Source organism: Phodopus roborovskii, unplaced genomic scaffold, assembly GCF_943737965.1.
Source record: "Phodopus roborovskii unplaced genomic scaffold, PHOROB, whole genome shotgun sequence".
Classification (NCBI taxonomy): Eukaryota; Metazoa; Chordata; class Mammalia; order Rodentia; family Cricetidae; genus Phodopus; species Phodopus roborovskii.
The window spans coordinates 15,144,390-15,287,191 of NW_026126636.1; the positions used below are offsets into that span (position 1 = coordinate 15,144,390).

The 142,802-nt window shown below is 42.7% G+C and overlaps 7 protein-coding genes and 2 pseudogenes across 15 annotated transcripts in view; 1 reads left to right on the forward strand and 8 right to left on the reverse strand.

Moving 5' to 3' along the window:
• Positions 1-16,247: 16,247 nt before the first annotated feature.
• Positions 16,248-21,027, reverse strand: LOC127238414 (leukocyte immunoglobulin-like receptor subfamily B member 4A). Of its 3 annotated transcripts, none has more exons than XM_051207023.1 (5): positions 20,946-21,027; positions 20,769-20,804; positions 20,286-20,570; positions 19,857-20,156; positions 16,248-18,361 (listed from the first exon to the last, which is right to left on the reverse strand). In XM_051207023.1, the coding sequence occupies exons 1-5, from the start codon at positions 20,977-20,979 to the stop codon at positions 18,216-18,218; spliced, it is 801 nt and encodes a 266-aa protein (XP_051062980.1). In that variant the 5' UTR covers positions 20,980-21,027; the 3' UTR covers positions 16,248-18,215. The 3 variants fall into 3 exon arrangements, with proteins under 3 accessions (XP_051062980.1, XP_051062982.1, XP_051062981.1); XM_051207025.1 differs by having other exon boundaries at positions 20,652-20,804; positions 20,946-20,995; XM_051207024.1 differs by lacking the exon at positions 20,946-21,027 and having other exon boundaries at positions 20,652-20,939.
• Positions 21,028-24,430: 3,403 nt separating this feature from the next.
• LOC127238509 (DNA-directed RNA polymerase II subunit GRINL1A-like) lies at positions 24,431-27,133 on the reverse strand (annotated as a pseudogene).
• A 4,957-nt stretch (positions 27,134-32,090) lies between these two features.
• On the reverse strand, positions 32,091-38,631 carry LOC127238413 (leukocyte immunoglobulin-like receptor subfamily A member 5). Its single transcript, XM_051207021.1, has 5 exons — positions 38,447-38,631; positions 38,264-38,299; positions 37,805-38,083; positions 37,362-37,664; positions 32,091-32,722 (listed from the first exon to the last, which is right to left on the reverse strand). The coding sequence occupies exons 1-5, from the start codon at positions 38,490-38,492 to the stop codon at positions 32,523-32,525; spliced, it is 864 nt and encodes a 287-aa protein (XP_051062978.1). The 5' UTR covers positions 38,493-38,631; the 3' UTR covers positions 32,091-32,522.
• A 15,889-nt stretch (positions 38,632-54,520) lies between these two features.
• LOC127238410 (leukocyte immunoglobulin-like receptor subfamily A member 5) lies at positions 54,521-60,663 on the reverse strand. 4 transcript variants are annotated; one of them, XM_051207014.1, is made up of 9 exons: positions 60,452-60,663; positions 60,256-60,291; positions 59,753-60,037; positions 59,310-59,612; positions 58,732-59,013; positions 58,289-58,588; positions 57,707-57,991; positions 55,202-55,252; positions 54,521-55,065 (listed from the first exon to the last, which is right to left on the reverse strand). In XM_051207014.1, exons 1-9 carry the CDS (start codon positions 60,483-60,485, stop codon positions 54,947-54,949), a joined length of 1,695 nt encoding a protein of 564 aa, XP_051062971.1. In that variant the 5' UTR covers positions 60,486-60,663; the 3' UTR covers positions 54,521-54,946. The 4 variants fall into 4 exon arrangements, with proteins under 4 accessions (XP_051062971.1, XP_051062973.1, XP_051062972.1 ...); XM_051207016.1 differs by lacking the exon at positions 57,707-57,991; XM_051207015.1 differs by lacking the exon at positions 55,202-55,252.
• Positions 60,664-63,583: 2,920 nt separating this feature from the next.
• LOC127238510 (polycomb protein EED-like) lies at positions 63,584-64,357 on the forward strand (annotated as a pseudogene).
• A 5,970-nt stretch (positions 64,358-70,327) lies between these two features.
• LOC127238408 (leukocyte immunoglobulin-like receptor subfamily B member 3) lies at positions 70,328-82,193 on the reverse strand. 4 transcript variants are annotated; one of them, XM_051207006.1, is made up of 18 exons: positions 81,984-82,193; positions 81,740-81,823; positions 81,290-81,574; positions 80,844-81,149; positions 80,301-80,582; positions 79,852-80,157; positions 79,269-79,553; positions 78,862-79,161; positions 78,267-78,551; positions 77,831-78,130; positions 77,319-77,615; positions 76,786-77,088; positions 75,125-75,244; positions 74,754-74,820; positions 74,640-74,677; positions 74,391-74,443; positions 71,049-71,204; positions 70,329-70,972 (listed from the first exon to the last, which is right to left on the reverse strand). In XM_051207006.1, the coding sequence occupies exons 1-18, from the start codon at positions 82,015-82,017 to the stop codon at positions 70,862-70,864; spliced, it is 3,612 nt and encodes a 1,203-aa protein (XP_051062963.1). In that variant the 5' UTR covers positions 82,018-82,193; the 3' UTR covers positions 70,329-70,861. The 4 variants fall into 4 exon arrangements, with proteins under 4 accessions (XP_051062964.1, XP_051062963.1, XP_051062965.1 ...); XM_051207008.1 differs by having other exon boundaries at positions 81,740-81,804; positions 81,984-82,182; XM_051207007.1 differs by lacking the exon at positions 71,049-71,204 and having other exon boundaries at positions 70,328-70,972.
• A 10,320-nt stretch (positions 82,194-92,513) lies between these two features.
• Positions 92,514-116,980, reverse strand: LOC127238512 (leukocyte immunoglobulin-like receptor subfamily A member 5). The gene is made up of 10 exons (XM_051207126.1): positions 116,834-116,980; positions 116,237-116,272; positions 115,358-115,663; positions 112,274-112,309; positions 111,996-112,130; positions 96,549-96,614; positions 96,089-96,373; positions 95,639-95,944; positions 93,426-93,479; positions 92,514-93,287 (listed from the first exon to the last, which is right to left on the reverse strand). Exons 1-10 carry the CDS (start codon positions 116,865-116,867, stop codon positions 93,157-93,159), a joined length of 1,389 nt encoding a protein of 462 aa, XP_051063083.1. The 5' UTR covers positions 116,868-116,980; the 3' UTR covers positions 92,514-93,156.
• Positions 116,981-123,786: 6,806 nt separating this feature from the next.
• Positions 123,787-128,820, reverse strand: LOC127238513 (leukocyte immunoglobulin-like receptor subfamily A member 5). The gene is made up of 6 exons (XM_051207127.1): positions 128,784-128,820; positions 128,607-128,672; positions 128,151-128,435; positions 127,721-128,026; positions 124,204-124,254; positions 123,787-124,078 (listed from the first exon to the last, which is right to left on the reverse strand). The coding sequence occupies exons 1-6, from the start codon at positions 128,818-128,820 to the stop codon at positions 123,903-123,905; spliced, it is 921 nt and encodes a 306-aa protein (XP_051063084.1). The 3' UTR covers positions 123,787-123,902.
• Positions 128,821-133,043: 4,223 nt separating this feature from the next.
• Positions 133,044-142,802, reverse strand: part of Lair2 (leukocyte associated immunoglobulin like receptor 2) — a 14,222-nt gene continuing 4,463 nt past the window's right edge. The window contains exons 2-4 of the mRNA XM_051207028.1: positions 141,050-141,085; positions 136,822-137,151; positions 133,044-133,336 (exon numbers count right to left, since the gene is read on the reverse strand). Of these exons, the coding sequence (XP_051062985.1) occupies positions 133,218-133,336; positions 136,822-137,151; positions 141,050-141,085 (485 nt within the window). The 3' untranslated portion in view covers positions 133,044-133,217. The remainder of the gene's footprint in view (positions 133,337-136,821; positions 137,152-141,049; positions 141,086-142,802) is intronic.

Sequence of the window (142,802 nt, forward strand, 5' to 3'; positions counted from 1 at the left end):
AATACACGTTCTTTCATGACATCGCCACAGGGCCCATCAGGGCTGAAAGAGAAGGCTTCTTGTATAAACTCGGAAGAGAGACAGTTAGAGGGGTTTGTTCCTTACAGTGTTCATTCACTCCTCAGGGTTCCCTCTCTCTGATTACTTGTCTGTGATCTCTTTCTCCTGCCCTTTCCACCTTCCCTCTCTACACCTCCCTATCTATCCTCCTCCTCTCTTCCTTTCTCTCTGTCTCCTTCCCCCACTTTCCTTGAACAATTTTTTAACTGAGTCTCAGACCTCACTCCTGTACCCAGATTTTTATACCAATTGTTTTGCATTTTTGCATTTGTTCATTCCATCTGCTTATTTTAAAATACATTGTTCATTAACATGTTAGTCTTATACAGCAATTGTCTCCATTGTAAAGTGTTCATATGTTTACATAATGCATATTTATATTTGTTTTAAAATACTTTTTAAATTTTTTGAAATTATATAATTACATACTTTCATGGTGGTCTCCTTTTCGTTAATAGTTACATATATATGTGTGCACATATATGCATATATATGTGCACATATATATGTATATATATATATACATATGTAATATTGAATATATTTACCTTATTTTTTTTGGCCCTCAATGTCCCCTGATTACATTATTTTTCTTATTAGTCTTCTATTTCCATTATTTTTCAATTTTTTAAATGAGTGTGTCTAGCTAGAGCTAGTTCTTTGTCTTTATTAGCATACCATGCAATGGACTTCATAAAGGCATCTTCATACTGCTCATTTTCTTATGTCTCCATGCTCCCCTTCCTTATACCACCTACTGCTGGTCCTTCCCCTCCAATTTCATTTCCTCTTCCTCGTCTTATGTTTTTTACAACCTTCCGCATCCCTCTCTGTTAAGCTCTTTCTCCCTCTCATGGCCAGCTTCCAATGGCATGACCCATTTCTTTTCTACACTACTATATCAAAACCCTAGAAGATAATCTCATTCTATGTTTTTCATTTTCTGTCTTGTTTCTTTATTTTACAACCCAACCAGTTTCCCCTCTCCCCTCTCCTTCCAGTCTCGCTCTCTCCACCCCTTCTGTTCCAACCCCTAATCCACTCCTCTTCCTCTTCTGGTTGGGAAAGGGCTGGGCTCCCATATTTGTTTTAATTAGCACACAAAGCAGTGGAATTCGTTATGACGTCCTCGTACAGTTCATTCTGTGTATCTTCTTCCCATGCTTCTCCCTTGCAACTCCTTCACTAGTCATTTCTTTCCCCATCATTTCCTTTTACACATCATGTGCCTTTTGCCTCTCTGTTCAGCTCTTCCCCTTTCAAGAGGTCAATTTCCAAATTCATGACTTATAACTCCCTTATGCTATGTATATTGAAAATATAGAATCTGACTTCATTCCAAGATAGTCATTTTCTGTCATCTTTTTTTTTACATACCTTTGTTAATCTCTCTTTTTAAAAGATTCAATGTTCCATGAATGCCATTGCTTCCCTTGAAAAGGAACTATTTTGACCTTCCCTCTCTTGTTCCTCTTAGTGTGTACAGCTCAAGTGTGACCTACTGTCTGCCACCCTTGGTCTCTTTTGAAATACAGAGCATCTGCTAGTATTTCTCCATCTCTACTTTCAAATCTCCCATTTTGGCTCCTGACTTTTGCAGTTGCTCTCTTCCACTTATGACTTGCTTTTTTATTTTCTTAGCCCTTTCTGTTACTGAGTCTCTCTCTCTCTCTCTCTCTCTCTCTCTCTCTCTCTCTCTCTCTTTCTCTGTGTGTGTGTGTGTGTGTTTCTCTTTAGCTATTTGAGTTTCCTTTTCTGAGAATTCTGTTTATATCTGTACCCCATTTTATTTTTTTTATTTTTTTTTATGCATATAGAGTATTTTTTATTTAATTTTATATAACAAAGTCCAATTAAATGAAAACAAACATTTATACACAATATTTGGGAATTTGGGCGTCGTTCTTTCCAAACTACTTCCTGCTGGTAAGGGGCGCTGTCTTGGGGGATTCGAAGAAGATTCAGATATCCTAGCTGTAGTCTGTAGGGCTGTTTTGTCCAGCTGTTTGGAATGTAGGATCAGCTTGTACTCTGTTTCAGGCGGTCTGGTGTGATCAAACCACATTAGTCTGGAAGGAATCCACATCTTTTCATTTTCTGTGGAAACAAAAATAGAAATACTTTTCCCCAGTAACTTGTTCTTCAACTTAAATTTTGGAGTCAAAGCGTTTTTTTTTTTTTTTTTTTTTTTTTTATTTATTATTTTACATGTCGATCCCAGTTCCCTCTCCCTCCCTCCCTCCCCCCAAGCCCTCCCTCCCTCCTTCCCTCCCTTTTGCCCTCTCTACCCTCTCCCATGCACTCTAAACACCCTCCCCTCCCAACCCCCCACCACAATACAATATGTAGGGGAATGCCATCCAGTTGGGGTCATGTAGATCTGACAGGTCCTGTGAAGTAGGGACTAGGGCTTCTCTCCTATCTCTAGAATAAGGCAGTTATCCCTCCATGGGGGATATGTTTGCAAAGTCCTTTTGTGCACCAGGGATACATCCTGGCTCCACTGTCTGAGGTCTCTTAGGCTGCTCAGACCTTCTGGCTGAGACCCATATTCAGGGGGGGTCCGAGTCAGACCCCTGTTGGCTTCCCAGCTATCAGTCTAGTGGCCCTTAGCTCCTCCTTGTTCAGGTAAGCTGTCTCTATGTACTTCTACCGCATGGTCTTGTCCTCTCCATCTGCTTCTGGGTTCTAGTTTGACTCAGTGTTTATGTATGGGTGTTTGCTCCTGTTTTCAACAGGCATTAGTTGAGGACTCCATGGAGAAGTTAGTTGTTGATCTCACTCTCCGGGAAGGGCATTTATGATAGCCTTTCCACGGAAGCTGAGATTGTTAGTTGGGAGCAGTCTTGTAGTTCCCTCGACCTTTCTTTGTGTTCAACTTTATCTTCAAACCAATATTGGCTCCCTCTTTTATGTTCTCTCTCTCTGTCTCTGTCTCTCTCTCTCTTTCCTATTTTCCATTCCTAACCAGGCTCAATCCTCCTGGTCGCACATGCCTTCCTCTCCTCCCTCTCATTTTCTCCTACTTCTCTCTCCATTAGCTGTCCTCCCCCACTATACCTGAGGTCTGGGGGACTTGTCCCTTCCCAGTTCTGTGAGGGACTTTATATGAATCTCTTAGAATACAACTTGTATCCTAGTTCCTCTGGTGATGTGAATTATAGGCTGGTGATCATTTGATCTAGGTCTAAAATCCATATATGAGTGAGTACATACTGTGTTCCTCTTTTTGTGACTGGGTTACCTCATTCAGGATGGTTTCTTCAAGTGCCATCCACTTGCCTGCGAATTTCAAGATACCATTATTTTTTTCTGCAGAGTAGTATTCCATTGTGTAGATGTGCCACATCTTCATTAACCATTCTTCAATTGAAGGGCATCTAGCTGTACCCCATTTTAAAATAGGGCTATTTATTATGGGTTCTCTCTCTCTTTTCTCTGTCTCTGTCTCTCTCTGCACACACATACATACATACACACACACACACACACACACACACACACACACACACACACACTGGATTCAACTCTTTTATCTGATGTGGAGTAGGGAAAATAATTTCCCATTCTTTAGGCTGTCACATTGTTTGAATGACAAAGTCTTTTTAAGAAATTTATTCTTCTCTCATATATTATATCCTGATCACAGTTTCTCCTGCCCTTTCTCCTAGTCCCTCCTTGCACTTTTACTCGCCCCCAGATCTACTCCTTCTCCATTTCCCTTCAAAAGAGGGCAGGCCTTGTAGGGATAATATCCTAGAATTGCATATGAAGTTGCAATAAGACCAGGAACATGCCCTCTTACTAGGGCTGGACAAAGCAACCCAGCAGGAGAAAAAGGATCCTAAACACATGCAGAAGATTCAGAGACAGCCTCTGCTTCCACTGTTTGGAGCCCCACAGGAACATCAAGCTATACAACCATAACTTTGATACGTCCCCTGATTACAGTTGTCTCTACAAGTACACTCTACCTCCATCCCTCCCTCCCTCGCACCCTCTCTACATCCCTTGCTCCCCCTTCCTCCACCTGACCCCTCCGGTTCCCATTCCTGCCCACCCCTGTTCTAACTACAAAATCTATTCTATTAACCCTTACTGGAAAGGTCCCTGCATGTCTCCCTTGAGCCTTCCATGTTACTTAGCTTCTCTGAGTTTGTGGATTATCATGATCACCCTTTACTTTACAGCTAATATACACTTATGCGTGAAAACATAGATAGTGTCTTTTGCTGTGCAGAAGTTTCTCAGTTTCCCCAAATCCCATTTATTAATTGTTGCTCTTAGTGCCTGAATTATTTGTGTTTTGTCCATAAAGTCTTTACAAATGAGTTTAAGGCTATTAATACATTTTTTCCTGCCTCTTAGTTAATTTGGATAATCACTTGTCAATCTTACTGATTTTCTCAATGATCCAACTCTGTTTTACTGAGTCTTTGTATTTATCTTTCTGTTGTATTAATTTCAGCCCCGAGTTTGATTATTTTTTTGCCATTAAATCCTTTTTATGTGTGGTTTTCTCTTTTTGTTCTAAATCTTTTAGGTGTGCTGTCAAGTTCTTTTATATTATCCATAAAGCAGTGTTATTTAGGTACTTAGTAATGTGATCTTGCCTCTTTGAACTGCCCTGATTGTATCACATAAGCTTGGGTTGTCTATTATGTATATCACTGCCATCTATGAATATGTTGTATCTCTCTATCATTTATCATCTGTATATCCAGTGATCTATCATCTGTCTATCATCTCTCTTTACCTAACTACATAGATATTATCTATCAGTTGATCATCATTTTTCTATTATCTTCATTCTATCGATGAATCTGTCAAACACCTGTGTAGTTGTTACACTCTCTTTCAATTATGTTTATCAACTTTCTCACACATCTTTTTTCTTTTATTAGTATTATTACTTCTTATTTTACATATAGAACCCAGTTCCTCTCCCTCTCTCCCATGCTTACCCACTACTCCCATCCCATTCCCTACCCCCCACTCCACAGAGAGGGTGATGACTTCCAGGAGGGATCATCAAAATCTGTCAAGTCATTTGGAGTAGGGACGAGGCCCTCCCTCCTATCTCTAGGTTAAGGGAGTAACCCTACATGGGGAATGTGCTCCCAAAGTCCTTTCATGCACAAGGGACACATCCTGGTTCCACTGTCAGAGGTTCCTTAGACTGTCCAGGTCTTATAACTGAGACCCATGTTCTGGGGGTCTGAGTTTATCCAATGCTGGTTTCCCAGCTATCTGTCTGGGGGCCCAAGGGCTCCTCCTTGTTCAGGTCAGCTGTCTCTATGTGTTTCTGTAGCCTGGTCTATATCATATTTGCAACATTTTAAAATTTCATGAACCTTTTCTCTGCAGACATAGAATGCAAATGCTGTTTTTTGTCTTTGAGTGATTTATTGAATTTTATTGTTTTTTTTTTTTTGAAATTTATATCTGATCAAATGAAAAGCATTTGTTAATTTTCAGGTTATTTTAGATTGAACAGCCATGCTTCTTGATGAACTATCATCTCTTCTAATTAAAGACGTCTTGCTCACAAAAAGAAAGGACTAGAGGAAGTGAAAGGGGAAGGGTCAGTGCATAGGTGGGGATGAAGGGGCGTCATTAGATTTTTTCACTCTGTTCCTCTTTCTGCAGGATATTATGGCAAGCCTTCACTCCACTCCTGGCCAAGAGATTAGATTGTGCTTTTCTGCTGCCAAATTCACCCAGTCTTCGTGTTAAGAGTAAGTGTAACTTTTATGGTAGTCCTGTCTTCCTTGCTAACCCACGCTCATTCCAGGACTCACCAAGACACAGGAAGGTGGTGTCCTGTGTGGGCACGATGCTGTTATAGCCTCAGCCCTGTCAGCTTCCTCTCCCTGTGCCTTCACAATAACAGATACTTGTGAGGGAGTAAGACCCACAGGGTGTGTGAGGTATATGTTCTTGACCACAGGATTTCTTCATCTGTTACTACTACATTAAATAAGGAACAGTTTCTTCTCGAAATACAGAGTCTTCAGTTGCTCTTGGGTACAGTTTTAGAATAGACCAAGAATCCACCTGCTTATATTTCAGATGATAAAGGAGGCTTTTCCTCAAACCAATTTCTTGTGAGTCTCAAATTGTAGTCTCTTTTGTTTTTATCTTAAATCTGTCTTTGTTTTTTTTTTTCCTTGAAGGGTTTATATTACATTCCAGTTAGTCTTCAACTCATTTATGAAGTACAGATGGGCCTCAACTCAAGCTTCTCCTCCTTCAACTTACCAAAAGCTGGGGATACAGCTATGCACTACCATACTTGTCTGTAGCCGTTTATTTGTCTCATTTTTTAATGGAGGAAATTTTTACCTGACTCACAGTTCTATCATTGTGAGTGAGTCACAGAGACAGTAACTCAAGACAGGTAATTAGTTACAATGCATTGATAGAAAGCAGCAATCAAAGATGCATGCATATAGTCATCTTGCTCTCTTAACTCTTACACAGTTCAGCTATCCTGCCTAGGAAATGACATCAGTTCCCTCAATAATGGTCATTTTATCACACCAATAAAACTAAACAGGAAAAAATTTTCTTCACATATGCCCATAGTAACTCTCTCTGATTTATATAAACTCTTATTTAGACACTATTTTGAAGTGATTCTAGAATGTGGCAACTTGACAACAGAAACTAAAATATCACACTAGAACAAAAGCCAAGGATAATATTACTATTTAAAACTGCATAAAATATTTAGAAATGATTTTCCCACTTCTTTAATATACACCATTCTTGATTACCTATGTGAAAGCCATTAAGTCAACACACCATGGAGCCAATTGCATCTCCATGTTTATTTATTTTTTGAAATTTATTTATTCTTTTAAATTTCATTCTACCTTCCAGCCACAGGTCTCCCTCCTACCCCTCCTCCTGTTCCCCTTGCCTTCCCCCAACCCAGCCACAGTCCACTTCTCCTCAAGAGTAAGGGCTCCCATGAGGTGTCAACATAGTTTGGCCCAAAAGTTTGGGGCAGAGCCCAGCCCCTGTCTCATGCATTAAGTCTGATCACGGTATCCCACATAGGGGATGGCTTCAACAAGGTAGCTCATGTATTATATTGTGGTCCTACTGCCACAGAGCATGGCACCCCACCATTGGGAATGCCATCCGACAAGTTAGCTCGTGTACCATGTTTGTATCTTGTCCTATTGCCAGGGCCCACTCAGATTGTCCAAGCTTCATAACTCTCTCCCACATACAGAAGGCTTAGGTCAGTACTCTGGAGTCTTCACAACTGTTGATCTAGAGTTCATGAGTTTCCATGAGCTTGGTTCAGCTGTCTCTATATATTTTTCCACCATGCTTTTGACCCTCCTTTGCTCATATATTCCCTCATCTCCCTCTTCAATTGGATTCCCTACCTTGGCCTGGTGCTTGGTTGTGGATCTCTGCATCTGGTTCTATTAGTTACTGAAGGAACTCTCTATGATGACAGTTGACATGTTCACCAATTTGACTACAAGGGTAGGCCAATTTGGTCATCCTTTCCACCATAGCTAGGAGTCCTACCTGGGGTCATCCTTGTGGATTCTTGGGAATTACCATAGCATCAGGTTTCTCCCTAAGCCCATAGTGCTTCTTCCTATTAAGATAATCTTTCATTGCTATTCTACTTCATGCCTCCACACATCAACCATTCCATTCCCTCATGTTCTCATCTTCCCTCCCCTTCCTTTACCACCCCCACCTTCAATATATTTACATCTCATCTAATTTCCCTTCCCAGAGCAATCAATGTGTCCCTTTTAGGGTTCTCCTTATTACCTATCTTCTCTGGAGCTGTGGATTGTAGTGTGGTGATGCTTATGAGTGAATACATGCCATGTTTGTCTTTCTGAGTCTGGATTACCTCACTTAGGATGGGTCCTTCTAGTTCCATCCATTTGCCTGCTGATTCCACGAGATCATTATTTTTTAGAGCAGAGTAGTACTCCATTGTGTTAATGTACCACATTTTCCTTATCCATTCTTTGGTTGAGGAGCATATAGGTTGTTTCCAGATTCTGACTATTATGAATAATGCTTATATTCACATTGTGGAGCGGGTGTCCTTGTGGTATGATTGAGTGTTCTTTGGGTTTATGCCCAAGAGTGGTATCACTGGGTCTTGAGGTAGATTGACTTCTTCCTTTCCATTTTGTATGACCTTGACCTCTCTTCATTGTCTTATTGCTCTAGCTAGAACTTTGAATACTATATTGAAGAGACATGGAGAAAGTGGACAGTCTTGTCTTGTTCCTGATTTTAGTGGAATTGCTTTGAGTTTCTTTTCATTTAATTTGATGTCAGCAACAGGCTTGCTATATATTGCTTTTTATTATGTTTAGACATGTTCCTTTTACCCATATTCTCTATAATACCTTATCACGAAGGGGTGTTGGATTTTTGTCAAAGGTGTTTTCAGCATCTAATGAGATGATCACGTGGATTTGTTTTCATATATATCAATCATATTACACTGACAGGTTTCCATATGTTAAGCCAACCATGAGTTTCTGGGATGAAGCCTACTTGGTCATGGTGGATAATGTTCTTGGATTCAGTTTTCCAGTTTTTTTTTTTTTTTTGAGTATTTTTGCATCAATATTCATGAGGGAATTTGGTCTGTAGTTCTTTTCCTTTGTTGCATATTTGTTTGGTTTGGGTATCATGGTTACTGTGGTTTCATAAAAGGAGTCTGGTAATGTTCTTTCATTTTCCTTTGTGGTAATGTTCTTTCTTGTGTGGAGCAATTTGCAGAGTATTGGAGTTAGCTATTTTTGTGAATTTCTGGTAGAATTCTGTGTGTCAGACAGTTGGCCCTGGGCTTTTTCTGGTTGGAAAGCTTTTAATAACTGCATCTATTTCCTTAGGGGTTATAGGTATATTTAAATTGTTTATCAGGTCTTGATTTAATTTTGTTATGTGGAACCTATCCAGAAAACTGTCAGTTTCTTTAAACTTTTTTTTCAGTTTTACGGAGTACAGATTTTTGTAGTATGATCTGAAGATTCTCTGGATTTCCTCAGTGTCTGTTGTTATGTTCCTCCTTTTAGTTCTGATTTTGTTAATTTGGGTATCCTCTCTCTGCTTTTTGATCAGTTTGGATAAGGGTTTGTCTGTCTTGTTGGTTTTCTCAAAGAACCATCTCTTTATTTCATCAATTCTTTCTACTGTTCTGTTTGTTTCTGTTTTATTGATTTCAGCCCCCAATTTGGTTATCTCTTGTTGTCTGCTTCTGCTGGGTGAGTTTGCTTCCTTTTGTTCTAGAGCTTTCAGGTGTTCTGATAATTCAGTAATGTGAATATTCTCCAGTTTCTTCACGTGGGCACTTAGTGCTATGAACTTTTCTCTTAGCATTGCTTTCAAAGTGTTCCATAAGTTTGGGTATGTTGTACATTACTTTTCATTGAATTCTGGAGTGCTGAGTAGGAGTTATGTTCTTTTGTGTTTGGATGGAAAGTTCTATAAATGTCTGTTAAGCCCATTTGAGTCATAATGATCCCTTATTTCTCTGTTAATTTTGTGTCCTGAAGACCTGCCCACTAGTGTGAGTGGGTTTGATGTATGATTTAAGATTTAGTAATGTTTCTTTTATGAATGTGGGTGCCTTTGTATTTGGGGCATAGATGTTCATGATTCAGATTTTTTTGGTGTATTTTTCCTGTGATGAGTATGAAATGTTTGCCATAATCTATTTTGATTATCTTCAGTTTGAAGACATAAGGTAGCTATACAAGCTTGCTTCTTAGGCCTATTTGATTGTAAAGTCTTTTTCCAAACCTTCACTTTGAGGTAATGTCTGTCTTTGAGGTTGAGGTATGTTTCTTGTATGCAACAGAAGGGTGGGTCATGCTTTCATATCCATTCTGTAGCCTGTGGATTTTTATAGGTGAGCCCATTGATATTGAGGAATATCAATGACCAGCGATCCTTGATTCCTATTATTTTTTTGGTGGTGGTTGTAAGGATTCAGACATGCTGGCCTGACTCTGTTACCTGGCACAGTGCACTCAGGCAGTACCCTGGTCAGCCCAGGAGTAAAAGACCCCTTTAAAAGGAAGGTCTGTGCCCACTTATGCTCTTTTTCTGCTCTCACTTTCTGATCCATCTTCCCTGCTACTCTCTTTCCTGTCCTCATTCCTGCTGTTCCCCCGGGGGCAGGCAGGACTTTTCCTGCTTCCCTCTTCTCCTCTGTCCTCTCTGTCTCTGTGTCTCTTTACCACTTGCCTCTTTCCTTCCTCACCTTTCCCTTTCTTATAAAAGCTTCTCACTTAAGCTCTGTCTGCCTGGCATGTTTTCTCTCTTCCTCAGTCACCATCTCCTCTCATGGAATCTGCCAAGGTTCCCCTCAAGCTTTATTGTAACAGTGATGATGTGTGTATTTCCCTTTTTTAAGGATTTGCTTCCGTGGCTTTATCCATTGCTTGAGTTTTCCTGGGTACCTCTAATCTCCTTGGGTGGGAGTTTTCCTTCTAGTGCTCTCTGTAGGGCTGGATTTGTGAATAGGTATTGTTTAAATTTGTCTTTGTCATGGAATATCTTGTTTTCTCCATTTATGGTGATTGAAAATTTTGCTGGGTATAGTAGTCTGGGTTGGCGTCCTGGTATTGTAGATTCTTTATAATGTCTGTCCAGGACCTTCTGACTTTGAGAGATTCCATTAAGACATTGAAGGGGTTGGCATTGACATTTTATGATGTCTGATTGAGTCTATAGTGTTTTAGATCACGTGGGTTGAAGTTTCTGAGAAATGACTGACTTGGTTCTTGGAAGACTTCAGATCACAATTCCATGATCCTGCTGGCTTCCTTTCTTCTCGTAGTTGGCTCTCTCTTCTGCTTTGCTACAATAAGGATTCTGGCACCCACTGTTTTTATTCTCTACCCCCTTAAGCCCCTCTGTCTCTGTATCACACCTATCCCTGCATGTTTCAGAGATAATAATAAAAGACAAGGAATTAAGAATTATAATATCCAGAGACTTAGGAAGATGAGATCAAACGGTGCCTTCTGGACATGACACAATGTCAGCGTTCCTAAACTCACAGCAGCTGTATTTCCTGAACAAGACCTTCACACGATAGAGACCATCAACAGTCCAGCATGGAGGGAGGAGAGGCGTCAGGGGTCCCCATTGTTAGATGTGCCAGGAGTTAGAGAGAGTAGTGAGCTTTGAATATTATCACAGTACCATTTATGCATGTATGAAATTTCCTTTAAATTAAAAATAATTTAATGTCTCTTTTTTAGTTTTGATTTTCTTTTTGTTTAATATTTCTCATCTCTCTCACCCTCTCTCACTCTCTCCCATGCATGTGTGCACACGCATGTGCGCACACACACACACACACACACAAATACATACTATGACACATATGTAAAAAGACACCATAATGGAATGCAATCCTTTGTGTGGTCACCTAAAACGTTAATAAAACATTAAAAAATGTTTAATTTTAAATCTAGCTTCCATGTATAAAATATGCAGCATTTACCTTTATGAGTCTGTCATATTTTGATGAACATACTGATTTCCAATTGTTTCTGTTTTCCTGCAAATGTTCTATTTAATTTTTAATCATGCCTGCATGTTGGGATCACAAGATATTTGAGCCCACATATTACTAAGGAAACAAGGAATGTCAAACATGCATGGTTGTTTTTTTTTAATGAAAAGATGTATAACCTGTTTTTCATTCAAAAGACTGGGAATTGGAGGTGATTAACATAGCCTGTTGGTCTGTGTTATACAAAGGGCCAGGCTATATTAAGTTCTCACAATCTAGACTGGGGATACTTAAGAGTCTGGAGATGACCCTTAAATTATTTATATAGCTAAAGGCCCCTCCATGCTTGCCAAAACAGAACCAGAGGTAACTCATAGCCTAAATGATCTCTAAGTTAGGATGTATTCTTGGTGCACAAAAGGACCTTGCAGACACATCCCCCATGGAGTGATACTGCCTTAACCTAGAGACAGGAGAGAAGTCCTAGTCCCTACTTCAAATGACTTGACAGATCTACAAAACCCCACCTGGATGGCATTGCCCTACATGTGGAATTGGGGTGGGGGAATGGGAGGGGAGGGTAGTCAGGGTGCATGTGAGGGGGCAGAGAGGGTAAGAGGGAGGGAGAGGGAACTGGGGTCGACATGTAAAATAAAAACTAAAAAAAACTGAGCATAATAGCACATAGATGTATCTCACTGACCACTGAGACATGCCTACTTAGAAAGCACCAGTTCCGTGAAGCATTCCTGTCTCAACAATATGGACAGATGCCAAAGGGATGTCATGTGACGTTGATCTCTGCACTCCTCACACATGAGCACACACACAGTTACCATCATACACATGGACACACACAAGCACACAAACAAATGAAAAGTAAAACCATGTGAGGTAATGGATTTTTACATAGTGTAGAATGATAGTTGCCTGCTTTACCAAAAGACCAAACAATCCAAATACATACAGGTTTTATCTTTCAACGATGTCTTACTAAAGCTGGAAGAATAAAAATTAGAAACACAGGACACAGGCTGAAAGAAAATACTTGTAATATATGTAAATATGTCTAACAAAATATTATATAAAGGATTATAAACAAAACAAAAGCAAGACAAAAAATAGACGATGCCAGACACTGCTCTAGGTCCTTAAGCTAATACATGTAAGCTATCTCTAGTACCCATATTATTGCAAGAAATATATATATATATATATATACACATATATATATATATATGAGTTGAGTTTTGATGTAATTATTGCTCCTTGTGAATCAGCTATTTTATTAAACAAGGCAATGCTTTTTTCAAATTATACTGGGTTTAAATACCGTCATAATAAACTAGTTGGTGCCAGACTCCAGAAGTTTGAACTAACATGACCAAATAAGTCATGCTGTACCAGATTTCATTCTTACTCTTCACAGTTTCTCTGATAGCCATAGGGCTGAAACTTGGGCATCTCTCCCAAGTGTTCATAACCACAAGTGAGAGTGAATTAACATGGGCTCTGATCAGTCATTTGAGACAAAGCATTTTGCACCACTCTCAAGTTGATTCAGAACAATATATATGCAACTTTGTATTCATAGGCACTAATGTATGAAGGTCCCATAAGAGAGAAAAATCTCTGTCAATTATTTTGCAAGTCAAATTATAATAATATATTGAACTCTTCAAGGAGGAGCAAAATACAGAAAGGAGACAGGAGAAATAAACAGAGAGAGAGAGAGAGAGAGAGAGAGAGAGAGAGAGAGAGAGAGAGAGAGAGAGGAGAGAGAGGAGAGAGAGGAGAAAACTTTATGCTGGACACATCTTGGCAGGTCTCAGCACAATGGACTAAATACACTCTTCAGATTCTTGGTTTCCAGGCCAGGCACATCCTTTCAAGGCTTGACCTCTCAAGATATTATAATGGAGTTCAAAATTATTTTCAGAGGCCCAGATATGGCAAAGCATGATGCTTGGAAAGGAATCTGAGGCAACACCTAAATTCCAAGGAATGGTGAGTAAGTCTCTGCCACAGCTTCATTATTTGTGTCTTGGTTTCCTAGAGCTTATCTTTTGTATGTCTGTTTACACCATAAGATAAATACTCAGTATAAGTTGATTGATGGTACCGTCAAGGGAAAAAATTGAAAAAGGCACAACTTCCAGTTCTGGAACAATGGCAACTATAACAAACACCTAAGCTGGTCCTGATCAAATCTCCTGAAGTATTGGTCATTTGGTATATGAAGGATATTCTCCTTTTCTGGTTATCATGTGCCTGAACTGAGTTTAAGAGGTGAGTGCAGCTGGTACCTCATGAGTCCTGAAGCATGATTACAAGTGACATCTATTGGTTTTCTGACCAGTATGACAGCTGCTCATTTGTTGTGGTTGACCCGTTCATTATTCTTGAGTAATTGAGTAGAGCACCAATCACTGTCAGTTCTATAATTCTCCAATATGCTTCCACTTCATGTTTAAGGTTATGTAGACATTCTAGGTCAACTGAAGAAAGCATCCTGGAGAGATGTGCCCAGGGATAAGTAGATAAAAGCAAACCAGAAACATGGAAATGTACACACCCACGGTGAGAGGAGCACTGAGCTAGAGAATCCCAGATAGAAGGGGCTGAAGAAATGGAAAGCATGATGCATGTGGGAAGAAAAATAAAAGCTGCAAAAAGTCAGATGCCTAAATGGAAGATTTGAAAGTAGATGTGGAGAAGTAATGACAGATGTTGGATATTCCAAACAGAGCCAGTGAGGCAGATCATCACACTTGAGTAGTGCACACACGAAGAGAAACAAGAGAGGAACACTGGACCTGGTTTAAGAGAAGCAAGCACATTCACGGGACATTCTGTGCCTTGAAAAGAGATATTAATTAATGCAGATATGTTGAAAGTGACAAAGCAAAGTGAACAACTTACAATGAAATCAGATTCCTGGTTTCTAATGTACTTAAGATGGGGGAAGTTATAAAATTAGAACGTGACCATTGGAAAGTGTGTAAGAGCTGAACAGAAAGGGACTGGGAAAGAAGTTGGAAGCATATGGCATGGGAGAATAGTTGAGGGCGTGTGGAAGGACAGGCAGAATATGATACAAGGGAAGGAAGTGGGAAGAAGATGAACAAAATGAACTGTATGAAGATGCTATAATAAAGTCCATGACTTTGTGTGCTAATAAAAACAGAAGAGTAAGTAACTCTAATTGAATCCATCAATTTACCAAAGAAGGAAAACTGAATGAAAGTATAAAGAAGATTAATTAGGAAAATGAATGGAATAGTGGAAGTTGGAGAGCAAGAGAGAGTAATAGTATAAATATGATAGAGATTACCTAGTGTGTATAACAATAAAATTAAAAGAGGCCAAGAAATAATGTGTATCTTAGATTTAAAAATTAAAAATATTTTTAAAACAAATATAAAAATACATTATGTGTACCTGTAAATATTTCATGATGAAGTCAATTGTTACATAAAATTGATATATATATATATATACATATATATTAATGAAAATTATTCTAAAAAGACAGATGGGCTAAAACAGTGAAAGTAGAGGTGGTAAGTATCAAGCATGCAAAAATTGACATAAAATGTATGGGTATGTGAGAGATATCAGAGACTCAATAAGATAATGTAGGAATAAAGAGAGGGTAAGAGAAAAGATGGGAGAGGGAGGGTAGGAGACATGTGGAGGTAGAGAAAAGTAGAGGGAAGGGGGCAGAGGGGTGGAGATCACAAACATGGAAGGAGGAGAGGGAACACTTGTGAATTGCTAAGGAGTTGCCCCTCTATCTGTCCATGCCTGCATTTTCCCAGGTTTATACAACATTCTCTGTCTTCCTTGATGGTCCCTGTGGTGAGGTCAGGAGAGAACAGGATTTTGTCCTGCATCTCTGACCACCAGTTGGATGTATTCCATCTCTCCAGGGAAGGGGAGATGGGAAAGTTTGTCTGGCTTGAGCCTCTACTGGTCTTGAGCATGGTGTCACAACTGCTTGTCAATGCATCAAACCAGACATTAAGTGTGCAAAATACCATGTGGTCAGCCCGGATACTAGTATAAACAGAGAACAATGCATAAACACTGATGGTTGTGTTTATATAATAATGTTAGTTTATTTGTATATGTAACAACAATCTTTAAAGAATAGGCTGTGAATTTGGGGCTGAATAGCGGAGTGCAGAATATTGGAAGTGTGGTCAGGAGGAGATGGATGTGGAAAATGAATCGAGGACACCCTGACTAAGATGGAATTGAATCCAATATTGTCCTTATCACCAAACTAGACAAATGTCTTTATTAATTTAGAACGGACACTTTTATTTACTCTCTGTTTTATGAGTAAGCCTTGAAAATATGAAAGCATAATAACCATTACAGGTTATGTTATTGTATATTATACACAAAGCAAAAATAACAATGATTTTATTCATCAAACAAAATATCAAAAGTAGAAAACACAACTTGGTCATTCCTGGAAAAATACACACAAATAAAAATGAATGGACTCAAGGGTCTTACTCTTTATTTTGTTTATTTATATGTATACATAACATCAATGATTAGTGAAGAGAAGGCCCTGGATTTGGTAGTGAATAGTGGGCATGGGACTATTGGAAGTTCATTCAGGAGGAGTTGGAGGGGAGAAATGATATATTTATACTTTAATTTAAATTCATAAAAGGAAAAGCCACTTGGGAATAAAGTGCAATTACAAAGCAAAGAAAACATTGTTTTGGTTTTACAATGAAGTGTTGTTAAAAGAAAAGAATTGTGAAAAACACAAAAAAATTTACCTTTAAATTTTAAAAGTGCAAATTCTCACCTTCTATCTAAAGTAGTCCGTCTCCCCCAGGGTGTCGTCTAGTTCAGATGAGTTGCTTCAGCTAAGCAACTTTCACACATTTTACACAAATGAAATGACCATGTCTTAAAGAAAAAGAAGTAAATATAATCAATATGAAATGCACCCCTCCAGAAATACTATTGGGAATTAGTGGTTGCTGTGAGAGATTCTGTCCTTTTCTTCAATGCTGTAGCCACAGATGACTTGTCCTTACTCTGCCATATGACCTCCTTCCTGTGCTCAGGTAGGTAACTCTTACTAAACTTAGTGGACCACACACAAAAGGAGACCATGTCAGGAGGAGAACTCTTGAGAAAAATGTGGAGAAGAAGAAGTATGGGTTACAATGATTAAATGCATCATACCAATGTATCTATATCAATATACCTCAACTTCAAAATGTTACCTCACTAGCAACAGATCACATATGTAGAGGTAATTTCACATTCTAAATTCTAAAACACTGTCCATGATGTTTTGGAATGCCTCATAGTGAATTTTGATGCTATATTCTATTAGATCTCAATGATACACACTCATTGTGTAATAAAAAGTATTCAGTGACATGTAAACAGAATTCAATACCACGAATGTATAGAAAGGTTTTGTGACATTTATCTGTTCAACACACACACACACACACACACACACACACACACACACACACAATCAATGTCATATATGCAATATTATTGTGAAAAAAGCAAATGCGGAGATGCAAGGAGCACTATTTGTAAGTATGATGTGGCCATTTCTCAAGATTTTACACAGAAAATAGAACATCAAACTTTCAATAACATCATGTTTGAATAAGTTGCAGGTAACATCATATTTAAAAGACAAGGTTAAAATGTCCCCTGATGATGAGGAGGAATGCAGTGCATCCCTTCTATCATCATGTCCAGCACAGCACATGAAATTCGAGCTAACACGATTAGAGAACTAATTTGAACTAGTTTGTGAATAATTTGAAAGGAGAGAGAGCTTGTCAAAGACTACATTAAGCAAAATCTAACAAAGAATTAAAATGTTTCAGAGAAATTGATTATCTTCTCAGAGATTCCATCTGAATGGAGAGTGGATGGGGGGTGGTCAGTTGTTGAGGAGCTGTCAAATATGAAGGACTATGATCAAAATACACTGCCTAAGATTCTCAAAGAATAAAATATCATAGTTTAAAAGAAGCCTTCTCTTTGGATGTAGGAGAAAAATTAATATTCACAATTAATGATTGCATCCCGGTAGATTAAGGGCATATGCAAAACAATTCATTTGCAATAAAAATAAATCACCCATGATATTTCAAATGACAAGGAACCCACCCATTTTGCATCCCTCCTGAACTTCACACATGTGGCCTTTTCTTGGGTAGTGACTGTGAGTTGAGTACATGGAATGATTAGCAAAGGCCAAATGTAGCATATTTGATTTATGTTCTGTTTCATGATGCACAACATTGATCTGGCTATGTGAATGAAAATGTTACTGGAAAGAGAGGGAAAGTGAAGGCCCGTGACATACATGAGGTATAGAAGTAAGAAAGGAGGAGGAAGCAGTAGGCAAATATCCACAGTGAGATGTAGAGAAAGGAATACAATGAGCAGCAAAGTGCTCTTGAAAACAACCACTAGAACACATTTGCTTTCTGTAGCATCTAAGAGTACAGTTCCTTAATCCACACCCAGTTTCCTGTACAACACTTTTCCTTGTATGGGAAAGCCAGATTTATTTCCCACGATCCGCTCATGTGTGGAATATCGCAGACTTTCTTGTTTATCTCCTGGTTACACGTTTTTCAACTTTCTTGCTGTGCCAGGCCTCCAACAGTAGAATCACTAGAGTAACTAGAACCAAGGCAGCCATAGCCATCCGGATGAAGTTTTCGACTGTGTTAGCTTTGTGCTGTGATGCAGGGGATTCTGCACGAAGAGGTCAAAGAAGTCAGGTTACGCCAAAAGTTTCCTACAGTAAGTGGTTGTGCACTCAGTCCCCCATCTCCTTGACAGAACTAGACCTATCGTGTCTGTCCCTTAATCTAGGGTTCTCCATCTCACCTGATTCTTACATGGCCATTCTTTTTTCATGTTCTCATGGTCTGAGATTCCCCAGAGAACCAAATAATTTGAGCAGACTATGTTAAAGGCCTAAGAGAGCTGAGGCACTTCTCTGAGCTCCTCATGATTTGAATAATTCTTAATTTTTAAAAACATGTCATTCTCATGGCATCTCACATTGCAGGTCTTGATAAACCTTTTCTGCTACTTCTAAGTAGGGATAAAGTACACTTTTCCCAACGTTCCAAGTTCTGTCAAAGCTTAACAATCAATTGTAATTTCACAAACTTGCTGTTCCGACCTCCTAGAAGAATCCTCACTTACCATACTCAGTGGGGTTCAGAAACTGGTCCTTGGGTTCTGGCAGTATGGCACGAAGAGGTGAATATTTGAACTTCCAGCCCTTGATTAAGTTTGTCAGTTTCTACCACAATTTAAACCTTAAGTACTTCTAACTGGCTCTCACCCTCTTGCAGACCAAATTTTGTGCCTCTGTGTTCTTGGATGCTCACTTAAGACCACAGTTTAATACCATGAAGACATGGCAAGCCTTATTGAATGTAAAGGAAGGATTGAGGCTCCAAGGGACTCAGAATTGCTTGATTAGGTCTATGCACTATGTGTACCACAAGCCTTTTGAGACCAGGTGTTGTTATGTTATTGGGCCCATAAATTTTAGCAAATAAAGTAATGAGGAGAATGAAGGGCTGAGGATGCCATCCCAGACTGTTCCGATTACGCTTTGCTAACTTCATACAAGCTAGAGTCATCAGGGAAGATGCAAATTTAACTGGAAAAAAATGCCTTCATCATATTGGTCAGTAGGCAAGTCTGTTGGGGAACTTTCCTAATTGATTAAGTATTGATGTGGGCGGGTCCAGAAAACTACTGTGTGTACTGCTAATACTTATTAATTGGAATTTGACTATATCAGAAACTGGGCTGAACAGGACTCTGGGTAGTAGGCTTGTAAGCCATGTTCCTCTATGTCCTCTGCTTCAGTTCTCACTTGTTGAGTGCCTACATCTGATTCTCTTCAGGATGAACTGTATGCTATTAGATGAAATAAGCCCTTTCCTCCACAAGTTTCTTTAGAATATGGTGTTTTCATCACAAAATGGAATCCTAACTAGTACAGAGTTAAACACTCCTGAATCTTCTAAATTCCATTCAATCCTGAAGGGGAGCATTCACACCAGAGGGTACTGATTATTTCTCCTCTATGAGGGGTGGAAGCCTTTTGGAATGAAGAGATTCCTTACTTAGCATTTCCTTACTCTTATTCTAGGCAAGAGCCCTTCTTAGAGAAGATAAATGAGTGGGCATATACATCACAAAAGGATAAGTTATTGGTCCTTACCTGAGACCAGGACATCAAGGGGATCACTTGATGCTGACCACACCTGGGTATTATTCCTAAAATAACCATAGCATCTGAATGTCCCGTTGTGGTTGGCATTGACAGATCCCAGAACAAAATGAGCCTGGAATGACACTTTGGTATGTTGCTGTGAGCTCATGGTCCATGAGAGGTTGTGTTTTCCTTCCCTTAGAATGAATCTGTCAAATCCCAGTGATGAGCTACACTGCATGGTTATACACTCCCCTGAAGTCACAACAGGGCTGGGCCAGACATACAGGCTTGGCTTTTCATAGGCTCCTAGGATGCAAAGGGAAGTGTATGTAATGAACTTAATCTACCCACATTGTCCTTTATTCTTTGGCTCTGAGGAAAGTAAGCCTGGAGAACAAGGAGAGCCCATGCTGGGATCCTTTAGTGTGCACTCACCTGTTAGCACCAGCTCCAGGGTGTCACTGTGCTCTGACCAGCCAGTAAGGCTTTTGTAGTAACACTTATATATCCCTGCAAAGTCCTTTGACATTTCATCAATGCAGAACTTAGCCTTTTTCCCATGTTCCAGAGGGAACTGTTTGTCCCAAGGATCTATGCTTCCCTCTTTATATATAAAGTACTCCACAGCATCCCCGGATCCCTGGCACCAAATAATCACAGTCATATTTTGAGCAATTACAGATCCTGGCTCAGTCCAGATGATGGGCTTTAGGATGTCTCCTGCAAGGAAATCAAAGGATGAGTCCCCGAACATCCCCCCCCCCTGCCATCTGACCACATGTTTTAGTATAGAGCACTCACAGGCATCATAACATGTTTCTCCACCCACATTGTGAAGAGCAGACCCATAGGAGAGCAAAAGTAATGTCTTGCCTTCAGAGGGAAGAATAAAATCTTGGGATGGATGGCAACACTCACCTGCCAGCACTGTAGTCTTGTAGCCCAAACTCAGACCTGGAAGAAAATTCCCTCTGAGAGCTTTTTCCAATCCAGTGCTGGGTTGGATCCCCTGAGTTCTTCATATGCAATCAGACCTGGCTGTGGGGTAGCATTCCTTAAATACTTGAGGGTCCACTCTCCCTCTTCAAATCTTACCAAGGTACATCAGCACTCTGAGCATCAGGATCATGATGAGTCTTGGTTTTTATTTGTGCTCCTGGGGTGGTCTGACCACGTTCTGTAGAACCATCAGGCAGTCTGTTTTCGACTGAGGGTATAACCTTCCTGTCATGGGTTTGCAACATCAGTACTATTGCCGGAAGAGGAACTTCTCTTCCCCTCCCCCCCAGTGCAAGAGTTTTGTCAAGTTCTACAGTCTCTGAAAAGTCTTTAGAAAAGTAGGGTTGTCCTCTGTTTTTCACAGCTTGCCTCTGTCCTGTGTGTTTCACAAGCCAGGGAATGAACATTCACATGCCACGACATGCCATGTTGCAAAGAGAAGTAATTGCAGACCCAAAATGTGCAAAAGTAATGTTGGCCAAAGTCAATGGTGTTCTAAGGAAAGACTAATTTATGATCTTACGACAGGGGGCCACAGTCTCAAGGTGGCTCTGTAGACTCAAATCAAGTACTTCATTGAGGCATTTCTTAGAGCAGATTCTGCTCTCTTTCCTCCCTATGCTCCAATGGACTTCCACAACTATAGTCACAATATCCTGATGTACTGCTGCCAAGGACAAGAATTTTCTTTCTTTTTTTATTTTTGTTGCTTCCTGTTTTAATATTGAGATATAACACTCAATATACACCCCCAGAGAGAATGATTAACCTCTCCCTCTGTCTGTCTCTCTCTCAATGGTTTGGACCTCTGCTCTTACTGCTATTGTCCTTTCAGGTGTCTTTTTTTAAAATTTATATAACCGAGTCCATTTAAATGAAAACAAACATTTACAGACAATATTTCGGAATTTGGGCGTCGTTCTTTCCAAACTACTTCCTGCTGGTAAGGGGCGCTGTCATGGGGGATTCGAAGAAGATTCAGAAATCCTGGCTGTAGTCTGTCAGGCTGCTTTGTCCAGCTGTTTTGAATGTAGGATCACCTGGGACTGTGTTTCAGGCGGTCCTGTCTTTCTGTTGTTAGGTGTTTTCTTGTATTGCCTTCTTCCCATAGCTTCTTCCAGTAGGTGTTGGTGGGGTCTCCTCTTCTATGGTACTTCCCTGGTGGGCTTATGTGGGTCAGAGATTCAATATCTGTAGCTCTGGGTGGTCCAAGCTTTATAGGAAGTCTCTCCGCAGACAGGGACTCAGGGATGGGGTCAAGAATGAGGATCCAGTAGAAGATGCCAGCAGGAACTCAGAGTGGACCCGCAGAGATAGGCAGATCTCTGGGAGGGGCCCGGGACTCCAGCAGAGGACTGGAGGTGGGGGTCAGAGACCAAGCAGGTGGAAATTACAGGTGGTCCTGCGTGGATAGGCAGGTCTCTTTGTTCAGAGTTGCTCCGAGAAGTCTCTGAAGTAGGGTGGACTGTTGGCTCCACCCTCTGTCCCAGTGGAGGAATTATAGGAGCCAGAGCATGCCAGAATGCCAAGAAAACATGGCCCACAGCATCAGCTAAGCAAGTCTCTGAAGGTCTTATTGGGACTGGAGCTGCAATCAGGAAACGGTATGGGTCTGTGCTACATTCTCTGTGTTTACGTTGTCAGTATTTAGGTTGGAGATTTTGTGGGACTCCTAACAATGGGAGTAGTGGTGTGTATGACTCCTTTTCAAGCTCTCGACGCTTTTTTATTCCTACTGGGTTGCCTCCCTCAGCATTTATACTAGTGGTGCATCTAGTATTATTGCATCTTGTTATGCTGTTTTCAATTTCTATCCTTGCAGGCCTGCTATTTTCTGAGGGGAAATGGAGGAACAGTGGATCTGAGGGACAGAGGGTGTTGAGGGAGCTAACAGGACTGGTAGTATGAGAGTCTGCTGTTGAGATGTATTATATGAGAGAATAATTAGAAAAAATAAAGGACAATCAAATTTCATGCTGCCATAGAAATGGTGAAATTGTGTTCCCAAGATTGGTATAGCTTGATCGTTTGTCTATTTTTAGTCTTTCATTTTTATCCATTGTTGCTCTATTCACAATCGCCAGGATATGGAAACAGTTTAGGTCTCAACCAACTGATGAACAATCAAAACGAGATACTTCTATACAAAGCAATGTTATTCTGCAATTAAGAGGAGAAAATTGATAAGAATTTGTGGTTACATAGCTTATAAGCCTTATAGTGGGACCTGTTACAATTATCTTATGAAAACGATGCAACATTAAACAGACTGTGTGTAATGATTTGTCATTGTATGGGTATGGTCAAAACTCATTGGAAATTCTCAAACAATAGCTGGAAATAGAGAAGATAACAAAAGACATTTTGTGGGATACAAGAAATGTGAGTCACAGAAGGAACAAACAGAAAAAATTTAGACAAAATTACTAGACAGTTGTGTGGCAAAAGATGTGATTTTGGTGTCATTACATATATGTGTGAAGATGAGATGATGATCCCAGTTCTCTCCCACCCTGGTTTAGCTTTGTCCTTAACAAACGCATATAGTTTTGATAGCAGCATCCTGAATCCACACTGGAATAGGAACAGCAGATTTATCAGCCATCCTGATGGCAATCCTCTGTGTGTTCTTTTTTTGAAATAGTTCTGATTGTTATTTTATTTCTCCTTTATAATAGACAAAGGTTTTTGATAATATATTGCTATCTTTGCTGAATATGATGACATGATCATTTAAACAAAACAAATGTGTACATATATGAGACTGAGGTTTCTGCAGCCTTTAACAAACTACTTGGGTTTAAAAAGGAAAAAAGCAATACACCGACAATTCAACTGCAGCACTTAGAAAAACACCAGTTTCCTTAGCAGACATGAGCACCCTGTACATGGACCTATCATCCAGGACAGCAATGAGCTAGGGAAGCCAAGAGCAGCTAGCTCCCCAAACCAGCTCAGAGCACCCTCCCCACCCAGAGCCTCCTCAAGGTGCTCTTATCTTCATCTCAGGAAGACAGCAGTCACCCCAAAAGACAGGAGGAGCAAATAAACACTTGTAAAAGTCAAGTGTCTTACTCAGTACCTCAGGAACTCCATGCAAGTATGGAGTGCCATTCTCTAGACTGCTCCTTGCATTTATCAAAAAAAAAAAAAAAAAAAAAAAAAAAAAAAAGGAACCAGGTCTCCCTAATTAATTTTCAGGTGCCTGGGATAACAAAGTATTTTTTGTCAGAAGGGATGTAAGCGGCACTATTTGATAAGAGTAAGAATAAGGAAAAAGTAGCTATCATAAAGTAAAAGTGTGCTCTACTCACACTAAAATATCAGGTCAATGCACCTCATACTGCAAAACTGTAATATAATACGCTCAGACACAATGTCCAAGTATTAAACTGTTCAAGCACATGAAGATCATCTTCTGAAAGACAAACCGGGCTCCTGTTTTGTGGGTACCTTCGTGTAACTTTAAAAACTGCTGTCCCTCAACAGGGACACTGCTCTTGATACTTGGTAGGAAGTTTGCTATGAGGCAATGACGGCTCAACAGTCATCTTGGGAGATAAATCTCCCAGCGCTCATCTTCAGAATCCAAACGAGGAGTGGGCATCATCTTTGTCCCTCACTCCTCGGTATCTCCCTGAAGTCTCCCCTTCTGGATTGCAGCTCTGCATTTTAACATTCAGTCTCTCAGCTAGTTCTGTGCTGCAAGCTTTGCTTGCATCTCCTGGTAATTGTGTTTCTGCTCCTTCTGCAGCGCCAGCGACCCTTGTAGGGAGAGCAGCTGTGCAGGCAGGTGATGGAGCTGAAGGAGGCGTGCTGCTGTGATGTCATCAAGATACTGCCTAGCTCTGCATCGCCACTCTTCGGAGGAAGCAGGAGACTCACCCCTCGGACAAGGACTCAGTGAGTCACTCTGTTGTGTGGATAACACGCTGGTCTTAAACTCATGAGGAGGGGCACTGGGTCTGTGGCTGGCATTTCTAGCACTCTTGGGGGTCTCGCTCTCAGAGCTACTGTTTTCCTCTGAGGGTTCACACTGGTCTGCAATTGTGATCTTTTGCAGCTTAGTGGTAAACAGACTGTCAAGGCTGCTGGAAATGTCTTCCACTTGAGTTAAAGCAGGGAGACAGGGGAGATGTTTGTTAACGTCGGATGAGGGTGCCCTGGCTCTACTGCTACTGCGGGGAACTGGGCCTGGTGATCCCTGTGCAGTCAGCCTCCAAATGGTTTGATGCTTACAGAGGAACAGTCAAGAACTAATGATGAAGTGTCAAGGGTCAGGTCAGAATCCTGGGCCTTGTCAATGTCGGTATCAGCTCTTGTGTGTGTGTGTGTGTGTGTGTGTGTGTGTGTGTGTGTGTTTTCCTTAGCTTAAACACAGTCTACACTAACAGGATCAAATGGTTCACTTATCTCTTTAACTTCTTCACGTTCTGCAACAGCAGCTTTCACAGCTTTCAGTCTGGGGACACAGGAAGATGGGAGGGAGAGGGAACTGGGATTGATATGAATAATAATAATAATAATAATAATAATAATAATAATAATAATAATAATAAAAAGATCTCCTGTCTACTTAGCCTCACTGGATCCATGGATTGTAGGATTATTAACCTTTACTTTACAGCTAATATCTGTACATACCATGTTGTAATTGAGTACATACCATGTTTGTTCTTCTGGGTCTGGGTTATTTCGATCAGGATGATCTTTTCTAGTCTCATCCATTTACCAGCAAATATCTGGGTGTAATGGGTGTAATATTCAGTTTTGTAAAGGTACCATGTTTTCTTTAACCATTCTTCAGTTGAGGGATATACAAATTCTTTCCCTTTCTGGCTATCATGAGTAATGCCGCTATGAACATAATGTAGCAAGTGTCCTAGCTGTAGGACGGAGCAGCCTTTGAGTATATGGACAGCAGCAGCCTAGCTGGGTCTTGAGTTAGATCTAATTTTCTGATAAACTTCCATATTGATTTCCAGAGTGTCTGTGCAAGATGCACTCCCACCAGAAATGGAAGCACATTCCCCTTGCTCTACATCCTTGACAACAAGAGATGTCACTTCTGTTGTTGATATTAGCCATTCTGCCAGGTTTAAGACAGAATTTCAAAGTTGTTTTGGTTTGCATTTGAACAGTGGCTGGGGATGCTGCTCATTTCTTTAGTTTTCTTCTTGTCCACTTGAGATTTTTTCACTTGAGAATTCTCTATTTTAACCAAGTATTTAATTGAACTATTTATTTTGAGATATCTAGTCTCTTGAGTTATTTATATATTTCAGATATTTTCACTCTATCAGATGTGGTGTTGATGAGAATTTTTCACCTCTGTAGGCTGCCACTTTGTCCTATTGGCCGAGTCTATTGCCTTACAGACCTTTTCCGTTTCATGAAGTCCTATTTATTTTTATTTTAGTTCTATTGGTCTTCTCTTCAGGAAGTTGACTCCTATTCCAATGCATTCAATTGTGTTTCCCACTTTCTCTTCAATTAGATTCAATATTTCTGGTTGCATGTTGAGGTCTTTGGTCCATTTGGAATTGAGTTTAGTGCAGGGTAATAGATATGGATCTGTTGTTATTATTCTACATGCCAACTTCCAGTTAGATCAACACCATTTGTTGAAGATGCCTTCTTTTTCCATTACAAAATATTGGCTTCTTTATAAAAATTTGGGTGTCCATAAGGGAGTCAGTTTATGTCTGGGCCTTCAGTTTTGTTCTGTTGGCCAACTAGTCTATTTTTATGCCAACAACATGTAGCTTTTATTACTATTCTTCTACAGTACAAATTGAAATAAGGGATTGTGATGCCTCTGGAAGTTTGTTTATTGCAAAGGATTGTTTTAGCTCTCCTGTGCATTTTGTTTTTCCGTGTGCAATTGAGTGTTGTTTGTCAAGATCTGTAAAGTATTGCATTGGGATTTTGATGGGTATTTCTTTGGATTGATTTTGGTAAGATGCTATTTTATTATGTTGGTTCAATATGTCCATGATTATGGAAAATCTGTCTTCTTCAATTTTCTTCTTCAAAGATGGGATTTTTTTTTTTACAGAGTACTTTTACTTGCTCTGTTAGAGTTACCCCAAGATATGTTATTGTGGCTGTTATGAGGGTGTTGTTTCCCTAATTTCTTTCTCAGCCCCTTTTGTCGTCATTTGTATATAAATGGGCAACTGAATTTTTGAGTTAGTTTTGTATGCAGACAGCTTGCTGAATGTGTTAATGATCTGTAGGATTTACCTGCTAGAGTTTTTGAGGTCACCTATGTTTACTATCATATCCCCTGCAAATAATGAAAGTTTGCTTCCTTTCCAATTTGTCTTTCCTTGATCTCTCTTAACAGTCTTATTTCTCTAGCTAAAACATCAAGTACTGTAATAGACATGGAGAGAGAGAGAGGACAGCCTTATCTTGTCCCTGATTTTAGTGTAATTACTTTTTAATTTCTCTCCATTTAATTTGATGTTCACTATTGACTTGCTATAGATTGTCTTTCTTATGTTTATGAATGTTACTTGTCAGCAATATCTCCAAGATTTCACTGTAGGTGGAGTTTTCCTGTCCTGCAGCCTGCAGCTGCTTTCAAATAGTCACTCAGAGACATATTATTAAACACAAAAGCGCAGAAAATATCTTAGGCTATTACTGACTAGCTATTACATTTTAGGTTAACCCATATTCCTTATTTATTTTCTGCCACATGGTAGTACCTTATTAACATAGCACATTTATCTTTCTCATCCCTTCATTTTTTTAAGCAATTGGCCAGTCAGTTTGCTTATTAATCAATCAAGCATCATATATTCACATGGTGTATGGAGGATTATTCCATGGCATTTCACAGTTGGGGGGGATATTGTTATTTTTTCAAAATCTAATGAGATGATAATGTGTTTTTATTTCAGTTTGTTATATGTTGGGTTTCACCTTTCATTTTTTATTTTTAATTTTCCCTGCATCATCTGGATGAAGCCTACTTCTTCCTGGCTTTGATGTGTTATTGGATTCTGTTTGCAAATATTTTTTTAACATTTTGCCTGTATGCAAATGAGAGCTATTGTTGTGTGGTTCTCTTTCTCTGTTGAATCTTTGTGTGTACCAAGTATCAAGATGACTATTGCCTTCTATCTTGTACAGTGATTTAAGAAGTATTGGCAGTAGCTCTATAATTCATTATAATTCTGTGCTCAACCATCTGGTTTTGGGTATTTTTTTTGTTGTGACATTTTAAGGAATGCTTCTGTTTCTCTGGGGGTTATAAATCTATTAAGCTATTTATGTGACTTCTATTTAATTTTGGTAATGGTATCCAATGAGAAAATAGTTCACTTCTTTTAGATTTTCCAGTTTTGAGTACAGGCTTTTGATGTATAACCTAATGAGTCATTGAATTTCCTCAGCATCTGTTGTTATACTCCTCATTTTCTTTTCTTATTTTTAAAATTTGGATGTTCTCTCTGTGTCTATTAATTACTTTGAGTAAGGGTTATTATTATTTTCTCAAACAACAAATGTATGTGTTTTGAATCTTTGTATAGTTCTCTCCCCGTGTTTATTCTACTGATTCCAGCTGCCATTTTATTTCCTTGTTTCTTTTTGTCCCAGAGATTTTGTGTATTGTGTTATTTGCTAGTACAAGGTCTCTCCAATTTTCTTATGAAGGTACTTAGTCCTATAAACTTTCCTCTTAGCACAACTTTCATTGAGCCTCGTAAGTTTTGGTGTATTGTGCATTCATTTTACTTAAATTCTAGGAAGTCTTTAATTTGCTTCTTTAGTTTTTCCTTGATCTAGTAGTCCTTCAGAATAAAGGTGCTCAGTTTCCATGAGTTTGTAATCTTTCTATTGCTGTCTTATTGTAATCCACAGCTTCAAATCTGTAGTGGTCTGATAGAATGCTATGGTAATTTCTGATGATAGTTTCTGTCCAGTCAGTCCTAAATTAACACAGTGAATCTGTATTAATTACAATTGGTTGATCAATGGCTCAGCTTCTTACAGCTAGCTCTGTCTTAATTATTAACCAATTTCTATTAAACCATGTATTACCACAAGGGTGTGACTTACCCATAATGATCTGCCAACATGTTATTTCTTCTACAACTACATGGTGTCTCTCTGGAGGCTCCAATCTGTGTTCCTCTTCCCAGAATTCTCTTAGTATGATAGCACAACCTATACTTCCTGCCTGGCTCCATTCTTCCTGTTTACTGGCCAACACAGCTCTATTGATCTACCACTAAGAGAAACATATATTCACAGCATACAAAAGGACCTCCCCCATAATATTTCAATTTTCTTGTATATGTTGAGATTTTGTGACGGAGTGTGTATGTTTGAGTTTTTCTTATTTCGATTATGCTGGCTTGGGATTATTTACTGCTTGTGTTTTTCTAGAGTGTAGTTAACTTCGTCTGTTTGGAGATTTTCTTCTAGTACATTCTGTAGGACTGAATTTGTGGCTATATATGGTTTAATTTGACATTATCATGCATATCATATTTTCTCTATGATCATTGAAATTTTTGCTGGGTATAATAGTCTTGACTGTCATCTATGTTCTCTTAGATCTGTCAGCACATCTGTCCAGGACCTTCTGACTTTTGGAGCCTCAAAAAAGTGTTTGAGCATAGTTATAATAGGTATGCCTTTATATGTTATTTGAATTTTTTTCTTGCAGCTTTTAAAGTTTTCTTTGTTCGGTGTCTTTAGTGTTTTGAATATTAAGTGGCAAGAAGTCTTCTTCTACTGGTCCAATATATTTGATTGTCAATAAGTTTCTTTTACATTTAAAAACATATACATCTTTAGGTTGGGAAATTTTTCTTTTATAGCTTTGTCAAAAATACTTTCTGGGCCTTTGAACTGGGAATCTTCTCTTTCTCTATTCCTTTATTTCTTAGGTTTGATCTTTATTTTATAGAGTTCCAGATTTACTCTGATGATATGTATTATAATTTTTTTTAGATTGAACATTTTCATTGAGGTTTGTTTACATTTCTTTCATTGTATCTTCAATGCATGAGAATCTGTCTTCCATATCTTGGATTTTGTTGGTGATGATTACATCTATAGTTTCTGTTTGCATACTTAGATTTTGCATTTCCAGAATTTCTTCAGGATGTCTTCTCTTTATTTCTCCTATTTCCATTTTCATTTCCTATAACTGGCAGAAATTTAAGGAGATATTGATTATTGATAGCTTCTGAGGAGTCAATTTTCTTTAAGATTGTAGGTTATTCACATTCCAGTGAAAGACCACACATCAAGGAATATATAAGAATCACACATTATACTTGAAAGGTCAATGATGAGGAGTAGATTTGAACTCGACTAGATAAGGGAGTATGGGAGGAGTCAAGAAAGGCATAGATATGGTTGAAACTCATTATAGGAAATGCTCAAAGAACTACTAAATAGATAAGTAACATAACTAGGTAATGCAGAGACATGCTGAGAACAATTGATGTAACTGAAATCATTATGTTAAAGAAAGTATGCCAGCATGAAAAATCAAATGGCACACATATCCACAGTATAAATTTAAAATTACATATATGTGTGTGTGTGTGCGTGTGTGTGTGTGTGCGTGTGTGTAATTTTAATGTTTATAGGTCACAAAACTAAGGAAGGGAAGAAGATAACACAATACATTTAATGGGACAATATAAAGTGAGCCACTGAAGGAATAAGGGGGAAAATCCATGTCAAATAACTAGGACAGTAAGCACACCAACAAATGAGAACTAAGTATAATGACAAATATGCTTGAAGATGCCACAATGGAAGCCATTGCTTTGGATGATAATATAAATAAATTTAAAAGAATCATTAGAAGTGGAAAAGAACTGAGATCTGGGGTGAGGCTGGGAAGAAAACTGGAAGCTGGGAAGCCTGAGCACTGGGACAGATGGGCTTAAGTGTAGTTTCTCAAAAGAGCAGAATATTGGCTGTTATGAGAAGTGAAACTCAATCAGGATCCCGGAGCCCCATATCTCAGTGCCTATGGCACAAAGAATATAGTCTAGGATCTCATCTTGAAATTGGTGGGAAATGTTTAAGAAAAATTATATATGAGCTGGCCACTGTTGTGAGAAGACTAGCAATAAATAGGGAGCAAACATTAAGCATCACATTTGAAGATCCATTGTGTCCCTGTCACAATGGCTACTATCAAAACAAAAACAAAAACAAAAAACAGTACAAAACACTGGCAAAGATTTGAGGGAAACAAACACTAATTATCTATAATTATTATTGTCACAATACACCACCTACATTCTTGAAAATGTCATAATAAAATCCATCATTTTTTATTTCACATGTATGTTCTCTTCTGAGCTGATCTGTGGGAAGAAAGACTATGAAGATCAGGCATACTGACCCTTATGGAAATTGTCCATGTGCAATGATATTGGGTGGCATTGTTGAACTCTGCTTTGATGGTGGAGGTTAAACCTTCTGTGGCTTGAGTGTGCTTGGAATAATGTCTTGAAAGTAGGAAGTCAATGAATCCATCTTCTCTGCATAGTTATATAAATTTGATGTTTTTACCAAGCTCCATGTACTACTGAAATCTATGTGATGATTCTGGATAGATAAGAGTTTTGATGACATAAATCCAGATGTGGAATTATTTTTTTTTCCTAACGGGGAAGTCTAAGGTCTATATCCTCATGCATTTCAGCCAAGTGAGGGTCTGAATTCCCATCTTTGAGCTCAGCAATCCAGGGCAGTACCTCTATATCTGTTGCCAGCTTTATATATTACTTCTGAACATCATACATTTGATATAATGGCATTAAGAACTTTTAGCGAAAAGACATCTTTGTGGATAAAAGATGTTACTGCTAAGCCTGGCGACCTAGAATTGATTCAGGGATCACATACAGTGGAATGAGAGATTTGACTACTGTGACTTCCACAGGCATATCATGTCATTTGCACACACACACCATCTACCCTCCAGTCCCAGATCTACCCATCATATATAGGTACTTTTGAAATGATGATAAAGGGAATGTAGACAGTAATTAGGAAATACTTCACATCACGAGTTTGCTTTTTAAAGTAATGATGTCAAAGCTGTTTCAAAAGTGCTCAACTAGTGAATTTCTCTTAACATTGGTTTTTCAGTGGCAATCTTTGCTGTATTAAGATAAATCACACAATTGACATATTGTGAAAACTGCAGGTTCCTTGACTTCCGAGAAGAGGTTTAGAGCATCATGTGAATTAAGTTACTTATTTAAGTTCTGGATTCTTGTTTCAGCTGATATTTATTGTAATTGAGCCAAGTAGCTTGTTCTCAGTAGAACAGAAATGGAAATTCATAATGTAGGTTGGAACATAGTAATTTAAAATAATAGGAAAGGTTACATGAAAATAAATCAGAGCAGAATATGTACAAAGATGAGGGCCCAACCCTGGTTGATGGTACATGATGTCCTCCCACATCATTAGGCGGGGAGAAATAAAGAGTTACTCAGCAAATGTCCACAGCAAGGTGTAATGGAATAACTTCAATTGCATTGGAAAGAGTTCTCCACTCCAGCAGACAGATATTTCCCTTGCACTCAATTTATATGTATTCCTAGCATGCTTTCTACAGTAGTTCTCCAAGATGAGTACTACCTTTTTCTATGAAACCACTCAGAGTCCTCATATTTATTGTCCAGGCAATGAATGACACTGCATAGGCTGCATTGGTGTATCTCCCATTCCCTTTCCATTTCCTTGTTGAACTTGTCTACATCCGTGACAGGACTCAAACACCAGTATTCCAAGGGCCACAAGTACCAAGCCGGCCATGCCCATCCTGATGGTATTCTCCACTGTGTAATCATTCTGGGTCTCTGGGGCTGAGGCTGTGGATAAAGAGTGCAGGGAAGAACAAAATCACAAGAGCCGCTCTATTACTGAGAATGCTTCTTACTCACCTGCTTCTTGTTTGGACATGATTTGTGATGCAATGGTGTTCTCGGCAGATCCTAAGAACAGGTGCACAATTAATGAAATTTACATGAGAGCATAGTGTCTACACTGAGGTCCACATTCATGTTTCCTGACAAATTTCACTTCCTATATTTGCCTATTAGACTAATCACATAACTTGGTAGTGTACAGTATAAGCCCTTTTCTTGTTATACCTTGATTCCTTTTGATCATCCTACTGGATTCTTAAACTCATCAACATGTTTGAGTTCATACTTGGGCTAAGATACTTGAGGATTAAATCCACATCAGCATTGAGAACTAAAGATTGGTGAAAAAAATCACCTCCCACTTCCAATTATAATATAAGGAAGCCATACTATGTTTCCTGAGTCTGAAGCATGGTAACCTGGAAGCTAATTCATGAATGAGGAATTGTGTGTGAGGCCCATATCGAGTCTTTGTATTCACTACCTCTTACCCTCAAAGGCATGCAATGTGAGACTGACTCTCATCACTGCTAGGCATTTTACCTGCTGGCCATTCAGCAGGAAGGGACATTGCAGAACTTTAACCCAAGAAGTCCAGCCTTCAGCCTTGACTGCCTACTCTGGAGGTAAACTGCATGAACTCTAAGGAAGGAGCCTGAATGCCTTGTCGTGGCCCTGCTGCATACCCCTACACAGTGTTACCATTACAGTGTCAGAAAGACCCAGGCAATTATAGAAGTGGCTTCTAGAAACATTCTATGCATGAGAAAAACCACACATAAGATCAGAACTAAAAGGAACTTAACATCTAGGCCAGGGCTCTCTAATTAATACCCTGTAGAAATTGCAAATCACAAAGGAGAGGGGCTTTTACATGTTACCCTCTCGGGAGAGACTCCATATATCTCATATTTAGATGGAATCCATGATCCAATCCGGCAACAGAGTTCTAGCTTACACCTCTGTCCTCAGACTCCATGGGGTGAAGGGAGAGCCTGGCTTGTTGTGCATGTTACCATCCCTGGGATGGTGGTTCTGAGTCCTGTATGAAAGGGGGCTGAGCAAGCCAGGAAGATAAGCCAGTAAGCAGCACACATCCAGATCTTCTGTATCAACTCTTGCCTCTAAGTTCATCTTTGAGTTCCCATCTTTCTTTTTTAGGATTAACAGTGTTGTTAAAGTGTAAGTCAAATTACTGCTTTCCTCTACAACATGCTTTTTGGCAGTAATTTCAACAACAGAAAGTCTAAGGCAAATAACCTTACTATCTTGTTCTGGCAGTGTCTTTGTTACTCATATTCTGAATCACAGAGTTCCCATCAGCCATCATGATGTGAACCATCATCCTTGGGGGCAGCAGAGATAATGATAAAACATTATCATGTCAAAACACAGATGAGTGAATGAGACTTCATCATCTGAGAAATATATCTCCACAGGGTCACTATTCTCTGTCCAGACATGTCAGCTACTCTTTGAATGTTCATAATGTCTAAAATGCCTACTGTTTCTGAATGATATAGGGAACTCAGGAAACAAAGCTTGGGATTGTCCACTGTGTGTATATTGAGCCTTGAGGGACCTGAAGAAATTCTGATCTTCCCCAATTGTAATTAAACAATCATATCCTTAGGATGAGACACAGTGAAGGTCACACCAGAGGTCACAACAGGACTTGGAAAGGCTGACAGAGTAGGTTTACAGGATGCAGGCTGTTAAATGATACTTTGCCTCCAGCATTTTGGCTATGGTTTGAAATATTTGGGAGATGTGTTTCCTGCAGTAAAATATAGAGTACACAATATATTTGTGCTCAAGAAATGACATGGAAGACTTGCTTTTGCTATTCTGGGTTTTTTATTTCTCCATATAAAGTTGGGAATTATTCTTTCAGAGTCTGTGAAGAATTTTGCTGGGATTTTGATGAGGAGTGCATTGAATTTGTAGTTTGCTTTTGGTAAGATTGTCAGTATTGCTGTTGATCCTACCTATCCAAAAGCATGGGAGATCTTATCATTTTCTGATATCTTCTTTAATTTCTTTCTTTAAAGGCTTAAAAGTTCTTGTCATACAGGCCTTTCACTGATTTTGTTAGAGTTACCCCAAGATACTTTATGTTGTTTGTGGATATTGTGAGCAAAAACACCCATGTACAATAAAGGAACTTCTGGAAGCATCAACATCCCTGACTTCAAGCTTTACTAGAGAGCTACAATACTGAAAACAGCTTGGTATTAAAACAAAAACAGACAGGTACACAAATGGAATAGAATTGAAAGCCCTGATATTAATCCACACACCTATGAACATCTGATTTTTTGACAAAGAAACTAAACTTACACAATGGAAAAAAAGAAAACATTTTCAACAAATGGCACCAACATAACTGGATGCTGACATGAATAAGGTTGCCAATATATCCATATCTATCTTCATGCACAAAGATCTCAAAATAATTCAGCCACACTGACCCTCTAAGAGAAAGTAGGAAGTGCCCTTGAATGAATCGGCAGAGGAAAGCACTTCCTGAACATGACATCAGTTGCAGTCACTGAGACTGACAATCAATAAATGTGTTCTCCTGAAACTGAGAAGCTTCTGGAAGGTAAAGGACACAGTGGACAAGACAATATGGCAGCCCACAGAATGAGAGATCTTCACCAACACCATGTCTGACAGAGGGCTAATCTCCAAATTAAACAAAGAACTTGAGAAGCCAGTCACCAAAACATTAAATAATCCAATTTAAAAGTGGAGTACTGAACTAAGTAGAGACTTTGCAACATAGGAATCTTGAGTAGCAGAAAGGCACTTAAGAAATTGCTCAACATCCTAAGCCATCAGAGAAATGTAAATCAAAACAGTTCCTTATTATTTCACGTGGGCCATTTTTCTGCCAGCTCTCAGGATTCATCCACAGGAAAAGGCAAGCACTGTGACCCATATTCTCCTATCACCTGTCACTACCAGCTATAGGGGATCACTTTGCCCAGGCCACCCAGCAGAGTTATAACAGTAACAGTGATATTGGCTTGCATTATACACTCCCATGGATGGGATGATAAACTTGGTTTTACAATTAGGCACTGGTGCAGTTAGTCTTAGGGTGCTGAGCTTCTTCTTTCTATAGGAAAAATATTTGAGTTCCCATAGTTCCCTCACATGAGATTGTCACAGGCTTCCCTGACATGATCAGAGAGCATGGTGGGTTTCCAGAGGGTACCTGAAAAGAGCTAAGTGACAAGGATGTGGGTCTTTAAACAGTTGAAACTCAGTCTTGAATAACAGAAGGACACACAGAGCTAGCTGAAGGTCCATCTCTCTTCAGACCCTCCAAGTTCCATTCAGACAACACCCCTCATTGGTTTCTTACCTCCCACAATTTGCATCTGTATCAGTGGGATAATGGTTCTGTGCTTCCCTGTGCTCATCACAAATCAGGGTCTCCTGGAGAAAGCTGTTTCAGGCTCAGTGTCATTCAGTAGAGAGGCTGAAGCTTCCTCACCTGAGACTAGAAGCTCGAGGATGTTACTCCCTTCTAACAGCACTCGAGGATTGTTTGAGTAATAGCCATAGTATCTGAAACTCTTGTCTCTCACTGAATGTGATGAAACCACTTGGAACCTAGCTGGAGACATCCCAGTATATACATACTATGAGCCCATAGAGCTGGAGAACTGCTTTATCTCTGATTTGAGATGCATGAGAGGGTCATAGATCCTCCTAAAACTACAACAGGGTTTTGCAGTACAAACAGGGTGGGTTTGTTTTAGACACCTAAGAGAGCTACATATGGACTATTAAATGGATTCACACAGTCTGAATTGCCCCCCCCCACAGAGCTGACTGACTAATGACTGGGGATATGTTCAGAGCAGACTTTTATTAACAGTCACATCCCTATGACTCTTGAGCATCGACTCCACCAGCTCAAGGTTATCCCTGCATTTTGACCAACCAGCAGAATTGTAAGAGTAACAGTGATATGACCCTGCCTGCAGTGTCTTCACAGAAGGGATAGTGAATTTTGCTTCATTGTGATTCTACCTGTCCCAGGCTTCTAGGTTTCCCTCTTTGTCTAGCACACACATTTGGGTTTCTCGGGTCTCTTCACACCATATGGCAACAGGACTCTCTGATGTGATCATAGAGCTTGGCTCAGCCCATATCATGGGGATTATGGGGTTATGAAAGTTCCTGGCAAATAAGTAGAAAGGAAGGAAGTGAATCAGTTAGGAGAATTACACAGAGAATCAGTTAGGAGAATTATGAAAGTTCCTGGCAAATAAGTAGAAAGGAAGGAGGTGAATCAGTTAGGAGAATTACACAGAGAAGGTCACCATTGCAGGGACACACGAGCTGATTTGCAATAGCAGGACACATAATGGCCACAATTTTCCTTTGATCTTGGATTCCAATTTTAACATCACCCCTGGTTTTTCCACCTCAAGTCAAGCTGCATCACACATTCTATGACATTAAGTTCAATAGCCCTGACTATTTCCCACAGCACATCAGGTCCTTTGCTGGGATCCTGTGCCAGCTACAACTATGCTAAAATGAAGGTCAAGCACTTCCTTACCTGAGACCAGGAGCTCTAGGTGGTTACTGGGCACTGACCACAGCTGGGAGCTGCTCCAATAAAAGCCATAGCACATGAACCTCCACGTCTGGTTGGGAGTTATAGGTCCCACTGTGAACTGGGCACCAAACAGATCAGGATATATACCCTGTGAGGTCATAGGTCTGGAGAACTTCTCATCTTCCTTCGTTATAATGAACCAGCTATATGCCTGTTGTGACACACATTCAAGGGACACATTGGCTCTTGGGTATATCACAGGGCTGGAAAGGACTGACAGTTTCAATTTGCCGGAGTAAACTCCTAGGATAGAAGAGGAAGCCTGTTACGTGACCTCATTTGGGAAGGATTGTTCCCATCTCACAGGATTTGAGAAAGGGTGACCTGGATGAGAATATTCTGTCCTCAAGGCAGAATGTAGGATTGGGGAAGGGTCCTCTCACCTGTCACCACCAGCTCCAGGAAGTCACTGTCTACTGATCTGCCATCGGTGACTTTATAGTTGCACCAATATCTGCCTGCATCCTTCCATTGAACAGATGAGATTTGGAACTTGGCCTTGTTCCCAGTTTCTAGAAGGGTTATCAGGTAATCTGGCCTTCCTTCTTTATAGAGCATGTATTCCTTGGCCTCTAAGGGCCCTTCACAGAAGAATATCACCTGGTCCCCAGTGGTTACCACGCTTCTCGGCACTACACTGAGCATAGGTTTAAAGAAGTCCCCTGCAAGGAAATTGACAGCTGTGTCCCCATAAGCTCCCTCATACGCACACTTTCAGACTCAGGACTATTCCGTCATTCACAACATCACCAACACCTGCTGTTCTCCGTCTGCTCTGTTCATGAGTTACACGTGATGCCCATCAACGATGTCCAATCTGGGGCAGCTGGGAAGACACTCACCTGCCAGCACTGGGTTCCTGAGGCCCAGACTCAGTCCTGCAAGAGAGATACCTGTGAGTGTTTGCACTGAAACATGGGCAGGCCCTCTAATTCCAGACTTTCGAGCTGCTGCGTTAATAGGCATGGCTGTGAGGTGGTCTCCCTCTTCAACTAGAATTCCCTCCTCCCATTTTGACATCTCACCAAGAAACAGCAAGGATGTGAGAGAGGCTGTGGTGGTGTCTTCCATTTGCTACAAGTTTACAGACAGTTGTTCTCCTTGACAAATGGATGGACACAAAGTATCTCTTCTGTCCGTCCAGGGTGGCTTCCCCTTTGTGTCTTGAGGGTGTAGTATAGAAGCCCGTGAGAAAGAGGAACTGCTCTTCTTAGGCACCTGAATCTTCTTTCCCCAGTATTGTGATGGGCTGAGCTGCACATTGAGGCTTCTGTGTCTTTGTGTTTCTTAATTTTTCCTTATGTGTTTCTGAGACAGAGCCTCATGCAGGTTTCAGTCTCCTCCCCCTTCCCCTTCAGCTTTCTTATTCTGAGGTCGTAACCCCAAATTTAACAGTGGTCCCTTCTTGCATTTTCACTGTTAGCCTCTACATCTAGCTGAATCCTACTGTCAATCGCTACGGACCAGGACTTAATACAAAATAAACGTGGTATCTTCCTGAGCCGGCACCTTCAGCTGAGGAGGTGTCCATTTCTCTCATTATTTCATCTTGGTTCTCCTTCACTCTGTCAACCAGACCACAACATGGCAAGTTTTCTACCTTCCCCTGCAGGAGAATTTATTTTCAGGGGATATATTGTGAACTTTCCCTGGGAATTCATACGTACTCTTCCCAGTGGCACCAGTAACAGAAACAAACACAAAAGGTTCTACACAAATGTATATGTTGAACCAAAGAACCTAGAAGCATGTGCTCAATTTATTTTGTTTTGGGTTTTTTTTTTTAGTTTGTTTTTTTTTCTGTGTTTGTTTGTTGAGATAGTGTTTTACTGTGTAGCTCTGGATGTCCTGGGACTCACTACATAGACCAGGAAAGATCCACCAACCAGTACTACCTCCCAAAGTTTGAGATACTGTGCTCAACAATTCCAAGCCATATTGTAAAGTTTTCATGGTTATATACCTGGATAATTTCACTGACCTTTGTAAAAAATGGTAGAAGAGTAGCTTTGGGGACCTCTAAACCATGAAAGAATACTGGTTAAACCCTCTTCTGGAGGCCACCTCCACCTACAGGGACTTCAATAGGACAAGAGTCATGCCAAGCCTGTAGAGTAGGGATTCACAATAAGGAAGGCAGAGGTTGATGTTGCTGGCAGGAAACAGACAAGAAGGGACATACTAAGCAACTGATCCTTCAGTTCTTCTGAATGAACACAGAAGAGACTTTCAGGAAAACAAAGGAAATTCAGTATTCTCATGGCTCTTGATTACATTCTATTCAGTTAAATAATTACCAACATACATGATTTTCACAGGAATAAACCTCTGAAAATTCTTATTTCTTTTGTGTTCCCATTTCACTGTTCAGAATCCTGGTTTTGTGAAAGCTGATTTTCATTTAATGCCAGTTCATCCACAAATGTTCATTCCAACTCAAATGTTGTTAGCACTCAGACTATGAGCCTCAGCATCATGATGATTGCCCAATATTAGCATCATCATTTTCACAATACTCATGGGTTCAGGAGTGCTTGAGATTTGGACATTCAAGCATTGCTTAACTGACAAGACTATTTTACAATGTGGTTTGGATACAAGAGGGTTTTGTCATGTAAATTTTGTGGTTAAAGAGTCCCTCTGTGCTCTCATGTTTTACAGGTGGTTAATAAATTATTGTAAACTGTAAAGGTTATCAAAACAGAACTGAAAACTAAACTTCCCAAAATGCAAAAGGTTCTTTGTTCAAGAAAGGAGGCTAAAACTATTCAGCCCTTGGACCTACCCTTGTGAAGGATCATTGCAGTCAGACTTCCTCCTTCATGGTGGGTGAGGTAGGGTCAGGGCTCCAAGACAGTGTTGGTAGCTATGTGTGCTCTTGCTCTATCTGCAGATGGGTACTATGATAATTCATCTTACTGTCTGGTTCCCACAGTGACACTAAAGTAGATTGCTTCATACTTTTATTTGCAGGCTTATTGTCTCACACACAATTACAGTTTTGTTGCAGGATATTTGTATGCTGTGTGAAGGTGTTTTGCTGTGATCAGTGTAAGATCAAGCGGAATGACCAATACCTGTGCAGAAAGTATAGGTGCTCAGAGTGAGAACTCTGGAATGAAGAGAGGTAGAGTCACCAGCCAGAACCCAAACAGAGAGGAAACTGCAGATGTAAGATAAAAGAGAGGTATTTCCATGATAGCTAGGTGGAAGAGATAGGTAGAATTTCCAGGGAGAGAGAAGAAGAGAATAAGGAAGCTAGACATGCAGATAATGCCAGAGAGATGCCAGGAGACTCAGAACAAGTCAGAGGTACAGAATGAAAAAACAGTAGGTAACTGAGCCACATTACATGATGTAGATCAATAAAAAAAATGGGTTAATTTAAGCTATACATACCAATTAGAAACAAGTTAAGGTTTCACAATTAATACAAATTCTCTGTCTCATTATTTGGGAACCGGCTAGCAGGACAGAGAAAGACTCCTTACACTAAGAATCCAAAATGTGGGGGCAATTATTTCCACATAGGACCCGAGAAAGCTTTAAAATTGTTCCAAACTGTGAGCCATACATGGCTACCTATTCCTTCCATCCCTCAGGTGGCCATTGCCTGCTGGCTTGAGCCAGCCAGCACCATGCATGCAGCTGCATTATGGGTTTAAAGTTTGTGTGTTTTCAAAACAAAAACAAAAGCTGCTGAGAAGGACAAGTACCCCAGGTGATGCAGCCTTTCAGACTGCCTGCCTGTGTTGCCCTTTTCTTCAAAACTCTGCACCCAGAACAACTGCGAAGCTGTTAGCTGAGAGGATTAAGCTTCACGGGCTACTCCAGCCAGACTCCCTGTCAGCTCTACGTTTTTATCCCATCACAGTAAGACTAGACAACAGCTGGTTCTCCCAGGACTTGACTTATCTTACATATGTCAGGGTCTCCTAAAAATGTCATCATGCCCTGACAAGAAGAACATAATGCCCATATTCCCAAGAGGTGGGTGGGTTTTGGTCATTTGTTGGGTTATGGATATTTGTCATCGTTCAGGGGGTTGGTTGCAAATTGTTAGTGGTCATGTTAAGGAAAGAAACAAAATTAGGGAGCTTGCACTCAAGGATCTCTTTCTGAAAGGAAAAAAGAGGGGTATATAGGAATTAGAGGATAAAAGGGTAGACTACTGAGTCTACATTTAAAATAAAAATAAACTATTAGTTGCAAATTTTTACATTAGCATGTATTTCATTTTATTTATTTATTTTCTTATTTTACATAACGATGCCAGTTCCCTCTTCCATGCCACTTACCACCCAACCATCCCCCCCCCCCCCACTGCCCCGACTCCACAGGGAGGATGGTGCCTTCCAGGAGGGGTCAACAAAATCTGTCAAATCATTTGGAGTAGGGCCTAGGCCCTCCCTCCTGTCTCTAGGCTAAGGGAGTATCCCTCCCTGGGGAATGTGCTCCCAAAGTCCTTTTGTGCACCAGGGATACATCCTAGTTCCACTGTTCCAGGCCAACATATAAAACAAGTATTCTAATTAGGAGAATAGGGGTTTTAGGTTATGATACTTTTGATTGTTTTGAAAGAGATTCAAAGTGAGATATAGCATCCATTCATTCCTAGAGGATCTTTCTGGGTTTTGTGCATAATTAAAAGGAGCAGAATGTTTATTCTATTCTATACGCTTTTGCTGGAAAATTTGGTTGAATGTATGAATGCTTGTTTTAAACCATCTCCGTGTAGAACAGTGAGCTGTACTTTGCAAATGTTAGTAATCATCTAGAAGTTCATATTGCAATAAAAAAAATGTAGGTCAAAATGATAGTGTACACGTTACAGTGTGATCTGGGAACAATAAACACATGTTTTGGTGCTTAAAAAAAAAAAAGAAATCTGTGTTTACTGTTATCAACTGCTGAAGATTTGTCTTTCCCCGGTGTTCATTTTTTATATCTTTGTCAATTATCAGGTAACTGTTTTTGGATAGACATATCAGAATCTACTATTCTATTCCATTCTATTCTACTCTTTATCTATATGCTACCTGTGATAGTACTGTGATGTTTTAGTTACTATGGCTCAGTAATATAACTTGAAATCAAGTGTGATGAGACCTCCTACCCCATTCATTTTATTTAGGATTGCGTTGGTTATCCTACATCTTCCTTTGTGCTTCTATATAATTGAGAGACTTCTTTTCTATTTCTTTGAATAAAGGTCCTGGTATGTTGGTTGGGCTTGGATTGAATCTGCAGATTACTTTTGGCAGGACGGTGTATTTTCACAAAATTAATTCCTCCATCCATGCGCAATGAAGGTCTTTCCATATGCAAGTATCCTCCAAAACGGTTTTCTTCAAAGTTTCGAAATTTTCATTATTTAGCTCTTTCAACTATTTCATTAGATTTATTCCTGTACATTGTGTTATTTTTTTCAGACTATCATAAATAGGGTTGTTTCTGTAATTTCTTTGATTGTGTGTTACAGATACTTAGAATGGGCATTGGTTGTTGTAAATTTTGTATACTACCACTGAAATGAGACTGTTGATCATTTCTAATAGTTTTCTGTTAGAGATTTTGGGATCCTTTTTAAATCAGTTTTTATTTTCAAAACAACCTTTTCTCATTTTACATACCAATCCCAGTTCCCGCTCCCTCCAGTCCTCCTGCTGACCCCTTCCTCTTCCCATCCCACTCACCATACCCTCTTCAGAGAGGGCAAGGCTTCCCATGGGGAGTCAATGACCTCTGGCACATTACTTTGAGGCAGGATCGAGGCCCTCCCCCCATATCTAGGCTGAGCAGGGTATGCGTCCAAAGAGAATGGACTCCCCAAAGCCAGTTCAAACACTAGGGGTCCCACAGACTGCACAAGCCACACTACTGTCACACACACTCAGAGGGCCTAGTTTGGTCCCATGAGTGTTTCCCTACCTGTCAGTCAAAGGTCAGTCAGCTCCAACTAGCTCAGGTCCGAAGTCTTTGTGGGTATCCCTAAACTGGCCTTGACCCCTTTTCTCACATTGCCTCTCCTCCCTCTCTTCAAATGCGTTCTATGAGCTTGGCCCAGTGCTTAACTCTGGATCCCTGCATCTGCTCCCATCAGTTACTGGATGAAATTTATAAGATACGACAAGCAGTCATCAATCTGATTACAAGGGAAGGCCTCTCCACTGATGCTTAGGGTTCTAGCAGAGAATTTGCGTAGTATCAGGTTTTACACTAGCCACACAATGACTCCCTCAATCAATATATCATTGCTCTACCTCTCTGTCCTTCCCCCATGTACTCCATCCAGTTCCCTCCCCTTCTTCCCCCCCTCTCCCTTCCTGCCCTCCCTTCTCCCACACACTCCCTTTTCTCAGGGGATCTTCTCGATTTTCTCTTAGGGTTCTCCTTGTTACCTAGCTTCTCTTGGATCATAGACTACAGGCTGGTTATTCTTGGCTTTATAGCTAATATCTGCTCATGAGTGGGTACATACATGTTTATTTTTCTGGATCTGGGTTTCCTAACTCATGATGGCTTTATCTAGTTTCATCCATTTGTCTGCAAATTTCAAGATGTCATTGTTTTTTATTACTGAGTAGTACTCCATTGTGTAAATGTACCACATATTCTTTATCCTTCATTGAGGGGCATTTATGTTGCTACCTGGCTCTGGCTATTACAAATATCCTTGTGGTAGAAGTATGTATCCTTTGAGAATATGCCCCAGAATAGTATTGCTAGGTCTTTTTTTCCCACTTTCTTATTTTATTTGTTTATTTTTACATATCGATCCCAGTTCCCTCTCCCTCCTTTCCTCCTTCCCTCCCTCCCTTTCTCTCTCCCTCTCTCTTTCCCTCTCTTTCCCCCTCACATGCACCCTGACCACCCTCCCCTTCCACCCACCCCCACTCCACATGTAGGGCAATGCCATCCAGGTGGGGTCATCTAAATCTGTCAAGCCATTTGAGGTAGGGACTAGGGCTTCTCTCCTGTCTCTAGGTTAAGGCAGTATCCCTCCATGGGAGATGTGTCCACAATGTCCTTTTGTGCACCAAGAATACATCCTGGTGCCACTGTCAGAGGTCCCTTAGACTGCTCAGTCCTAGCTGAGACCCACGTTCAGGGGGTCTAGTCAGTCCCATGCTGGATTCCCAGCTATCAGTCTGGGGGCCCATTAGCTCCTCCTTGTTCAGGTCAGCTGTCTCTATGTGGTTTTGCAGCGTGATCATGTCCTCCCTCTCTGCATCTGGATTCTAGTTCGGCTCAGTGTTTAGTTGAGAGTGTCTGCTTCTGTTTCCACCAGGTACTAGATGAGGGTTCCATGATGGTGGATAAATTAGTTGTTGATCTCATTATCAAGGAAGGGCATTTATGGTAGCCTTTCCACTGTTGCTCAAATTGTTAGTTGGGGTCAGTCTTATAGGTATCTGGACATTTCTTTAGGTTCAATTTTCTCTTCAATCCTATAATGGCTCCCTCTTTTATGTTCTCTCTTTTTCTTTTCTGTCTTCTATTCCTCCCCAGACTCAATCTTCCTAGTCCCACGTGCTTTCCTCTCCTCCCCTTCTCTTTCTCCTAGTTCCCTCTCCACTCACTGCCCCCCCCCACTTCCCCTGTGCTCTGGAGAACTTGTCCCTTCCCCCTTCTGTGAGGGACTTTATTTGTATCTCTTAGACCATACCTTGTATCCTAGTTCCTCTGACGGTGTGAATTATAGGCTGGTGATCCTTTGCTCTATGTCTAAAATCCATATATGAGTGAGTACATACCATGTTCCTCTTTTTGTGACTGGGTTACCTCATTCAGGATGGTTTCTTCAAGTTCCATCCACTTGCCTGCGAATTTCAAGATTCCATTTTTTTTCCCCACAGAGTAGTATTCCATGGTGTAGATATGCCACACTTTCTTTATCCATTCTTCAGTTGAGGGGCATCTAGGTTGCTTCTAGGTTCTTGCTATTACAAATAATGCTACTATGAACATAGTTGAGCACATATCATTGTTGCATGGATGTGGATCATTTGGGCATATGCCTAAGAGGGGGATTGCCGGGTCCTGTGGTAGACTGATTCCCATTTTCCTGAGGAACCACTATAGGTCTTGAGGTAGATTGATTCCTAATTTTCTGAGAAATCACCATACTGATTTCCAAATTGGCTGTACAAGTTTGTGCTTCCACCAGAAATGGAGGAGTGTTTGTTTTTTGAGGTACTTTATGTATAATAGCATATCACTAGCAAATAGAATAATTTGTTTTTTTCTTCCTGTTTGTATCTTTTAGCAATATTGTACTAAACTAGGAAAAATTGAGAGCATACACTCTAAAACTCTTATTAGAAAATGATGTCCTCTCTTTCTACTCTTATTCATTGTAGTTCTAAGAATTTTATCTAACACAATAAATGAGGGAAAAATCTAGAGTACAAAAGCAAGGGTCAATGTGTCCCTATTTTCATATAATATGATGCTATACATAAATGCTCATAAAGAACCCACCAAAAAAATTAAAAATTGGATCTCAAAACCACTTTCAGAAAAATAATAGAAAACAAATCAATACACAAAATCATCAGTAGGTAGTCTATGTGCATATAAGAAAATGAAGAAAAGGAGTTATGAGAAGAAAAGAAAAGGAAAAATGGATGCAAACATATTAAATCAATTGAGTTGATATCAGGAAAATGTAAGTTTCCTCCCATTTGGAGTTCCTACCCTAAGGGAATTGTCCACATCTAGTCGGAACGTTGTTACCACCCTCAAGAGAACCATGTACAGTTGCACATTTACTATTACACACTGTGCTCAGATCCTCCTTTCTATTTCTGAGGAGCGCTCTATCGCAGATGTGTCATAGGGCCATTCTTACCCAATATGTGACAGCGTGTTTTCCACTCTTTCACTCAGCGTATTTCAAAGCCTACCCATATTTTAATATGTAGCAATGTTTGTTTTATGAAGTAATATTTTGTTGCTTCATATCAATAATTCGGGGGTTTATGAGAGCCAGAATCCAACGTGTAAAATAGGAGAAAAATAGACCTTTCCCCGGATGAGACTTCATAAACAGGGCATGTACCCCACCCAATGCACCATGGGAACCATGCAGGAAGTGCAGAAGCTAAAACTTCTGCAATAGTAACTTCCTCCTGTCTGGTCCATACAAGTAGTTGACTGAATAGGGTGTAAGGGGAGAGCCTGGGACTTTCCAGGAGTTTATTTATATCTGCTCCAATCATCTAGCCCATTTCTCTTGGTTTACTTCAGTCGCTCCCTGTAATTCCCCAGTATTCATGCACCAGATCCAAAAAAAACAAACAAACAAAAAAATTAAAGCCCAATAAGAACATACATAAATGGAGTCCTTGGAATAGAGCCATATTGGTGAAGTGGGTATCCCAAGCATGAGCACAGGGGAAAAAAGACTTCAGGGTGTATAAGGAGTAGTTTGTCCCACCGGCCTGGACCCACATGGAGCCAGCCCCAATTAACACACAGAGACGCTGTATTAGATATAAAGCTGTTGGCCAGGTACTATTTTCTTATCGGCTAGCTCTGTCTTAAGTATTAACCCATTTCTATTAATCTAAATATTTCCACGTGGTCTCATCTTAGCAGAGAGATGGCCCAGACCTCTGTTCTCTCCAGTCTCTCCATGTTGACTCCTCCCTACTACTTTCTCGAATCCTCCTTGTCTCCTAGTTCCGTCTATCTTGCTTTCCTATTGGCCAACAGTGCTTTATTCATTAATCAGTATGAGAGACATATTTGCAGAACGACATCTCCCATCCAGGGTGCATAGTTAGCAAAGACAGGCTTGGGCTTTGCTAACAAGTGAAACCCAATATGATTCCTGGGGTCACAATTCGCAGGGTTTCTTTTTCATTAATTTCTATTATTTAATAAATTAACTAATTAATTTTCATAGCTTGAACACAGTTTCATCTCTTTCCTTTCCTCCCAATCTGTCCCAACATCTCCTCTTCACCATCCATTCTCCCTCCTTTCTCTTCAGATGGTATATTAAGTTGCACTAAAAGCATCGGAATCTTGAAATTCGCAGGCAAATGGATAGAACTTGAAGAAACCATCCTAAATGAGGTAACCCAGTCACAAAAAGAGAACACGGTATGCACTCACTCATATATGGATTTCAGACATAGAGCAAAAATCACCAGCCAATAATTCACACTGCCAGAGAAACTAGGATACAAGGAGGAACTTAAGAGATTCATACAAGTTTCGTCACAGAAGGGGAAAGGAACAAGATCTCCTGAGCATATTGGGAGGGGGGGGTCAGTGAGTGGAGAGGGAGATAGGAGAAAGAGAAGGGGAGGGGAGGAAAGCATGTGGGACTAGGAAGATTGAGTCAGGAGAGGAATAGACAACAGAAAACAGAGAGAGAGAGGTGCCACAAAAGGGGGCCATTATAGGTTTGTAGAAAAACTGACTCTAGAGAAATGTCCAGAGACCTACAAGGATGACCCCAACTAACAATCTGAGCAACAGTGGAAAGGCTACCTTATATGCCCTTCCCTGATAATGAGATTGATAACTAATTTATATGCCATCGTAGAGACCTCACCTAGTAGTTGATGGAAACAAAAACAGACACCTACAGGTAAACACTGAGCTGAGCTCCTAAAATCCTGTTGCAGAGAGGGAAGAGTGATAAGAAAAGGGGTCAAGACCAGGCTACAGAAACACACAGAGAAATCTGACATGAACAAGGGGAAACTCATGGACCCCCCAGACTGATAGCTGGGAAAACAGTATTATGCCATCTCACACCCCTTGAACATGGGTCTCAGTTAGAAGGCCTGGGCAGTATAAGACCTCTGACAGTGGAACCAGGATGTATCCCTGGCGCACAAAAAGACTTTGGGAGAACATTCAAGAGGTTTGAAGAAAAATGAAATGTCAAGTGTTTTAATTGTGGCAACCTTAAAAGGGATTGTAAGTCTGGTCACCTTTAATCCCAGCACTCACTAAACAAAGGAGAATAGATTCAAGGTTCTTGTTTGAAAAGAAAAAAATGAGGCTACAGATATGATAGCATAAAAAGTGTAGATTATTGAATCTACTTTGAAAAAGCAACTACTTGTTTTAAATGTCTTACATTAGATTTTACTTTTGTATATTATATACAAATTTTGTGTTTTGATACAAATTTGAGATTAATTTTATTAAAGCATACTGTACATATGTTTCTAATCTTCAAGGTATTGTACCTATATAGTTCATTTAAAATTGTAATACAAATTTCCAGTCCATGAAAGTTAAAATCATGAACTATATAGGACATTCAGGAAATGCAAGTTAATAGTCATCTTTTACCATTGAATTTGAAGTCATATTGGATATGTTTACAAGGACAAACAAAGATATATTTTATAAAGACAGGTGATCTTTAACACTTCAGAGATCTACAAAATATGGCATTTCACATGTTTTAATAACATAGGTTCTTTTTATGATGATGAGACTTGTCTGCTCCTCGCAGGACAAATCTACTTCAGAAGATGATGGGCTTGAAAAAAACTTCATATAGAGTTTACTTTGCTTGTGGATGAAGTAAGCCACTGGGCAAGAAAGTGCCCTTGCCTTGACTGTTGACAGTATGATGCTCACGTAGGACAAGGAGGACACAAAGGACAGTGACTGACAAACCTTGCCAAGACAATGCTGGGTAGTCCTTCAGAATATTATGCTTCACAGAAAAGGCTATCAGATATGCTAGTCTATAGGACAAAGATAGATGCCCAAATGTTGCAGAAGAACCTTAGGTGACTGTCCAGGTAGCCAGGTGTTTTTGCATTGCTAACTTTTTTGGGGAACTTAACTTGCTGGCACTTTCTGCTTAGTCAGTTAATATTATTTTCTTCTTTGATCTCTGAGGGAGTCGAAGGCTAGATTTTCATAGTTACAGTTTTCCCTGTTTCCGAGATTCCGAAAAGAAACTCACTAATGAGGTGCAAAGAGTATAAGGTTGAGAGTTCTCAAAAGATATTCTTGGAGGGTAATGCAAGTTATGGTAGAAAGTAAACTAGGTACAAGACTTTGAACTCTCAAAGATCAAATAGAAAATGAACTATTTTCTCTGAATTTATGAAATGCAAACGGAGTAGACATTGTTGACATAGTCATTGCCTATAGGTACTGTGTGTTTATTGTACTTATTGCATATAGTTTTTCTTATGTTATTTATAACCTCCTATTTGAATTAGCCGAAAAGGGAGAACTGTGGTGATACATTGTTTATGACCTAGTGATTCTTGCCTTAAGAGCTAATCAGCATGCACTGTTCCATTGAACCAACGAAATAGAGACCTTGACCTTCTTCTTGGTTTCTAAAGTGGTTGTCATTATCCAACAATGGAGGCTTCTCACTTTGTAGAGAATATATTCTTTGGTTTCCTAAGGGTGCCTCACAAAAGGTAGTCACCTGATTCACATTTCTTGGCATTGTTCTAAGTGTAAGTTTAGAGAGAACACCTGCAAGAAAATTGACAGCTGTCTCTCCATAACACCCCTCATACACGAGCTGTTAGGCCCAGGACCATTCAGGGATCCCTAGAATCACCCCACACCTACTGTTCAAGATCTGCTTTGTTCAGGTGTGCCCTGTGATCCCTGCCAAGGATGTCTAATCTGGGAAAGCTGGAAAGATGCTCACCTGCCAGGACTGGTCCCAGGCCCAGGCTCAGTCCTCCAAAACAGTTACCTGTGAGTGTTTGCATTAACATACCAGCAGGCCCTCCACTTTGAGATGACTTCTGAGCTGCTAAGATTTCCTGATGGGTCGATACATGGCTGTGATGTTGACTCCCTCCTCTTAGACTAGAATTCTCCATCCCCATCTTTACAACTCACCAAGATGTAGCAGTGCTGTGAGAAAGGAAGTCATAGCACCTTCCAGATGTTACAACTTTGCAGATAGTTGTCTCCTTGCCAAGTGGATACACATAAAGTATATTTTCTATACAGGCTGACTTTTCCTTAATGTCACGAGGAAGCCCCTGGGAAACAAGACATGCTCTAACCAGGCACCTGACTCTCGATCCCTCAGTGCTGTGATGGGGTGAGTTACAGAATTTATGGTTTCTGTCTCTTTGTGGTTCTCTTATTTTTGTTTTTGTTTTTGACACAGCAAGTCTTGAATGTTATGCCTTTCTCAGATGCCTCCTCTTCTCTCAGCTTCCTGTGTGCTGGAATTACAAACCCAAATCTGATTGTGATATCCTCTTTCAGAATGTCTCTAATGTAACCATCTACACACATATTCTGAATGCTGCCAGGTACTGCAGACCAGCTTAATACAACATAAAGCTAGTGACTTCCTGGGCTAAAACCTTCTCTAGGGGAGGGGCTCAGAACTAATTGGCCTTTTTCTCTTGGAGTTTTTTCTTGGTTCTCCCTTACTCCTTCAGGAAGAAAACACTCATAGCCAGTTTTCTACACTGTCTTTGAGATGCTTTAGGGATGCTTGTGAGTTTTTCCTGGGGATATGTGTACAATACCTACTCACCTCGGAAGTGACAGGAACAAAGACAAGAATACACGCAATTGTATCAGGTGAACCAGTGACTTATATCAGGATTCCTTAGAAGCTTGTGGTCAATTAATTTTTTGGTGTTTTGTGTTCATTTCTTTGTTTGCATGCTTGCTTGTTTTATTTGGTGAGACAACATTCCACTACGAAACTCTGGTTGTGTCGAAACTCACTATGTAGACCAGATGCAATCATTCAGCCTGTCTCATCTCCCAGCTTTTGAGAAGGGTATGCGCCACTATGACAAGCAATGTTGGAAACTTTTCAGTTGTTATACATCTGGGAAAAAAAAAGCTTTTCCCTATGATGTTTAACTGACTATAGTTCTTATGGGTGAAGTGTAGTAACCATGGTGCATCCAGGGTTCAAACAATCTAGCTTGCTTAAAGCATCTACAGATCTACAGGCCCTTTGGTGTTATGAGACTCAGGCAGGCAAAAAGACACCCATGGCAGAGCCTGGGTCCTTGAAGTCCAAGCTCATAAAGAAAGCATCTGCATGCCTTCTAATGACAGGTGGCTCAGGTGAGTGACAAACACCAATGGGGTAACCTTGATCCCCAAAGTTTCTAGCCTGCCTGAAGCATCCACATACATACCTGGTACTTTGTGGCTCATGGGAACTTAAGCCATCTATGGAGCAGGCCGGGTCCTCACTGTTTGGGCTGACTAGAAGCGTCTACAGGCCCCCAGATGCTGTGCAGCTCAGGTGGATGAAAGATACCTCCCCATTTAGCCTGACTGTACATTTACAGGATGCCTTATGCCAAAATGCTCAGGTGATGAAAGACATCCACAGGGCAGCATGGGACCACATGGTCCAGCATGCCAGAAGCATCCGATGCCATCTGGTGCCTTGTGGTTCAAGAGGGCCGAAGACACTCATGAGGTACCGTGGGACTTCATGGCGCCAATGTGATGAGCAAGTAAAGGATGGTGAAATGTGAGAGAGAAGTGAGATGGTTTGTGTGCTGTGGTAAGAGGCATTTCTGAAGAAGTAAGAGCTGTGAGGAAAGGACTACTTGCCATCTGGGACCAGAATGGCATCCAGCTCTGAGATGCTGCCTATGGCCATGTCTGAGTCTACAACACCAGGGGCCTATGTTAATATCCATGGCCCATGTTGTAACCAAGGTTATGTGAATGCCTGATGTGTGGTCCACCAGTTTAGGCCATGCTGTTTTCCAAGGGCCATAATGCCACTGGAGCCATGTTGACCTGAGGGGCCTGAGCTTCTTTGGAGGAACATGATGGCATTAGGGTCTAGGTTGCTGCCAGGGGCCATGCCTGGGTGCAAGGTCTATGTTGATATGCATGGATTCAGTAACTATTCCAGGTTGTATGGATAACTTGGGTCTGGTCAAACACCTGAGTTTCTCTTGATTTCAGAGGAACATGCTTCCTCCAAGGCCATGATAATCTAGCTTGCCAGTACTGCCTACCAGGATCAGAGTGTCTTCTGAGCCTGTGATGCTTCCTGGAGCAATGTCTTAGTCTATGTTCCATGGTGCCCAAAAGACCAAACAAATGTCCATAGTCTAGGCTGCATCCTGTGTCCATGTTGGTGTCCAAGGTCCATGCTGCCACTGGGGCCATAGTGTCTCGTAGGCCTGGGTCTATGACTCCACCAGAGCAAGGATCTGTGGCAATGGCTGTGGATCCTGATAGGATACAGGGCAATGACAATGTCTCCCAGGCCATGTTGGTGGCATGTGTATCCACTAGGGGTCATGGTATTGTCCAGGTCAGAGATGCTGCTGTAGAACATGTCTGGGTCCTCCCATAGATGGGACCATGATGTCTATCACAATTGGAGTCTATGATGTTTGTGGCCCATGGTGCCACCAAAACCCATAGGAATTCCTGGGGTCTAGGCCACATCCTGTGGCCATGTAGGTGTCCAAGGACAATGTCTGGGTCTGTGGTCCTGCTCCATCATGATTTTTGTTGTGTCCATGGCTCCTAATACCATGGAAGGCAATGGTGATGCCAGGAGTCTGGGTTGACCTGTGTGGTCATGTTCGTGTCTGCAGGCCACACTTCCCCAGGTGTCATGTTGATCTGAGTGACCTGGGCTACAACCTGGGGACATGATGACATCTGAGCCAGAACTGCTGGTAGGCACCATCGGGATCTTTGGTCCTATTGCATTTGGGGTGGCCTGTGTTTCTGTGACCCATGATGCCACTGAGAGCCATACAGATGTCCAGGCCCTAGGCCACACCCTATGACTGTATTAGTATACAGCGTCTTTGATGCTACTGGTTCCTGCTGTCACCTGGGGATCCTGCCGACAACCAAGACTGGGTCCACTGCTCTCCTACAGCTAAGGTCCAGGTTGATATCTCTGGCTCCTGACACTATCAAAGGCAATGCCGATGCATATGTCTGGACCACCACCTGTAGTATGTAGATGTCCTAGAACCTTGCTACTATGGTGGCCATACCAATGCAAGGACTGCACAGCCACATAGGGACAGGACTCAGCTGCTGCTGTGAGCCAGGGTCTGTGTCTAGAGCCCAACAGCAGCCAGAATCTGGGGTACTGTTCACACTTATATTACCACAGGGGGTCATCGGAACCATTCCTAATGCCATGCTGATCCAGCCCTATCCCTCACAAGGGCTGGCACAGATGTCCCGGCCACTTACAGAGCTCTTGCAACCTGGCAAAATCCTCATATGGGAGAGCAAACCCTAACACTCAGGAGAGATAGTTCCCTACCCTTACCAAAGACATGGGAGAGCTGGCCCTGATGGCATGGGACTAGGAGTGGTGGCTCTGTCCTTCGCCTGAAGTGGAGGTCCCAATGGCCTAGACTGACCAGCTCAGCTGCCACCCAGATGCAAATTCTGGGGCTTGGGACAGCCCACCCTAACAGCTGTCTCATCTATGACTTGCTGGATTTCAAACAGTAACTGGTCCCGTGGAACCATAGCTAAAGGATATCCTTGACATGTGGCAAAAACCGGCTATCAAAAAGGAGTTTCTATGAGAGCCCAGTGGTGAAAGTGTAAAAGAACCCAGAGGCCTTGAACCAGGACAATGATTTATTGCAATGAACATTTTGTGGGTGAGGCTGATTGGACAAAAGGGGTGTACTGCATGCCAAGCCGCAGTTCCTGATGCCCCTAGGATGAATGAAGGGGTATTGTAAAGACAGAGGAGCAAGATGGGCTTTTTGTTTGTTTTGCTTTGCTTTTAATAAATTTGTGGGAGGAACTTCAGGTGTCAGGGGAGGATATGCAGGAACAGGGAGGTATGTGGAATTGGGGTGCAAAAAGTGAAATTTCAAAAAAAAATGAAGGATGATGTTTTAAAATAAATGATCAGAAACCTCACAAAGTGCATGTGATGAATACCGAATGGTTCGAGAGTGCAGTGTTTGGTGATGTCTCTTTTCTTTGGTGATGTCATATATTTGTCATCCTCTTCATTCTGTAGTAGGACCTGTGCCCAGTTTCTTCTGTTGTTTTATTAAACCAAATTCCTTGTACATAGAAATAACAACAGTCTCACAAAAAAAAAAAAAAAAAAAAAAAAAAAAAAAAAACAACAAAAAAAGAAAGCAAGCAAGCAAGCAAGGAAGGAAGAAAAAACTGTGACTCACGATTCACAGTGGAGAATATAGTGGTTTTAAAAGGGGGAACTATTACAGGAAACTGAGGATAAGCAGAAGATAGAGACCCAAACCTCACTGGTATGATAACACATTCCCCCACGATATGGATTGAAAGGAGAGAAAGGACAAATCTTCAAGTCCACAGCAAGATAGAGGGTAAGAGCATTAAAGTAAAGGTGGAAGAGATTGCCACCCAAGCATTTAGGATTTTTTTTTTTTCTGTACCCAAATCAAATTAACTTGCTGGATCTTTCCTCCCAAGTGATCCCCGATATTAAACTTTGAATTTTCCCGTAAAATATACTCAAAAAGTATTTCCATGGCTTGGCCACTAGGCTGTCTCTCTTCTGCACTTACATGATGCGTTCAAAGTCCTTCTCTGGTGCGGCAAGCATAAAAGAGCAAAATCCCAAGAGCTGTGAGGATCAGGCCAGACATGCCCATTCGGATGAGGTTCTCCACTGTGTGTTCCTGGGGCTGTGAATCTGCAGAATATGGACAGAGATGTCAGGACCCACCAAATCTGCCATGCATAACAGCATTTACATCATGAACAGCACCGTCCTCTGTATAGAAATAAATATTCTGTGATAATACCCCAAACAGAATTTTCCTTCCCACCTGCCATAGCTTCTGACATGTTTTGTGATTGGCTGGTGGTCTCGGGAGCTCCTGGGGAGAAAGGACGTGTTGGGTTGTAAAGTGCTCAAGGGGATTGACTGTTTTTTCCTCCAGTTTCATCTTCATATTTCCTAGAAATATGCATTATTATAATCACACAACATATTGACTATCTGGAATAAACACCTTCTCTGCTGTCGCCGGCTTCCTATGGTTTTGTCTTGGCTTCTTCAGCCTGACTGTGTTCTGACTTCAGAAATCCTTGTGAAGTCATATATTTGGGAAAGAGTTTATCTGATAATTCAGATGGGATAACATGGCCTCCTGTTTCACAATAAAGAAGCATTTCCGATCTCCCAGGTCAGTCTGGACAAAAGAAGCCTGGAAGCTCATGTCATGTCCCCAGGAGACTAACCTTCACTGATTAATCAGGGGAGAACCCAAGAACCTGCCACAAGTCTTATTCTTGGTGGCTGCTGAGCATAAGGTGCACAAAATAGTGACAGGGTTCTCAGGCTGCACTCATCCTACAAGGTGCCATGATGCTTCTATTCAACATCTCACTCTCTAGTCACCACATTGTTAGTAACAAACAATATATCCACAAGACATAAAAATATGCATACAACATACACAAATGCAGATGTGTTCTAATAAGTATCTAACCTAAATGATCGAAGAATATGACAATGATAGACATGTAAAAAATTACAACTTGTACCCATGTCTAGGAAAGGCTATGGATGCTGCCGGAGAAACAAAGACTGCCATGTTCATAAACCAATGTAATTTCTGCCTGCTTTCTACATGCTTATGCTTATTTCCACAATAAGTATGGCACCCCTCATCAAAGAAGCTTCTTGTGAAAGAGGTAGGGGAAATCACAGAAATCCACAGCTCTTCGGGTTAATGGTCTCTGACCACACACATTGGGTATTTGGAAGGTATCATAACGTGTTTAGGACCCATTCCGACAGACAACACTGAGATGACTAAACTGGTTAAAATAGCAATTAATGGTATTATGTGTTCACACTGCACATGGATATTTCTATGACACAAATTTTATACCTAACATTGAAGGAAAGCCAAGGAGTCAGCTGATTCTTGTCAAATCCTAACCTGCTCTGAAAGTGCCCTGGTCTTTCATTCTCTCAGCCTTAGCAATCAAGAGCTCTGTCAGCCATCATGGCCTCTAACCCTCATTGAGGCAACAGGGTGTATGACAAATGGTTTTTTTAATGTCAAACAGCTGACTGAATGAGATGACTTCCTCTTCTGACAAATGAATCTCCAGGGTGTTACTGACCTCAGAAGACACATGTGCGGTATTTGTATAGTATCAATATTTGAAGGGCACATACTTGCTGTATGCCACAGAAACCTCAGGAAATAGAGCTTGGAACTGTCCATTGTTTACAAACTGTGCCTTTGGGGACCTGGAGAACTTCTGATATGCCCCAGTAAAAATGAAACCATTGTATCCTTTGGATGAGACACAGTGAAGGGTAACATTTCCACCTGAAGTAAACACAGGGCTGCACAATGCTGACAGACTAGGTTTGTCATTGTGGACACCTAGGAGAGGCAGAGGCAGCCTGCTAAATGGAACACGGCCCACATTGTCCAGAGCAGATAAGCTGTGGAAGCACACTTTTGTGAGATTAGTTCCTGAGGACAGAGGCAATGAAAGTTACACATAGTGTCCTCTAGTCTGTCACCACCACCTCCAGGATTTCACTCCAGGGTGTCACTCAACATTGTCACTGTCCAGAGAGCAGAGCTAAAAGAGTCGGAGTTATATTGCACTGCATTCAGGCCTCTCACAGATGGGGTAAAACTTTGCCTTATTATTGTGGTGTATTCAGGTTTCTATGTTGCTGGGTTCTTCGCTTTCCCCTTTATGTATCACATATGAAAGGGCTTGTACGGTACCCCCACACCAGATGATAACAGGAGTCCCAGAATAGATCACAGAGCCTGGATGTGCTCTGATGCTGGGTTTATAAAGGTTCCTTGAAAAGATGTAGAAGAAAACTCTTAGGACAGTTGCACATAAAATGTCACATTTGCCAAAGACACTTAAGCTGATCTGCAACAGAAGGACACAAAAAGACCTGACATTTCCCTTAACTCATTAGGTCCACTGTGATTATCACCCCCAGATTTTTGAACCTCAAGCCTAGATATATCACACATTTGGTGAAACTGGAATCAATAGCGCTGGCTCTTGATCACCCATAACAGATCAGGTCCTTTCCTGGCATTATGTGTCTGTTGTAATATCATTCCAAGACAAGGCTGGAGTTCCCTTACCTGACACCAGGAGCTCTAGGTAGTTACTGCTCGCTGACCACAACTGGGGGCTAGTCGGGTAATAGCCATAGCATGTGAACTTCCACCTCTGGTTCACATGCCTGTTAAGTGGAAGCAGAGAGTACACATTGCCCCATTTTTCCAGAAATCGAGCAGGAAGTTACTAGGATTGACAAATTATTCTCTCACCTGTCACCACCAGTTCTAGAGGGTCACTGCGCTCTGACCACCCTGCAGATCCATAAGAGTAGCACCAGTATTTCCCTGCATGATGCCTTCCCATGGATGCTATGGAGAACATGGCCTTATTACCAGGATCTTTTGGAGTTTGACTATCCAAGGGTCCTGGGCTTCCTTCTTTGTAGAGGAAATATTTCTGGGTTTCCTTAGTCCCCTCACACAAGATGGTCACATCATTCCCTGAGGCAATCACAGAACCTGGCTTGGCCCACAAGGTGGGTTTTTTCAATGTCCCTGGAAGGACATGGGTGAAAATGAGTGGGACATTGAACAGCTTCACAGTTAAAGTCAAACTTGCTGCTGCTCTTGTCTTAAACCACTGGGTAGAAAAGGAACAGTAGTGCCACGGGAAGACTCATCTGTCTCCTCATCCTTCCAGGATTCAGTGGCACTATGCCTTCCCTCATTTTCTGTGCCTTGGCTTCCACAGTCTATCTGCTGTGTCAATGATCTCAGCCCTGGCTCTTCAGGCACACCACACACCATAGTCCAGCAGAATGTGATTACACAGAGTATCTGAGGCTTCCTCACCTGAGATGACCAGCTCCAGAGGGTCACTGCCTGCTGACCACACCTGATGATTCCTTTTGTAAGAGCCATAGCATCTGAAAATCCACCTTTGGCTGGAGATCACTGGACCCACTTGGAACATGGCCTGGAAAACCCCAGTGTGTTTATTTTCTGACTTCTGAGAAATGGAGAACTTTTGACCATTCTTAGTTAAAATGAACCAGTCATAACTTTGATGTGAGCTACAGTACAGGGTCACAGGCAATCTTAAGTTTACAACAGGGCTTTTCGGGATTGACAGGGTGGGTTTGTTGTAGACTCCTAGAAGAAATAAAACATACACAATTAAAGTGTCCCATACAGTCTGAATTGTTCTCCATGTCTGGACTTTGATGGTAGATACTGCTACAGCACTCTTTTCTTGAGAGGGACATTCGGGGCTAAGATTTTGAGTGTCTTCTCACCTGCCACCACCAGCTCTAGGGTATCACTGCGTGCTGACCATCCAGCAGAGGTGAGAGAGTAACAGTGGTACATCCCTGCGTGCAGCTGGGTCACAGACGGAATGATGAATTTTGCCTTGTTTAGAGCTTTTGGGGCCTGTTGCTCCCAGAGTTCTTGGCTTCCCTCTTTATGTATTACATATATTTGTGTTTCCAGGGTCGCCTCACACCAGATGGTAACAGGACTCCCTGAGAGGATCACCAAGCCTGGCTCAGCCCAGATACTGGGTTTCTGAAGGGTCCCTACAAAAAAGGAAAAGAAAGGGGCTGTATATGTTAGAATTGCACAGAGAAGGTCACACTAGCCAGGGACCTGTAAGATGATCAGCAATAGCAGGACATATAAAGTCAACACTTTTTCCAGGGTCTTTGGTTCTTCTGTTACTATTAACCCTGATATCTATGCCTCATGCCCAGTAGAATATCATTCTGTGACATGGAAGTCAGTAGCATTGGCTCTCACTCAACTAACACACATCAGGTCCATTCGTAGAATGTCAGTTCGTTTACACTCAAAGGAAACTCCTGCATATCCTTACCTGAGACCAGGAGTTCCAGGTGGTTACTGGATACCGACCACAGCTGGGGGGTGCTACTATAGTAGCCATAGCATGTGAACCTCCACCTCTGGTTGCTGATCACAGGACCCACTGTGAACCGGGCTCCAAATAGGCCCTGGGATATTTTCTGTGAGGAAGCTGGTCTGGAGAACTTCTCATCATCCTTCATTAGAATGAACTTGTTATATGGATTTTGTGATGCACACTGAAGGGTCACCTTCCCTCCTGAAGTTACCACTGGGCTGGGAATGGCTGACAAAGTGATGCTGTTGGGGTGAACTCCTAGGAGAAAGGAGGGAGCATGTTATTTGGACTTTTATGAGAAGCAGTCTTCCCATCTTCTCAGAATTGAGAAAGGGAGTCTCAAGTGAGCATAGTCTTTTCTGAAAGGCAATCCTGGGGTTGGGGGAGGGTTCTCTCACCGGTCACCACCAGATCCAGGATGTCACTGCGTTCATATGAGCCATCAGAGCTTTTATATTGACACCAATATTGTCCTGCATTGTTCCATTGAACCAATGAGATAGAGAATGTGGCCTTGTTCTCAGCTTCTAGAATGGTCATTGGCATCAGGTATTCGTGACTTCCTTCTTTGTAGAGATGATATTCCTTGGCCTCTAAGGGGCTCTCACAGAAGAATGTCACATGACCCCCAGTGGCTACCAAGTTACTTGGCTCTGTCCTCAATGTGGGTTTAGGAAGAGCCCCTGAAAATAAATTGACAGTTGGTTCCACAGATCTCCCAATCTGATAAAAGTTTTCCCAATCAAGGACTCCCCACAGAAATCCCCCACAGGCACAAGCCCTCAGTCACAGGCATCCCCAGCATCAGGCCTCACCTGCTGCTCCCCATCTGCTCTGTCCATGAGTTACCTGTAGTGTACGCCCAGGAAGTCCAATCTGGGGCAGCTGTGAAGACACTCACCTGCCAGCACTAGGATCCTGACGTCCCCACTCAGTCCTGCAAGAGAGTTACCTGTGAGTGTTTGCACTGAAACATGAGTAGATCATCCACTTCCTGTGCCTTCTAGAGTTGATGAGACATCCTAAAGGCCCAAGTCGTGATTGTGAGGTGGATTCCTTCTCACACAGGAATTCCTCATCTCCATTTGGTATCTCACCAAGATACAGCAGGAATGTAACAAAAAAGGTCATGGCATCTGCCAGGTGCCACACGTTGCAGAATGTTGGTCTCCTTTCCAAACACACACACAGGAGATGAGTGACTTCTGCACGGTTGTTTCTGCTTCCTATCCTGTAGATGTCATATTAGCAGCTGCCGAGGAAGAGGAACTGCCCTAACCAGGCGCCTGACTCTTCTTCCCTATGCTGTGATGGGTTGGGCTCCAGACTGTGAGGCTCCTAGCTCTCTGTAGTTCTTTACTTTCTGTTTTTCTTTCTGAGACAGAACCACTAAAACTTCATGCAGGTCCCAGACTCCTCCTTTTTATCCCTGAGCTTCCTTTGCCCTAGCATTACAAACCCAAGTCTGACCATGCTGAACATCTCTGCTATAACCCTCTACCTCTGCCCAGCTTCCCCCAGTCACCACAGACCAAGACTTAACTCAAAGCAAACCTGGTGACTTCTTGAGCCACCTCCTCACTTGAGGGGCTCTGAGGGGATTGATTTTTTTTTTCTCTCAGGGCTTCTTCATGGTTCTCCTTTACTCCTTCAGCCAGACCAAATTCCTGACCAGTTTCCTAGCCTGAACGGGAGATGCTTTTGGGATGTTGTGTGAACTCTACCTAGGGATAAAAGAACATTGATTACACACCCCACATGAGACAACAGTCACAGAAATAGACTCCACATAAATCAAGCTGGAGAACAAATGAATTATAGGCAGGTTCCTTAGAAGTGAGCTGTCAATACTGGGGTAAAGACTGACTGTTTTTGGTTTGTTTGTTGAGACAGGTTCTCACTATGTTGCCCTAACTGTACTGGAACTCAGTAGATCCACAAAGCAGTGTCACACTCAGCTGTTATGAACACTGTGCCCCATTATGCCCAGCAATACTGGGAAGTTCTCAGTGGTTATATTCATGGAAACAAGCTTTGCCTTAAACTTTTAAGTGCATATGGGGGTAGGTTCAGGAGCCTGTACACCGTGAAAGAATGCCAACAGGGCTACAGTTGTTTTATTTTTTCATATTTTTTAATTTAAATGTGAAACAAGCTTGTTTTCCATATCAATCCCAGTTCCCACACCCTCCTGTCCTCTCCTGTTCCCGGCACCAACCGCCATCCCATCCCCTTTCTGCTCCCCAGGGAGGGTGAGGCCTTCCATGGGGAGTCTTCAAAGTCTGTCATATCACTTGGAGCAGGGCCCAGCCCCTGCACCATGGGTCTAGGCTGAGGGAGTGTCACTCTATGTGGAATGGGCAGAGTCAAGGATCTCATTCTGACAAGAGAAAGGGGAAATGTGGGGATGATATAAGAAAAGGGTAGATTACTGAAGCTGCTTTTAGATTAACACCAAATGCTAGACATAAATATTTTACATTGGTATGGATTTTTGTATATAGATTAAAATTTAAGGTTATTTTTATACACCATGTATGTTTCTACACTTCTTTAATGTTTTGTACCTATGCAACTCATTTAAAAATGTAATGTATAATTACAAAATACAGATTAGTAATTATTTGTCTGTAGTAACCAAACTTGTAATCATGGTAAGTGTGCTGTCAAGGATACATATGTATAACACTTAGACCAAAGGATTGCCTTCAAACACTTCAGAGATGGACAGAATATGGCATTTAAGATGTTTTAATAACTGAAACCTTTTCATGACAGTGAGACACGTCTGATCGTGGAAGCACAAATTTACTTCAGAAAAGAAGGATGACATCATAGAACATCAATATGATGGTAGTCCTTATTGTAGAATAGTTATCTACAGAGCAAGAAAATCATTCCCTCTACTGTTGACAGTATGCTATCCAAGTTGGACAAGCAGGGCACAAATGAAGGCAACGGCTGAACATTGCCAAGACAAACCTGGTTAACTTAGCTGATAATTTTGGAAAATAATAAGTCCCACACCAGGCAACCTTGTCTACTCATCCTCTGTTCATGATGGTTTTTGCTGTGACACAAGAAGCAAGAGGAGCTAGAAGACATGCTTAAGAACAGAAAGGAAAAATTACATTGTGGGCATTCAATTGTGTATCGATATACTCCAATATAATTCATTAGGGAACTAGAGAGATAGAATAGTAACTAAGAATGGTAATACTCACATGTATACGGTATTCTTGATATGGGTATGACATCAACCATTGCTTCAGGATGCATACACACACACATCAGATGCTTAAAAGGTATGTGTGTTATATGAAGCTATTCCATGGGAGCTATGAACAAACCTCTATTCATGCAAGATAAGAAATATGTGATAGATAAAGTGAGGAGAGCACCAAAGTTGTGGATTGTTTACAAGAATAAAAATAAAAGGGATCCGAATCACTAAACCCAAAGGAAAAATGCATAATGGCTCATGAAAACTATAACACTGGATTGCCCTAAGCAGTCTGTAGCTAACTCAACAAAGTAGAGAGTGTTCTTTCAAAGGTGTGTCAGCCAGGGGACAGACAAAAGAACATCCCAGGACTGAATTTTGGAGTTAATGGCAGAATTAGTCGTGAGGAAGTAGGAGTTAAAGAGAACCACATTCTCCCCAGGTTGACTGAGGAGTGAACACAACCACTATAAAGCAGACTGTCACAGCAGAAGATGTTTCTGGAAATGTTGACAAGGCGTAGCTGAAGCTCTGAAAGAAGCTTGCCCACCCTCTCTGCCTGAGATTTGCATAGTTTCAGTAGTTTTCTTCCTCTGACTTCCTCGTTGCTTAGAATAGCCTTCCCCTCCTTATCCCCCTTCATCAAAACCACACTAATTCTACCTCCTCCACACTTCTCTCCCGACCACAGCTCCACATCAGGATCGCAGATTCTGTGTAGCATTTCCGGCACGGATGCTCACAGGAGTGATGCCACCAGCTTCCATTTTAGGCAAAGGATAACTTGAACTGTTAAACTTTGAACAGACCATAAACTCCTTGCTGCTTTCCTAAGGTAGAATTATGTTCATGTCTTTTCAGACAGGATTACTGTGGGGGTTTACCAGTCTGCTAACATGAAAGAGATTTAAAATCTGGGTTTTAATCCTAAGAGGAAGAAATAGACAGACAGACGGACGGACAGAAGATAGATAGTTAAAAGAACTGAGGCTCAGGGCAGTGAAATATGTCCAAGGGGCAAGTGTCGACAGAGCCAGCAGGAACAGACTGCTGCCTGCTGCCACGAAGCAGAAGTTGAGCAGCAACCTGGACCTGTTGGGAGACGAGAATGATGATGCTGTCAGTATTGAGAGAGGCACAAACATGACTGTGAATACAACAAATGCACCGGGAAGGAAAAGCTGGGGAAAGGGGAAATGGAAGTAAAAGAAATGCAAATATTCATTCAAATGAGTAAACAGCCTCAAGGAAGATCATAACCAGCCATTGTTTGGGGTTCATTTTAGCTGGCACAGGAAAAAGGGTAACCCATGGTGTTTGTACCTGTGGGGAGCAACGGAGTTATCTTATGTGAATGCCATTCACAAGTGGAAATCCGGTCATTGCAGTCCTGTGTAGATGCTAGTGCAGATGAAAATATGTATACTTGTGATAGTAACACCAGCCACTCTACTTGCTGTTGCTGGGTCTAGAGGCATAATAAGGAAATTGGTCCCATAACGGTGCAGTGCATAAAGCACTATGTTGGCCATGGAAATGCCATCAATGAGCGGAAATTCCACCCATGAGACCCAGATATTCTCCTGACAGTAAATATCATGATTTTGATTATGGAATATCATAAACAGACATGCTTGTGGCAATGTTTGGAGGTGTGAAAGAACACAAGGGTGAAGTTCTGAGGACTGGTCATGATCTTTTGGGTGAAAAGATAATGCTATGTGGTATACATCACTCTAAAATACACTGTGATGTGACGCTTCAGAACAAGGCCTATTAACTCCTACGTGTGCTTTTGGCAATGGAATCATTGAGTGTCCAATCACTGTTACCATGTTTCATGGGGTCACTGTACCCTAATGACCCTTACTGGTAGTGATAGAAACAATAGTATCACCCTTCATACTGAACTGTCACTTACACCTTGGTGACCTAGGCATTGTTTCTGAGAAGGTCCTCAGCTGACATCCCCAAAGCAACTGACCTTTCTTCCTTGAGTAGTCACGTCCTATGAGCTCTCTGGTCACTGAAAGTTATCAGGAGATTACTGGGACTGGCTCAGCCCAAATGATAGTTGTCAAAGATGTGTCTGCAAGGACATCAGAGGTCAAGCCCCATGACATTCCTTAGCCCTTATCCCATGTGAATTCTAACTCCTCTCACCACACTCAATGCCATCATGAGACCCAGTGTGTGAGACTAAGACTAAATCATGATGCTGGGTTTAGGGGAGAATTCACCCACAGGTGCCTAGATCCTCAGACTCAACCCTTTAATGAAGCTCCCTGTGAGAGGTTTGCGTCAAGATGCCTGAGGAGGCCATCATCAAACTGACGTTCCTACACTGGGACTACCCAGGTAACGGGTAGTGTCAGACACCCCCCTCCACCTAGGCTAATGTCCCCTCAACCTTATAATACTGGCCAAGCAAACAAACATAGGGAAATATATGTATGTATGTATGTATGTATGTATGTATGCATGTATGTATGTTCCTTTTTTCTACTATGACACTGACAGACAGAAGGACAAAAAACAAAGACGCTGTCCCCCTTAGGCTCAGAATACTGTTTCCATACTACTCAGTTCCTGTGCTGGAGACATATGGACACTCAGAGCAACTATTCCATTGTGCTTCCTTCCAGGCTTTAAAAAAAATGTCTGTCCTAGTTTTTCCACGACTTGGCCATCATTTCAGTGTATCCCCAAAAATGCTGTCCCCCACAGACAATAGGAAGCAGTCTAGAGCACACAACACCCACATTCCTAAGAAATGGTCTGGGTCGGTTTTGGCTGTTTGGTAGGTTATAGATGTTTGTAATCATTTAGGGTTTTATTACTGGTCATGGTCAGGGAGGACCATGCCAGGATTCTGTGGCATGTGGCTGACTTTGCTTTCTGAATCTTCAGGCAAGTTTTAATAAATCCTAAGTAATATACCACCACACTACCCCCTAGTATTGCACCTTTCACTATGTGCCCATACTCACCAAGGGGAAGAATGAATGTTAAAGCAGTCTGAAATCTAAGGGGGAAAATGAACATTTAAAATACCTTCTTCTTCATCTAGGGAGCCTACATGAGACAGACCTAGGTCCTCTACATGTGTGTGACAGTTGTGTAGCTTATTCTGTTTGTGAGGTCAACAGTAATTGGATCAGGACATGTCCCTGATGCTTGAGCTGCCTTTGGGGATCCTATTCCCCATGCTGGGTTGCCTCATCCAGACTTGATTCAGGGGGAAGATCATAGTCCTGCATCGACTTGAGGTGCCATGCTTTGCTAACTCCCATGGGAGGCCTCACCTTTCTCAACGGGTTTGAAGGAGGAGTGGAGGGCGAGTGGAGGTGAGGTAGGCAGAGGGAGTGGGAGGAGAGAAGGGAGGGGAACTGCTTTGGGAGGCAAAATAAATGAAAATATTTAGTTATTAAAAAAATAAAACCACTCAGTCTTGTTTGTGGTGATGTTTACTAAGTAGTGTGTGTGTGTGTGTGTGTGTGTGTGTGTGTGTGTGTGTGAGTCAGAGAGAGAGAGAGAGAGAGAGAGAGACTGTGTGTATACTGAAGTCCGAGAGTGCTTTGGTTCACCATGGTCATGGAATGTTCTGCAGTTGTGTTAATTTACATACTGTTGATTAGAACCATCAGACACAGCAGTAAAGATGATCCTGCGTCACAGAGTCACCTCACCCTTATGATGCAGCAGTTATACTGAAGTTGGGCAGTCACTGTCATCTACTTGGCTTGCTTTGCTGTGCAGCTGGAAGGCCCATTATTCCCCATGTGTCAGAGCCTTGACTGTCAGCATGGCTTAATTGGAAATTTGTGTGAAACACTTTATGATTGTCCAAAGGGGAAGTAATAGGATTATTGTCCCACTCTCTCTGTCTTGATTCTCAGCTGTTGAAGCTTCTATGGGCGCCAGGGTGGAGTTTCTCTCCACAGGTATAAAGTCAGGGCCCAAAAGATAACAGAATGAGAGCTTTCCTAACATGATCCTAAAAACATTCTTTCTCGTAAGGTTTTATTATTTTCTCCTTCTTTATCTTGGGTTTTTTTTTTCTCATTGATAGACTATTGAATAATAGTAGATAAAGCGGAGCTAATTTCCCCAACTGAATGTGCCAAGTGCAAGGGGATGATGCCTTCCTTGGTCTGTCCTTTGCTACCTGCACTAGGCAAGAGATCTAGCCTCAGGGTCATAAGAGTGAGAGAAGAAACCCTGTCCCTTGTAAGGAGTTTGGGTTTTTCCTCCACCACCAGTATTGTCCTGCCGCCGCGCCAGCCCCAATTAACACACAGAGACTCTGTATTTGATACAATGCTGTTGGCCCGGTTACTTGTTTCTTATCGGCTAGCTCTGCCTTAATTATTAACCCATTTCTGCTGATCTATGTATTTCTCTTACCGGGGAGCCGGCGGCATACTGCTTTCTTCAGACTCTCCATCTTGACTCCTCCTTCCTACTTCCTCCTTGTCTCCTAGTCCCTCCTATCTTCCTTTCCTCTTGGCCAACAGTGCTTTATTTATTAACCAGTATGAGAAACATATACAGAATGACATCTCCCATCAGTCCCTCCCAAGCTGAAGCTCACAGAACAGTGTAGGGAGTAAGGATTTTCCTGCCAGCTTCCGTCCTGAGGCTGCATCAGCCCCAAATAACGCACTGTGACTCTGTATTTGATATAAAGCTGTTGGCCCAGTACTAGTTTCTTATCGGCTGGCTCCATCTTAAGTATTAACCCATTTCTGTTGATCTATGTATTCTCACGTAGTCTTCTCTTACCGGGGAGTGGGCAGGCATTTTGTTTTCTCCAGAGTCTCCATCTTGACTTCTCCTTCCTACTTCCTCTCTCCTCCTTGTCTCCTAGTCCCACCCATCTTGCTTTCCCATTGGCCAACAGTGCTTTATTCATTAAACCAGTATGAGAAACATATTTACAGAATTGCATCTCCCATCAGGACAGGTCCTGCACCCAGCCTGAACTTCACATTAGAGCTGGCACCTTTGCTGGGGGCTCAGGTGAGCCAATCCTGAGAGTGAGAGAACAGAAGAACTAACACCACTTCCCTCCTCATATTTCCAATACAGAAATCAGGAGAAAGAGTCCTTCACCCTGGTAGTGTGATTGCTGGGGAACCAGGTCTGAGGACCTGAGAATAGGACAAGTGGCCCTGGCCCTGGCCCTGGCACTTGCTGCAGGCTGCATTGCCTGAGCTAAACTGATCAATGCTAGAAAGCTCATTCAAGTGGTGCCTCCCTGATAGGGAAGGAATGATTATAATGATTTTACTGACCAGGCTCTGAGTAGGGACAAGAAAGAGGAAGTTGATGGGAATGATTCTGCACAGTAAGAATCCACATCAGTGATCACAGCTAGTTTGAGAGAAAACACAAAGGCCACAGGATAGGACGGCAGGGACATAGGTAATGGATACTTAGCAGATTTGTAATTAAAGTTAACCTTTGCAGGGGTTAACAAAATGGGTCAGTGGTCCAATTCACTGACTGCTCCTCTGAGGACCCACGTTCAATTCCCAGCACCCACATGGCAGTTCACAGCCCTCTGTAAATAAAGTGCCAGGATATTCAAGTTTCTCTTCTGATTTCCTTGTGCACTGTATATATGTGGAATACAGATGCAGATAAAACATATATACACACAAAATAAAATAAGTTGGAATGAAACTTTGCAAAGTATTAAGTCTAGGCATATTTTTCAATCTAGTCTTCACTCAGAACTTTCTGTTTGAGAAAAGGAACAGAGACTAAGAGTCTCATCAAGACAAATAAACACAACTGTGTGTTTATCCACAGAGAGATTGAGCTCTGCCAAAGAAGGTAGACAGTGCATTTCATAACACAAGCCCATTTCCGATTCATCCTCTGCTTCCCCTGCAGATGCAATGTGACCACCAGCTTGCTTACCTAGCCTTACGGATTGTAGCATCCCCTTTAGTAGCTGTAAATCAAAATAACTTCTCCCTTGGTTTGCTTTCTGTCATTGTGTCACAGAAAAGGAATGGGACAGCACCACCCTAGTCCATTTAAAGGAAACAAAAACAGCCAACACCACTTTCCTAGTTATAAAGAAGAAAACATAGCCCACCTCTACCCATTCTCATTGTTATATCTGACACCCTAAAGTTTATGTCTTGTAGTTTCAGATCTTACACTAAGTTGCTGGATGGATCTTTAATTTATGTATACACAATGTGAGAGGCAAGGATCTATTTTCAGTCTTTGGCCTGAAACCCCAGTGTTGTCATTTAAATAAATTAGTTTTTATTCTGCAAAGTACATTTGACATCTTGTTCAAAATTTACAGGGATATAAGGGGATGGGATTATTTATCATTAATCTGTACTTCTCTATGTTCTCCCTGCTTGTAAAATGTTGACTACAGATTCTCATATATGTAGTAGGAATGAAAAATGGTTAACTATCCGGGGTGAAATGGGACGTGGTTAGAATGGAGTGGGTGTAGGATGGGAGCATGAAAGATCAAGAATTCAGAGTCAGCCGAAGGACAGGCAGGAGAAGCAATACCCCGACAGAGGGAGCCAATATAGATTTATAGACAAACCTGGTGCCAGAGAAATTCTCAGGGATCGACAAGGATGACCACTCCTATGACTCCTAGCAACCAGGAGAGGGTATCGGAATGGGCCTTCCTCTTTAATCAGATTAATGACCACCCTAAATGTCATCATAGAACCTACATCCAGTAACTGATGGAAGCAGATGCAGTGACCCTCAGCCAAGCACTGGGCTGAGCTCCTGGAGTTCAGGTGAAGAGAGAGAAGATAGATCATATGAAGAAGGAAGGTCAAGATCATGAAGTGGAAAACCACGGAGACGGCTAACCCAAGGTAGAGGGAGCTCAAAGACTGTGGTCTAACAGCTGGGAAACTGCCTGCAAATGAACTAGAACCTCTGAATGTGGGTGACAGATATGTGACTGAATCTGTTGAAGGACTGGTTGTGGCATCAGAACATACGCAAGGGGCATAACTGGATTTTTGGAGCCCACTCTCTATGGTGGAATAACCTTCTCAGCCTTGATGGGGGAGGTTGGCCCTACCTCAACTTGGTATGTCAGACTCTGTTGACTCCACAAGGAAGGCCTTACCCTGTCTGAGAAGTGGATAGGTGTAGGAAGGGTAGGGGTGAGGGAAGGTGAGACAGGAGGAACTGGGTGGGCACAGAAAATGAAAATGTTTAAATTTAAAAAATCACAAAAATTACAGTCAAGTGGATGAAACTAGAAAAAGATGGGGGGAAAGATATTGCATGTGCTCTGTCTAGCAAAACATACCAACTAAAGACTTTCTTGAAGGCCTTGATGAAAGGACAAAGGGAGCTTTAGTTCTATGTCCTTGTCCTGAATCAGACATGAAACAAGTCTAATGCTGGTTCCAGTGGCTCCCAGGAGTCCAGTTTGAAGCTGAAAGGGACGAAACACTGACTCCCAGGCTGTAGTTATCACCTAAAGCATTCTTCATGTTCGCTGTGTTCTGATTCTCAACATTGTCTGGCTTGTCTCTCTGCTAAACCTTGCCCTAAACCTTCTGGAAAAATTATATAAGACACTAAACTTCTTTACAAATTTGCTTGGCATAAGACATCGTAATACTACAAACCTAACTATTCCTTTTATATTGTTTACTTCTTATCCCAGGTCCTCCCATCAACGCCATGATGCCCAGGATATGTATTTCTGCTGGTTCAGATAGGTTCTAAATATTTCAGTTTCTTACTGCAATTATTATGTTTACTTCATTATTTATTTTCAAATTTATTGAGATAAAGTTGAGATATTCAGAGAAAAATGTTTGAAACATTTAATATGACTCTCCATATATATATATATGATAACCACTAATGAAAAAGGAAACAATGATTTTGAAAGAGAATGGAAAAGATATCTATAGAAATGTCTGAATGGAGGAAAGGAAAGAGGAAAATGTAATAATATTCCATACTCAAACATAATAAAATAAAATACAAAGCCACTATCTTTCACTCTTTCTTCTGTCCTTATTTTATCTGTTGGTTTTTGACAAAGCAACTGCCTCATTTATGAAAATTGAGGGGCATTACTTATCTCTGATGACAGAATCACCTGTACCCAGAATTCTCAGAATCTCCCAGAGACTGGTTATGTCTGCACAACGACTGTGCACCTCAGACAGATCTAGTTTTCTGACACTCCTGAGTCCTCCCTGCCGTACAGAAGGCAGAGATTGGATCTCCCTGGACTGGTAGCCAACACAGGAGGTTCTCAAGAGGGATGTTTCCACCTGGAAGACGAGAGGTTCACCTGGCCCTGCCTTGGTGTCATGATGCACAGCTGGGCATAGGTCACATCATGGAGCTCACCAGATGTATCAGCCTGGGGTGGAAAAGTATAAAAGAAAGTTAATCTCGGGCACTGGGAGCGTGGGGGGACTGGAGAAGTTATGACAAACCTGCTCATCTATCACTTGGTCTCCTTTTGCCCTTGGGTCACTTGAGGCCTGTAATTCCTTTGACTTGAGGGAAGAAGGAGTGATTTGTGCCCTTGTGAGTTGGGCGGGTTTCACCTGGGCATACAAGACATTGGAGGGATCTTCCTCGCATTGGTTCTGCATCAGAGACACAAAGAAACAACGGGAGTCATCCTGGTTCCAAACAACGCTATTGACCCATATTTCAACAGTGTGTAAGAATGATACTTCAGATATTTACATCAAACTAAGTCATTGCACGTGGGATCATCTAGGATTTCCTGGGGACGTTGAGTGACTATTAGTTTCCCCTCAGCACTTCTGACATATTGTCAGGACACACTGACATCCTCTCCAGTACTAACATCTTTTAGGAAAAAGAACATGCCTGCCCACGGGACACTTGGATCTGCCATGTAACATACCAAGATATGCCGGTTCATAACAGACTTGTATGAACCTCTCTACTCAGATTTACCTCAGAAGGCTTTCTTCTTTTTTAATTTGTTTATTAGCTCAGTTAATTTTTGTATTTATTTACATAGAGAACTCAGTTTCTCCTCCCTCCCCTCCTCCTTTTCCCTTTCCCCAGGCTCCTATCGAACCCCTCCCCATCTGTTCCTCCTCCATGTCCGTTCAGAAAGGGGAAGGACTCCCAAGGGTGTGAACCAAGCATGTCGCATCAAGTTAAGCTAGGACATAGCTATTCCTCCTGCATCAAGGCTGTGTATCGTAATCCAGCATGGGGAACAGGTTCCCAAAAGCCAACTAAGAACCAGGGACATGTCCTGACCTCACTACTGGTTAACTATACAAACAAACCAAGATATGAAACATTTACACACATGCAGAGAGCCTAAGTCTGTCCATTGCAGATTCCCTAACTATTGGCCAGAGTCTATGAAGTCCTTGGAGCTCAGGTCAGCATCTCTGTGTGTTCAACCATCACTTGACCCACATGGCTTGTACAACAACTCCTTCCTTTCTTCAGGAGGACTCCTGAGCTGGGCCCAGTCAGAAGGCTTCTTTCAAGTTCCCCAAAATTCACACTGACCATCTTTGTCTCACATAACCTCATCCCATATGCTCTAATAGACTTCCTTCATACACTTTGCATTGGTCAGTCTTAGAGTTGACCTCGATTTCATCTCCTGTTTTAGCTTGACACAATGTGTAAGGAGCACAGTCCCTTGCTATATCTCCAGCCCTTGCAGAAGCATGGGTAAGAGGGAAATATAGGAACTGGGGACATGAGTCAAGCAACAGAGTGGTTGTTATGTAAACATGAGCACCTCAGTTTGATCCACAGTGCCCACATAAAAAAGGAAAACCAAGATGCACATTCCTGGGACTTAGCTTACGGTGAAATAGAGATAGGCAACCAGTACTCCATAGCAACAATCCTTCCAAATAAATAGCATCATGGACATTGAGAGAGCATGTCATAACTCATCAGAGAAGATGAGTAAGAGAAAAAATAGAAGAGATTGGATAACTGACCCGTGTCTCCTGCCTTGCACACATGTGCTTGCACACATGTGCACGAACATTAACAGTATATGTTTCTTGTTTACTTGGGTTTCCTGTTAATGTACTTGGTAATTTTGGAACTTGAGCTTAAACCCAAAGGCATTATACAGCTAAAGTAATCTCTTTGCCTTTGAGCTACAAATTCTAACCCTCATATTTTTCCCCCCTCTGAGCCCCAAGAAGCATTCTAGACAAAAGAAAAACCTAAATTGTGTAAAAGTCACTTAAGGAATTGCTCAGCATCTTTAGCCATCCAGGAAATGCAATTTGAAATTACTCTGAGATACCATATTACACCTATCAGAATGGTCAAGATCAAAAACACTGATGACATCTTACGGTGGTAAGGATAGCGAGTAAGGGGAACACGCCCCCATTGCTGGTGTGAGTGCAGACGTGTACAGCTGCTTCGGTAATCACTATGGCAGTTTCTCAGAAAGCTGCATATCAATCTACCTCAAGACCCCGTGATATCACTCTTGGGCAAACACCCCAAAGGTATACTCTCCTATCAGAAGGTCACTGCCTTGTGTTCATAGCACATTATTCATAGTAACAAGAATCTAAAAACAACCTTTATGCCCTCTCAGCTAAAGAATGGACGAAGAAAATATGGTTACATGTACACAGCGTATTACTACTCAGCAGTGAAAAACACAATGACAAAATGAAATTTGCTGACAACAGGTTGGAACTACAAAAAAACAACCTGAGTGAGGTGACCGACACACAGGAACACAAACATGGCTCCTGAGATAACTGGGACAGTAGTGGGAGGAAGAAGGGAAGGCGGGAATAGAGGGGTAGAGGGGGGTAGGGTAGGAGAACATGAGGCAGGTGGAGGCTGAACCTGGGGGAAGGACAGACAGGGATAGAAAGGAAAGAGGTATATATATCAATTGAATGAGTCATTATGGGGCTAGGGAAAAACCTGGCACTGGAAATTTCCAGGGAATCCAAAAGGATGACCCAGCTAAGTCCTTAAGCCTTAATGGAGAGGATACCTAAACTGGCCTCCCCTGTAAACATTTTGGTGACTACATGGATTATCATCACAGAACCTAAGTCCAGCAACTAATGGAAGCAGAAGCAGAGATCCACGGCTAATCACTAGGCAGAGCTCCCGGAGTCCAGTCAAAGACAGGGAGGAGTGATAATTTGAGCAAAAGGGTCAAGGTCATTTTGGGGATACCCGCAATGACAGCTGACCTGAGCTACTGCAAGATCAGTGACTCTGGGCCGACAGGAAGGGAACCTGCATTAAACTGGACTGGGCCCTCTGTGGTGACAATTGTGTGGCTTGGGCAGTCCCTGAGGCCACTGGCAGTGGGACAAGAATTTATTCTGAGTACTTGAACTGTCTTTTTTGAGCCCATTCTTTTTGGGCTCAATCCAGATATAAGGAGAGGGCCTAAAAATTATGTGCCAGAATTTGCTGACTCCTCATGGGAATCCTTACCCTCTCCAAGGAGTGAACGGTGGTGGGAGAAGATAGAGAGAGCAGGAGAAGATAGGGAGACAGAACAGGGATTGGTATGTAAAATGTGAAAATATTAAATAAAAAGATAAAGTAAAAAGGAGGCCAATAAAAGAAGCATTCTAGAAACAAAAGAGAAGACGAGGAGTCAGAAAGTAAGGGCTTTGTTCTCAAAACTAAACAAAGAAAAACTGAGGGCATAGCTTACAGAATATAGGTGCTTGTACAAACTAATGGCTGATACAAGGCAGCAGAAATTACTCTAGGCTTATACTGGGTCATATATTGTTAGCATTGTGGATAAGCAAGAGTCTCACCAGAACATCCAGCTCCATGCTGTCTGTAGGCTGTCCGACCTTCACAGTAGCATCTGTCATAACAAAACATTCATGTCCTCCACTGACCAGAATGCCAGGATATCTCCCTTCCCCAGACCCCTGATCTATCCCAAATAGGGAAAGAGAATGTGTAGGTGAAAGGGGGGCGTAGAAGGTGTCCCAGATGCTTCCCCGCCCCATCATGCTGTGAACTCAGGCATCTCCACCCCTGGGCCCTCTTCCTCTCACACAAGATTTCTTCCTGGATGGCAGGAGCTGGGTAGGAGCTGTGAAAACAATAAAGTGTCAAGTGGCAGTGATGGAGGTCAGGTGGTTATGTTTATGTTTCTGGGCATGAGTTACCTATTCTGGAGGCTTTTGTCCCTGGTCACTGGATCTGCAAGAGGGTGCAGGTCGGTCTTTGTATGGGCTGCAAGAGAGCAAGGAGACTCAGCCAGGAGGGTGGAACACCCTACCTAGCACCTTCAGAAAAAGAAAAAATATAAACAACTCATTGCATGTGTGTTAAAATCGCTCAGGAGGTGGAAAAGCCCATACAACACAGGATATTGCACATATTTCCACATCACATTTTATGTGAAGGGTCTGTGATTTTTTTTCTAAACTGATGTGTCCCAGTCTCAGCTTCCCCTGGGGCGGATGCCCTGAGCCCCTGCTTAGAGAGCCCACACTGGAACCCACACTGAGACCCAGGCCTCCCATACCCTACTCACCTCCCTTTTTGTCTTTGGTCTGATTCCTGAGTCTGAAGAGAAGGAAAACGATGAGGAGGGAGAGCAATAAGAAGACCGCCACAGAGACCCCAATCACAGCCTTTGGGTACCTGGTCACTCCTAAGAGACAGGTGAGATCATGCATAAGGAATTGTGCATGAGAACCCACTGTGAGAATAAAGAAGCAATGGCAGAGCCTATGTGCATCTGCACTAGGATTTCTGCACACATGTTACGGTTCTTGGTTTAGTGTTCTGTGGGGGTACTTCGGAAATTGGTAATGAGTGTGTATCTGACACGTTTGCCTGCACTTCAGACACTATTCTTCCTACTGGGTGGCCTCACCCTGCCTCGATGTGAGGATTCGTGCTTGATCTTACAGTATCCTGTTGTGGCATATCTGTTCTTTTCTGTGGGAGATCGTGCAGGGATCATGGCTCTGGAGGAGAGTGACTATGTCTGGAGGGACTTGAATGAGTAGAAGGAGGGTAATCAGCAATCAGGATATATTGTATAAAAGATAAATAGATAAATAAATAAATAGAAAGAAAACCTTCCGTGTCAGTGCCCCATGTAATTCTATCTATGATTGTATTTCCTACCCATGATTCCCATGGTTTTGCAACATGGGACCATTTCTGAACACTTGCACTCATATTCCCTGACCCAAAACACCCAGAATAAAGGTGCTTGGATGAGAATTGATCCCAAGGTGTCTTGCCTCATACCATGTTCCATACACTGAAGCTAAAACTCATGGACTGAAAGAAAGGATCCTTGATGTCCTGCCCTATCTCTGTGCCACGCCCCTACACAATGTCACTAATACAGTGGCAAATGGAGCAGAACCATTTTAGAGCAGGAGTCATGAGTCGTTCTCTGTAAGACAACGAAACAGATAAGATCATCATTACAAGGAACTGAATTTCTGTGCCAAGGACCCCCCATTTACACTTGTAGATACTAAAAAATAAACAGAAGAGGGGCTAGCGCATGTCAACTACTCCAGACAAGAATATACCAACCACATAGCTTGCTGAACACTCCCTGCACAAGAGTTCTTGCGTAGACCTCTATAGCCAGAAATAACAGACATGAAGAGCTTTTTTAAATAGCCTGACACATTAGATGGGGACAATCTAGGGAATTGGCACCTGCTATTATTTTATGTGTTTCACCATAAGACAGGCCAGCAAGATCACACTTCATCAGGGTGTTTCCCTTACAGACTAGCTTCTGAACTTCTCAGTTTCAATGAGAACATACTGGAATCCCTGCTTGACACCCAGCAGCTTTATCAACATCCAAGCTGGTAAAGGAAGGAATTTCCTGGGGACAGAGTGTCTACATGCACAAAATAAGAAACAATCTTCCTAGACAGAAAAATCTAAAGCATCTATAGGAATGGATATTTAGACCCCAGGCAACTGTGGAAAATTTGTTGAGGGAATGAAGTGCAGAAGGGCGAAATAACTATCTCATCTCTGCTCAGTCCCCTAGAACCTCCCAGCTTCCTCCCTGGAATCTTCTATATTCCCATGAAGTTGTGGTGGTTTTTAGTTGGGAAATCTCAGTTCATTTCTTAATCTCTACATAGATAAATTCCTAGATTGATTATCCTGAGTAACCCTCTGAGCTAACAAAGGCCTCGGTCACCTTACCTGAGACTCCGATATCCACAGAGTCACTGGTGTGTGACAACAAGAAAGGGGATGAGCGTTCAGAACCAAAGCAGACATAGGAACCTCCAAGGGCTGAGGTCACAGCACTCATGGAGAATTCTGCCTCATATTGTGGACCTTGAGACTCTGATCTTTGGCGCATGTGAGGATGGGCTGCACCTTCCTTGAATAGAAAGAAAGTGTCCACTGGGACTGATGACTGACACAGTAGAATCACATTCTCTCCTGAGGACACAGTAGTTCCTGGATGCATGGAGAGATTAAGTGTGGCAGGGGGGTGTCCTAAAGAGAAGACAAATGAGTGAGCAAGTGAAGGCTCACAGTCATTGCTCTAAGCTCCCCATTCAGAACTAGCCTCTATATTTTAACAGACAGTCCCTTGTCCACTCTCTCATCCCTGGACATATTCCGCCCTGGAGATGCTCATCATCATCTTAATGATGAATCCCAGATCTTCTCCCAGCTGAGTCTGTGCCCATATGGGTCTCAACTGAACGCAGTGTATTCCTTACCTCTGATCAGGATATCCAGAGGGTCACTGGGGGCTGACCACTCAGACGAGTTGCTGTGTGCACCAAGGCATCTATAGCGACCACCAAGGAAGAAATCCACAGAGCCCAAGGTGAAGTTGGCATGAAAATGTCCATCCTGTGGCTGATGGACAGAGACCTGTATGAAGTCTCTTTCTCCCTCCTTGTAGAGAGCAAATCTGTTGCAATTTGTCTCAGAGGAACATATGAGTGTCAGGTTCCCTCCAGGGGCCAGGACCGTTCCATGTTGGGTCATCAGGTAGGGCTTCCTTGATAACCCTGGAAGCAGGACAGACAGGGGGTCAACAGCTGCCTCTTACATTCTATTCCATATACCATCCTGCTCTGACAGGGCAAAGGCCTTTCCCACTCTGGACCTTAACAGTCAAGAGCTCTCTTCATCCATTATGCCCTCGAACACTCTATGAGGTGGAATGGCTTATTATGAGGGTTTTCAGTGTCAAACAGTTGAGTGAATGAGAAGACCCCCTCACCTGAGACGTGTATCTCCACAGAGTTACTGGCCTCTGACCATACGTGTGAAGTATTTTTATAGTACCCATAACATCTGAAGGGCCCATTCTTGCTTATCGCAGAAATCTCAGGAAACACAGCCTGCGACTGTCCATTGTTTATCAACTGTGCCTTTTGTGTCCTGGAGAACTTCAGATCTGCCCCAGTCAAAATGAACCAATTGTATCCTTTGGATGAATTACACTGAAAGGTCACATTCCCGCCTGAGGTCACCACAGGCCTGGGCAAAGAAGACAGAGTAGGTTTGTCACGATAGACACCTAGGAGAGGAAGAGGCAGCCTGTTAAATGAAACACAGTCCACATTGTCTCCATCAGATAAGCTGTGGAAGAACTCCTTTGGGAGATTATTTCCTGTGGACAGAAGCAAAGATTGTGACACATAGTGTCCTCTCACCTGTCACCACCAGCTCCAGGGTGTCACTGCGCTCTGTCCACCCAGCAGAGGTGAAAGAGTAACAGTTATACCGCCCTGCATTCAACCATGTCACGGATGGGATAGAGAATTTTGCCTTATGATTGTGGTCTATTTGGGTCTCCATATTGCTGGGTTCTGGTCTTCCCTCTTTATGTATCACATATGAAAGGGCTTCTACGGTACCCTCACACCAGATGGTAACAGGAGTCCCAGAAGAGACCACAGAGCCTGGTTGTGCCCAGATTCTGGGTTTATGAAGGTTCCCTGAAAAGATGTAGAAGGAAAAACAAATGCATCTGTTAGGACCTTTGGACATAAAAGCTCCCATTTGACAATTACGCTTCAGCTGATTTGCAACAGAAGGACACAAAAAGACCTGACTCTTCTCTTGACTCATTAGGTCCACTGTGATTGTCCACCCACAGGTTTGAACCTCTAGCCTAGATTTATCACACATTTGGTGAAACTGCTGTCAATAAAACTGTCTCTTGATCACCCATAACAGATCAGGTCCTTTCATGCCATTCTGTGTCTGTTGTAATATCATTCAAAGACAAGGCTGGAGTTCCCTTACCTGACACCAGGAGCTCTAGGTCGTTACTGCTCACTGACCACAACTGGGGGCTAGTCAGGTTATAGCCATAGCATGTGAACTTCCACCTCTGGTTGGGAGTCACAGGCCCGACACTGAAGTTGGCTCCTGAGAGCCTGTTTATTTTCTGTGAGGACAAAGGCCTGGAGAACTTCTGTTCTTCCCTCATTAGAATGAATTCATTATATGCCTGTCGTGACACACACTGAAGAGTGACTTTCTGTCCTGGGGTCACCACAGGACTGGGAAGGGCTGACAGGGTGAGTTTTCTTGAGTAAAGTCCTAGGAGAAAGGAAGAAGCCTGTTAAGTGGAAACAGAGAGTACACATGGCCCCCTTTTTCCGGAAATCGAGGAGGAAGTTACTAGGATTGACGAATTATTCTCTCACCTGTCACCACCAGTTCTAGAGGGTCACTGGGCTCTGACCACCCTGCAGATTCATAAGAATAGCACCAGTATTTCCCTGCATGCTGCCTTCCAATGGATGCTATGGAGAACACAGCCTTGTTACCAGGATCTTTTGGAGTTTGACTATCCAAGGGTCCTGGACTTCCTTCTTTGTAGAGGAAATATTTCTGGGTTTCCTTAGTCCCCTCACACAAGATGGTCACATCATTCCCTGAGGCAATCACAGAACCTGGCTTGGCCCACAAGGTGGGTTTTTTCAATGTCCCTGGAAGGACATGGGTGAAAATGAGTGGGACATTGAACAGCTTCACAGTTAAAGTCAAACTTGCTGCTGCTCTTGTCTTAAACCACTGGGTAGAAAAGGAACAGTAGTGCCACGGTAAGAATACTCATCTGTCTCCTCATCCTTCCAGGATTCAGTGGCACTATGCCTTCCCTCATTTTCTGTGCCTTGGCTCCCAGTCTGTCTGCTGTGTCAATGATCTCAGCCCTGGCTCTTCAGGCACACCACACACCATAGTCCAGCAGAATGTGATTACACAGAGTATCTGAGGCTTCCTCACCTGAGATGACCAGCTCCAGAGGGTCACTGCCTGCTGACCACACCTGAGGATTCCTTTTGTAAGAGCCATAGCATCTGAAAATCCACCTTTGGCTGGAGATCACTCGACCCACTTGGAACATGGCCTGGAAAACCCCAGTGTGTTTGTGTTTATTTTGTGACTTCTGAGAAATGGAGAACTTTTGACCATTCTTAGTTAAAATGAACCAGTCATAACTTTGATGTGAGCTACAGTACAGGGTCACAGGCAATCTTAAGTTTACAACAGGGTTTTTCGGGATTGACAGGGTGGGTTTGTTGTAGACTCCTAGAAGAAATAAAACATACACAATTAAAGTGTCCCATACAGTCTGAATTGTTTTCCATGTCTGGACTTTGATGGTAGATACTGCTACAGCACTCTTTTCTTGAGAGGGACATTCGGGGCTAAGATTTTGAGTGTCTTCTCACCTGCCACCACCAGCTCTAGGGTATCACTGTGTGCTGACCATCCAGCAGAGGTGAGAGAGTAACAGTGGTACATCCCTGCGTGCAGCTGGGTCACAGACGGAATGATGAATTTTGCCTTGTTTAGAGCTTTTGGGGCCTGTTGCTCCCAGAGTTCTTGGCTTCCCTCTTTATGTATCACATATATTTGTGTTTCCAGGGTCGCCTCACACCAGATGGTAACGGGACTCCCTGAGAGGATCACCAAGCCTGGCTCAGCCCAGATACTGGGTTTCTGAAGGGTCCCTACAAAAAAGGAAAAGAAAGGGGCTGTATATGTTAGAATTGCACAGAGAAGGTCACACTAGCCAGGGACCTGTAAGATGATCAGCAATAGCAGGACATATAAAGTCAACACTTTTTCCAGGGTCTTTGGTTCTTCTGCTAGAATATCATTCTGTGACATGGAAGTCAGTAGCATTGGCTCTCACTCAACTAACACACATCAGGTCCATTCCTAGAATGTCAGTTCATTTACACTCAAAGGAAACTCCTGCATATCCTTACCTGAGACCAGGAGTTCCAGGTGGTTACTGGTCACTGACCACAGCTGGGGGGTGCTACTATAGTAGCCATAGCATGTGAACCTCCACCTCTGGTTGGTGATCACAGGACCGACTGTGAACCGGGCTCCAAGTATGCCAGTGTGTGATATTTTCTGTGAGGAAGCTCGTCTGGAGAACTTCTCATCATCCTTCATTAGAACGAACTTGTTATATGGATTTTGTGATGCACACTGAAGGGTCACCTTCCCTCCTGAAGTTACCACTGGGCTGGAAATGGCTGACAAAGTGATGCTGTTGGGGTGAACTCCTAGGAGAAAGGAGGGAGCATGTTATTTGGACTTTTATGAGAAGCAGTCTTCCCATCTTCTCAGAATTGAGAAAGGGAGTCTCAAGTGAGCATAGTCTTTTCTGAAAGGCAATCCTGGGGTTGGGGGAGGGTTCTCTCACCTGTCACCACCAGCTCCAGGATGTCACTGCGTTCATATGAGCCATCAGAGCTTTTATATTGACACCAATATTGTCCTGCATTGTTCCATTGAACCAATGAGATAGAGAATGTGGCCTTGTTCTCCATTTCTAGAATGGTTGTTGGCGTCAGGTATTCTTGACTTCCTTCTTTGTAGAGATGATATTCCTTGGCCTCTACGGGGCTCTCACAGAAGAATGTCACATGACCCCCAGTGGCTACCACATTACTTGGCACTGTCTTCAGTGTAGGTTTAGGAAGAGCCCCTGAAAATAAATTGACCGTTGGTTCCACAGATCTCCCAATCCAATAAAAGTTTTCTGACCAAGGCCTCCCCACAGAAATCCCCCCAAGGCACAAGCCCTCAGTCACAGGCATCCCCAGCATCAGGCCTCACCTGCTGCTCCCCATCTGCTCTGTCCATGAGTTACCTGTAGTGTACGCCCAGGAAGTCCATTCTGGGGCAGCTGTGAAGACACCTGCCAGCACTGGGATCCTGACGTCCCCACTCAGTCCTGCAAGAGAGTTACCTGTGAGTGTTTGCACTGAAACATGAGTACATCATCCACTTCCTGTGCCTTCTAGAGTCGATGAGACATCCTAAAGGCCCAAGTCATGATTGTGAGGTGGATTCCTTCTCACACAGGAATTCCTCATCCCCATTTGGTATCTCACCAAGATACAGCAGGAATGTAACAAAAAAGGTCATGGCATCTCCCAAGTGCCACAAGTTGCAGAATGTTGGTCTCCTTTCCAAACACACACACAGGAGATGAGTGACTTCTGCACGGTTGTTTCTGCTTCCTATCCTGTAGATGACATATTAGCAGCTGCCGAGGAAGAGGAACTGCCCTAACTAGGCGCCTGACTCTTCCTCCCTATGCTGTGATGGGTTGGGCTCCAGAATGTGTGACTTCTACCTCTCTGTGGTTCTTTACTTTTTTTTTCTTTCTGAGACCAAACCTCTTGAGCTTCTTACACATCTCAGGCTCCTCCTTCTTCGCCCTGAGCTTCCCATTTGCTGGTTTGAAAACCCAAGTCTGACTGTGCTCTCTTCCTGCAGAACATCTCCATTTTAACCCTCCTCATCTGCCTGAATGCTCCCAGTCACCACAGAACAGACCTTAACCCAAAATACACCTGGCGACTTCTTGAACCACATTTTCACATGAGGGGCTCTGAGGAGGTTGGTCTGTTTCTTTCAGAGCTTCTTCTTGATGCTCATTTACTCCTTCAGCCAGACCAAACTAATGACCACTTTTCAAGCCTGCCTGGTAGATGCTTTTGGGATGTTTGTGAACTTTACCTAGGGATACAAGAACAGTGCCAACACACCCCACATGCAACAACAGTGACAAAAACAAATACTCCACACAAATTAAACTGTGGAACAAATGAATTATAGAAGGGCTCCATAGAAGTGTGCTGTCAATATTGGGGGGGGTCTGGTTGTTGTTTGTTTGTTTGTATGTTTATTTGTTGAGACAGGTTCTCACTATGTTGCTCCATTGTATTGGAAGTCACTATGTAAACCAGACTAGATCCACCAGCCAGTGTCACACTCAACTTTTGAGAACAGTGTGCTCCATTATGCCCAGCAATATTGGAAACATCTCAATGGTTACATCCATGAAAAAAAGCTTTGCCTGCACCTTTTAACTACCTATAGGTCTGATGGAAGAGGATTAGCTTTAGGAGCATCTGCATTATGAAATAATGCTAATAGGGCCACTGTTATATAGGTCACCTTGTGCAACTGAAACTTCAATAGGAGAAGTGGCTTGCCATGCTGGAGAGCAGTAATCCATAGCAAAAGAAGATGGAGGTTAATGCTGCTGGAAGGATACTGAACAGAAGAGACACATTGGGCACCTTATCCTTCAGTTTTCAGGATGAGCACAGAGGAGATGTGCAGGAAAGTGGGGAAGGAAGTGTGGTATTTTCATGGCTCTTGGTTTTATTATATTCTGCTAAATATCTGTGATAGATTCATTGCCTTTTTCTTAACAATATACATTATTTGTATAGGAACAACCTATCAGCATTCTTTCCTCTTTGGTGTTCCTATTTCATTGTTCAGAATCCTGGTTTATGTGAAGGATGAATTTGATTTAATACCTGTTCTATCACGAATGTCCACTCTAACTTAAATGTTGTTGGCATCTTAGCTAGGAGTCTCAGCACCATCCTGATTGTCTAATATCAGCATCATTTCCATAGTACTTATGAGTTCAGGAGTGCTTGGGATTTGAACATTCAAGGAATGGTTAACTTTCAGAAGGTTTTACAATGTAGTTGGGGAGAAAGAGCGTTTTGGTCATTTAATGTTATGGTTAAAGGGCCCCAGTCTGCTCTTACATTCTGCAGATGATTAAGACATTATGTCTAAACTGTGGTTGTCATCAAAATCATGAGCTGAAAAACGGAACTAAAAACTTCCCCAACCTGAAAGTTCCTAAAACACATATGGTTCCCTGTTCTAGAAAAGAGGCCAGTCCTGTTCAGTACTGAACCTACCCTTGTGAAGGGCCATTGCAAGGAGACTTTCTCTTCCATGGTGGCTGAGGTAGAGTCAGGGATCCAAGAGTGCTTGTAGCAGTGTATCTTTGTGCTCTATCTGCAGATGGGCACTGAAATAGCTCATATTACTGTCTGGTGTCAACAGTGACATTAAAATAGATCAATTACTACTTTTATCCACAGGCATATTGTCTCAGGTGTAGGTATAATGTTTGTTGTGGGATATTTGCACACTGTGTAGAAAAGCTTTGTTGTGGTTGATGTAATAAAAAGCTGAATAGACAATAGCTAGGCCAGAAGTCTAGGTGGGACATCTGGGCAGAGAAAGAACTCTAGAAAGAAGAAAGTCAGAGTCACCAGCAAGATACCAGATATAGAGAAGAAACTTGGAAAAGAGGTTCTGCCATGGTAGGTAGGAGAGACAGACTAGATTTCTGAGGATAGAGAAACAGTAAAAATAATGCAGACTGTGCCAAAGAGATTCTAGGAAGCTCAGAACAGAATAAAATAGAGGTAACTGATCCACATGACATGATATAGATAAACAAAAATTGGTTAATTTAAGCTATAATAACCAGATAGAAAACAAACATAGGCCAAGCTTTCGTAATTAATAAAAGTCTCCATATCATTATTGGGAGCTAAATGGCAGGCCAGTGAGAGGCTCCTTACATAAGGCACCCAATATGTGGACAAATATTTCCATGTAAGACCTGGAAAAAGTTTTAAAAAATGTCCAAACGTGGAGCCAGATGTGGCTTCTTAGTCCTGCAGGCTCTCAGGTGGACACTGCCTGATGGCTTGAGCCAGCTAGCAGCATGTGCAAAGCTGCATGGTGGCTTTAAAGTTTGAGTGACTTCATAACAACAACTAAAAACACCCAGACACCAATAAAGACAAAGTAGCTCAGGTGGTCCAGGCTTTTAGAGGGCCAGAGTGCCTATGTTGCAGTTTCCTCAAAATTCTGCATCCAGAGCAACTTCACAGCTGCGAGCTGGGATGCTTCAGTCTTACAGACCTCGTATAAGCTCTACATTTTCACCTCACTCCAAGGGTAGACAATAGCTAGCTCTCACAGGCTTGCCCATTATCCTAATTCATAAGTGTTCCCTAAAGAGTCCATCAATCTCAGACAGCAAGACACAGTCTGAAGAACACAATGTTCATATTTCTAAGAGGGGGTATAGGTAATTTTTAGTCACTCAATGGTTTATGGACATTTGTCATCATTTGGGCAGTTGGGTGCATATTGTTACTAGTCATGGTAAGGAAGGAACTAAGCAAGGGAGGTTGTATTCAAGGATTTCGTTCTAAAGAGAAAAAAGTAGTTATATGGAAAAGATAGTATAAAAGGGCAAATTATTTAATCTACTTTTATGCTTTAAAGCAAATACTAGCCTGAAATATTTTACATTGGTGTAGGTTTTTGAAAATTGATACAAATTTAAGGTTATTTTTGTTTTACTCTGTATATGCTTCTACTCTCCTTTTTTGCCATTTTTAAAATTTATTTTACATAACCAAGTCCATTTAAATGAAAACAAACATTTATAGACAATCTTTGGGAATTTGGGCGTCATTCTTTCCAAACTACTTCCTGCTGGTAAGGGGCGCTGTTGTGGGGGGATTCTAAGAAGATGCAGAAATCCTGGCTGTAGTCTGTAAGGCTGCTTTGTCCAGCTGTTTTGAATGTAGGATCACCTGGTACTCTGTTTCAGGTGGTCTGGCTTGATCAAACCACATTAGTCTGGAAGGAATCCACATCTTTTCATTTTCTGTGGAAACAAAAACAGAAATCCTTTTCCCCAGTAACTTGTCCTTCAACTTAAATTTTGGAGTCAACGCATTTTTTTATTTAATTTACTATTTTACATGTCGATCCCGGTTCCCCCTCCCTCCTTCTTTCCCTCCCTCTTTTTGCCATTTTTTTTTTTAATTGAGCTACACATTTTCCCCACTCCCCTTCCCGCCTCCCCTCTCCCTTTCCATCCTGACCTCTGGCCCCCACGCTCCCAGTTTACTCGGGAGAGCTTGTCTTTGCCTGCTTTCACATATGTCTCTCTTAGGGTCCTCTTCGTTACCTAGGTTCTCTGGGGGTGTGGCCTTATAGGCTGATTGTCCTTTGCTTTATGTCTATTATCCACTTATGAATGAGTACCTGCCGTATTTGCCTCTCTGGGTCTGAGTTACCTCACTCAGGATGGCTTTTTCTACTTCTTTCCATTTGACTGAAAATTTCAAGATGTCTTTTTTTGCCACTTAAGTAGTACTCCATTGTGTAAATGTATCATATTTTCTTTATCCTTTATTCAGTTGAGAGGCAGCTATGTTGATCCAGGTTTTTTCTATTATGAAGTTTCTATTCTTCTTCAGGATATTTTACCTAAGAAACTCATTTAAAAATGGGATGTATAATTAAGTAATACAGGTTAGTATTCATCTATAATAATCAAAGTTGTGGTCATGTAAAGTGCATTTTGAAGGATGTGTGTGTGTTGTGTGTGTGTGTGCACGCATGTGTGTATTTTTTAGACAGATTGTCTTCAAACACCTCAGAAATCTACAGAATATTGCATTTAAGATGTTTTAATGACCTATGGCTTTTCAGGACAATGAGACATGTCTGCTACTGGAAGCACCAGGTTACTTCATAAAAGGATGATGGGCACTGAAGAACCCTCGCATGGAGTTTGCTTTTACTGTGGCAAAGTTACTCACTGGGCAAGAAAGCCCTTGCCTTGACTACTGACAGTATGTTATCATAGTCGACAAGCAGAACATCAAAGAAAGGAAGAACCGACCTTAGCAAGGACAAGGTAGGGATGACATTCTTACTTGGAAATTGTTCTCATTGATTAGAATTTTACGTACTAGAGTTCAAAAACCTTTCCTTTTATTTAGGCAAAAGGGAGAATTGCTATAGGACACTTGAACACTGTGCAGACATGTATTGCTGTGATTGACGTAATAAAAACCGGAGTGTTCAACAACTTGGTAGGAGAGAGAGGTTGGACAATCGGGCAAAGAAAGGAGAAGAAGATAATCAAGCCATGCAGGAAATGCCAGAATAAATTGGATGCACAAAGTGGAAAAATAGATAAAAGCCATGTGGTAGAATTTAGATAAATAATAAGTCTCTGTGTATCATTAGCTGACATCCCAAAGAAAAGTCCAATTACATAATTTCAGTTTGAAAGTCACACTTTAGCCACCCCTGGTACGAAAGCAGCCAGTAGCTCATATATATAGTCCAGGGTATTTTCTCCATATCATTATCTACAGATTGACAATAAAATACCGGTCTCAAGCTTCGTATCCCCCTTCATTATGTATCAGTTTGCTTTCTGTTTCTCTAACTTGACAACTGACATTCTGTCATTATAAAGAAGCCTAGTGAACTTAGCTGATAATTTTATAAGATATAAGTCCAACATCAGACAACCTCACCTGCTCATCCTCTGGTGATGATACTGTTTGCTGTACCACAAAAATGCTAGATAAATTAAAAAGAAATGCCCAGGTACAGACTGCACTGTAGGCATTGAATTGTGTGAAAATATACTCCAATAACAACTCATCAGGGTCTCAGGGAGATACAATAGTAACATAGAAGGAAAATACTCAAATGTGGATGGTATTCTTAATTTAGAAATGACCTTAAATATCTCCCAGGAATACACACACACACACACACACACACACACACACACACACACACACACACACACACACTTGAAGTCTGTATTTCAGCATGTGAACTATGACAGGCAAGCCTGTTGTATGTAACAATTTCTGAGGAGCTATGAACAAACATCTCTTCATGCTAGATAGGGGACATATGATTGACCAAGTGAAGGGAACAGCAAAGTTAGGGATTGTTTACAAGAACAAAATTAACTAAAAGGCAGCTGAATCACTAAATCCCATGCCAGAATGGTTAACGGCTCGCAAAAACTAGAATCCTGGAATGCCTAGATCAACCTGCAGGTAGGTCAAAAGGTTAGAGAGAATCATCTCAAAGGTAGCACAGCAGTGTGGTACCCCAACAGCAACATCTCAGAACAGAAATGTTTGGGGTTAATGGTAAAAGTAATAGTGGGGAAATACGAGCTAAAGAAGACCACACTCTTCCTGGGCTGGCTAAGGGTGAATAGGACCATTACAAGGTGAAGGTCACAGGAGGAGCTTGCTGGAAATGTTGACAAGGCATAACTGAGACATTGGAGGAAGACCACGCCCTTCATGGCCTGAGTTGTGCTTTAGTTCCCTGTAGGTTTGTTTCTCTGACTTCCTCATTTTGAGAAAAGGCTGACCTCCCCCCATCATCCCCATACATCTAAGCCTCGCCATTTCTTCATCCTCAATCCTCCTCTCCTCACTACAGCCCCTCATCTGGCCCTGCAGATTCTGTTTCATCGTTTCGGGCACTGATGGTCACTGGACGAATGTCACCAGCTTCCATTTGTTTATCTTTTATTATTTTCAATTTCATTTTACAGTCCAACCACAGTTTTTCCTCCCACCACGCACTGCCCTCCCATTGCACCCCCATCTGCTCCTCCAATAAGGTAAGGCCTTTCATGAGGAGTCAACAAAGCCTGGCATATTAAGTTAAGCGAGGACCAAGCCTCCCCCCCCCCCACAACGTGAAGGCTGAGCATGGCATCACACCATAGGGAACTGGTTTCAAAAAGCTAGCTCATGCACAGTAAGAGACACTCAGTAGACTAGGTTAAGGAAAATACAGATCCATGGTTTGTGCTCACTCATATATGGATTTTAGACATAGAGAAACTAGGCAGAGAAAGTACTATGCAAGGGGGAACCTAAGAGATTCATACAAGGTCCCTCACAGAAGGAGAAAGGAACAAAATCTCCTGAGCATATTGGGAGTGTGGGTGGGGGGCAGTGCGTGGAGAGGGAGAGAGGAGAAAAAGAAGGGGAGGAGAGGAGAACATGAGTGACTAGGAAGATTGAGTTGGGGGACGAATGGATGAAATCAAGAGAGAGAGAGAGAGAGAAATCATTATAGAGGGAGACATTATAGGTTCAAAGAAAAAACTGACTCTAGAGAAATGTCCAAAGACCTACAAGGATGACCCCAACTAACAAGCAATAGTGGAAAGGCTACCTTATATGCCGTGGTCTGATAATGAGATTGATGACTAACTTATCCACCATCATAGAGCCCTCATCTAGTTGAAAACAGAAGCAGACACCCACAGCTAAACACTGAGCTGAACTCCTGGAATCTAGTTGCAAAGAGGGAGGAGTGATAAGAAAAGGGATCAAGACCAGGCTACAAAAAAAAAAAAAAAAGAAAAAGAAAAAAAAGAAAAAAAATACCTGCAGAGACAGCTGACCTGAACAAGGGGAAGCTCATGGACTCCAGACTGATAGCTGGGAAACCAGTGTTATACTGAATCAGCCCCCCTGAATGTGGGTTTCAGTTAAAAGGCCTGAGCAGTCTAAGAAACCTCTGAGTGGAACCAGGAGGTATCCCTGGTGCACAAAAGGACTTTGGGAGCACATTCCCCATGGAGGGATACTAGAGGCAGGGGGAGGGCCTAGACTCTACTCCAAATGACTTGACAGATTTTGATGATTCTTCCTGGAAGATATCACCCTCCCTGTGGAGTAGGGACAGAATGGGATGGAAGGGCGGGTCGGGGGAGGGAGAGGGAGCTGGGATTGATATGTAAAATAAGAAAAATTATATATATATATGTATACATGTGTATATACATGTATATATATACATATATACATATATATATAAGAAAATACAGATCAATAAAAAAGTTTTATAGAAACACGATACTTTATAATATAATTAAAATAGAATTTTAAAAGACTTGAAATTGAGGTACCCTGAAAAGATGGATAATGCCCAGAAGCAACAGGTTATTAAACAGGCGTTTCAGAATCAGGTATCTCAGAGTCAAAGCTGTCAGACAAGGAGGACCCAGGAGTATGCATCTCACCAACACAGGGTGTTGAAATCCATGTTGTTTCCCAATAAAATCATCAGATTTACTGGTGAATATATCATAAGGTTTGGTTGTAGAATGTGGAGGAAGCTAAAAATGAGGTGAAAGTTTTCTCCTCACTAGCTTCACAACTTGGAATGCATTGTGTAGACTTCTAAAGGAGGAAAGTTACCCCTGGTCCCACCTAACTGTGAAGCTTATGCCCTATACTACCTACCAGAAAAACTCCATCTCCCTCCTTTACCATAGTACCATGACTGTTAAAGGCATAGCTAACTGCTTTCTTATCTTACATGAGGTATGTTCAACAGCAGAGTGTCTTTTCATGGTGCTATCATGCGCAATCAAAAATCCGTGCAGCAATCATTATGCACCCTACAGAGGTATCTGCTACTCATACACGGTGCCAAACGACCTTACTTACATGAACAGATTTTTACCGGTCTTGGTGCTAATCAGACATTTCTGTATGCAACTGGTGGTAGTTGATTGGTAGTACAAACGTGTAGCTTGTCCAAGCATGGAGATTAAGAAGCCCTTGAGTGTTTGACGTAGTCAGCACGTCTATATCCCTCTGTCTCTGCTTCAGGGAACGTGAAAGAAGGAAGGTGAGGAATGAAGAGTGGTTCCGTGCAATACCACCCCCTGAATATCACTTCACATTATACTAGTCAGCTCATAGCAAGTGTGGTTACCTACACAAGGCTGGCATAACCCTGAGTTGTCACCAGGTAAGCGTTGCTATGGGGGTGGGGGACCATGAGGGCTCTTCCTGTTGCTTTTCCTGTTGCTACGATAAAATACTCAGGGAAGTGTTCTTAAAGCTCACAGTTGCAGGGTACAGTTGATCGTGGACGAGAAATCAAGGCAACAGAACCTTGAAGCAGCCAGAAAAACTATATCCACACACAAGAAGCAAAGTAGGTTGAATGAATACATAGTGGCGCCCAGTTCACTTGCTTCAGTTTAGACACACCAGTACCTGCTTCTCTCCAAAATAGTCCTAACCACGGTTAAAACGGCACTATCCACACCAGTCCCTCTAATCAACATAAAAATACCTCAGAACACATCTATGAACACCTGATCTTTGACAAAGTAGCTAAAATTATACAATGGGGGAAAAAAAGCATCTTCAACAAATGGTGCTGGCACAACTGGATGCTGGTGTGTAGAAGACTGCAGATAGATCCATATCTATCGCCATGCACAAAACTTAAGTCCAAATGGATCAAAGACCTCAACACAAATCCAGCCACACTGAACTTCTTAGAATAGAAAGTGGGAGGTACCTTTGAAAGAATTTATACAGGAAACCGCTTCCTGAAAATACACCAGTAGCACAGACACTGAGATCAACAATAAATAAATAATATCAGAGATTCAGAAGCCATAAAGGACTATTGTAGGTCTATCCAGGCTCTCCATACCTCTGTACTGACTGTATATATATATATATATATATGTATATATATATGTATGTATGTATGTATGTATGTAAAAACTATATAAATATATTTTTTTCTTGTTTTACATACTGATCCCAGTTCCCTCTCCCTCCTGACCCCCCTCCCATGCCTCCTACCCCTCCCAGCCCATCCTCCCCCCACTCCACAGGGAGGGTGCTGACTTTATCATCTTAAGTCTTCATGCTTACCATCTCCTTCTTGACAGTGTCACAGTTTTATCTCCATTGGGCCCTGCATCTTCAGAGCCCCAAGTCCATACTCCAGTTTCCAAACAAATAACAAGAACAGGGGGTTGTAAGACTGGATTTCTCACACTTCGCCTTAACAAAACAACTAGGATGTATAGGATGAGGGTCTCCTCTTTGTGAATCTTAAATATTCTAATAGTCAATTGAATACTAAACAGGTATCTTTTGTCGTGATAATGCAGATATATCAGAGTCTGGTGGTGTCCTATCTCGTCACACAGAACTAAGCAGGGAGGACAAAAGTTGCTATACCTGCTATTATCACCGTTCCTTGTTGCTCCCGTCATGGAGCTGACTGACCTTGGTACATAAGGAGAGGCTGGGACTTTAAAGTATCTATGCAAAGGATTATACACACCAATCAGCAAATGTCGCTGACCTGGATTTATTTAAGAAAATGGCTACCATAAATGCCCTTCCCGGATAGTGAGATCAACAACTAACTTATCCACCATCATGGAGCCCTCATCTAATGCCTGTTGGAAACAGAAGCAAACACCCATACCTGAGTCTAACTAGAATCCAGATGCAGAGGGAGAGGAGGACAAGAAACACATAGAGACAGCTGACTTGAACAAGGAGGAGCTAACAGGCTCCCTGACTGACAGCTGGGAATCCAGCATGAGACTCACTCAGGCCCCCCTGAATATGGGTCTCAGCTAGAAGGACAGCAGTCTAAGGGACCTCAGACAGTGGAACCAGATGTATCCCTGGTGCACAAAAGACCTTGCGGACTTATCCCCCATGGAGGGATACTGCCTTAACCTAGAGACAGGAGAGAAGTCCTAGTCCCTACTTCAAATGACTAGACAAATCTACAAGACCCCACCTGGAAGGCATTGCCCTACATGTGGAATTGGGGTGGGGGGATGGGAGGGGAGGGTGGTCAGGGTGCATGTGGGGGGCAGAGCAGGTAAGAGGGAGGGAGGGAGGGAGAACTGGGATCGACATGTAAAATAAAAAATTAATTAAAAAATTGTATTTTCAAAATTGTATCAACAGCATCCCAGATAGTTCCTTTATACACTAGGCAGCACATTTTTATAAATTAGAGAAGCCTTACAATAAGTGTATGATGAATTCCTAAGGGTATAAGAGTACAGAATATGGGGCATCATTTATATTGTTATTTTTTTCATTGTTGAATCTGAATTCTGCTCATTAGTCGCTGTTGTTGTTGAGTCAAAGTCCATGTTCATAGTAACAACAAAATCCACAAAAAGCAGAATCTCATATTACAAAATACAGAATGTGGCAATTTATAATGTAGGAAAGTTTGACAAGAGACTTAGGAAATCAGAAGTTACAGAGATAAGGACCCAAACCTCACTGATGGAACAACATGTTCCTGGATATCATGCACTATAAAGAGGAAGGAAAAATCTTAAAAGTCCACAGCAAGGTAGAGGGTAAGGGCCTTAATGGAATGGTGGGAGATCTCTCCACACCAACCTATAGGTCTTTTCTTGCACCCCAAAACACATTTGATTCCTACATATTTTCTCACAAGTGATTCCAAATACTAAACATTGAATATTCTTGAGAAAACAAAACAACAAAACACACACACACACTAAAGGTCCTCAAAGTTGATGCAGGTCATGTAGCTGTCTCTTGACTTCTAGGTTGCATGCAGAGTCCTTCCCCAGCTGTGGCAAGCCTCAAACAGCAAAATCCCAAGAACTATGAAGACCAAAGCTGATAAGCCCATCCTGATGAGGTTCTCCACCATGTGATCCTGGGACTGTGAGGCTGGAAATTGTGGACAAACAGGTCAGGACCAACAAAAGCCAAGGCAAGATAACTGGTTTTCAACTCTGAGTAGCTCCCGCCTCTGTATAGAATTTGACCTTCTGTGTCCGTGTCCAAACCAGAATTTTCCATACTCACCTGTTGTGGCTTCTGACATATTTTCCAATTGGGTGGTGGTGGTCTCAAGTGCTCCTGAGAAACAAAGACATGATGGATTTGTGAAGTGTTCAAGAGAACAGATTCTTTTTGTCGAATTTCATATTCTTATTTCCTAGAAAGACACATTATTCTCATCGCATAGCATTAGGAAGATCAGCTGTAGTAGACTTCCTCCTGGGCCTTTGCTTGATTTCGTTGGCCTTACTATGGCCTGAGATCAGAACTCATGGCCAAGGCACTTCTTTGGAACATAATATATTTTATTCCGGAGAGCTCAGATGGACAAATATGGTCTCCCAGTTCAGAATGAAAGTGCCGTCCTATGATCACATCAAAGTCTGGAGTACAGAATCCTGGAAGCTAATTCCCCTGGAAATTGGCTTGCACTGATTCACTGGCTGAGAACCCAATATCCAGCCACAGTCATTTTCTTGGGGCCCATGAGTATTAGTTGCACAAAACAATTATAGGATGGGCTTCTTTCCCTACACTCACCCCACCCAGTTCCTGTGATGCTTCTGTTTAACATCTCACCCTCTAATCATCACATTGTTAGTAACACAAACAATACTACCACAAAGATATAAAGATATGCTCCCAGGGCTGGAGAAATGGCTCAGCAGTTGAGAACACTGACTGCTCTTTCAGAGGACCTGGATTCAGTTCTCAGCACCCACATGGCAGCTCACAGCTCTCTGTGGCTCCAATTCCAGGGGATCTGACACCCATGATAGAACACCAGTGTATAAAGTAAAAATAAATAAAATTTTAAAAAGATATGCTCACAATATCCAAGAATGCAGATAGCCTAAATCATCAACAAATAGGCCAATGACAAGCATGTAAAAGTATAATACTTTTACTCATGTCTGGAGAGGCTACAGACTAGATTAGAAACCAATACTGCCATGTTCTTAAACCAGGGTGATTTCCAACTTCATTCTAAGTGCTTATTCTTATACCCACAGGTAAGTTTAGCTCAGTAAGGAAGTATCTTTTTCCACAGATGAGGGTGGTTACAGAAATCTACAGCTGGTCAAATCCAAAATAAAGTGGGATTGGTGTGCCCAATCCAAATGGACATTTATATAACACAAACTATAAATATGAAATGTAGAGACCATTGAGGAAGTGAGACATAAAGTATGTAAGAGCCAGAATAACAAGATATCTGCTACAGAATAGAGACTTCTAGACAATGAAGGAAAGCTATACCCAAGAAATTTCAAAAGTATGGATGGATGCCTAAAGAAGACCAACATAATGACCACCTGGACTCCCTTTTACATCCTGGGATCATCTCAAACTAACAAGATCAGATCACAGCTAGTGGACAGCAGGAAGTAGAGACAAAAGACATGGTTAATCAATCTGTGATGTCTTCAGATGAAATTGTTTGGAGACAAGGGAAGAGAGTGGAAGAATCCAAAACAAGTTAGGCTGTAGGATGTGCATATGAGTTTGTGTATGTATGAGTGTGTGTGAGAGAGAGACAATAACAACTAAAAGTCAGGAACCAAATTTAACAGTGCTTGAAAAATTCAGAAATAATAAGAGGAGGAAGAGAAAGGCTAGAAATGATATAAATACAATACTCATATGAAATCATAAAAAATTAAATTTGTACATGTACATATGATAACCATATAATTTTACAGATGTACTTATACAATTATAAATACACGTGAACATAACTAGATAGAATTATACCTGTATATGCATAAGTTTGTATGCTACCATGCAATTTTAGATGTATTTATTTGACAGAAAAAAATATTTGTGCAAGAAGATTTTTTAAAAAAGCTGGGTGCAAGTGGAGATCAATATATGAAACCAAATAAATGAAAAACAGAAAGATAAATACCATGCTTTCCCTCCTATGAGGATCTGGGTTTACAAGTATATAAAATCACATATAATGCACATAACATACAACTATCATATACATAATGCTCATCTATTACATGACTATATGGAGCTCGTCGAGCTGATCCCTGCATAGCAAAAGGAAGGCGTCACATGAAGACCCATCTGTCTTCTAGACATTCCGTGTTTCGCTCTCCTGTGCTCTTTCAGTCTCTGTGATCCTATTGTCTACTCCATGCTCTGCGTCCATAGGACTGAGAGCGCTTCACGCCTAAGTGCTCTTGTCAGGTGTAACGTCTTTCAATACACAAGCTGGGCTTCCTCACCTGAGACCAGGAGCTCTAAAGGATCGCTGGGTTCTGACCACACCTGGGGATTACTCAGATAATAGCCATAGCATCTGAATGTCCTCTTCTGAGTGGAGTTCGTAGGACCCACGGAGAACAGACCCCGGAAATTGCTATTAGAGTATATGTACTGTGAGTCTAGGGTCCAGGAGAACTTCTGTGGCTCTTCTTTAGTCAGAGAGAATCCATCATATCCTATCTGTGAGGCACACTGGAGGGTCACATTGCCTCCTAATCTCACCGCTGGGTTGGGCAGGGCTGACAGACTCGGTTTTGTATAAAATCCTAGAAGAGAAGACAGCATCCTGATAAATGAGACAGCGCCTCTTCATTTACCCTCCAGAGTTAGGATTCACAAAGTACATCTCAGAGGGAAGATACATTCCTGGGGACAGATCTTTGGAATGCAGGCACTGTGTTGTCATTTACCTGTCACCATCAAGTCCAGAAAGTCACTGCGCTCTGACCAGCCAACATGGGTCTGATAGTAACAGCAGTATCTCCCTGCATGGTTCTGATGAATGGATGGGAAGAAGAACTCAGCCATGTTTCCAGGCTTCATGAGACTCTGCCTTTGCCAGGGATCTGGCCTTCCCTCTTTATAGAGATAGTATTCCTGGGCACTTGAGGTCCCCTCACATGAGATGGTCAACTGCATGCCCTTGGTCATCACGGAGCCTGGCTGAGCTCTAAGTGTTGGCTTGCCAATAATTTCTGCAAGGAAATCAGCATCTTAATCACAAAGCATTGGCCTTCTAATCTCCATCCCTCAGCCCCAAGAACCTCTGAGGATGATCCAGGAGTAGTTCACACCTGCTGTCCTTTTTCCCACCCTGTCCAGGATTGGGTCCCGGTCCACAGGAGAAGAAACATCCTGAGTCACACTCACCTGCTGGTAGATGAGTCATGGGGACCAGGCTCATCCCTAGAAGAGAATGCTGTGTCAGTTTTGCCCCTGAAGTCAGAGCAGATCCTCCCCTCCTCAGAGGTCCCTACATGCCTGATGGCCCAGGGTATATCTATGAGGCATGTTCCACACCACCAACAAACCACAGTATCCCTTTCTACAATTTATCTCACCAAGATAGAGCAGGACTACAGAGGCAATAGTCATGGCATCTCCTTCCAGAGGCTACAATAGTGCTTAGCAGCAGGGCCAGAGTGTCTGGCCATATGGACAAGCAGAACAAGGTGTGGCCTTGGGAGGCCAAATACTCCCCATCACGTGATGGCAATTTCTTCAGTGACACAGGAAAGGGAATTACACTCCCATTGGCTCCCATTTCTCCAGTACTATACTTGAGTTGGCTCCAGACTCTCTAGTACTTTTTTACAGAGATGGTATCCACCCCAACCTCCCTTATGACTGCCTTATCTGCATCACACTGGGGACCATAGCACATGAGCAAATAGGCCTGGTGTCTTCCTTTGCTGTTCCCCATCCACGTGAGTCTGGTTGAAGGCTTACTTTATCCCCTCTCAGAGCCTCCTCAATGGACCTCCTTCATTCTTCCAGCCTATCCACCTACACGGCATTATGGGATATTCATCCTGGTCAGTCAGCTCCCAACCCCTGCAGATGCTTGGGAGGTTGATGTTACAGGAAAGACAAGAGTAGAGGCACATCCTTGAGCACCTGACTGCAAGCTCACACGGAGCTTCCATCCTAGAGATGAGCCCAGGGAGCTGCAAAGGTAGTGGATGCAAACATGACTGTTCTCCCAAGTATTGCTTTCCTGCATTAAATAAGCCTATTCCTGAAGTCCCTTCATTTTTACGTGTTTCGTCTAAGTGTACGCAGTGGCCGCCATCAGCATAGAGAAGTGTCCTAAGGCTGAAGCTGCAGGTATGAACCACAATGTGAGTGCTAGGATTCAACTCAGGTCCACTAGAAGAGCAGCCAGTACCCTAAAACAGCTAGTCAATTCTCCAGCCCCTCTATCTGCCCCTTAATATCTGTCACCTGTCGTTTGGAATCAAAAAGCATGCTCTACAATTCTGGCGTGAGTTTCTTTTGATTGCCACACATCCTTCCCTTGTCTTGAAACAATTTTATCTAAGAGATTGCTCATTCACCATGTGTTTTGTCTCCAATTCTTGTTGTCCACCACTTTCTGTGTGATCTGGGATGCCAGGATGGGAGGTGAAACAAATGACAAATATCAAGGTGTTGGATTGGAGCAAAGAAAACCCTTTAAGGACAACTTTCAAACATCCAACAGGTGTAGAAAGGGGGCGTTTAATGCCATGCTGTCCATTGTTTTTCTTTCTTTTTTTTTCCTGAAATTCTGGAGGCAAATGAAGTATTCACCAATCCCATTTCAGAGACAAAGGGAAACATAAAACAATTGCAATAACTGAAATAGGACCCTTAGGCACAAAAAAAGGTAGATCACTAAAATGCGTAGACAAAAACATCCTGAAGCAAAGGTTGAAAAGTCAGAAGTCAGAGTTTGTTATGAAGTCTTAATTTATTTTCCTTTTCCCCAAGCCTTGGCAGACAACTCTGGTTGTGGATTGGTATTATAGTGTAGAACACAGTAACTGATAATCTCTGTTGGAGCCCAAAGCTTATATAAAGAAGTCTGGGCCTGTTGCAATAATGTGTCAATTTCTCCTTTGTCATCAGGCTGCAAATATCACCAGGACAGTTTCAAAGACCATCCCAGAGGACTTTGTGAGGAAAGTAGACTTCAGGTTATTCATTTTAAAAGAAATCTGAAATAAGTCAGGCACCACAGTGCATTAAATAACTAAGTATGACTGAACTGAACTGAACTGAACTGAACCGAACCAAAATGAAAGGTACATTTGAACCAGAGGCCACTAGGGTTGTGAAAGAGGACAAAACAGAACAGAAAGTGCTTTCAAAGCAGTCCAGGAAAAAAACCACGTAATAGAGCAACTCCATTTTTTTCAGACACAGAGATAGAAATGAATGCTGGGGAGCCTGGAAAGGGAACATGGCCAATGGAAATAACTTGGGGTTTCAGAGTCAACGGTCCTGGAGTAACCCCCACCACAGGCGGGAATTGCAACTCCTCATTAAGTCAGTGACTTTTTATTTTTTATTTATTTATTTTTCTTATTTTACACATCAATCCCAATTCCCTCTCCCTACCTCCCTCTCTTCCACCCTCCCATGCCCACCGACCACCATCCCATCCCATCCCCCCCACTCCACATGTAGTGTGATACCTGCCTGGAGGGGTCATCTAAATCTGCCAAGTCATTTGGAGTAAGGACTAGGCCTTCCATCCTACCTCTAGGTTAAGGGAGTGTCCCTCCATGGGGGATGTGCTCCCAAAGTCCTTTTGTGCACCAGGGATACATCCTGGTTCCACTGTCATAGGTCCCTTAGACTGTCCAGACCTTCTTACTGAGACCCATGATCGCAGGGTCTGAGTTGGTTCAATGCTGGATTCCCAGCAATTAGCCTGGGAGCCCATTAGCTCTTTTCCTTGTTCAGGTCAGCTGTCTCTGTGGGTTTCTGTAACCTGGTCTTGTCCTCCCTCTCTGTATCTAGATTCTAGTCCAGCTCAGTGTTTAGTTATGGGTGTTTGCTTCTGTTTCCATCAGCTACTAAATGAGGGCTTCATGATGGTGGATAAGTTAGTCAACAATCTCATTATCAGGGAAGGGCATTTATGGTAGCCTTTCCACTGTTGCTCAAATTGTTAGTTGGGGTCAGTCTTGTAGGTCTCTGGACATTTCTCTAGAGTCAGTTTTCTCTTCAAACCTATAATGGTCTCTCTCTCTCTCTCTCTCTCTCTCTCATCTATTCCTCCCCTGACTCAATCTTCCTAGTCCCACATGCTTTCCTCTCCTCCCCTTCTCTTTCTCTTAGCCCCCTCTCCACTCACTGCCCCCCCACTCCCAATATGCTCAGAAGATCTTGTTCCTTTCTCCTTCTGTGAGGGACCTTGTATGAATCTCTTGGAATCATCCTTGTATCCTAGTTTCTCTGGCAATGTGAATTATAGGCTGCTGATCCTTTGCTCTATGTCTAAAATCCATATATGAGTGAGTACATACCATGCAATCCTACTCTTAGGCATATATCCAAATGATCCACATCCATGCAACAAAGACATCTGTTAAACTTGTTCATAGCAGCATTATTTGTAATAGCAAGAACCTGGAAGCAACCTAGATGCCCTCAACTGAAGAATAGGTAAAGAAGATGTGGCACATTTACACAATGGAATACTACTCTGTGGGAAAAAAACCAATGGAATCTTGAAATTCACAGGCAAGTGGATGGAACTTGAACAAACCATTCTGTATGAGGTAATCCAGTCACAAAAAGTCAGTGACTTTTAAGATCACTCAGATCTGGAAAAAGACCCAGAGTTCATTCTACTGGCCACCACAAGCATAAATAGGCAGAATTAAGAAGCATGATAGCAGGGCTGAAGAGATGGCTCACAAGTTAAGAGCACTGACTGCTCTTCCAGAGGTCCTGAGTTCAATTCCCAGCAACTACATGGTGGCTCACAACCATCTGTAATGAGATCTGGTGCCCTTTTCTGGCCTTGCAGGGACACTTGGAGGCAGAATGTATATATAATAAATAACTCTTTAAAGAAAAAAGAAGCATGATGAATTACCATCAATAAGAAAATAGAGTTGTTGGTCTGATATTAGTATCCTGAAAGATCAGCTCTCAAAGGTTCTCCCAGGGTTCAAGGAAAAATTCTACAGCATAGTGAAACTGAACTAAAAGGTTTTTTTTCTATCTCAGGGGTACGTAATAAACTCACACACATGTTCTTTGGGTCCTGTTCTTTCTAGTTCTCCTTTGTCTCAATTCTCTTGCTTCTTTGGTCAACTTGCTTAAATGCACTTTTTTACAGGATGGTTGAAGCAATCAGAAAAATGTTGCAACAGTTACAACTCATTGGTCATAGCACATTCCTTGGGTAAGCAATAAGAAGCAAAGCTTTTACCATGGCAACACAAGATTTTAAGATTTCAGGTGTAAGACCAGAGGTTGGGCATTCAGTGAGACATAGGTCTTCATCAGCCACACATGGCAAGCAAAGAATTGGAATGAATTTTAAGTTGCTTTGTGTTAATAATGTTGGTAGACATCTACAAATGTGGCACTGTGCATATCAGCAAAGTTATTTAACTTATGACCCATTTACAGAAATATTTAGTCTTATTTAAACTATTTAAACTTGATCTGAGGTTTAAAAAAATAAGCTGATTGTGTGTAGTATGAGTAAAAGGAACAAAACAGGCTTTTAAGTGTCTTACAGTCCTTGTGCAACAATAGATCTTCTTCTGAAGCATAGCCTAGTATATTTCCTATATATAAAAATTATATTAATGAGAAATCATCTTCCTGACCAACCGTGGATATATGTGCCCAGAAGATTGATGCAATCATCAGATTACACATAAACATCACATGAGTTTACACACTACAATGTAGGCATTGGGGAGACACCATAGCTACTTTTATACAAGTGAAATTATAGTCGGGGGCCAACAGTTTCCAAGATCAGCACCCCACAGGCCTTTCCCTGGCAGGATTCTCCTCCATCAGACAATCATTCCTCTGGTGGGTTGACATCTGAACATTAGTTGGCTCCTGCTGCAACTCTCATGGCCTCCCATAACTTGGCTCTCCCCAAAAATGGCACTCTCCATGATAAAAGAGCAGGAAGATGCTGGTTAGAAAAAGGTTTACCTCTTCAAATTCTCTCCTTTGGATGCTGGATGTCTCCATCCTCTTAAAGACATAAATGCTTCCGTCAAATGGAGCTTTTCCCACAATACATGTCCTCTTTCTGGCTTGACAATTTCTTGGTATTGACTGTAGCTTTTCATGACCTGCCAATGCACACATGTGCTGTGTTACTCTTTATGTAAGAGTTAGAGGAAAGGTTGTACCTGTAGCTAAGAGTGATAATTCATCATTAGGATGATGTTCTGGAAAGCCATATGCCCAGCCAAGTTATATGATTTAACTTGTACATAAATAAAAAGATAATTAACATGCTGGCTTAAATGATAACCGTCGCCGTGTGCCCACATATTTAAACACTTAAGGTCCAAGGGGTTAAACTGTTTGGGAAAGATAAGGAGGTGCAGCTTTGTTGGAGAGGAGGCATGTCACTGGGAGCAGGCTTTGCAATTTCAAAACTACAGGTAGGTCACAATGTGAGTTCTCAACTGTTCCTGCCACCATGCTTTTGCCTTCCAACCCTCTGAAGCCATAAGCCAAAAGTAAAAGTGTTCCACTCTATGCTGCCTTGATCATGGAGTTTTGACATGGCAAAGTTTAAGAACGAGATAGTCAAAGAAGATCCCTGGCACTTGGGTATTAACTACCTGAAGAGCCAAGGGAGACAGGGTACCTCAAAACCTGACGGCAATTAAATAAAAGGATGATGACAAAGGCCTACAAAACACCATCCTCAACACTGAGAAACTCTGTTACTCTGGCTATCGTGGGCAAAAGCTTCAATTCCCTTTGGAATTGATTCAGGGGATGGTTAAACATTTTTAACTATTTTTACAGAGAGTCATTCCCTCTGATTTCAAAACAAGTACTGAAGTGATAGGTGGAGACAGATGATGTTACTTTATTATATTTTAGCTTACTCATTTCATTAAAATCTTCTTTAATGAGTTTCTGTTTGTGTCCAGTTCCCCATTCCCTTTCTAGGAAAAGATTATTGTTTATATATATTTACTATTTTTCCTTATTTTACACATCGATCCCAGTTCCCGCTCCCTCCCTCCCTCCCATGCCCCCTGACATTCCCTCCCATCTGATCCACCCCCCCTCCACAGGGAGGGTGATGCCTTCCAGGAGGGATCATCAATATCTGTCAAGTCATTTTCAGTAGGGTCTAGGCCTTCTCTCCTGCCTCTAGGCTAAGGGAGTATCCCTCCATGGGGAATGTGCTCCCAAAGTCCTTTCCTGAACCAGGGATACATCCTGGTTCCACGGTCAGAGGTCCCTTAGACTGCCCAGGCCTTCCAACTGAACACATGTCAGGGGGTCTGGGTTGGTTCCATGCTGGTTTCCCAGATATCAGTCTGGGGTCCATGAGCTCCCCCTTGTTCAGGTCAGCTGCCTCTGTGGGTTTCTCCAGCCTGGTCTTGACTTTTCTTATCACACCTCCCTCTCTGCAACTGGATTCCAGGCATTCGACTCAGTGTTTTGCTGTTGGTGTCTGCTTCTGTTTCCATCAGCTACTAGATGAGGGCTCTATGATGGCAGATAAGTTAGTTATCAATCTCACTTAAGGTAGCCTTTCCGCTGTTACTCAGATAGTTAGTTAGGGTCATACTTGTTGGTCTCTGGACATTTCTCTAGAGTCAGTTTTCTCTTCAAACCTATAATAACTCCCTTTTTTCCACTCTCATATATTTGTCCCCTGGCTCAATCTTCCTCGTCCCACATGTTCTCCTCTCCCCCCCTTCTATTTCTCCTAACTTCCTCTCCAATCACTGCCTGCCCCTCCCACTCCCAATATGCTCAGGAGCTCTTGTTCCTTTCCCCTTCTGTGAGGGACCTTGTATGAATCTCTTGGAATCATCCTTGTATCCTAGTTTCTCTGGCGATGTGAATTATAGGTCGGTGGTCCTTTGCTCTATGTCTAAAATCCATATATGAGCGAGTACATACCATGTTCCTCTTTCAAGATTCCATTGTTTTTTTTTCTACTGAGTAGTATTCCATTGTGTAGATGTGACACATCTTCTTTATCCATTCTTCAGTTGAGGGGCATCTGGGTTCTTGTTATTAGAAATAATGCTGCTATGAGCATAGTTTAACAGATGACCAATTCCATTTTCCTGAGGAACCACGATACTGATCTCCAAAATGACTGTACAAGTTTGCACTCCGGCCAGCAGTAGAGGAGTGTTCCCCTTTCTCCACATCCTCTCCAGCATAAGCTGTCATTGGTGTTTCTAATTTTAGCCATTCTGGCAGGAATAAGATGGTATCTCAGAGTTGTTTTGATTTGCATTTCTCTGATAGCTTAGGATGTTGGGCACTTTCGTAAGTGCCTTTCAGCCACTTAGGATTCCTCTATTGAGAATTCTCTCTTCCATTATGTACCCTTGTTTTTAATAGGATTATTCAGTGCTTTCGTGACTAGTTTCTTGAGTTCTTTGTATATTTTGGACATCGGCCCTCTGTCAGAAGTGGGGTTGGCGAAGATCTTTTCCCAGTCTGTGGGCTGCCATTTGGTCTTGTCAACTGTGTCCTTTGCCTTACAGAAGCTTCTCAGTTTAAGGAGATCCCATTTATTAATTGTCGATTTCAGTGTCAGTGCTACTGATGTTATGTTCAGAAAGCAGTCTCCTGTACCAATTCGTTCAAGGGTACCTCCCACATTCTATTCTAAGATGTTCAGTGTGGCTAGATTTATGTTGAGGTCTTTGATCCATTTGGACTTGAGTTTTGTGTATGGTGACAGAAATGGGTCTATCTGCAGTCTTCTACACACCATCATCCAGTTGTGCAAGAACCATTTGTTGAAAATGCTTTTCTCCTTCCATTGTATAATTTTAGCAGTTTTGTCAAAAATCAGGTGTTTGTAGATGTGTGGGTTAATATCAGAATTTTTGATTTGATTCCATTGGTCTACCTGTCAATTTTTGTGCCAATACCAAGCTGTTTTCAGGATTTTAGCTCTATAGTAGAGCTTGAAGTCGGGGATGGTGATGCCTTATGAAGTTTCTTTATTGTACAGGGTTGTTTTGCCTATCTAGGAAAAAAATATTGTGCACAATTTGGGCATTGACTTAAGATTTGGATACCCAATAATCAAAATCTATTTCCAGATGGAAATTATAACTTCTTTGACTCAAATAGAAAATTCAGTCGCTCACTCAACCTGATATACAGACCATCTAAGAAGGCCATAATTATAAAGTCCAAATTCAACTCAGGGATCCTTAAAAATTCCCTCATATAGAAATAATACCTCATTAGGAAGCCAGGAAGGAATTATAATTTTCAACAGCCCAACTACTAAGACATGGACCACCCTTGTCCCTTCAGTTCTTAATCTCACAAGAGAATATTGATTAACTCATAGCTTGGAAATGTCTAAGGAAGCTCTGGTTTCTATCCATCCCCTAGAGACAATCCACATATGCTTTTTACAAGATCTCTTATTTGAGGGATGGGAATTGAGTGTCTTATTTTTATTGTTGTAATAATTATCATCATCATCATTGTTATCATTATTTGAAGACTTACTATATTACTGATTCCATTTGAAGTTCAATTTTGTGCAGGGTGAGAGGTCAGAATTCAGATTCATTTTTCTTCACATTGAAATCTGTGTTTACCATCATCATTGCTGAAGATTTGTCTTTCTCCAGTGTCCAATTTTTATATATTGGTCAGAGATCAGGTAACTATAGTTGGATATACTTATACCAGAAACCAATGTTCCATATCATTTATCTGTATTTCTCTTGTTCCAGGACCATGCTGTTTTGATTAGTATGGTTCAGTAATATAACTTGAAATCAAGTTTGGTGAGACCTCCTTCACCATTCATTTGTTGAGAATTTATTTAGCTATCCTTGGTCTTTCTTTGTGGTTTTTGTATAATTGAGATACTTTTTCTAATGTCTGTGAATAAAGATCCTGATATTTTGGTTGGGCTTGAATTGAATCTGAAGATTACATTCAGCAGGATGGTCATTTTTCACAACATTAATTTCTCCATCCATACACAAGAGACATCTTTCCATCTTCAATTGTCTTCCCCAATCTCTTTCTTAAAAGATATAAAGTTTGCATTATAGAGGTCTGGCAATTCCTTCATTAGGATTATTCTTGTATATTTTATTATTCTGTAAGACTGACATGGATGGGATTGTTTCTGTAATTTCTTTGAAAGCTTCTTTGCTACTGATATTTAGAAAGGCTACTGGTCTTCTAAGTCAGTTTTCTATAGTACCACTTCAATGAAACTGTTGATAATTTCTAGAGGTTTTCTGGTAGTCTTTGGGTTCCTTTATGTAGCATAGCATACCGTTTACAAATTTAGATAATTTGGCTTTTCTTCCTATTTGCATCCTTTAGCAATACCATATTGAATTAGGAAGGAGTGAGAGTATGCGCTCTAAGATTATGAGAAAATAATGTCTTCACTTTCCACTCTTACTCATTATAATTCTCATCATTTTTATTTTAAATTTTTTATTCATTTAACATACCAACTACAGTTCCTCTTCCTGCCCCTTCTCCCACCACCTCCACCCAACCTACCCCCATTCACTCCTCAGACAGGGTAATGCCTCCCAAGGGGCACAAACAAAACCTGGCATATTAACCTGCAGCAGGACCCATACCCTCCTCCCTGCATCAACACTGATCAAGACATCCCACCATAGCAAATGGGCTCCAAAAAGCCAGCTCATGAACCAGGGATAGATCCTGGTTCCACTGTCAGGGGCCCTCAAACAGACCAAGGTACACAACTGTTGCCCAAATGCAGAGGGTCTAGTTCAGTCCTGTGCAGAATCCCCAGCTGTAGGTCTTGTCTGTGAATCCACAGGAGTATGTGTCAGCTGTCTCTGTGGATTTCCCCATCATGATCTTGACCTCCCTTGTTCATATAATCCTTCCTCCCTCTCTTCAACTGGACTTCCAAAGCTTGGCCTGGTGCTTGGCTATGGATCTCTGCATCTGCTTCCATCAGTTACTGCATGAAGGCTCCATAATGGCAGTTAGGATATACACCAATCTTATTACAGGAGAAAGCTAGTTCTCTACTATTTCTAGGAGTGTTTGGCATTTTCCCATGCAGTGGCATTGAAGGCATCCCAAACTTAAAAATACATTTTATTATCCTGCATGCAGCCCCTAAACATCAGGAAGGAAGCTTGTAAGTTTTTTACTCATGTCTGGGAAATCAGATCATCCTCCTCAGCCCTGAACATCAAGGCTGTGAGACAAGGCCATCTTTTGTAGCCCTGGCTATGTGTGGAACTTTGCCCACATAAAGTTGGTTAATTGGGTAATTGTTATCATTGTCCTCTACATAAATTTTAGGACTTCATAAACAGTTAGTTAGCTGAGCCATCAGTTTTGTATCATAAACTGAGGTTAGAAGTTTGGGCAAAGTGTTAACTGCTAAAGAATTTAGTAGGGAGTAACTGCTGATCTCTGTTATCAGCCAAGCATGACTAGAGAAACTGGCATAGAAGTTTTAGGCTGTTTTTGTGTTCACAAGACCATGATTCAACAAACCAGACGCCTGCACCTCTGTCCTTGAGTATAATCCTTTCACAGAGATATCTTTGATATCACAGAGATATACTTTGAATTTGCTCTTGAGGTTTTGAATCAATTAATTGTGTGTGCTTGTCTTAAAACTGAGTAGAAATCATTTTCTTTATGCCACTTTGAGCCAATGATGAAAAAACAGGGCATAAGTAGAACAATAGATCTAGTTCTGAAGCATATCCTAGTATACTTCTGATCAATGAAATTATACAATTAATTAGGATACAGCTTCCTGACTATCCACAGATGTGTGTGCCCATAAGATTGAGATGTAATCATGAGGTTACACGTAAAAATTATATGAAAGTGTGGTGGGAATGACTCACTGATATCACACATCTGTGTCCCCATATCTACAAGGGGATGTGAGAAACAACAATGCATCCTGGGAAGAAAGGCAGATGAGCACAAAGACTTACAGAATGTGAGAATACTGGATGCTCAGGGATGTCTACATTCAGGAAACTATCCCTCTCTACTTTGGACATCGCGATCATCCCCAAGAGAGCCACATGCAAATTCCATATTCACCTCCATTGCACACTCTCCTGAGGTCATCCTTTCGCCTCTATTGATCTGTCCGGCCTGGATGGGTCATAGGAGTCTCCTTACCCAATAAGTAACACTTTGTGTTCCACTCCTTCCTTGAGAACGTTTCAAAGCCCCCCAATACTTTGATATGTAACGTGTTTTGCTGTATAAAATGATATTTTCCTGCTTCATATCAATTCTTCAGCGGTCTTTGAGAGCAAGTAAGCCAATATGTAAAGCAGGAGACAAAGGGACCTTGCTCCTGAGACTCACGAACACATGTTGTCCCACCCAATCCCATGCAACTCACCGAGAGAACCATGCAGGGAGGACAGAGGCTGAAAATTCTGCAACGGCAACTTCCTCTTCTCTATTCCCTTGCACAGAATTGACTGACGTGTGTAAGAGGAGAGCCTGGCTCTCCTCTCCCCACACACCACCTGCAGTAAGTGGGGAAGTGGACCCAGCCCCTTACCACTCACACTCAAGATAACACTCCCTACACCCTGCCTGGGCAGCACAGTAGAGCTGGCAGGGTGTAAGGGAGGGCAGTAGGACTGACAGAATGTGAGTGTGGTAGATCTGGTCCCATGCCTCAACTGCCATATGGTGGTATGGCCAAGGGACAGATGCCACCCTCACTGCCTGTGACAGGAGGGAAAGATGGCCCTGAGGTCTTGAGAGCTGTCCCTGCTCCTTTCCAGCAGTAGCACTCAGAAGAGCGGACTCTGCGCCTCACATAGGCAACACTGTAGATGTGGCTCTGTTGGCGTACATGTGGGCCAGCCATATGTACAGAATCAGACTCAACCCGTGCTTCTTGCTATATAAGGTGAACAAGTTAGGGCAATGTTGGGGAGGGAGAGAGCACCCTCATGGTCTGGCAGGATGACCAACCCTAGAACCAGGATTAGGAGGAGTAGGTCAGCTCCACCATCCATCTTATCTGTGGTTTGCTGGGTTGCATGAAGGGGCTGGCCCTGCAGATACAAAGTTTCAGGATCTCCACAACACAGAGCAACAACAGGATAACTAAGAGGAGTCCCAGTGAGGGCCAAGTATGCTAGTGTAGCAGAAACCAGAGACCTCAACCAGACAAATGTATCTGCAATGAACATTGCAAGCAAAGATATATGAACTAAATGGCATAAAGTGTTACTGTGCCACACTACAGCTCCTGCAATGAGACTTTTTTGTTTTTTTCTTTCCTCTTAAATTTTATTTTATTTGTGGTGGAGGTGGATGTTGCAAAGAGAGATGGTAGATATGAGCTGATGGTGAGATGAATGGGACCAAGATGCGTGATATGAAATTCACAAAGAATAAATAAAAAGTTTTAAAAAGAGAGCGTGGAAAATCTGGTGCTTTCCAGGATTCCAGTTATCTCTGCTCCATCGATCAATCCCTTTGTCTCTTGGGTCACATTGTGTGCTTCCCCTCTCTCCTCTCAAGGCAACCTCTGAGTTACTGAGAAATGTCAGTGGTGGGTGAAGTTAAAATAATTTGCTCCCTGAGACAAAAATGATGAATTTCCTCCTTCCCCACAGGTTGGGTTTCTTTGACACATGTTCTGATCACATAGTTGGTGAGAAAGACCACAGTGTCTGGACTGATTGGGTTCTGTGTGGCATCCTATTGCATCAACTCTGCTTGTTCAAAACTCTGTCATTCACAGAGTCTAAGAGAATTTATGGCTACGGACCATGAGGTGACTCCTTCTCCAACAGGATCGAAGTATGAGGCTTTCAGGCTCTGGTGAAATCAGGACAGGATCAGGGAGACGGTTCCATGGAGGAGAGTGCCTAGAAGGTGCACACAAGCCTGTCCCATTTGCCAAAGATCTAGCTAAATTCTAGTAGGAAGCCCAAGATGATAACTGGGCTCTACCATCCTAAAAATAATACATCCAGCCTAACCTACGTGAGTCCATCATCGTCTAACACCAAATCTGGACAAACACATTATTTAAAAAATGATCCTAGATGGTGGTGATGCATGCTTTTAATTCCTGCACTCAGGAGGCAGAGGCTAGGGGATCTCTGTGAATTCAAGTCCACTCTGATCTACCAGGCTACTCCAGGATAGCCAGAGCTACACAGAGAAAGCCTTATTAAAAAAATACAAAACTGTACATGGATATCTCTATAGACATAAATACAAAGTCCTCAATGAATACCATACATTCCAGTAAATGACAGATCACAAGTAAGATGGTGATCCCATAGGATCACATGACCTGTAAAATTATATCCATGTGACTTTCTACAATGTTTACATGATGAAAACATTCCCTAATATGCCTTTATCACAGGTTATTCTACTGATAGCAATGTAAATTCAATGCAATGCTGTGTAAAAAGATTAATACATTATGAACAAACAAGATCTGCCCTGTTATATAAACTTGGTTCAACAAACCAAAAGCCAGTCAATTATCACCCATCTAGGCAACATAGTAAAAGTGGAAATAAACATAAGAAAAGTAAGAAGGGAGAGATGGAGCCAATGCCCCAATCTCTCCATTTAATAAGATCATATTAAAGAAACCTAAAGTTAATATCATATTTGAAATGAGAGATTTCACGATAAATTGGAAAGAATACAGCAATGCTAAGTCTCTCTTGGAGAATTCAGGCTTATACTTGAAGTCCCAGCTAATGAAGTAAGACCAGGAAATGAAGGTTCACATATTCAGAAGGAAGATCTACAATGCTGATTTGTGCTTCTTTCAAGATGTCTACTCAGAAAATCTGAAATATTTTGCAAATTAACTTTGTAGAATTAAGCATTGATTTTTTTTCCTATTTTCATATTTTATTTAGTTCTCTCTCTCTCTCTCTCTCTCTCTCTCTCTCTCTCTCTCTCTCTCTCTCTCTCTCTGTGTGTGTGTGTGTGTGTGTGTGTGTTTTGCATGCATGAATGTTCAAACCCATGGAGTCCAGAAGATATCAGATTCTCTGGAACTGGAGTTTTGAGGTGCCATGTGGATACTGGAAATTGAAGCAGACTCCTCTGGAAGAGCAGACAGTTCTCTTAACCAGATGGCCATTTCTACAGCCCCTAAATTGCTGATTATATCAAAATTATTCAAGGTTTATTTATTTATATGTCAATTGCTTTTGCATGGGGCAACAATTGACAGTTGACTTTGATTGAAAGTACATCAATATCATGTATCATTTCTAAACTTCTCACACAGGTATGTTATGAAATTGGCAATGAAGAAATTATATTAACTGTAACAACCAGCAAATATCACACATCAGAACTAGTTTAGAAAATGATATTTACACAGCCATGTCAACAGTACCCCACCAGAGAACTCCTTCAAATACAAGTGCATGGCAGGCCGGCAAGTCTTTAGATTTTATAAGAAACAGTGAACCTGTAGTGATAGTTAAAGGGTTTCTGGGTCCTAGAGTGTGTTACAGGACTTGATTTTTTTGTTTGATTATTTTTCTTTCTAGAATATGGTTTATGCTCATAGTTATAGTTATTGAGCTAAATACTTTATTCTCACTAGAAAAGAAAGAATCTCAAAGTGTAATGGGGAGTGTGATGATTTATAGTTAAATCATTTATAGGGAAATGTGACATAAAAGATGCTTGAAGGTAAAGACCCAACCAAGCTTTAGGATAAGATTTTCCCTTGTGTCACATATGAGAAGAGAGGAGGCATCACTCACCAAAGACCATACATGATAAAGCAAACTTTAATCTGAGATGTAAAAGTTCTGTGCCCCAACACTCAGGTGTAAACTAAGGTTATTCTATCCCCCTCAGTCCTGCAGCCACTTCTAAACAATCACTCAGAGGCTTGTATGAATTATCAATGCTCCACCAATAGCTCAGGCTTATTACTAGCAAACTCTTACATTTAAATTAACCCATATTTTTATATTTGATTTGCTGCATGGTTCAAAGCTTGTCCTGCCTGCTCTGTGGCTGGATAGCATCTCCCTCAACTCCACCCCTATTGAAATTTAATAAGGATCTGGAGAAACAAGCCGAATAGATGCTTATTTTGGAAGAACTAACTTACAACATAGACAGATGCACACCAGCAGGTTCCTGGTCCCAAGGGTGCCTCCCGATGCTCTCCTGCCCCTGTGCTGTAAGCAAGAGAGTTCCCAGGGGTCCCCCTCCTCAGAATTCAATTCCCCAGTTAACGTGGGCCCCTGTTCCCACCCCCAGTGGGCGCGGTCTGTGCCACAGGCACAAAGTGAGTATCTCACTACACCGCCCCTCCTCGTCTGAGTTCTCAGATTGTTTCACCTAAACTTAATCTGCCTGGCTATTGGTCAAACAGCTTTTATTAACAAATAAGAGGAATACATATTTACAGCGTAAGAAAGATCATTCCACAGCACCCAGATCTCTCCCTGAACCCAAAACACGCTTGTTTCCTGAACAATGTTGAAAACAGCGTCCCACATAAACCCCAGATTTTCTTACAGAAACGCTTTGAATCCTCAGATGCACTTTTCAGAATCTGCCACCAAAAAGGCGCTGCTGTCTCTTCTGTTTATCTCCCGGGTGTATATACGATCCGTCTCTGGCTGTGCCAAGCCTTTATCAGCAGAATCACAAAAACCAGGATGACCAAGCCAACCATAGCCATCCGGATGAGGTTGTCCACTGAATGGTTCTGGGGTTGTGAGGCTGGAGATTGTACACACACAGGTCAGGGCAGACCACAGTCACTCCCAGACGAGTGGATGTCCACCCTCAATACCTGACTCCACTGCAGAAGGAAACCTTGGCTCTCTGCATCCATCCCTTAAGGAAGAGCTCCCAGTACTCACCTATCTTGACTTCTGTTGAAGTCATCTCAGATGCCCCTGTTAAACAAGGGATAGAGGTAGGATGTATGAAGTACTTAAGAAGAGACCTGAGCCTTTCTCATGGGCTTTGCCTCAATTCCTGCCAGTAGCCATGTCGGAGGAGAAGGTGGCAACTGAAGTTAAGGTTTCAGCCCACCAGAAGAAAATCTCTGATGTATATGTCTCTCTTAAGCAAGGCTTGCAAGAATAAAGATGCCAGAATATGTTTTGCTTCTGCTGTGCCCCTTCATGCTTGCTGATACAACGTATATGGTACGGAGAATCCCCCCCCCCCGCACCTGTATTGTAGTGTGTCTATCTCATGAAAATAACTTGATCTACTTGGCATCTATTCTGTGGGTCGTCAAAAAGGTATCTCCTCCTTAATCTCTATTGCCCATTTTATATCAATAATGTTAGCTTATACAGAGCTTTGATGAATACAAAATGAATACAAAGAAATGTCATACCAGTGACGGATCATAAATTACCCCTAGAAGCTGCTTCTGATCACAGCTCAAATTAATGATTCCTGGGAGCCAGAAGGGCTCAAATCCCTTTCATTGTATTGCTGAGGCATCACTAGCTGCACATAAAGCCTAGGGGGAGCTTTAGATTAGGCCACATGCCTTGCTAACGGTTTTTAGATAGACGTTTCCAATTCTTAATTCACTGGGGCACAAAACTGCACTGTCTGGCTAGGTTGCAAATACAAAGGCAGCCCAATTATCGCTAGTTGGCAAATGATTAAGTCCTTGCTCACATTCCTGACCTCAATTTCTGAATTTCACAAGGAACCATCCCTACATGAAGAGTTATAGACAGGCAATGACTTCTAAGAGGAAAAAATTCAATTTTTTTTTTCTACAGGGAAGAATGTCAAAAAGAGATTATTTGATCCCAAGTGGTCAGTCCTAAGCATATGTCCATGGGAGTAACAATAAATTAACCCAGTAGTGGTGTGTGTGTGTGTGTGTGTGTGATAATTTTTAAAAAAGACCTTGAATTTGGGAGGAATATAGGAGGATTTGGGGGAGGGAGACTGAGATGATGGAGGGGTGTAGATGATTTAAACACTATTCATCTATGAAATTCTCAATAGAAATTTTTAAATTAAAAGTCATATGCATGAGGACAGAAAGATAATTCAGCAGCTAAGTGCACTGACTATTCTTTCAGAGAATCCAGGTATAGTTCCCATCAGGCAACAGAAGCTCAAAACCATTTGTAACTGAAGTCGCAGATAATCTGAAGCTTTCTTCTGACTTCCAATGGCATTGTATGCAAATTGTTGACAGTCATACATGCACCCAAAACGTGTGAGTGTGAGTTTGTGTGTATGAAACTAGATATGAATAGATTGAGAGAATATCTCAGAATAGAGGGATGGGAAAAAATGCCATGGTGTGAATAAAGTAAAACTACCTGATATCCTTGGATGAAAACATCTTCCTAAAACTCATCATATGCTAGAATGGACAGATTAAAAAAAATTGGAAGTAAAAATTTTACATCATCATCCATAGATATGACTTTTATCGGTGAATCGAAAAAACTGAAAAGCCATTGAAATAGAAAAAAACCTAGATAAATATAAAATGAAATAATGTAGAAAAACTAAATGCTTTCTTTTGTATGCTTCATCGTTTAGAAAATACAAGGCCCCCAAAGCCTAATTTGGAAATATTAAACTCATTGGGTAACTCATCTATTTTCCCTTAAACATATATAATTTTATGAAAAATTACAAATGTTTGGGGTATACTGTTAATTCTCCATCTCAAATATCTTGGACAGATATATTTGATGTTAAGACAAAGTTTTAATTTCTAGCTGATATATAAACATATAAAAATCATCTGAAAATAGTAGACTTACTTTCTTTGGATATCAAATCTTAGATGAAACTTCTATAGGAAAGTGATCATTTATAAATCTCCAGAGAAGGAGAAACAACACATAAGAACGGCAAAGAAAGTATAGAGTAGAAGCACCCAGTAAGTCATCACAATGGAAGATATCCTGTTAGCCTCCATCACCCAAAAGAGTGGATATCCCTCCAGTTGACCCTCTTTAGGCCCTGCCATTTCCAACCAGACGAAGAGTTCTCCTGGGTGGTCAGTGGGTCTTTTAGTTCATAAATGGTGGGTCAGTGTTCCCTCACTTGATACTGTAGTGAATAACGTAATACATGGAAAAGATCCTTGAGACCCATGACCTATGCAGGTCCCAACACTCACAGAGAATTCTATCTAGTTGGACTGAGCTATGGTTTTGGTTCTTAGACATGGGAGAGCAGTTGAATACAAGGTAAAAGTCCACAAGGCTCCATGATTTCTGGTGACGGGGTTGTGAAAGAAGGCTCTCCTGGAAGGAAGAAGGATGGGAAGATAGGGGACTAATTGCCTTTGCTCTGACCAGAGATTGAACCATTGCTGAAATATAAAGATCTTTGTCTCTGTCTATTTATTTTTCTCTGGCCTTTCCCCATTCACTCCCTCCCCTATCTCCATCTGTCTGTCACATCCCTAATCACAGCTGTTTGGTTCTCCCACAGAGTACGTGCAGGACTTGGGTCCCTGGTTGGACCTGGTGAGCTCTTAGCCTGCAGTCAAGAAGTCCAGTGTGTAGTGGGGCTGACAACTCAGGAGAAAGGTCATGCCAGCCTGAGTTTCTGTAACGGCCCCTATCAGGCAGTTAAAAGGTTGCAGGTAAAACAATGTGAGAACGGTCACAGACAAGGTACTAGGAGAAGTCGCATGCCACTACAGGGAATAGAACAGTTCCATCATAAATAATGCCCAGGGAATACCAGGTCAGGTTCCCACAGGAGAGAGTGATTCCCAGCCAGCTCTTTGAGAGTATGACCTGGGGGTTAAGCTGGTTCCTGCCAAATAATCTGCCAACCCCCATCATGCCCTGGATGTGTTAATGAACTACACACTCTGAAAGCCTGACTTGGGAGCCAGAAGTACCACTTAGCACACCATTCGCTTGGCAGCCAATCTCCTGGCATATAGCTTAGGGTCTCAATAAATTATTAAGTCATTGATGGGGCTGCCTCACCTGATACATGTATTTCCAGGGGGTCACTGGGCGTGGACCACACCTGTGGATCTCTTTTGTAGTAGCCATAACATCTGAATGTCCCCCTGTTGCTGGGGGTCATAGGACCCACAGGAAACATGGCTTGCAAATGCCCAGTGAAAATATACTGTGAGTCCAGGGTTCTGGAGAAGTTGGGGTCTCCTTCCTTGGTCAAAATAAACCCATCATATCTCTGCCATGAGATACATTGGAGAGTCACATACTCTCCTGAGTTCACAACAGGGCTGTCCAGTGCTGACAATCTAGGTTTGCTGTAGGGGTCTCCTAGGAGAGATGGAGAGAATATGTTAGTGGACTTACAGTCTCACAGTGATGAGCTGTGAAGGGAGAGTCACTGTTTTTCTAAGGTCAGAGCCTCTGGGTGGAGGTCCTAAATATAGTTTTATGTGCCACCGCCAGCTGCAGGAAGGTCACTGTATTCTGATAAACCTTCATGGTTTTCATAGTAACAGCATATCACCTCAATGATACGATTCAATAGAAGAGCCCAGTCTTGTTTCCAGCCTCCAGTGGAGTCTATTTGCACCAGAGAATGAGGATTCTATTTTTATATACATGGTACTTATGATCTCTTGATGTCTCCTCACATTGGGGACCTTTCCTACCTCTGAGGACCACGAAGCCTGGCTGAGTCCTGAGGGTAAGTTGGGAATGGATCCTTACAAGGAAATCAGAGGCTCGGTCCTAGATCCACCCCCTGAAGATCTCACTATTCAGTCAGAACCCTCCTGGTTCCCCCAGGATTAGTTCACCTGTTGTCCATTACACTGCTCATACTTTAGCCTGCCCCTGCTTCCAAGTGAGATGTAAAGATCCAAGACAGCAGAGAACACTCACCTGCCAGAGCTGGAGAACTGAGCCCCACAGTCAGTCCTGAAAGAGAGTTCCCTGTGAGTTTAACCCTCACTGAGCAGACCCTTCCATCCATAGAGCCTCCTGCATCCCCTGTGATAGGACAAAGCACAGGGGTGACCTTGGTGGGTTCCATGGCAAGCTAGAGTGACAAAGGCAGAGAGAAAAACATACCAAGCAGACAGGGCTTAAGTGAGAAGTTTTATTAGAAAGGGAAGAGGAGGAGAGAGAAAAGAGGTAAAGAGACACAGAGACAGAGAGGACAGAAGAGAAGAGGGAGACAGGAAAAGTCCTGTCTGTCCCAGGGTAACCCCAGGAAAGAGAGGAATAAGGAAAAGAGAGATTAAGAGAGTGGGGATCTTTCTCTCAAAGGGGTCCTTTGCACCTGTGCAGATTACACAATCATGGAACCTTGGATTGACCAGGATACTGCCTTAGAGCATTCTGCCAGGTGACAGGGGCGGCCTAACATAATGCCTGAGTCCTTACACACCTGGGATTTCCAGAAATCCAGTCAGTGCTGGGCTATGAAGCCAAGCCTCTCTACAACAATAGTATCTCCTATCCACCTTCATATCTTACCCAGACAGAGCATGGCTGTGGAAGTGAAGATCATGGTATCTCTTCCCAGTAGCTCCAACCGTGCTTAAGGACAGACAACACGGACAAGACGTTTGGGTCTTTGGGGCCGAGCAGTTCCCATCAGTTTGTTGAAAGGTCAGCATCTGCACAGAAAAAGAGAAATGGGAGCAGCTGGGCCTCCTCTCTCTCCCTGCTAATTTGATTTAGACAAACCCCCAACCCTGCGGTCACTTCTCACAGAAACGTCACCTCCCCCAATACAACTCATGTCTACCTGACGTGCCCTCAGTGCAGTGGCTGTCAAAGCACACCAGAGACAGAACTGGTGCCCTCACCACTTCCCTTACTGGCCCCTTCCAGTTGAGGAGGGCTGAGGCCAGGCCCTTCCTCTTTACAGCTGCACCATGGGGTTTCCTACGGGGTTCCCATGCATTTGCATGCACACCACTGTGAGGTTCTCACCACGGACGTTCAGCTAACCAGCCTGGGATACTTCATACATATCCAGGTTGGGAATGCCATGCGGCGGAGGGAGTAACATGCCGGATTACGGTTCGGCACTAGAAGGTTCTGGATTCATTCAGACTCACACCAAGACTGAGCTCCCGCTCTGTACTGGAAGTGTGAAACTGGAGAAGTCATTGTGACAGAAAAGGGATGTGATAACCACAAACAGCGTGAAAACATCTACACACGGAAATGTGGCTGGTGAGACTGCTCTGTAGATCCGGATGTAGCTCTCACTACTCCTCCAGCACCATGCCTGACATGCCTGCCGCCATCCTTCCCCGCCACCATGATGATAATGAACTCACCTTTGAAACTGTAAGCCAGCCCTCGGTTAAATGTTTTCTTTTATAAGCTGCCTTGATCTTGGAGACTCTTCACAACAATAGAGCAGTGACCACGGTGACACCCAGCATTGTGTGGCATTGAGCACAGGATGATCACAAAATGGGTGAGAAATAAAACAAAACATAGCCAGAAAAAAAAAATGCAGGTTGGTGATGAAGGGCAGACATAAACATCAGAAAAACAGTGAGTTCCTGACTGCACCTCACATGGAGTTTTATCCTGCGGGTGGGCAGAGAAGAGAACAGGAAGAGATAGGAAAGGAAAGACGGCTGTTCTTGGTAAATGGAGGTTTTCCTTCTGTCTGCCAGTTCTCAAGTAACTTCTCAGAAGCTTAACATTAACTGTAATTGTTTGGCCAATTACTGACTAGCTCTCACAATTGAATTAACCCACTTCTGTCGTTCTATATTTTACCATGAGGCTTGTGGCTTATCGCCTCACACCTGGCTTCCCCGGGTGGCCACCTGGCATCTCCCTGACCCTACCCTGTTTCTCTCCCTATCTCTGTTTGGATTTCCCACCTGACTCTATTCTGGCTGGCCATTGGCCAAATCATCTTTATTCATCAGCCAATAAAAGCAACACGTATCCACAGCGTATAGAAGGTCATCTCTCATTGGTTCTCTTGCTTCTGGGTGTGGATTTTCTTGGAAGAGCAGCCCCCTGCGTGGAATGCCCTCTTTTCTTAGCAACATCGTCCACTTACATGTCTGTGGGACAGCCTGCAGAGTTCTCCTTGTTCCCTCACTGTTTATGGTTCGGGGGGAAGAATTCTTCCTGATGGAGTCAGGACTGATATCTCTTTTTTTTATTTATTTATTTATTTATTTATTTATTTATTTATTTATTTATTTTTCTTATTTTACATATCGATCCCAGTTCCCTCTCTCTCTCCCTCACTCCCATGCCCCCCCACCAACCTCCCATGCCCCCCCACCAACCTCCCATCCCATCCCCCCCCACTCCACAGGGAGGTTGATGACTTCTAGGAGGGATCAACAAAATCTGTCGAGTCATTTGGAGTAGGGACTAGGCCCTCCCTCCTGCCTCTAGGTTAAGGGAGTATCCCTCCATGTGGAATGTGCTCCCAAAGGGACTGATATCTCTTTATCTATATGTAGTTGACGTCCCGTGCCAGTTTGAACATCAGCACGTCATAACTCAGGTTCCTCATATGAAGTCCTCTGTGAGCACTTCATTCTTTCGATTTTCCATGGTGTTATGGTGTCTTAGACTGGTGGGAGATGTCATTCTGTACATATGTTTCTCTTATTGGTTCATAAATAAATCACTGTTGGCCAATAGGGAAGCCTCTCTCTACTATGAAAATTTACAGGTAGTGTATTATAACGTTGTGAAATATTCAGATCATTATGGTCAGGCAAAGAAAAGGGGAAACAAAAGGTCCCTGGATAAAGAAGAACCCATTTCACAGAGCACGGCAGGGACAGAGAAGGAAGGGTCTTCAGAGGTCTGTAGAGGAGGTTGCTCTCCATGTAGTGGAAGTAGGGTGAGGGATACTGGCAAAAGCGGGCATTTGTGACTCCAATCCCCGTATTTCCAGATGGCCACTGGGACGTTTCAGCTTATTGCCCGCTGAGCTACCTCCCTCTGTGTATACATAAAACTGATTCATTCAGTATTGTCCCCCATGGTCATCTGTCTCAAATGGGTGTGGGTCACAATGGAGTCATCCCTGCCAGGCACTACCTGAAGAAGATGATAAATTTGGAAGAGCAGATGTCATTAATTCAAGGACGTACACTCAGGACTGATTCCCAGGTCATCCCATAGAGAAGCCTCATGTGCATAGGTAGGAGCAGAGGAGGAGAGACAGAAATAGCTCCAAGTGCTGTCAGAGAAGAAACGGGAGCAAGAATTAAAGTGGGTCAGTGTTATGGTGCTATGAAGTAGTAAGTTGTATTTAGATGATTAAAAATTAATTCTGAGTGTTGGTGCATGACTCTGTGGTATGAGTACTTTTACTGCACAAGTACGCAGATCTGAGTTTGAATCTCCAGAGCTCATGAAAAAAGCTAGATATGGCCACGGAAGCCTCTGGTGCTGTCTAGGGTAGAGATGGCAGGATTGTTGGTGCTTTCATCCTAGTTCCAAGCTCAGTAAGAGGCCCTGTCTCAAGGAGGTAATATGGAGAATGATAGAACAGGACACCCAGCCTTCTCACATGGTTGTGCAGAGACAAACATCCTTCATGTTCTTACACACACACACACACACACACACACACACACACACACCACAATTTAATTCTGCTAAGTTTGTTTGTTCAGTTTCTTTTTTTATTTTTGTTTTTATTTTACATATTGATCACAGTTCCCTCTCCTTCCCCCCTTCCCTCCCTCCCTCTTTCCCTCTCTCCCCTCACATGCACCCTGACCACCCTCCCCTCCCACCCACCCTCACTCCACATGTAGAGTGATGCCCTCCAGGAGGGGTCATCTAAATCTGTCAAGTCCTTTGAAGTAGGGATTAGGACTTCTCTCCTGTCTCTAGGTTAAGGCAGTATCACTCCATGGGGGATATGTCCACAAAGTCCTTTTGTGCACAAGGAATACATCCTGGTGCCACTGTCTGAGGTCCCTTAGACTGCTCAGGCCTTCTGGCTGAGACCCATGTTCAGGGGCTCTGAGTCAGTTCCATGCTGGATTCCCAGCTCTCAGTCTGGGGGCCCATTAGCTCCTCCTTGTTCAGGTCATCTGTCTCTATGTGTTTCTGCAACTTAGTCTTGTCCTCCTCTTCCTCTGCTTCTGGATTCTAGTTTGACTCAGTGTTTAGTTGTGGGTGTCTGCTTCTGTTTCCACCAGGTACTAGATGAGGGCTCCATGATGGTAGATAAGTTAGATGTTGATCTCATTATCAGGGAAGGTCATTTATGGTAGCCTTTCCACAGTTGTTCAAATTGTTAGTTAGCGGCAGTCTTGTAGGTCTCTAGACATTTCTTTAGGTTCAGTTTTCTCTTCAAACCTATAATAGCCCCTCTTTTATGTTCTCTCTCTCTCTGCGTCTGTCTCTGTCTGTCTGTCTGTCTGTCTGTCTCTCTCTCTCTCTCTCTCTCTCTCCTGTCTTCTACTCCTCCCCTGACTCAATCTTCCTAGTCCCATGTGCTTTCTTCTCCTCCCCTTCTCTTTCTCCTACTTCTCTCTCCACTCACTGCCCCCCCTCCCACTTTCCCATGTGCTCTGGAGAACTTGTCCCTTCCCCCTTCTGTGAGGGACTTTATATGAATCTCTTAGAATACACCTTATATCCTAGTTCCTCTGGTGGTGTGAATTATAGGCTGGTGATCCTTTGCTCTAGGTCTAAAATCCATATATGAGCGAGTACAGACCATGTTCCTCTTTCTGTGACTGGGTTACCGCATTCAGGATGATTTCTTCAAGTTCCATCCACTTGCCTGCAAACTTCAAGATTCCATTGGTTTTTTTTTTTTTTTTTTTTTTTGTTGGTTGGTTGGGTGGTTGGTTGGTTGGTTGATTTTTTTCCTGCAGAGTAGTATTCCATTGTGTAGATGTGCCACATCTTCTTTATCCATTTTCAGTTGAGGGGCATCTACGTTGCTTCCAGGTTCTTGCTATTACAAATAATGCTACTATGAGCATAGTTGAGCACATGTCTTTGTTGCATGGATGTGGATCATTTGGGTATATGCCTAGGAGGGGGATTGCCGGGCCCTGTAGTAAACTAATACCCATTTTCCTGAGGAACCGCCATACTGATCTCCAAAATGGCTGTACAAGTTTGCACTCCCCCCAGCAGTGGAGGAGTGTTTTCCTTTCTCCACATCCTCTCCAGCATCAGTTGTCATTGGTGTTTCTAATTTTTGCCATTATTAGTGATGCATAGATATATTAGCAAATTTAATCAAACGTGTGTCAAAGATGTATACAGCATGATAAACAGGTTTGCATAGTCTTATAAATCTGAGTCATTCGGGAAAAAAAACCCCCCCCATCACCCCAAAAAAGAAAAAAAAACACCCCACCCGAGGGGGCCTTTTGGGGGAAAAAAAAAAAAAAACCAGAACCCCCCCGACCCCCTGAACAGTCACAGAAAACTAGGAACGGAGAGATTTTTCCATCTGAATAAGACAATATGCTGAAACTGAAATTAACATTAAACAATAAGAACCCCGAAATCTCATTTTAAATCACAAAGAAGGCAACAATATCCCTTCTCTCCATAGATTGTTCAGCTTGTGACAGGGGGGAAAAGCAAAAACCAGTTGAGCCCACTTGGGGGGGGGGAAGAAACCAAGGCCCATATCAGAAACACCTGTAAGTATCTCTGCAGATAGCACAGGATTAATCCCTTTTCAAAAGTGACTTCATGGGCCAAGTGGTGGTGGCGGCGGCGCACGCCTTTCATCCCAGCATTTGGAAAGCAGAGGCAGGTGGATCTCTGTGAGTTCAAGATCAGCCTGATCTACAAAGAGAATTACAGAACAGGTTCCAAAGCTACACAGAGAAACCCCATCTCAATAATAATAAAATAATAATAATAATAATAAAAGACTTCATGAAATGCACCAACAAAGTAGTTCAAGATCGATTCATTGGACCATGCCAGGGAGTCCAAACAGATGGCATCCAAACCCACTCTTATAGACCGGTCTGACTATGAACTACACAGAGATACCACTCTAACTGCTGGGTGTAAGTTAGGCAGGAACACCGCCTGGCTCATGCCAGCTATTTTTATAAATACTAGCAGTGAACAAAAGAATTTGAAATTGTAAAATATTATTTCATACATCAAGTCTAAACTCCAAATAAATGGTATTCTATTAGTGTTATATAGTTATATAGTGTTATAATTGTCTATAAAACTGAGAAACCAGCATTGGACCAAACCAAGTCCTCTAACTGTGGGTGTAAGTTAGGAGGCCTGGGCAATCTATGGGACCTCTGGCAGTAGAACCAGTATTTATCCCTAGTTCATGAATGAACTTTGAGAGCCCATTCCCCATGGAGGGATCCTCTCTCATCCCAGATACATAGAGGAGGTCCTAAGCCCTCCCCCCAAATGATGTGATAGACTTCGATGATCCCCTATGGAAGGCCTCACCCTCCCTGGATGGGAAGTAGAATGTGAGGGTTGGTGGGGGACGTGGGAAAATGGGAGGGAGAGGGATCTGGGATTGATATGTAAAAGGAGATTGTTTCTAAATTAAATTAATTAATTATTTTTTTAAGTTGCTACTTTAATTCTACACAGCAATTAGGCAAGGCCATATGCACCAGGATTATGGGACAAGTTATTTATTTTTTCCAAATTTATTATGAGTACTGTATTTACATCATTTCTGCCCCTCCCTCTTTCTCCTCCAACTCCGCCCATGCCGCGCCATACTCTCTCACGTTCATAGCCTCTCTTCTGTAATTGTTATTATGAAAATTATATTTTCAAACCCATGCCATCAGTTCCCCACCAGAAAGATCCTTCAAATACAAATACGGGTGTTGAATATGTGTTGAAAACTGAGGATTCACAGAAAAAGAAAGAAAGAGAGAAAGAAAAGAAAACAGGATTCAAGAGACAGTTGTGGGTTACCACTGCATTCAGATCTTGTTTTCCGTTTTGGAATGTTTTTTGTTTAGTTTTGTTTTTGAGCATTATCTTTGCTATTTCAGCCAAGGTCTTTGTTCTAGAGGTGTAAGTGAGGTATGTGGTAGCCTATAATAAAGTAAAACGTTACATGGCAGAGAGGAAGAACTGGAGATGCATGAGGGTGAGAACCAGAAGCTAACTTATAGGACAGGGTTATCCCTCCCCCGAATCCGTCGGAGGCAGGAAGAGGGATGAGATAGTCAGCTGAAGTATGCATTAGGGCAGTGGTTCTACGCCTTTGCAGCGCTGTGACTCTGTAATGCGTACAGATCCTCACGTTGTGGTGACCCCCAAACCATAAAATGATTTCCTTTGCTACTTCGTAACTGTAATTTTGCTACTGTTCAGAACGTAATGGAAATGCATGATATGTAGGATGTGTGATGTGTGACCCCCAAAGGGGTTTCAACCCACAAGTTGAGAACCACTGATATAGGTGAAGAAGTAACATTGTGATTTTCTGTAAGAAGAACTCTCCACCACTACACCCAGATGTTTCCTTACATTCAAACCACATTTGCTCCCTGGATAGTCCCTGAAAATGGTTCCCCACTGTGTGTCCCAGAACCACCTGAGATCCTCAGATTCATTCCAAGGTTTCTGCCACCTTGACAGATGACCTAATTTCTCTCCTGGCTTCGTGTTGGGTGGGTCTTTGGCTGTGCTGAGATTCAAACAGCAGAATGCCCAGGAGTACAAGGACCAAGAGCAACAACCCCATCCTGATGAGATTCTCCGTTGTGTAATCCTGGGGCTTCGAGACTGGAGGTTGTAGAAAAAGAGGTAACAAAGGTCAGGGCAGATGAGAATTGCCCCAGGAGACTGCTTCCCCCTGTTCAGGACTTGATCTTCTGTCTTGAGTCTTGTGACTGAGAATTGTTACTCACCTGCCTTGGGGTCTGACATGTTTGGTGATGGCCCAAGGGGCTGAACTACTCCTAGGAACCGAAGAAGAAGAAGGCTTGGGGGCAGGGTGCTGGGGAGGTGGCTCAGTGGTTAAGAGTGCTGGCTTACCAGCTGGCAGTGCTGGTGGTGCAGGGTTTTAATTCCAGAGCTCTGGAGGCAGATGCTGGTGAATCTCTGTGAGTTTGAGACCAGCCTGGTCCACAAAGCAAGTTCCAGGGACTCAGAGAAACCTGAGTTTTACACAGAGAAACCCCACCTTTAGAGGGCGGGATGGGTGGGGGGGGTAGGGCATGGGAGGGTGGGAGAGAGGGAGGGAGAGGGAACTGGGATCGATATGTAAAGTAAGAAAAATAAAAAAAACATAAATAAATAAATTTGGAAAGCTACCTGGGTGCATATATATATCCAGACCACCCAAATTCAATTCCCAGCACCCACACAGCAGCCTACACCTATCTGCAACTCCATTTCCAGGGCTTCTGTCTCATGCAGACAAAACCCTAATAAACATTATTTTTTTTTAACAAAGTAAGGTGTGTGCAATACTTGAGACCCAAGTTTCTTCTAGGTCCTGTTTTTTATTTTCTTCCTTTCTACCTCCCTGGCACCGTTTTAAGAAAAGGTATAGTGACACACACCTTTATTCCCAGTACTGCGGTGGGGGGCAGAGGCAGGTGGATCTCTGAGTTGAAGATCAGCCTGGTCTACAGAGTGAGTTTCAGGCCCGCCAGGGTTATGTAGTAAAACCCTCTCTCAAAAGCGCTCTCTCTCTCTCTCTCTCTCTCCCTCCCTCCTTCCCTCCCTTTCTCCCTCCCTCTTTGTGTCTTTGTCTCTCTCCAGAATACAAAGACCATCACAGAAATCTACAACTACTCAAAATACAGAGAACAGCTAATCATGGGGTTCACACCCCTAATTGACACAGTTGCAATACAACCCCTATACCTAAAGCTCAAGGAATATCTCAGAAGAGGAGGAAGAGAGATTAGAAAGGACAGAAAGATTATAAGAACTGGAGGACAGGGGCACTAGGACATCTGCTGTGAGACAGTGTCTTCTGTCTATGGCCAGGAGTTGCACCATGACATACATACATACATACATTCATACATACATACATACATACATACATACATACATACGCCTAAACAAGACCTGCGTGATAAAACCCGCTGACATACCAATGTGTTTGGGTGAAATCTCATAAGATCCCACACTTAGATGAGGAAGCTACAGGCAACTGATGGATTCTGGGAGATGAAGATTACATCTTTTCTGGGGAAGAGACCCTGGTAGGCGATTTAATCTCAAATGGTCGGTCAGCCCTAAACACAAGCGCGCGTACACACACACACAAACACACACACACACACACACACACACACACACGGACAACACTAAATGTAGCACTGTGTTCATAAACAGCATGCTCTATTTATGTATGCATACACCTAACAGTCATTAAAGAAAGGTCATGAATTTGAGGAGTGGAAGATACGTAGCAGGAGCTGAGGAGGGAGAGGAAGGGGAGAAATAGTATAAATACAATTATGTGTGAAATTCTTTTAAAAACTGAAATAAGTGTAAAAAAAAAAGAAGGAAAAATTGAAGTTTTGTTTGTGCTTGACTTTGCTGTATATTTTATGCAATGATTTTTTAAAATAGCCCAGATTTCTTAGTTTTTTTGTTCTTTTTTTTTTCATTTGGTTGTTTGAATCAGAATCCCTTTTTGTAGCCTTAGCTGTCATTAAACTTTCTAGGTAGACCAGACTGACCTTGAACTCAGAGATCTGTCTGCCTTTGCCTCTCCAGTCTTGGGATTAAAAGTGTGCACTACGTTGCTTAGCAAGTTCAGTATTTTTTTTTTATTTAATTTTGCATTCTGCTTCCTTCTCCCTCAATGCCTCCCTCCCTCGTTCGTTCATTCATTCATTTCATTTCTCTTTTTTTCTTTCTTCCCTTCTTTGTTTCCTTTTTCTTTCTTTCATCTGTCTGTCCTTGCTTTCCACCTCCTTCCTTGCTGTCTGCGTTCTTTCCTTCTTTCTTTTCTTTGGGATGGGGTCTTACGGAGCCCAGGCAGGCCTTTCTCTTACCGTGTAGCCTAGGATACAGCACTCATAACAATCACGATTTATTTATACTGCCAGGACCTCCTGTGTGCTAGGCAATAACTCTACCAACTGGGCTACACCCCTGGCCCCATTTCCTGAGTTCCTTCTCTTGTAAATGTACGTTCCTCTCCGCATGTAACTTTAAGCGTTTCTGGATGAGCCCTTCCTTCTGTAGAAGTTTCTTACTGTTCTCCTTGCTGGATGTTCCAAATCCATTCTGGTCTTCACGTTCAAAGTCTGCATCAGAGTCACTTCCTGAATTCCACTAATGTGTGTGATTAGAGGCAAGAGTTCTCCTGGGAGCAGGGCAGTAAGTGAACAGAAGCACACAGGACAGGAAAGGCTCCTTTGATCTAAGATCTTGAGTCCCACAGAGGGACTGTGGCATGGCAACAGGTAGGTTGATGAGTTTCAACAACCACAACGCCTTCAAGTATCTCCAAGAGGGGAGGTCACAGCGCTCATTCAGAATTCTGCCTGATACTGACACAGAAAAGAAGCAGCTGCTCTCCCATTGGGCGGAAGGAAAAGTGTCCATTATTTTCAATGGTTGACACCTGGCTTCCCTGAGAGGGAAGGTGTGGCAGAGAGCTGTCCTAGAGGAAGAAAGATGGGTAAGAGGCTACCTATCTTGTTCTGAACCTGTCTCTGGTGACTTGGATCTCTTCCTGCTTTCCATGACTTTGCTCCAACCCCACCTCCTGGTGTTTTGGTCCTGAGATTCCCATCTTTCATCCTGATCTTCTCTTCATCATCTGGTCCTGTGTCTAGAGTCCCTGAGTGGACCCACTCTGGCTCCTCAACTATAATCAGGCTGTCCACAGGGTCACTGGGTACTGGCCTCTTGAGGGAGATATTTCGGACACCATGGCATCTGTACTAGCTCCTGTGGGGGTGCTTACAGGGCCCAAGGGGAAGTTGGCCTTGAGAGCCCAGCTTGGTAAGACAGTCCAAGGATGTGGGTCAGGTCAGTTGCCCATCCTTTGGACAGAAAGAAAAAAAAAAAAAACCATTCATAACCAATGTAAAAGCAACACTGTGGAGAGTCAGATTCTCTCCAGGGGAAGGGGTGAGGGCCTTGCAAAGTCGGTCGTAAGAGCTTCCTGGGAAGCCCTGCAGGGAAAATTGGCTGGGTGTTGGTGGAAAAGCTGGTGTCTGTCAAATGCCTGTCCTCTGACATCCTACCTGCAGCTGCCACTGCAACCCACCACCCCGACACCCCACACACACACACACGTGCAAGAACGGAGCCTCTGATTCAGTTTCCCTCATCCTCCTGACTCCGGGGACTCCCTCAGTAAAAATTTGTGATTGTGGCAAAAAAAAAAAAAAATAGTTAACACAGTCAACAACTGATTGAGTCAATAATGGGGCGGGGCTTCCTCACCTGATACATTTAATTCCAAGGGATCGCTGGGTTCCGACCACACCTGGGGGCTGGTCATGTGATAGCCGTAACATCTGAACGTCCACCTCTGGCTGGAGTTCACAGGGCCCACAGGAAACAAGCTCTGGAACTGCCCAGTAGAGTTTATGAACACTGAGTCCAGGATCAAGAAAGGTCTCTGTTCTCCTTCCTTAGTCAGGACAAACCCGCTAAATCCCAGCTGTGAGCCACACTGAAGGGTAACAGTCTCTCCTGAGGTCACCACAGTGCTGGCCTGGATAGAGAGGCTGGGTTTACTGTAGAATCCTAGGAGAGAAGGTATTAACATGTCAAGTGGGCTTATCCAGCCCGTGTTGCCTTCCAATGTTGGGCTGTGAGACAAGGGAATCCCTTTCCTGGGGGCGGAGCCCGGGGCTGAGTTTCCTCTCACCTGTCACTACAAGCTCCAGAGGGTCACTGTGCTCTGACCACCCAGCAGGGGTCTTATAGTAACATCGATATCTCCCTCCGTATCGATGTTCAATTGATGGGATCAAGAACTCAGCCTTGTTTGTGGCCTCCAGTGTGTTCTGTGTGTGCCAGGGATGTGGACCCCCCTCTTTGTAAAGACGGTATTCCCGGGCCCCTGTGATCACCTCGCATGAGATGGTTACCTGCTTCCCTCTGGCAACCACTGATCCTGACTGAATGGTGAGGGTTGGCTTGGGAGCATTCCCTGAGTAGAAATGAGAGGCTCTGTCATAGGACTTCCCCCCCTCAGATGTCAGCCCTCATTTCCAGCACCCCACCCATCCAAGTATCACCCGATGCTCTCAAGCCCCGCTGAGCAGGGGTATCTTCAGGTCCCCAGAGATGACGGATCTGGAACAGTTGGACACATGCTCACCTGCCAACACTGAGGTCACTCGGCCCAGACTCAACCCTAGAAGAGAGTCCCTTGTCAGAACTTTACCTTAATGCCAACATAAGCAAGCTGTCCCTTCACGGAAACACCTTGGAGTTTCCTGATTGGCTAGAGTCCGGCTGTGCGGGCCATGATCCCCTTCTCTTCTTCAAATCTTACCCAGATAGACCAGGAGGGCTGTGAAGACGAAGGTCATGGCTCCTTCTCCCAGTGGCTGTACTTGTGGAAAACACCACAGAGTCTGTCCAGATAGCCAAACAGCAGAGTATGAGATCTTTAGAGGAAACTGCACGCCTGGTATCACATGGTTATCTCTTCGGAATACACATGGAAAGGGAAACGGCCCTCCCTAGACAACTGTCTCTCATTTCCCTAAGGCTGGGGCTTGGGTGCACTCCAGAACTTCTTACCCAAATGGTCACCTTCCCTAACCTATCTCACTAAGAGTAACAGCAAATAGACGTGTTGCCTCCCTTTGCTTGGCCCCCTTGCAGTTGAGGGTGGCTGAAGAATGGCCCTTCTTTCTCCTCGGTGCATGCCTGTTACTCACTGCTGGTGACAGTTGGAACGCTGGCGTCTCATTTCCGAGGTTCCTCACTTGGAGCCTGTTTTAAGCACAAAACAAAACAAACATGGTCAGCAAAAGAAAAAGAGAAACAAAAGTTCCCTAAATAAAGAAGAACCCAAAGGGATCCTGACAAAGGCAGGCATCTGTGGCTCCAATCTCCCTGTTTGCAGATTGTGGTGATTATATTGTTTATGATCTAATAAAGCCACTGGAGATAAGAATGCAAAGCTAGCCACACAGGTTAGCTATAGAAACTGGGCAGTGGTGGCGCACACCTTTAATCCCAGGACTCAGGAGACAGAGGCAGATGGATCTCTGTGAGTGCAAGACCACCCTGGATATACAAAAAGCCTATCCATCTAAAAGAGCTTGTGCCTTTAATCCAAGCACTAGAGAGGCAGAGAAGAGAGAAGCAAAGGGATTCAGTTTCCAGTCACAGGGAAGACAAGATCTCCATTTCAGCCTTGGTAGAGGTGAGAACTCTCTAGTGGCTGAATTCTTTGCTTCCCTGATGTTCAGTGGCTTTATTAGATCATAAATGATACATCACCCCAGCAGATGAGCTCTGGGATGTCTAAGCTGATTGCCCAGGCCCCGCTGTCAGAACTAAGCCGCCTTCCTCTGTGAATGCACAAGATAGATCCACTCTAGCATTGTCACCCATGAGCATCTCTGTCATATGAGTCTGACGGTGTCACACTGGAGCCATTGCTGGCAGTCACAATGCTGAGAAGATGCTAAGCATGGAAGAGTAGACATCACAGTGCAGAACTGGTGTATAATGTCCCCAGCCTGACCTTTTCTCTCGGTCAGACTGGGAGGAACCCTCTGTGGGCCGTCAGGGTCAGGAGGCTGAGACTCCTAACAAGAACAGGTAGAACACAGCGTGTCATGAAAAACGGGGAGCTGGGTGTAGGCAGGCGTTATTTTAGTGAGCAGTTATAGATTGAATTACCACATTCAGAAGTGATTCTGCTTAAGTGAAAGAAGAGGCTATGGTGTAGTGTGAGAATCTAAGAGGGACTTCCAGCAGAGAATGTCCCCTCCCCGGCACACCTGAACTCCACAAACACAGAGGCTGCCAAAATGTTTTCCCTCCTCCACAGAGCCACACAGAAACTATCAGAGCTGGAGGTTGGGGAGGAGGTGTCTTTTCAATCCAAGAAAATCATGTGCCGCTAATTACTTCATAAATGCATGCTTCTCTCAACCTTGGTTGGAGAGGTTCCCCTTTGCAGCGAGCTCATACCTGACCAAGTGCTGACAGTGAATGACTAAGTGTCACTCCCTCTCCGAGGCTCTGGGAACATCATGGAGGAAGGGATAGAAAGAGTACAAAAGCCAGAGGATGGGGAGCTGTGAAATGCTGTCTTGTGGACATGAATGGCTGATGCACACATGAACCTGTAGCACGTATGGTTCCCTGCCAAAGATCTGCACAAAATCAGGGCGTCTGAAATCCCTGTGTGTGTGTGTGTGTGTGTGTGTGTGTGTGTGTGTGTGTGTGTGTGTGTGTGATCTGCACAAAATCAGGGCGTCTGAAATCCCTGTGTGTGTGTGCGTGTGTGTGTGTGGGTGTGTGTGTGGTGTGTGTGTGTATGTGAGTGTGTGTGTGTGTGGTGTGTGTGTGTGTGTGGTGTGTGTGGTGTGTGTGTGTGCGTCTGTGTGTTGTGTGTGTGTGTGCCCATATGCATGTCAGATGTGCTACTGGCAGTTGATGGGTGCTGCACAGTTAGGGGAACCCACTTTTCTTTAGCCGTGTGGACACTGCACACCAGTGTTTATCCCAGTGCACGAATGGGCTTTGGGAGCCCATTGCCTACGGAGGGACACTCTCTCAGTCTAGATACACGGGAGGGCCTAGATCCTGACCCAAATGATGTAGCAGACTTCGATGATCCCTCATGGGAGGCCTCACCCTCCCTTGGGAGTGGTGGGAGTGGGATGGGGGCCGTTGGAGGGTCAGAGGGAGAGGGAACTGGGATTATGTAAAATAATATTGCTCCTAATTTGTACATAAAAAAAGAAGTATGGCCACTGCAAGGTTGTCCATGTCCTAGTGGATTACCCCATGCCCATGAACATATGTGCAGCACTAACTGGACTCCAGTGAGTTAAAAATAAAATTATAAAAGGAGGACATGAAGTTGGGAGGGAGACATGATGAAAGCATGATAGTTCAAGCCTTTATTCTCAACACTTTTAAATTGGGTTTCAGTTGTTTATGCTGGATTTGGACTCAAGGACTCAGGAGACTCTTTGACTTCAGTCTCTTGAATAAGATTGTACTAAGTATGCACCACCAAGCCTGATTACAGTTATCCAATTACACTAAACGATTTTATTAGCCATACAATTTATTTCTAGAACTTAGCCAATACAAAGGGAATTTTCAAACTGTTGTTGGCTACTGGGCAGATCTGACACTATTGCAGACAAGATTCTGTACTAAAATACCTTCAAAGTATCTCTCCTGCCCAAAGCTAAAAGTCGTGTAGAAAGCTGAGCAAAGCCAAAGACTTCCCTGACACTCTCTCATGACATGGACTGACATTGTTCCTGTCTGCTATACTCATGATGCAAGCTGAGACTTCTTGGAGGCATTTTTCTTTTGGACAGAGACCATCTACATTTTTGTTAAATATCTTTATTTATTTTACATACAAGCCACAGTTCCCCCTCCTTCATCTCCTCCTATTCCCTTCCCAAAAACTCCTTCCTACAACCCCCCACCAACATATTCCTCAGAAAGGGTAAAGCCTCAAATGGCAGTCAACAGAGCATGGCATATCAAGTTGAGGCAGAACCAAGTTCCTCTCCCCTGTGTCAAGGCTGAGCAAGGCATCCCACCATAGGTAATAGGTTCCAAAAAGCCAGCTCATGTGCCAGGGATAGATCCTTATCCCGCTGCTACGGGGTCCCACAAACAGACCAAGCTGCACAACTGTCACCCACATGCAGAGGCCTTAGGTAGGTCCCATGCAGGCTCCCCAGCTGTCAGTCTCGAGTCTGTGAGTTCCCAGGAGCTCAGGTCAGCTGTCAATTTCCCCCATCATGATCATGAACTCACTGGCTCATATAATCCCTCCTCCCTTTCTTCATCAGGACTCCTGGAGCTCAGCCCAGTGCTTGTCTATGGATCAACAAAGGCCATCTTAATGACACCCATTGAACAAACATGTCCACATGTAGACTCTCTTTTGTTATTGTTCGGCCATGGGTGAATATGTCCCAAAGTGTTTCTGATGACTATTTTAGATGTTCTATTCCATGATCTTCTTGGGTTGCCAAAAATATGCCTATAGTCTTCCCTCTTTGCACCTCCTTTATTCTACTCTGACCTTACATAGAGAAGCTACACACCTTGAAAGCTTTTTCTGACATGAGTATGTATGGGCTCCCTGCATAAAATCCCATGCCACCGTTCTTTAAAAACTCCTTGCTGTCCTCACGTGAGTGTGTAATAAGCCCATCTTCACTCTTTCGTTTCCTGTCTGTTTTTTTTTTTTAATTGTCATTTACTAAATGTGGCTCACTTACAAATAGATGGGTCGGATCAAACGTTCTGTTGAGTGTCTCATGGGTTTTTTCTACTAACTCCATCAGGACAAGGCATGAAGAATGGCATTCTGCCCTTCATTGACACCCTGAGCCGATAGAAATGGGTCTCAAGGTGGCATACGCTGTAGTATTGTCAGTTAATAAAGTTCATGAGCTGACATTTGTTCAGGCTGTTGTCATTGCTCAGTGGTTATGGATATGAATTTCACACACATGAGCATGCTTGAGATCTTGACATCAGTACGTTTGCCTCAGAACCTAGAGAAGGAAGCAAAGAATCTTGAGGAAGCTCCATTTTAAATTTATTTATTTTACTAATTTAGTTACCAGACAAGAGAACAGGTTTCAATATAATAGTTTTGTGTATTGAGATCACTGTACATTGCGCCACCTTTCCGTTATCCTTATTTGCCCTCTCCAGTGTGTGAGTCCTGTTTCTCTGCCTAAACATAAGGCTTACACTCTCATTCCCTTCTCCAGCTGTGGTAAGCCTGAAACAGCAGACCAGCAAGAGTCACCAGGACCAAAGAAGCCATAGTGATCCGAACGAGATTCTCCACTCTGTGATCCTCAGAACGTAAGCCTGGGAGTTGGACAAAGAAATCACAACAAAGGTCAAAGCCAACCTGAATGTTCACACAGGGCACATGCATACTACAGACAAAACTGTACCTTCTCTATCTATCTATCTATCTATCTATCTATCTAATCTCCACATCTAAGGTGTGTAAGGAGTACGGTTTTTCCGCCCACCGCCTGGTCTTGTCCCGCCGTCGCGCCAGCCCCAATTAACACACAGAGACTCTGTATTTGATACAATGCTGTTGGCCCGGTTACTTGTTTCTTATCGGCTAGCTTTGTCTTAAGGTATTTTTATCAAGATTACTTTTTTTAATTATATGTGTTGAAGCTTGGTGTCATGAGACATTCCTCTGACCCTAGCACTTGGGAGCCAGTGGCAGGCAGACTTCTGTGATTTGTAGACCAGCCTGGTCTATATAGTGAGTTCCAGGCCAGCCAGAAGGAAATAGCCAGGCTCTGTCTTAAAATGAACATTCTCCTCTCTCTCTCTCTCTCTCTCTCTCTCTCTCTCTCTCTCTCTCTCTCTCTCTCTCTGCTCCGTGTGTGTGTGTGTGTGTGTGTGTGTGTGTGCGCGCGCGCGCATGTGCTTTCGAGTGTGTGTGAGTGTGTGTGTGTGTGCGCGCGCGCATGTGCTTTCGAGTGTGTGTGTGTGTGTGTGTGTTGACCATGTCCAAGCAGTTCCCAACAATGGCAGCAGAGGGAAGGCCTTCTCATCCATCACCTTGCAGGAGGAGGCCAAGTAAACACAGACCCATAGAAAGCTGAAGTCAGAGGGATCGGGAAAAGTCTGTCTGATAATGCTGAGGTGGGGACTTTGCATCTCAGACACAAGAAGAGACACTGTCTCAAATTTGGAAAGGCAAAAAGTGTTTCATATGGATCCAAGACTAACAGAGCAAGGTCACTCGCTCTCCTAATGACACTGTAGGTCCTGGATCATGGAAAGGGGGAGTATAATAGGGAGGTATCAAAAAAGAGGAGAATAGGAGAGAGGCTGCTCATCTTTTCCTGAGTTGAGACCTCACCATGACCAGTCTCTGAGGACTTAGGACTCTATTTTCTCAAACTCAGTCCTCCCCCAGCAACTGCCTGTCTCTGTCTCCCCCCTCGGTAAAACTCAGGCTACTCATTCTAGTGAACATTCTGGGCTCCCCAAGCAGGGCTTGTCTTGAATCTCAGGCCTTGACTAATTTTCTCAGTTTATCACTTGTGCTTAGGGTGAGCATGGGTTCAATGAGGTCTGACCACTCTGAGGAGAAAGAATCTGCGCCACAGCATCTATACCAACCCCCAAGAGAATTATCACAGGTCCTGAGGGTGAGTCAGGACAATTCCCCCTCCTTAAACAGAGTATACCTGGTGTCAAGGTGTCTCTGTGGGGTTGAGGTCTCTCCAGGGTACAGACCCTAATGTGTCACCAGGGAAGGCTTACTGAACATTGCCAGAGAAAACATGGGCAGCAAAGGGGCACGGGGGATGCTTGGCTTCTTCTTATCCATCCCTGAAGGTGTCACTGACTCACAAATTAAGTCTGCATCTGGATCAGGGGACCCAAGTTTCTCTTAGCCTCATCCAATTTTAGTCACCCTGAAAGGAAGACTTGGGAACCTCAAGAGGGGAAACCTCAAAAAAAATTGAGATGATGAAACTTCCTCACCAGATAGCAGGAGCTTCAAAGGGTCACTGGATAATGACCACACATGAGTTATTCTTGTAATTGTCATAGCATCCTCACATCCATTTCTGGCCAAATGTCACAGGACCCACAAGGAACAGGGCCTGGAATTGCCCATTGGGTACATGCTTTGCATGGATCATCCTAGAAAGCTAGTGTTCTTCTTCCTCAGTCAAAATAAACCTATCATACCCCATCGAGGAACCACACTGAATGATCATTTTTCCTCCTGAGGTTTCTGCAGAACTAGGCAAGATGGAAATGGTTTGTTTTTTTGTAGGAGCCTACCAGAGAAGAAGGCAGCCAGGTCTTTAATCCCAACCCTAAGGAGGCAGAGGCAGGTGAAACTGTGAATTTAGGCCAACCTCATCTATAAAGCAAGTTACATGACATCCAGAGCTTCATATAGAGAGATTTCATGGAGTGATATATTAATTATGATTTAATTAAAGATTGCCTGAAGTATCACAAAAACAAAACCAGCCACACCTGTTAACTGTAGAAGCTAGGCAGTGGTGGCACACACCTTTAATTTCAGGACTCAGGAGATAGCTGTATCTCTGTGAGTTCAAGGCCACCCTGGCCTGCTCAAGAGTGAACAGTAACAGAGCTCATGCCTGTGATCACAGCACTTGTGATCACACCTTTAATCCCCACACTAGGGAGGTGGAGACAAGAGAGAGTACAGCTGGACAGAGACGGGAGTATAAGGAGGAGGGAACAGGAATTCAGAGCTTTGGCCTCTGAGGATTCGTGGAGATGGAATCGCCATTTCAGCTTCGCTATTTTACTTCTCTGATCTTCTTCAGCTTGAAGTTTGAGCCCCAATCTGGGACTCTGGATTTTTATTTTTCATGTTACAACCTTATGTCAAAAATACAAGAAGGAGAGGAAGAAGAAGGCAAAGGAGGAGGAGGAAGGAGAAAGAGGAGGAGGACAAGGAGGAGGAGGAAGAGAAGGAGAAGACGAAGACTGGCTTCAAAGCTAAGCAGGAGGCTAGTCAGGATATCCACCCAGCATATAACCCGTAATGAACTACAACACCGGCGTCGAGGCTGGGCTTATGAAGAGACCTATGTAGACCCCTTCTCCATCCTAAGTATCGATCCCTGTGTGTGTGGTGTGAGTGGTGTGCCCACCACTCAGGCATAGGCCGTCAGATGATCTGAGGTGACAGGGCAGGGGAAACAGAAAGCATGGCAGCGCCCCTCCTAAATCCCTGCTGCTGAATACTGGTCCTTCCTTCTCTTCCTCCCCTCGCCCGCTCCCGCTTGGGCGCACGCACAGAATAAACACTGAGAAGCTCCCAGGAAGATGTGGGAAGACACGGAAGTGGACTAGAACTTCTGTTTGTACCCTGACTCCGGTACAACCTGGGACCTGATCACATGCAGCCAATATGAAAGCACCCCCAAAAGACTAGCCCAGGCCTGCTCCCCGGCCCTCCGGGGACCATATGACCTGCTTAGGGAGATGGTGCCACGCCGGAGGAGATATATTCCTGCAATCACCACAGGCTCAGACTCAATGGAAGGACAGGATAAATCACCATGCCCAGTGAAAACACATGCATCCCCTGAAGGAGTCTGCACCCACCATTGCTCGGGATCAGTCCCTACCCAAAATCAGGAATAACGCAGGGTCCAGCCCACCAGACTGTATCCACGTCATCCATGGGGTCTGGTTAATGAAGCTCCAGAAATCTGGGTTTGAGGGAAGAGGGGACCCACCTGTGCTGAGGCAGGTGGGGGAAAGGAGCGCAGGGCGGGTGAGAACTGCTGGGGTTAGAGTCCAGGGACCTGGGAACAAACCTGAGGTCACTGCTGGGCCTGGCTCAGGAGCCTGGGTGACAACTTCTCTAGTTACTATCAGCTCCAGGGTCTCACTGCGTGGGGACCAGATAGACCCTTTCCAATAGATACAGGTATATGGTCCAGCTGTGTTTTCATTCACTGGGCCAAGGCGGAATCGAGCCTCTGTCACAGAGTGGGAAGTGTTCACATTTTCCACGACTGGTAGGTCTTTTTTCTCCAGGCGGAACAAATCATACCCACTAGGGTTTGAGCACACAATGGTTACAAAACGCCCTTGGGAGATGACACGGCCTGGCTCAGCAGAGATGGAAGGCCTCCGTACAGATCCTAGGAGAGAGCAGAGCAGGAATTCTCAGTGTACACAGGCAGGACATTGCCACAATGCAAAATCAATTTAGGCACAGAATTCTATAGTCTTACCAAGTTTAGAGTTCTCCACACATGATCAAAGTGCAGGTTTACAAAACCCTCACTCTCTGTGTGCATTTCAATTCACATCACATGATAATAAGGAATGTAAGCCCAAGCATATGTTAGGTCTGGCAAAGCTCCATCCAAGGAAATCTCAGAACATCCCAGGCTGGACACCTCAGGGAACTGCCTCCTTCCAGGGACCTCTACACTTTCTACCTCTCTCTCCACATTCTGTAGAGTGTGATATTGGGGTTTTAAAAGCCCACCTGCTCCAAACCTGAAAGTAGGAGCATTCCCATACCATCACAGATAAGGATACTACACCAAGAAACAAACTTAAAATGCTCACATTTACTGTGTTGGGGGGGGGATGTTATGGTGCTCCTTGTGGAAGAGCTGGATCAAGCTAATCAATGTATATAAACCCACAAACTTACCTTTGTGTAAGGAGAACATCCATCACCCCCTCTCAGCAATTCCTAAGCTTACAAATGCATAGTTGCTAGCTGTGCTGCATAATTGACCTTCTGCCCTTAGCCATGTGTAAATGAAACTTTCTGCCCTTAGACCAACATTTCCTAATCTGCTCTCCTTCCTTCACTTATTCTTTCAAACATTACTAATATCTTAGTCATCATTTGGGGGTTGTTCTCTGTGTTTCAATGTCTTCACTTATACAAGGAACACAATTTCTTCCATTAGAAACTAAATCACGGGAGGAAAGACAGATGCAGAAGAAAAAAAAGTAACAGTCCAATACTGTGTCATAAAGTCTTCACCTTCAGTGAAGGTGAGGGGTGAGCATAGGAGTCTCAAGGAAGGTGAGATCAGAGGTGTACCCCCTGAAATGACAGGGGAGAGGTACCTGCCCTGACACCCAAGAGACATAAACTCGCTGCACCTAGCAGACAGGGGCACAGAGAAGCAAACATCAATAAAACACCGTGTAAAGAGCCACTCAGAGGACACAGGCCCTGTGCTACCCAAGGAGAAGTAGCTCAAGGGCTCAGCTGTGGGATATGCCAGGGATGATTCACACCAGGCCTCTGGTCCATCAAGAGCTGGATTCAAGTGCTGTCCACAAAGAGATGTGTGCGGGAGAAACCATATGCTAACTGACTTGGTTTGGTCATTCTCTAATATCTATTCATTGCAGAGCATGAAATCAGATATGGTAAACACAAAATGCAATTTTTGTCATTTTAAAAACTAAATTGAAATTCATCCTGTGAGATAACCCAGACTGTGGGGTGGGTGGCTGGAGTGTTTGAGGGAAATGGAAAGATGTTGAAGAACCTAGTGACAAGCAAGCCTGATAGGACAAGGGGATCAGGGTGTAAGGGTGATCTGGCTGTGACATCTGCCACTCATTGATAGACAGGGTTGACAGCTGATCTGGCTGGCTAGGTGAGTGTGCCCTTCCTCCCTCACCATTCCAAGTAAGTCTTTCCTGAAGCTGCTGCTGCTCACTGAACAGAGGAGGACCAGTCTTTGGTCAAGGGTATATGAGTATCTGCACTTCCCTGATATAACGAACCTCTAAACAAGTTCTCAAGGACAGGGGGATCAGGAAGTAGGTGGGGTACGTCAGAGTCACCATCTACAGAAAACACAATGGTCTGATTCTGTGTCAAAACACACTATGGAGACGGAGCCACATCCCACCTCAGGCCCAGCCTGACTTGCTCATCCAGTGTTCAAGCCTCTGACTAGTAAATGGGCTCTCAGCCCTCATCGAAGAAGTGTCTTTTTGCAGCACCTGGAGACCATTACAGAAAGCCTGCACTGGTCAAAATGCAGATAACAACTGATAATGAGGGCCTAGTCCCAGTGGATACATCTAGACCACATTTCCTTAACTAAGGCCCAGGAACATCATAGAAGACGGAGGAAGAAGGCTCTAAAAGCCAAAAGACAGGGAAGTCTGCAATGACATCTTATCTTCCCAATACAGCTGGGGAGCTACACCCATGACACATTGACAAAACGGCTGCCTAGACATGTCCTGAACAAAGACAACACCAGTTGACATTTGAACTTGGATGAGGGAAATCTTACAGCGGCCCCATGCCTCGATGAAGACCTACAAGAGTTTATTGACTGCTGAGAGAGGGAGAATTAGTATTCCCCGGGGATGAGCCCCTTAATTGGTTATCCAATACCAATAATTACCTATGAGAGCGTGTGTGTGTGTGTGTGTGTGTGTGTGTGTGTGTGTGTGTGTGCAACACTAACCACTACACGGCAAGTTGTATTTATATATTTATTTGAATATATGTAACAATAATAAAGAAAAAAGGCAATGCATTTGAGAGGGATCATGGAAAGCATGGATATAGAAAGGGGTAGAATGAGTATAGAGATAGGAGAAATGATGTAATTATACTTTAACCAAAAAAATAATTTTTAAAACTTATAAAGAGAGGTGGTAAATGATGGCTAGTTCATAGGACTGCAAAAGACTCTGTTCAAAGAAATATGCGAAGCCTCTGGAATAAAAGACAAATAAAAAAAAGATGGTATTTGTGCTTCTGCATAGCGGGGGAACAACCTTCGTGGTGTGTCAAAAAGGGTAAAAGGCTACATGCAAGCTTAGCTGACATGAGGGAAGGGACCAATGAGTGAGGAGGGAAGGAGCTTAGAAATAACTTAGCAGACATTTATGCAGAAAGAGAGGGACTTGAGGCCGTGTGTGGTGTTGCATGCATGTAATCCCAACCCTTGGAAGGCAGAAGCAGGTTCATCTCTGTGTGTCCTAAACCAGCCTGTTCTACAGAGTGATTCCCAGGCCAGTCATAGGTACATACTGAAAATCTCTATCAAAACTAACTAATTAAACTAACTGACTTACAGATTTAGTGGGAGGAATGGACAGGACCTAGAGACAAATTGTACATAGGGAGATGGAGAGGTGATATCAAGGAGGAATCCTCCTGTTCTGCCTGTGAGACTATTAAGACCTTACTAGGGGCTCCTAAGAGAGATCTGGAATGTGGGGGGGGGGGGCATCATCAGCTATAGGCTTGGTCGTGGAGCTGTCTTTGCAGACAGCCTGGCATAGAGTTGTCTCATCTCCACCTTCCTCCCAGCATGATCCAAGTAGAGAAGAGAGAGAAAGGATGGAACTGTCAGTCCGTACATCAACAGACAAAATAAATGCGGTGCACAAACACGTTAGAATAGTGGTCACCCTTCAGAAAGGAAATGCTGCTGTAGGTGGCAACCAGAATGAACCTGGGGGTGTTTGGTGAAGTAGGCCAGTGACAGAATGACAAACACCACAGGATCTCAGTTATATATGGAATGCAAATGCATTCACCTCAGAGACAAACAGAATGAGAGAAGAATGATGGACTGCCTGAGACTAGGGAGAGGGCGGATGTGGACAGGGAAGACGATCATCAAAGATTCGAAATTCCATCCAGGCAGGAGAATCGCATGTCTTGAGATATACCGTGCATGACAGTTTCTTTGAAAATTCCAACCATGGAACTCTCACCAATAAAAAATGCTGAGTGTCAAACAAGACAGACATGCAACTTAGCCTAGCTTAATTGTAGCATAGTGTAAACACACCTCAAAACAGCAAGCTGCATCTCACAAATACATACAGCTGTTATTTGTCAATTAAAAACATTTTTAACCAAGACAACAAAAGAAGACAGGTGGGAAAAGGAAGAGAGCTGAAGGCTGCACATGTGGGAGGAATATTAAAGGCAATATTGAAGGGTCTCTCTCCAGGCCGCCCAGGTGCACACGAGTCTCTCCAAAGCTGCCCATGGGTGCAGAAGCAGCCAAACACATGACTCACCTCCCTCCGTGTTAACTCTCTGTCCCAGGCACAGCGCTGAAAGAGAAGACACAATGAGAAAGACACTCACCACACGGTTTGCTTAGAGATGAGAATCTAGGGAGGACCAGATGTAGGTGGAGACATCCCTCCTCCCATCATCACCCAGCCATCCATCTTCCACATTAAAGGCAGAGGACAATCCTCCTTCTAGCTCTAAAAGGGCTCCTAAAATAACCAACCCCAAGACCAGAGGCAGAGACACAGACTCGAAATCCCAGCTGCTCAACTGGGTCACACGTTCAGGTATTACCTGGGCTACAACGTGAGTTCAAAGTCAGCCCGAGCATCTTAGAGAGACCATGTCTCAAAACCAAAACTAAAACGGAGTTAGTTCAGAGCCTAGCCCAGTCGTCATCAGACAGGCTTCCTCCGGCAGATGACAGGAGCAACTACAGAGACCCACAGACCACAGCCCAACATGAAACGGAGCTCAGAGAACCACGAGGAGGAGGAAGAGGAAACGCTGTAGGAGCCAGAGGGGGTTGAGGACACCAGTAGAACACTGCCCACAGAATCAACTAAGCAGGTTTCATGGGGCTCACAGAGACCAAAGCAGCAGTCTCAGAACAAGCATGGGTCTGTGCTAGAGCCTCTGCATATATGTCATGGTTGCTTATCTTGGGGTTTTTGTGGGGCTCCTAACAGTGGAAGCAGGTGTGTCTCTGACTGCTTTGTCTGCCCTTGGTACTTTTCCCTCCTACTGGGTTGCCTTGCTCAGCCTTGATGTGAGGGTTTGTTCCTGGTCTTACTGCATCTTGTCATGCCATATTCGATGGACATCCCTGTGAGAACTGCTCTGAAAAGATACTGGAGTTGTGGTGGATCTGGGGGAGATGGGAGGTGGATGGGGGAACTGGGGAGGATGGAGGAAGGTGACTTTGCTGTCAGGATGTATTATATAAGAGAAGCATTAATTTAAAAATAGAAAAAAATGTAAATTGAAGGGTGGCAAGGAGAAGAAAGGGGTTCACAAGGTCCCCACACCCAAGATGAAGAGGTATTTGCAGTTGGTGGCTTCTGGGGAAGGGAGAATTTTCTCTTATGGTGTGGCCTACGGTAGGTTGACCAGAATCCAGCAGACAGACCAACACCCTTGAGTATACAGACAGCACAAAAAAAATATTCATTGGATTATTTTTTTTAAAGAAGGAGACACAAAATAGGGGGAAGGAGAGATGGGTACGGAATTACAGGCAAGATTGGGGAAGAATGTGATAAAATCATATTGCATGCATCTGTGAAATTCTCAAAAGACAATAAAGAATGTATTTATCAGTATGTCCACAGGACAATGCATCCCCCACCCCTCCATCATCTGAGAAACCTCTATTTGCAGTCGATGGAGATTAACATAGAGACCCATCACTGATCAATGGGTAGAGAATATGAGCCTGCAGAATGCCCAGCCTTAAAGGGGACACGCCTACCCTACATCTCCTCCTCCTGAGTCTCAGAGATCACTGAGGAAGAGGGGGTGGGAAAAACATAAAAGCCAGGGGCAGTAGATGATTTCAGGGACTACAGTGTATCCTGAGCCCAGCAGGGCAGCTGCACATATGAACTCAAAGCAGTTGTAACAACATGCACAAAACCCGTGCAAGCCCAAGCCAGACAAAATACCAGAACTAAATAGAAATTTGGGCATAGTCGCTGCTTTAGCGTTTGAGCTAAATTTTGAGCTAATTGCAATTGCCAGCTTCTGGAAGAGGGA

Excerpts from the sequence above, each read along its gene's own strand:
- LOC127238414 (XM_051207023.1), bottom strand. The coding sequence starts at position 20,979 with ATGATCCTGATGCTCAGAGTGCTGATGTACCTTG. Across the intron at positions 20,157-20,285 it reads CCTGGAGCTGGTGCTAACAG|GAGCCTATGAAAAGCCAAGC; the intron begins GTGAGTGCACAC and ends TTTGCATCCTAG. Across the intron at positions 18,362-19,856 it reads CCTTGATGTCCTGGTCTCAG|AATCCCCTGCATCACAGCAC; the intron begins GTAAGGACCAAT and ends CTCTTCGTGCAG.
- LOC127238413 (XM_051207021.1), bottom strand. The coding sequence starts at position 38,492 with ATGGAAGACACCACCACAGCCTCTCTCACATCCTTGCTGTTTCTTG. Across the intron at positions 38,084-38,263 it reads CAGGAACCCAGTGCTGGCAG|GGGACTTCTTTAAACCTATG; the intron begins GTGAGTGTCTTC and ends ATTTCCTTGCAG. Across the intron at positions 37,665-37,804 it reads CCTGGAGCTGGTGGTGACAG|GAGTTTACTCCGGCAAATTG; the intron begins GTGAGAGGACCC and ends CTTCTATCCTAG.
- LOC127238410 (XM_051207014.1), bottom strand. The coding sequence starts at position 60,485 with ATGACCTTTTTTGTTACATTCCTGCTGTATCTTG. Across the intron at positions 60,292-60,451 it reads TACATTCCTGCTGTATCTTG|GACTGAGTGGGGACGTCAGG; the intron begins GTGAGATACCAA and ends ACTCTCTTGCAG. Across the intron at positions 59,613-59,752 it reads CCTGGATCTGGTGGTGACCG|GAGTTCACCCCAACAGCATC; the intron begins GTGAGAGAACCC and ends CCTTTCTCCTAG.
- LOC127238408 (XM_051207006.1), bottom strand. The coding sequence starts at position 82,017 with ATGACCTTTTTTGTTACATTCCTGCTGTATCTTG. Across the intron at positions 81,575-81,739 it reads TTCCTGGGCGTACACTACAG|GGGCTCTTCCTAAACCTACA; the intron begins GTAACTCATGGA and ends ATTTATTTTCAG. Across the intron at positions 74,444-74,639 it reads CATCCAGGAAGAAATCTTGT|ATGCTACTGTGAAGGTCGGA; the intron begins GTGAGAGGAAGA and ends TTGTTATGACAG.
- LOC127238512 (XM_051207126.1), bottom strand. The coding sequence starts at position 116,867 with ATGATCTTCACTTCCACAGCCATGCTCTGTCTGG. Across the intron at positions 96,615-111,995 it reads CGTATATACACCCGGGAGAT|GGGCAAAACTGACACAGCAT; the intron begins AAACAGAAGAGA and ends CTCTGACTTCAG. Across the intron at positions 95,945-96,088 it reads TCTGGACTTGATGGTGACAG|GATTTTATACAAAACCGAGT; the intron begins GTAAATGACAAC and ends CTTCTCTTCTAG.
- LOC127238513 (XM_051207127.1), bottom strand. The coding sequence starts at position 128,820 with ATGACCTTCGTCTTCACAGCCCTCCTGGTCTATCTGG. Across the intron at positions 128,436-128,606 it reads AGTGACCTCAGTGTTGGCAG|GGAATGCTCCCAAGCCAACC; the intron begins GTGAGCATGTGT and ends ATTTCTACTCAG. Across the intron at positions 128,027-128,150 it reads TCTGGAGCTTGTAGTGACAG|GATTCTACAGTAAACCCAGC; the intron begins GTGAGAGGAAAC and ends CTTCTCTCCTAG.